The sequence below is a fragment of the Balaenoptera acutorostrata genome, chromosome 2 (assembly GCF_949987535.1).
Source record: "Balaenoptera acutorostrata chromosome 2, mBalAcu1.1, whole genome shotgun sequence".
NCBI classification, from domain to species: Eukaryota; Metazoa; Chordata; class Mammalia; order Artiodactyla; family Balaenopteridae; genus Balaenoptera; species Balaenoptera acutorostrata.
In genome coordinates, this window is record NC_080065.1 from 135679747 (window position 1) to 135795261 (window position 115515).

The 115515-nt window shown below is 40.5% G+C and overlaps 5 protein-coding genes and 1 pseudogene across 6 annotated transcripts; 3 read left to right on the forward strand and 3 right to left on the reverse strand.

Annotated features, from left to right (window-relative positions):
* Positions 1 to 5015: 5015 nt before the first annotated feature.
* On the reverse strand, positions 5016 to 61136 carry LOC130704535 (zinc finger protein 300). 2 transcript variants are annotated; one of them, XM_057540117.1, is made up of 9 exons: positions 61082 to 61136; positions 59342 to 59437; positions 33683 to 34115; positions 15210 to 15525; positions 14372 to 14498; positions 13632 to 13675; positions 8366 to 8492; positions 7999 to 8121; positions 5016 to 6875 (listed from the first exon to the last, which is right to left on the reverse strand). In XM_057540117.1, exons 6-9 carry the CDS (start codon positions 13644 to 13646, stop codon positions 5323 to 5325), a joined length of 1818 nt encoding a protein of 605 aa, XP_057396100.1. In that variant the 5' UTR covers positions 13647 to 13675; positions 14372 to 14498; positions 15210 to 15525; positions 33683 to 34115; positions 59342 to 59437; positions 61082 to 61136; the 3' UTR covers positions 5016 to 5322. The 2 variants fall into 2 exon arrangements, with proteins under 2 accessions (XP_057396100.1, XP_057396101.1); XM_057540118.1 differs by lacking the exons at positions 33683 to 34115; positions 61082 to 61136 and having other exon boundaries at positions 15238 to 15525; positions 59342 to 59438.
* LOC114238662 (protein phosphatase 1 regulatory subunit 12A-like) lies at positions 26029 to 39203 on the forward strand (annotated as a pseudogene).
* Positions 27634 to 28655, reverse strand: LOC130707042 (testis-specific Y-encoded protein 1-like). Its single transcript, XM_057539697.1, is given in 3 exon segments — positions 27634 to 28172; positions 28175 to 28483; positions 28649 to 28655. Coding segments are annotated over 3 exon segments (855 nt in total).
* On the reverse strand, positions 40327 to 61206 carry LOC103019794 (zinc finger protein 300). Its single transcript, XM_057540119.1, has 5 exons — positions 61082 to 61206; positions 60441 to 60591; positions 59681 to 59807; positions 59342 to 59437; positions 40327 to 42555 (listed from the first exon to the last, which is right to left on the reverse strand). Exons 2-5 carry the CDS (start codon positions 60453 to 60455, stop codon positions 41015 to 41017), a joined length of 1779 nt encoding a protein of 592 aa, XP_057396102.1. The 5' UTR covers positions 60456 to 60591; positions 61082 to 61206; the 3' UTR covers positions 40327 to 41014.
* Positions 61207 to 68023: 6817 nt separating this feature from the next.
* LOC103013203 (zinc finger protein 182-like) lies at positions 68024 to 78449 on the forward strand. The gene is made up of 7 exons (XM_057540401.1): positions 68024 to 68080; positions 68836 to 69013; positions 71092 to 71136; positions 71847 to 72008; positions 72300 to 72395; positions 76772 to 76879; positions 78242 to 78449. The coding sequence occupies exons 1-7, from the start codon at positions 68024 to 68026 to the stop codon at positions 78292 to 78294; spliced, it is 699 nt and encodes a 232-aa protein (XP_057396384.1). The 3' UTR covers positions 78295 to 78449.
* Positions 78450 to 106901: 28452 nt separating this feature from the next.
* Positions 106902 to 115263, forward strand: GPX3 (glutathione peroxidase 3). Its single transcript, XM_007188628.3, has 5 exons — positions 106902 to 107062; positions 111777 to 111930; positions 113155 to 113272; positions 113706 to 113805; positions 114222 to 115263. The coding sequence occupies exons 1-5, from the start codon at positions 106976 to 106978 to the stop codon at positions 114441 to 114443; spliced, it is 681 nt and encodes a 226-aa protein (XP_007188690.2). The 5' UTR covers positions 106902 to 106975; the 3' UTR covers positions 114444 to 115263.
* The last annotated feature ends 252 nt before the right edge of the window (positions 115264 to 115515 follow it).

Sequence of the window (115515 nt, forward strand, 5' to 3'; positions counted from 1 at the left end):
CCAAAAATGGGTGGAAGACCTAAATAGACACTTCTCCAAAGTAGACATACAGATTGCCAACAAACACATGAAAAGATGCTCAACATCACTAATCATTAGAGAAATGAAAATCAAAACCACAATGAGGTATCACCTCACACTGGTCAGAATGGCCATCATCAAGAAATCTAGAAACAGTAAATGTTGGAGAGGGTGTGGAGAAAGGGGAACCCTCCTGCACTGTTGGTGGGAATGTAAATTGATATAGCCACTATGGAGAACAGTATGGAGGTTCCTTAAAAAACTAAAAATAGAACTACCATATGATCTAACAATCCCACTACTGGGCATATACCCAGAGAAAACCATAATTCAAAAAGAGACATGTACCACTATGTTCACTGCAACACTATTTACAATAGCCACGACATGGAAGCAATCTAAATGTACATCGACAAATGAATGAAGAAGGTGTGGTACATATATACAATGGAATATTACTCAGCCATAAAACGGAATGAAACTGAGTTATTTGTAATGAGGTGGATGGACCTAGAGTCTGTCATACAGAGTGAAGCAAGTCAGAAAGAGAAAAACAAATACCGTATGCTAGCACACATATATGGAATCTAAAAAAAAAAACAACAAAAAAACGGTACCGATGAACCTAGTGGCAGGGCAGGAATAAAGACGCAGATGTAGAGAATGGACTTGAGGACACAGGGGAGGAAGGGGAAGCTGGGACGAAGTGAGAGAGTAGCATTGACATATATACACTACCAAATGTAAAATGGATGACTAGTGGGAAGCTGCTGCATAGCACAGGGAGATCAGCTTGATGCTTTGTGACAACCTAGAGGGGTGGGATAGGGAGGGTGGGAGGGAAGCTCAAGAAGGAGGGGATATGGGGATATACGTATACATATAGCTGATTCACTTTGTTGTACAGCAGAAACTAACACAACACTGTAAAGCAATTATACTCCAATAAAGATATATATATATATATATATATATATAAAAGAAAGAAGGGGAAGTTGAGCTTTCACAGATCATCCGACTATATCTCCTTGAATACTTATCCTGTTGGCATTTTTAGCTTATTAATGTAACTATTTTTAACTTGGTTGAATTTTTATAGCCATTGAAATGGAAAAATATTAAACCTAACTTTAAAAATATTAAAGTTAAGGAATCAATGTAAGAACAGACTTTGTTCATCTGTTGTTTTTACTGTTTTAGTAATATTGGTGTTGAAAATTTGAAGTTTGTTTAAGCATACTATAAGCAAAATAATTTAGTAATTCTGCTAACGTGGTTGGGGAACATTATTTTCAGTGTAAGATGAAATACTAGTAAAATATCAAGGATTTTATGAAAATTATGAATGGAACAGTACAGACTCGCAATTTAAAACAGTATGTTCTGATCCCTTTCCAAGTCCACTGAAGGTGGTCTAAACTTAATGACTGGGGTATGGTAACTAGGCATTTTCTTTTTTTTTTTTTTTAACTTTTGGGTTTATTTATTTATTATTTATTTATGGCTGCGTTGGGTCTTCGTCTCTGCGCGAGGGCTTTCTCTAGTTGCGGCAAGTGGGGGCCACTCTTCATCGCGGTGCGCGGGCCTCTCGTTATCGCGGTCTCTCTTGTTGCGGAGCACAGGCTCCAGACGCGCAGGCTCAGTAATTGTGGCTCACGGGCCCCGTTGCTCCGCGGCATGTGGGATCTTCCCAGACCAGGGCTCGAACCCGTGTGCCCTGCATTGGCAGGCAGATTCTCAACCACTGCGCCACCAGAGAAGCCCCATAGGCATTTTCTTAACACTGTATTTAGAAGGTGTTATTATAATGAACTCTATCAGCTTTTAATGTCATGTTTTGTGGGGGTTTTGTCTTTGAAAAATCTTTGCATAATGAAAGTCACAATTACTTTCTGTTTTCTTCTAGAACTTTATAGTTTCCACATTTACATTTATGCTTATGACCTTTTTCACATTGATTTTTATATATAGTGTGAGTATGAGCTAGGAATCAAGAGTTTTTTGTATTGTTTTGTTTTTGCATATGGATTTCCAAATGTTCCAGCATTGTCTGTTGAAGACTACCTTCTGTCCATTGAGTTACCTTGACAACTTTGTTAAAAGTCTGTTATTCATATGTGTGGTTTGACTTCTAGACTATACTGTTCCATTGACCTGTCTATTCTTATGCCAATACTATATACTCGATTACTCTAGCTTTATAATAAGCCTTGAAATCAGGTAATATGAGTCTTCTTTCTTTCCAAAGATGTCTTGTTTATTCTAGGTCTTTTGCATTTCCATGTACATTTTTGAATCAGATTGTCGAATTCAACACAAATGTCCGCTGAGATTTTTTTGTGGGTGATTGCAATAAATATATAGATCAATTTGAGGAAAACTGATATCTTAACAGTCAATATTGAATCTTTCCATCTGTAAATACAGTATATCTCCTCATTTTTTAAGATATTTTGTGAAACCCATTTATCAGGTCTAGTAGATTTTTTTGTAGTCTTTGAAATCTTCTGTGTAGAAGACCATGTTATCTGCAAATAAAGACAATTTTATTCTCCTTTCCTGACTGTATGCTCCACCTCCCCACTCCACCCCACCCCCCACCTTATTTTGTTTTCCCTACTGCACTGGCTAAGATCACCAGTACAATATTCACTAGGAAGAGCAGAACAGACATCTTTAACATTTTCCCAATCTTGGGGCAAACATTTAGTCTTTCACCATTAAATATGCTAACTTTAGATGTTCTATAGATGTCCTTCAACAATTTGAAGAAGCTGTCCTTTATTCCTAGTTGCTGAGTTTTTATTCTAAATCGATGTGGAATTTTTGTCAAATAATTTTCTCCCATCTATAGAAATGACCATATAGTTATTCTTTTTAGGCTATTGGTATGTTGAATTATACCAAAAATTTTTTGTACATTGGACCAAATTTGCATTCTTGAATTAAACTCTATTTAGCCATGATGTACTTTTTATTCCAAAATATTTCTAGACTTGATTTGCAAATAGTCTGTTAAGGATGGTTGTGGCTATGTTCAGGAGAAATACTGGTCACTAATTTTTTTTTTCTTGTAATGTCTCTGTCTGGCTTTAGCATCAGGATAATGGTAGCCTCATAAAATATGTCAGGGATCCCTCCTCTACTCTTTTCTGGAATAGATATTGTAGAATTGGCTTTTTTCTTTTTAATTTAGTTGTATTCAAATCTTTTTAATAACTTTTAAGTATCTTTAGAATCTGAATATGCCTATTGCTTCTTTTTCTTGCCTCATTGCACTGGCTAGCTCCTCTAGTAAAAAGCTGGGGAAAAAAAGCTGGTGAAATGTTAAAACAGGAGGTGCTAAATCTGAAATGAGATTTTTATAGAAACCCATTATCAGATCAATGAGGCTGCGCAGGAGCTGTAACAGTGGAAGGATCAAATGGGAAGTCTATGAGGTGGGAACTGTGAATCTTTGTTAAACCTATATAAGGTCCATACCTGTCACTATATAAAACCCCCTCTTCACTAAATTTCTCTATATTCCCAATATGATCCCTTGTCCTTCTCATGTCTCCATAAGAGCCAGTTAGGACATCTTCCATGAGGAACCCTCAGAGTAGCTCAACCCATGAGGTGTACTCTTAGGCCTTCTATCCCAGATCTAATGGCCAGTTATATCTGATGACAGTACTCTCAACTCAGTGTTAATAATGAGACCAGAAATTTGCCCACACAGGTTCCCACATCCCTCTCCATCAGGTATGCCCTCTCCCCTGCAGAGATTCTCACCCAGTTTCATAATAGATAGTTCAGCCATGCAGGAAGGGGATAAGGTGGGCATGAAATGTGAAGGAATCAAGTAGGAACAAAGGGAAGAACAATGTGAACATGGGTAAACCAGGTGTGACCATATAGACACCTTCATCCTTGCCAGGTATGCTCTCCTTCAGAGCGGCTCCAGCAGGAGTCTGCATTTTAAGTTGCTCATGCAGGAATATGTGGGACCACAGGAAGGAGGGCAGGAGATATTTTAGAGGTATTAAGTTCTCAAATCTATGGCAGGCATGAATTCTTACCCCAAGAGTTTTCCTTTGTAAGTGTCCTCAGTTCCAGGGAGAACAGTTGCAGCTGCAGGACAGGGGTCATAAAGGAACTAAAGTGACATTAGACAGGGTCTTTATGTGCAAACACAATGGCTTATATAAATGTATGTAAAAAATAATAAAAGTATAATAAAATCTCACTTTAACATACCAAGAATCAAGACTACCATGGTCAAAGACAGTTAAATCAATCAATCATAGGAATGGGGTACAAAAGCAGAGTATCCGGACTGCAAAGCAAGTTCAGATGTGTCATATTAGTCTTAGCATCCTGTTATGGACAATAGAAAGATAAAAAGAACTAATATTAACTGAAAATGTGCTCTACACTGTACATTTATTTACCAATAAGAAAAAATATTCAGATGGGTAAAGTAGGCTTGCCTGAAGTCACACAATCTTTTGAGTAGTTGAGCCAGGATTAAAACCCAAACCATCTGGTTCAGTACCAAAGTCTTTCCACTATACCAAATTCCCAGTAAGGGAGAGTAAAGAGGAGACTTGGTCAATAAGCATCAATTTCAAGGTCCAGGGTCCTTCCAGAGATACAGATCAACTTATATGCTTGAGATGGGAAAATGTATAATTATCACCTTTACTAAATCTGATCAACCTATCTTTCCATCTTTGTATAAGAATTTTACATGTATATTTAGGGATCATGCTAAGCCCCCCACCCTTTTTTTTTTGTGGCTGCTCTGCACAGCTTGCAGGATCTTAGTTCCCCAACCAGGGATTGAACCTGGGCCACAGCAGTGAAAGCGCCAAGTCCTACCACCAGGGAACTCCCAAGCCCCTCCTTATTAATACAGTTTCTAGGAATTGATTTTTTTAACTCAAGTTTTCTTCATGTCCTTTATAGGGAATTACTGTACATGGCCCAAATAATGGCAAGCTAATATTAGCAATTTCACAATGTGTTTATTGTTATGGTATAATAAGGAATATGTAATTTGACAATATTCTATATACATAATTTGTTCTACTGACCATTCAGTTCATGACTTTAAAAGCTTTACATGCCATGGTGAAATGTCCTTCATTTATGTAATTATTTCCCATCATCTTTGCTGAGTTAGGTATCACCACACTACAGACACAAATTCTCTTGTAAAATTTTCTCTATAAAGATGTTGTCCACAAATTTATCAAATTAATCAGGTTTCTGTTGTTTATTAAGGCTTGAGCTAATACTGAAAGCTTGTCTGTGTTTTTAGTTCATTATGATTTTACCACTGCTGTGAATTCTCTGATGTACAGTGAGTTGTGATTTCTGGATGAAGGCTTTTCCACATACAGCACACCGATAAGGTCTTTCCCCAGTATGAATTCTCTGATGTAAAACAAGGTCTGACTTCTGAGAAAATGCCTTTCCACATTCAGCACATATATAAGGTTTCTCTCCTGTATGAATCCGCTGATGCCCTGGGAGGTGAGACTTTTGAGAGAAGGCTTTCCCACATTCAGTACAAACATAAGGTTTTTCTCCTGTGTGAATCCTCTGATGTCCAATGAGATGTGATTTCTGACAGAAAGCTTTTCCACATTCACTGCATTTATAGGGTTTTTCTCCAGTATGCGTTCTCTGATGTATAATGAGCTGTGACTTCCGGGAGAAAGTCTTCCCACATGCAGTACATTCGTAAGGTTTCTCCCCAGTATGAATTAACTGGTGTGTAATGAGTTCTGTCTTCCTGCTGAAGGCTTCCTCACATTGAGCACATTTGTAGGGTTTCTCCCCAGTGTGAATCCTTTTATGTATGATGAGGTGGGACTTCTCACAGAAGGCTTTTCCACATTCAGTACACTCATAGGGCTTCTCTCCAGTATGAGCTCTATGATGTATAATCAGCTGTGACTTCTGGGAGAAGGCCTTACCACACTCTCTACATTCATAAGGTTTCTCTCCAGTGTGAATTCTCTGATGTATAATGAGGGGTGATTTCTGGGAGAAGGCTTTCCCACAGTCACTACATTCATATGGTTTTTCCCCAGTATGAACTCTTTGATGTATAATGAGGGATGATTTTTGAGAGAAGGCTTTTCCACATTCAGAACATTCGTAAGGTTTCTCCCCAGTATGAATTCTTTGATGTACAATGAGGTGAAACTTCTCACTGAAGGCTTTCCCACATGCACCACAATTGTATGGTTTCTTCCCAGTATGAATTCGTTGATGTACAATGAGCTGTGACTTCTTAGCAAAGGCTTTTCCACATGTAATACATACACAGGTTTTCTCCTTAGTTTCAACATTCTGATACTGAATAAGGGATTGTTTCTTGCTGAAAATGTTTCCACACTCATTATCATCACAGGGAATTACTCGATTGTGAATTTTCTCAAGATCAGGATTGGACACACCATGGATGGATGATTTTCCACATCCAAAACTCTCATCAGGGTTTTTTCCTGAATTGCTCTTATTACAACTAGGTAGGTCAATACTAGATTTCAAGTTATTTTTAAATGCATCACAGTTATGGGGTCTTTGTCTTGATGTATCTGACCCTATGCATTCTTGAAATATTTTCCCCAATGCATTATATTTGTGGTCTGACTCCACAGTCATTGTTTTGTTGTTGATGACTGTTACTTGCCTGAAAAGTCTGTTTTTCTGACATCTCTGCAGGTGGCCATCACCTTGACAGACTTTTAAAATGGAGTAAAATGAACCATCCTTTGTGACTCCTTTCAGTATCTTATTATGCAAGGAAACAGACCCCAAAATACATGATTGGGTGTTGTCAAGGTTACTTTTCCTGTCTAAAGGGAAGAAAGATAAAATAAAACAGTCATAAAGAATAATTAACAGAATGCAGAGGAGTATAAAAAATGACTGATCCAATGAAGGTGATGAACTCAAAACAGGGATGGAGACAGGCCATTTCATAAGACAGACAGCAAATAGTATGATGAGGGAAATGGTTAGACAAGGATGTTAAAGCAAAATATTTATGGAAAAACTATACCTGAAGGAGATAGAAAACTATCTGAGTTATTATCACTCTAATCTTGGATTACTCTTTTAGAGTCTTCCCATTTCTCCTGCTTCCTGAAGGGGAATGCTTTTCACCTTTCAAATGCGTTTATTTTATAATTTGCTATATATACTTGACTAGTATTATCCTACCACCACTAGCCAAAGAAACAAGGTCTCTTCTGTACTCAAAATACTTTAACTCTCCTCAGTCTACTTTCCTAACTAACAACTAATACAAACAACAGAAAAACCCAAAATCCTTCTGTGGATTCAGTATCAGATTCACACCAAGAATCCAAACTTGAATTCCACAGTTCCCCATAAATTCCTTCTACACATTATCAAATAAAACTAGCAAAGTTCTCCCAGAAAAGCCATATTTCCCTAACTTCAAGGTTTTGTTCATATACTCTTCATGCCCACCCCCCATCAACAGTTTGTCTTCACCTCCCTCTCTCAGCATCATCAATACTCAATATATCTTTCAAAGCAGCTACAGCTGCATGCTCTGAAAAATGCCTTTTCAAATTCTGTTTCATTTCTTTAGACTCTAATTTTCTCTGAACTTTTAAAAACAGTAGCAGTATTTGACATTTAATTCTGTAATGCAACCTGTGTTCTTAGAAGGAATTTGCCTTCTATTGCCTATTAAGCCTTTTCATAAAATGCATTAAATATATATTAAATATATTAAACAAATATATATTTAATACATAATATATACATATACAATCAATAAGAAATAGCTATCCCCTATAAAGGTTCACAGTTATTTAACTGATTAATTATTTGTTGAATGCCTACTAAATTCTCAGCACAGGAACAAACAATAAGAGAATTCACTAAGGAGAGAAACATAAGCCTCAGGCATCAATCAATTAAAAAAAAAACTGATATTTCACTTCCCTTGTCGCCCATCTGCCTGATCTTCATATGGATAGATCCAATTTGGTATGTCTCTCTTTACGATCCATGGATCTTCTCCTTGTTCCAACTTGGAGATGACATCTGGTTTGGAAACTGGATGCCCTATTAAATGGAAATCACAGAGGAACTGGGATAGACTGCACAGAAGGCAAAAGAGAAGGTGCAGTTTAAGGAGGTCTACAATGAAGTAGCCCGTTTGGCCCTCAGCAAAGTAATGACCTCCATCGGGGAAGGTACGAAGATCATAAAAGTCATTATATATGTCAGGAACCACCTAACCACAGAGACTGATAAGGAAAGGCACTTGATTGGACAAGTCTGAGTTATACAGGGAAGTCATCCTTACCCATTGAGACCAGGTGGCTGTAGTTCTCCAGCATCACATCCCTGTACAGGGTCTTCTGAGCAGGGTCCAGTTGCTGCCACTCCTCCTGGGTGAAATCCACAGCCACATCCTTGAATGATACTAACCCCTGTAACAGTATATTCCTGTTCAATCTAAAGTGATCATTCTTATCATCTCTAATATAGTATGCAAAACTATACCTACATCTAGTTTTGTATCAGAGTATTTGGGAGAACCAATGTAAAATCCTGCCTTTAGCAAGAAGACCCAGACAGTACAGGAAAACAGAAGAGGTAAATCATAAAATGCCTACCTAATACAAATGGTAATTTAGTAAGTGATAAGGGCAGCATTAAAGCAGCTGAGAGGAATTTTGGAAAACAATTCAAGTATCTAATAATAAGGAAACAATTACTTAAATTTGATGGAATAATATACAGCTCTTTCAACATGTGGAAATACTTACATGAAAGAATAAATGAAAAAAACAGCATAAGTTAATATGTACACACTGAATATAACTATGAAAATGTATCTCTGTGCACTAATAAATTAGAAAAGAACTAGCATTACATAAAGATTTGAGTTTAATATTTTAAAAAAACACACAGCTGAGAGGAAGATGTATTATTCAATGAATAGTACTGAAACAACTGGACAGTTAACAGGAAAAGAATAATGTTGAAGCCATATGTTAGAGGCTGAATTGTATACCCTGAAAATTCATAAGTTGAAGTCCTAATCCCTAGGACCTCAGAATGTGACCTTATTTGGAAATAGGGTTACAGCAGATGTAATTAGTTATATGAGGTTATTAGGGTGGACCCTAATCCAATATGACTGAGGTCCACATCAAAAGGAGAAATCTGAACAGAGAGACACACACACACAGAGGGAAGACAGTATGAAGAGACATGAGGAGAAGATAGTTATCTACAAGCCAAAGAGAGAGACTTGGAACAGATCCTTCCCTCACAGCCCTCAGAAGGAACCAACCTTGCTGATACCTTAAGTTTTGACTTCTAGTCTCCAGAACTGTGACACAAAAAATTTCTGTTGTTTAACCCACACAGTGTGTGGTATTCTGTTAGGGCAGCCCTAGCTGCCATAATAAAATACATCAATTATAACTAATACAATGATATCTTAGGTCTTGGAAAAGAGAAAAAAATATATTCTGGATGGAGCAAAAATTTAAACTCTAAAGATACCCAAAATTATATAACAACAAAACAAAACCTGGTTGGGAAGATTTTTATTAATAATTTTTAAAAATTTATTTATTAATTTATTTATTTTTGGCTGTGTTGGGTCTTTGTTGCTGCACACAGGCTTTCTCTAGTTACTGGGAGCGGGGACTACTCTTCCTTGTGGTGCGCGGGCTTCTCATCGCGGTGGCTTCTCTTGTTGTGGAACATGGGCTCTAGTCTGTGACCACAGACTTCAGTAGTTGTGGCATGTGGGTTCAGCAGTTGTGGCTCGCAGGCTCTAGGGCGCAGGCTCATTAGTTGTGGCGCACGGGCTTAGGTGCTCCGCGGCATGTGGGATCTTCCTGGACCAGGGCTCGAACCCGTGTCCCCTGCATTGGCAGGCAGGTTCTTAACCACTGCGTTACCAGGGAAGCCCTTTATTAATAATTATAGAGAAGGATTTTTAAAGTATAACATATAAAAAAGAGAAAAGCCGCATTTAGAGAATCAGAGAATGTCAGAGTTCTTGAAGATTCTAGTCCAATCCCCTCATTTCATAGGAAGGAAATCTTAGCTTCTTCTAAATCTAACAGTTCTCCTATATATATGCAATAGCTAGGAATATAATGAAATACATCAATTATAACAGCAATATTGAAAAACACACTTAAGAAATATGCAGGAAACATTCACGAGAAAACTATAACAAATTATTGACATGACACTGAAATAAAGGACTTGGGTAACTGCAGAGCCAGAGGTGTTTCTGGAGGGTAAACTGACTATTTTAATTATGGCACCATTATGTATGTTCACAATAGTTGTCACCTAATAGTGGAATCTGAATGATTTGTATTATTTTAAACTACTTTTGAGGGGTTTTCCCTAATTATTCCATTATTATCAAATATTGCTTTCAGAATGAAAAAACAATTAAATATCAACATTCCCCTGCTTAAAAGACTCCTTTGGTTCCATTCTTGCATATATAATTAGTCTCATCTCAATCATCTCAATGTTCAGGTTTCTCTCACCCCACATCAAGTCTCATATTCACACCATCAAGCTGCCAAGCAGTCTGTTCCCATAACAACCCCTTTAGTTTTCCCACTTTACATATGAGAGAATTGAGGATTACAGTGGTTAAGTCACTTCTTGCCAGAGGTTACACTGAATAAATGACTGATTAACTGCCAGATTTAAAAGCGGGTGTCCTGACTCAGTAGCTGGGTTCTTGACCACTGTACTCCACAATGCCTTCCTTGATACTGTAAACAAGACCTTTTATATTTTATTACCTTAATGCCGCCTTCAGACAAACTTTCCATGAGACACCCTCCGCTTTAGTTTCCTCAAATTCTCAGCCTTTTCTACTTTTTCAAATGCTGTTTCCTATCCTCATCCTACTTCCTTCATGATCCAGAGTTTAATAATCTTTTAAGACTCTTGTCCTTGACTTATTTATAAAGCTGGCTGCTCCCCCTTATCGACTATAAAAGTTCCTTGCTCCCATGTCTATTATAGAGCTTTTATGTGTTAATGTTAGTTTCCACATCTGTTCACCCCATTTTTCTCTGCATTCTTCCCAAGAAAGAACCATGTGTAACTCTTGAGATATTCCACAGCCAGCCAGCACCTGTGACATATATTGACTACTCAAGAAATGTTTGCTAAAAAGGAATGAATGAAAATTATAGAGAATAAAATAAATTTCATGCTTAGTTAAAAACAGTTTTGTGCACTGTCAATAATATTCTTGTGATCTAAAGAACAGTAACATGAGGAAGATAATAAATGTAGAATGTAGAGAGAAACCATACTGATAAGAACATTAATAAACATAATGCTGACATTCTAATTTTGCTTTATCAATGATACTAGAATGCTTTAATATACTAAATATGTATAAATTTTGTTAATTTTGAGCAAAATTTTGAGTAAAATAGTGCATAATCAGTGGAAAATTGTACTTTCCAATCAGCTACAAGCAATTTTTACAGCTTGAGTGACTGGGAGAATGGAAGATATGGAGGAAATGGAAGGGGAGTAGGTGTTAGAGGGAGAAAAGAAGGATAGATATGTGTGAAAATGATTACTTCACTTCTGGACTGTATGGAAAAAATATAAATCTTTCTTCCTGAGCTAACAAGCAAGTTAATTAGCCATGATAGTTGGATTTATTGGGCCAATAAAAAATCCATTTTCATCTTTAAAGCAGCTCTAACAGAAATATAAAGCCAACCAGATAAGTAATTTTAAATTTTCTAGTAGCAACATTCAAAAAATTATTTTCAATAATATATATTTATCCCAGTATATTCAAAATATCATTTCAACATGTAATAAATCTTTAAAAATTATTAATGAATTTCTGCAATTATATCTTCAAAACCCACTATGTACTTTACACTCAAAGCACACCTCAATTCAGACTAGCCAATTTCAAGCGCTCAATAACCACATGAGGCTGGTGGCTCTGTATTGGACAGCACAGCTCCAAAGCTACTGAGACCCAAAAAGGAAAAAAACCTGTCTTTTCACAATAGAACGCATTTGTTAAGTTCCACTGTAAAATATACATAAGAACTCCTAATGCAAAAGCTGATTCCAAGATTTGACAATAATAATGATATAATAATAATAGCTAATACTTAAATATAAAACAAACCATCCCCAGTTACAGTTCTAAGCGTGGTTTTTACTCAATTTTCACAACAACCCTATGAGGATTACAATCTCCACTTTACAGATGAAGAAACAATTCCAGTCCACAAGGATATATTATGGATCTGCTAAAATAATAAAGGAGAATTCTATATACTGGCATAGGAAGATATTCAAAATGTATACACAAATTTTTATACTGGACAGTAAAGTTAAAAATCAAGTTGCAAAACAGAATGTTTACTATAACATTATTTTCCCCAAAAAAAGGAACAAGAAAGTAAGACACCCCTGGCACTGGTACTATTACTCATGTACGCTCAATCACAAGGTTAGAAACAAATGGTTAACACTGATAATCTCAGGAGGAGGGGAGTTTAAGTTAAAAGGTCCCTTGGTGTTTAAATTTTTATCTTTTTATATAGTTAAAGATTTTTATACTGTATATATAGTGAATATTGGCAGGGAGAAAAAATAACAGACTGTTAAATACAGAAACACAAAGAAGGAACTAGCCCCAAGTTAGACAGTAATTCTACAAACTCTGAAACCATAGCAAACGGTACAGAGCATCAGTGACCCTTGCTCTCCAAAGCTCTGCCAGACAATTATATTTTAAGAACTGCTTTTTGAAAGCAATATATATTTTGGAAGACCATTCAAAATGTAGCCATCCTATATTATCTAGACTTTATCAGTAGAGAAAGCTGGCCAATAGGAAGCCTCTATAATCAATCTGGTCCTCTAAAGTAGAGGTCAACAAACTTTTTCAGTAAAGTATATAATTTCAGCATTGCAGGCCATATGGTGCCATTGTAGTACAAAAAAAGTCATAGACAATATGTAAACAAGTGGCATGGCTGTGCTGCCAATAAAACTTTATTTACAAAAACAGTTGGAGAACTGAAATTGGCCCACAGGCAATAGTTTGATGACTCCAGCTCTAAAGGATAAAGTTAAGGAGTTTGGCTATGACATTATGATAACTTCCCTCTAAAAGAAATCACTCTGTGATACAGCTACAAGAAATTTATTATTGCATTTACCACAGGAGTGTTGGTGAGAACACTGCACACTCCATCACCTAGAGAAAGACCCAAAAATGAAATCTTAGTCTTATATGGCAAGAAATAATTTCTTCCCATGGGAAATATATCTGCTTTCTCTTCAGAGGTCTGCAAATCATGTAACTGATGATGTCAGCAAGAAAGATAAGAAAAATTGGTACATCAGTTTTTTTAAATGGTTTCAGGCCAGGTTATCTACATATTACTTAGCAACTCTTTCTAGGTCTGGATCTTTATTTTGGCTGTCTTTCCCTGATCCAAATTTTAGCTATCTTCATTTTTCCATTTGATTGTATGAAGAACCAAAAAAAGAAATTTAAGAAATTAAAAATTAAAGCAACTCACCTGGGACTTCATCATTTTCTGCTCTCTTCTAAAAAGGTAGATGCCTGAAAAGGCAAAATTGGTGATCAGAAGGACATTTTCACAGATCAGACGCAGACTGCAGCTTCCACATTCACCAGTCTAGAAACAACTACCACAGAAGGCAGGTAAATGTTAGGCCAACCTGTGGGAGAAGACTGTTCGGTCTTTATAGAAAGATCAGCAAGTATCATGTGAAGGAAATCCTCTTGTGACTACATACTATGATCACACAGAACTTGGACAAGGTTTTTTAATTGCATAGATGTGAACATATGTTTCCTGTTGATTTATTAACAACTTATTTTCCCCACTATGAACCAACAATTCCACTCTAATGTTTTCATAAGGCAATACACACACACACACACACACACACACACACAAACACACACACACACACACACATACACAAAGATGAAGTTCCCCGGCAATAACAATGGCTAATGACCAAATGAAAAACTGAGGAATGTATTCCCTTATTCCCCAGAAAGGAATCAGCAGCTGAATTCTAATAATCTCCCAAGAGCTCTCATACTTTCCTTCAACTCAGCAGACTTCCCTGCCAATCAACATTCATGGACCAAAATGTTAATTTTAAGATGTTTTCCGTTTAACTTTTTATTGCTACTTTCAACAGTATGGTTGTCTGCATATAAAAATGGCGGTACGTTGGAACCACTGATACAACGGAATATACCCTAACGTAAGAAGGTACATACCTGGGAAATCCTTCTCAGTCCCAGAAGGAATCAGGTAGGTAAGACTTAACTGGTTCAGAGGAAGTGGGTGCTCCCATGATAGACAGACAGTTTTATATGGGGTATTCCAGGCTTTGTCAAAATAGATCTGGAAGGAAACAACCAGGAGAAATAGTCATACTTATCTCTGGGCACCCAACAGGTGTTCAATAAATGTTTCTTGAATAAAATATAAAATGATTTCAATAAACTTAGAAAGAGGTAGGACGAGAATCACACTTTTCATAATAATCCTATCTTTTTTGATTTGTTTGGTCTTGTTTCAAAACGATCATTTTTATGCGGGGCACCAGACTAAGGGCATAATGGTTGAGAAGAGATTTGACCTTTAAGGTTGCCTATGACCTGTGGAAATTTTAATGTATGTAAAAAAAAGTAGGGCTGATCATCAAGACGCCCTGATCCCGTTACTGCTCCCTCCAAATCTCTGAATCCTCGGACTTAGCAATCACATACCCCACAGATCTGCCCCATGCCCACCACATCATTGACTGACACATGGATACCCTCATCATTTAGTCCACAGACTCCCTCACCAATCACTGATTCCTCAGAGTCCCCTAAATCCCTGACCCAGTCATCACCAGTCAGTCCCCATACACACCATTTCTGATCCCACAGACAACCCCGTCACTGACACACCGTTATCCAATTACTAACCTCATAGCTCACCCCATCCCTGACTCCCAAATAAACCCAACCCTAATCCTACATACCTTCCCCACCAGTGACTTCATCAGTCTCCAATCACTGACACTCACGAACCCCTCCCGTCCCATTACCAATCCAAAAGACTCACTCATCACCACACATGTCCGCCTTCTGACCTGCAGTTCCGTTATCAGATCTAGAAACGCCCGTCACGGCTTAACCCGGGACAGCTGTCACATCCATAGCGGCGAACTCTCCCGCTTCCTGTCTGGGTGAGCAAAGCACTGGGCTCCCGGGCCTGCGCTGTTCGGTACCGGGCAGCTTTGCCCACTCCGCACCCTGGGCGGCTTTGTTCAGGAGGCAATATGGCCGCTCCCATGCGCTGTGTCTCAGTGGGAGCCGCCATCTTGAGAGGCCGTCCAGTTCCGTACAAGCAGAGGAATTCGGTTTATTCGGAGGCTGGGCTGTACCACCGCGGCAGTGAGGGGAGGGGGAAAAGATGATATAAAGGAGAATTACACAAACCAGTAACACGCAAAATTTTGCAGAGAGATTTTATAGGAGGACTGGGTAAGACGTTTGAGTGAATGTCCTCTATTAGAAAGCTTCATTTGGTGGAAGAGGAAGAATTTGGAACAGTAAAATATTCTCATTGGCACCTTTACCTAAAAGTGTTTGTAAATGGCACAGCCCCCTACCGAGAGATTCTACTTGCTGAGAGGGGTGAAAACGCGGAATGGAGATTCCACTGTGGGAAAAAGGGGTCAGAGTGATGGAAGAGTTCACTGAGGAGCAGAGAAAGAGGACACACAGAAATAATGAACTTTACGCTAAAAACGATTATATGGAATTCTCTAGGGGAAACTACTACTACTGTAGTAACAAGTTGCAGAGGCCGACTGAAGAAAATAAAGTGAGAGGGAAGAGAAGATGAGAATCAGAGACTAGGAGAAAACAAGAATAATGGGGGCAAAGGAGAAGCTTGTGGAGACAGAGAGATGGGAAACTTAAGCGTGAAAAATGGAAGCACAGGAACAGAAGTGGGAAACCGGACACAACACGGGAGACTCAGAGGGAGACTGAGACAGAGAAGGAGGAGACTAAAACAACAGAAGGAAAGAAAAGAGAGGAAGAGAGTGAGGAGGTTAGACTTAAGGGGAAAAAAAATCACTTGATTAAAAAAAAAAAGAAGAACAAACGAAACACTTGTTATCATAACCTTTACCTTACATCAAGCTTTTTTACTTAAGAAAAAAGGCATACTAACAAACTGATGTTTCCTGTACATAAATAGATACAATTTTGAATCATCATAGATTTCACAAGAGCCATGATTTCTGGCTTGTGTGTAATTAAATGAGCAGCAATTTTACATTAGCAGTTTTGTTTCCCATGTCAAATAAAAACGTCTGGATTTAGATATGAAGAGATTTTATTCAGAAAGATTATTGCAATAGGGAGAATGCACCAATCTCAGAAATCTGCAAGCATCTCACAAAATCTAACAGAAAAAGGCTTTTCTTTAATAGGGAGGTGTAAGAAGGGTTAGCAGGAACTTTCAAAAGGTGGAGGTGTGCAAGTGGCAAAACCAGGGTACTTTAACAGGAAATGTTTCTAGGGTCTTCAGATTCTGAGAATAAGCTGCTGAGGGAGGATGTTCCGCATATCCTTACCCTTTAGTGTATGTTTAAACTTGGGGGCAAGCCAAAATTTAGGAGTATGAGGGGAGGAAAAAGGCCTAACATTTGGTCAAGACAAAGAAGAGGGTAAGAAATGGGCAACCAACAGCACTCCAATTTAAACTTCCACAGTTACATCAATCTTTATTGCATGTCTTGTGCTTAAGACACTGTAGTCACTCACTGTGTTATGCACTAAGGGTATAGTAATGATTAATTCAGAATCCTAAAGCAGTGATACCAGTGGAAGTTGATATGGGAAGGGATCAGATTGTGCAGAGCCATGTAGAAATTGTGAAAATGTTAGCTCTTTATCCTAAGCATGATGGGAAGCTGTCCTTATTTTAATATTTAATTTAAAAAGAAGGCAGAGAGGAGTCCTCTCTTACAATGAAAGAAATAAAAATTAAAGCCACAGTAAGATACTATTTCTCATCTATTACCTTGTTTTAAAAAAAAAGTATTTTTAGTTTGGAAATACACAGTGTTAGTAAAGTCATGGGAACCTGGAATTCTCATATATTACTCATGGGACAGAAAAATGGTATAGCCCCTATATAGAAGATTTAGCAATAGTTAACAAAACTATATGTATTCATTATCTATTGCTGTGTAACAAATTACCTGAAATTTAGCAGTCTGAAACTATATACGTTGTTGTAGTTAACTGTTTCATAGTTTCTGTGATTGGAGAATGTGGGAATAGCTGGGCTGGGTGGTTCAGGTCTAGTCTGTCATGAGGTTGCAGTCAAGCTGTCAGCCAGGGCTGCAATTATTTCAAGGCTGAACTGGAGGAGGTTATGCTTCTAAACTCAATCAAGTAGCTGATGACAAGCCTCAGAATTTCAATTTCCAAGCTCAGTTGCTCACCATGGGGGGATTTCCTTTGGCTACTCTATTATCCTCATGACATGGTAGGGGTCTTCCCTCTCAAGCCTCCCTCTTAGTATGGAGGCGAGCTTCTACCCAGACCAGTGAGTCACGGGAAAGAGAGTGAGAGAGCACACAGAAGACAGAAGCCATAGTCTTCTTATAACCTAAATTAGAAATGACATCTCATTACTTCTTTTGTATTCTATTTCCTGAAAGTGAATCACTAAGGGTGCCCACAATCAAATGAATGGGAATTGAGCTCTACCTCTTAAGGGGATTATCAAAGAGTCTAAAACCACAACACTACATGTAAGCTTTTGCCTTTTAACTCAGAAACTCCATTCCAGGAATATATCCCAAATACATCTTGGCAAAAAAAAAAAAAAAAAAAAAAAAAGTTACTCATTGCAGTACTATTTTTAATACCAAAAGACATCAGTCAACCCAAACATCTACTAACAGGTCTAGCTGTATAAATTACAGTACACACACAAAACAGTACTATTCAGCTGTAAGAGAAAGACAGAGAGAAGTATCTCTATGTACTAATATGGAGGTAACTTCAGGATATAATGTTATATGAGGGGAAAAAAAGTAGAAAAAAAATGAAAATAGTTTGTTATTACCATTTATTTTCTAAAAATGTGAATATTTATACAGTTAATTCTACTTATTCATGGTAGCTATGTTCAATTAAGTTGCTGCAAACACAGAATTAGTGAATACTAAACCATTTCTCCAAAGGGAAATAAATCAACATAAAATAGATTATAATCTTAAATTACAACTTTGTATAATTAAGATGATAACCTTAAAAACAACTTAGGTTGGTGGATTCTATTTTCTTTTTTTTTTTTAACATCTTTATTGGAGTATAATTGCTTTACAATGGTGTGTTAGTTTCTGCTTTATAACAAAGTGAATCAGTTATACATATACATATGTTCCCATATCTCTTCCCACTTGCATCTCCCTCCCTCCCACCCTCCATATCCCACCCCTCTAGGTGACCTACTAGAGAATGGACTTGAGGATATGGGGAGGGGGAAGGGTAAGATGTGACAAAGTGAGAGAGTGGCATGGACATATATACACTACCAAACGTAAAATAGATAGCTAGTGGGAAGCAACCGCATAGCACAGGGAGATCAGCTCTGTATTTTATTTATTTTACCAAAAAAACCCCAAGGTTCAGAACAGTTAAGTAATTTGCCTGAGGTCCAGTAACAAAGGCCAGAGTTAGATTCAAACCCTGTCCAACTGACTCCAGAGCTGGAGTTTCTTGCACTACACTGAATTGCCCCTACCATCCCCGTCATCTATTCGTCTCTGTATGAGAGCTGAAACAGGAAGGCAGAGCATCCCCTTGTTTAAACTCAGCCGGGAATGTGTGCATGGGGCAACTCAAATTTTTTGCTACTCTGTGCATGTCTGCCAATGACTGAAAAAGCACTGTGAGTATCGATTTTGAGATTATAACTACATTTTAGCAAGTAGGTGAATTTGCAGATACAGAATCTGTGAATAATGAAAATCAACTATATGTTTACCTTAAAAATAAAAAGCAAATGATGGAAGAATAAGCCATCAAATAAAATATAATCTACAAAAGGCATTATTAGTTATCTATTGAAATGTAGCAACCTACCCCAAAACTTAGTGGCTTAAAACAACACACATCTATTGTTTCACAGTTTATGTTGGCCAGGAATCTGGATATGGATTATCTGAGTCCTCTGCTTCGGGGTCTTCTACAAATCTATAATCAAGGTATTGGCCCAGGCTGGGGTCTCTCTCATCTGAAGACTCAAATGGGGAGAGATTCATTTCCAAGCTCAATTACATGATTGTTGGCACAATTTAATGCCTCAAGGATTGTTGGACTAAGGGCATTCATGTCCTTGCTGGTTGTTGAGAGGAAGCCACCCACAGTACTTTGCCATCCAACTTACAACTTGCTTATCTAGGGAGTCAAGAGAAGAGTCTGTAAGCAAGATGGAAGTCACAAACTTTTATAACCTTATTATCAATATATAAGTGACATCCCCTCTATGTTGCCATATGCCATTGGTTAGAAGCTGCTTACTTATGCAGAGGGTATTACAAAAGGCCATGAATATCAGGAGGTGGGAATCACTGGCAGCTACCTTAGACACTTCCTACCCCAGGGAGGAAGGAAATAAGATAGAAGGGACAGAAATCATACCTAATTTTCTTTGAATATACCATGTTCTGTTGATTTGACTTTGTAACCACAAAAAGTTTTACATAATTATAAAACAAAAGTAAATTTTATAAACCAATTCCAAACTTCTGCTTCTGACCAAAGTGAAGTAATAGGGAATGGATGGGAACTTTCACCTGAACCAATTGAAAAACCAGAGAAGTGTATGAAACAACGGCTTTAAAGGTATTAGACATCAGGCTGTGAAGGACAGTGATCCTTGAGAGATGGGAAACAAATTGAGGTGACCCCTCTGATTGCCCAGTTTACTGCCTTGAGAACACTTCTAGGTATGACACAGGACAAGAGAGTCCAGGCAGGGGCCAACAGACTTCCAGAGTGGAGGAGAAAGAACTAATAGTACAGAGAGACCAAGGCAGCTATATTCACAGAGCAGAGGCCAAAGAGGAGAAAGCTGCACAGAAAGAGAGCTCCAGAAACTTGCAGAGGTTCCACTTCAAGTATTTAAGAGAGTACTGGTCAGTGCATATATGTAAGGAAAATCAGAGTCTGGGAAAAGAGACACCAGAAAGGAAGGGGGAAACAGTAACTGGAGCTCACAAAAAGCCAAGATTAATACCTGTCTCCACCAGCCAGAATGGAAAACTTTACAATTCACTGGGAAGAATACACAGAAGGGTCTTGCCTCAATAGTGGGAAATTATTAGCTCTATATTTAAATCTTGCTCTGGTGCCACCTAACAACTGTTTCCAAGTAACTTAACTGAACTACAGAAAAGAACCTTCAAAAATATGTATTGGAACACAGAAGTATCTATCATCCAACAAGGTAAAATTCACAATGTCTACCACTAAATCAAGAATTATCAGGCATGTATAGAAACTGGAAAATGATACTCATAATGAAGAGAAAAATAACTCAAAGAAAAAAAAACAGACCAGAATTGAAAAAGGTGTTGGAAATTGTAGAGATAGATATTAACAAGTCACTATAGATCTTGCAGTCATTAAAAGGATAATGTGAGAATATTATGAACAACTTTAGCCTCATAAATTTGGCAAGGTAGAAGAAATGGACCATTTCTTCAAACACCAAAACTCAACTAAGATGAAACAGATCACCTGCATGGTCCTATAACTATGTAAAAAGTTGATTCTTAAAGACCTCACAAAAAAGGAAAAATGGTTTCACTGGAGAATTCTACCAAAATTTAAAGAATTAACACTGGTTTTACACAATCTCTTCCAGAAAATAGAAAAGAAGGGAATACTCCCCAAATCATTTTATCAGGAAATTATTACCAAAACCATACCAAGACAGTACAGTGAAAGAAAACTACAGATCAATGTCTCCCATGAACGTAGACATAAAAATCCTCAAAAAAATATTAACAAACCAAATTCAACAATCTATTATACACTATGACTAAGTGAAATGTATTCCAAGTATTCAAAGCTGGCTCAAAATAGAAAATTAACCAACAGGATACAAAGGAAAAGCAAATGATTATATCAATTGACACAGAACAGGCATTTGGCAAAAATCCAATACTCATGCATGATAAAAAAAATTCTCAGCAAAATAGTAACAGAGAGGAATTTCCCTAACTTAATGAAGAGCATATACCAAACAAACAAAAAACAAAAAAATACAACCCACAGAAAATATAATACTTAATGATGAAAGACTGAATGATTCCCCTCTTAGATCAGGAACAAGACAATGATGTTTGCTCTCACCATTCTACTTCAACATAGTACTGGAAATTCTACCCACTAAAATAACACAAGAAAGCAAAATTAGAAGCATACAGATCAGAAAGGAAAGAAATAAAACTGTCCCTATACGCAAATGACATGAATGATTGTCTATGTAGGCAATCCAAAGGAATTTACCAATATTATGCCTAAAACTAAGTGAGTTCAGCAAAGTAAGAGGATACAAGATCAACACAAAAATCAATCACATTTCTCTATACTAATAATAAAAACATGCAAGCACAAATAAAAACATAATACCATTTTTAATCACTCCAAAGAAACTGTAACACTTAGACTTACACTTATCAAAACATGTAGGATCTTTAGGAAGAAAATTACAAAATATCATTAAAAGAAATCAAATAAATAGAGATATACCATGGTCACTGATATGAAGACTATAAACAGTAAAGATGTTAATTATGCCCAAATTGATCTATAGGCTTAAAGCAATTTTCCTTAAAAATGACAGCAAGTTTTTTTTTGTAGACTTAGACAAAATTATTTTAAAATTTATATGGTGTTCCTTAAAAAAACTAAAAATAGAGTTCCCATATGATCCAGCAATCCCACTCCTGGGCATATATCCAGAAAAGATGAAAACTCTAATTTGAAAAGATACATGCACCCCAATGTTCATAGCAGCACTATTTACAATAGCCAACACGTGGAAGCAACCTAACTGTCCGTCAACAGATGAATGGATAAAGAAGATGTGGCACATATATACAATGGAATATTACTCAGCCATAAAAAAGAATGAAATAATGCCATTTGCAGCAACAAGGATGGACCTAGAGATTATCATACTAAGCGAAGTAAGTCAGAAAGAGAAAGACAAATATCATAGGATACCACTTATAAGTGGAATCTAAAAAAAGATATAAATGAACTTATTTACAAAACAAAAACAGACTCACAGACATAGAAAACAAACTTATGGTCATCAAGGGGAAAGGTGGGGAGGAATATATTAGGAGTTGGGAATAACAGATAGACACTACTATATATAAAATAGATAAACAACAAAGACCTATTGTATGGCACAGGGAACTAGATTCAATATCTTGTAAGACCCTATAATGGAAAAGAATCTGAAAAAGAATACATATATATATAAATGAATCATTTTGCTATACAACTGAAACCAACACAACACTGTATATCAACTATACTTCAATAAAAAGTTGCTTGTTTTGAAAAAAAAAAAACTTACATGGAAAGGAACAGGCCCTAAAATAGCTAAAACAATCTTGACAATGAAGAAAAAAGTGGAAGGAATTACTCCCACAACTTCTATTAAACATTGTACTGGAGGTTCTAGTCAGTGCAATAAGGCAAAAAAGAAATTAAAACCGTCTGGTTTGGAAAGGAAAGGGTAAAACCACATTCACTTGTAGATAACATGATCTTCTATGCAGAAAGTCCAATGTATTCTACCAAAAAATGGTACTAGAACTAATTAGTAAGCTCAGGAAGGTTGAAGTATACCAGATCAATATACAATAATTAGTTGTACTTCCATATACAAACAATAAATAACCAGAAATTAAAATTTAAAACATCTACAGTAGAATTATGAAAGGTTTCGGGGCAAATCTGACAAAAGATGTGAAACACCTGTACACTGAAAACGATAAAACAATGCTAACAGAGATGAAAGAAGACTTAAAGGAGCTACATCACATTCATGTGTCAGCTCATTATTTTTATAATGTCAAATTCTGAAAATTGATTTATAAGTTCAGTGCAATCTATTCAAAACAGCAGCAAGCTTTAGAGAAGAAACTGACAAGAAAAGAAATAACTGTCACTGTATGAGAAGGACAGTTTTATATTCATATGGAAAGGAAAAGGACCAAGAATCGCCAAAACAACTTTGAAAAAAAAAAATTAACTTTGAGGCTTAACACTACCTGATCTCAAGGCTTATTATACACACACTGCAATAATCAAGAGAGTGTGGTATTGGTGTAAAGACAGAAAAATGTATAAATGAAACAGAATAGATAGTTCAGGAATAGATCCAACTGATAATAATAACAAAGGCAATTCTGTGGGGGAAAGAATCACCTTTTCAACAAATAGTGCTGGAATAATTGGATATCCATAATTTAAATTGAACCTTAATCCACTCTTCATACTACATACAAAAAAATTAACTCAAAATGGCTCATAGCCCTAAACATAAAATCTAAAACTATAAAACTCCTAGAATAAAATGTAGGAGAAATCCTTTGTGACCTAGGATGAGGCAAAGATTTCTTAGTTGACACCAAAAGCATGAATCATAAAATAATAAATGATAAATTGGACCTCTGGTATTCAAAAGACACAATTTAAGAGAATAAAAAGAGAACCCACTGACTAGGAGAAATTGTTTCCAAGTCATATATCTAAGAAAGAACCATCAGCCAGAATATATGAAGACCTCTAACAACGAAATTATTTAAAACTGACCAAAAGATTTAAACAGGCACTTCACTAAAGGTATACTGATGGCAAATAAGAACAGGAAAAGATGCCCAACATCATTAGTCATCAGGGAAATGCTATGGTATCATAGTGAGATACCATTAATCGCTTACTAAAATGACTAAAATTTTAAAAACTAATATTACCAAATACTGGCAAGAATGTACAGAAATGAACTTTTACATGCAGCTAGTGGGAATGTAAAATGGTGCAATCCCTTTGGAAAACAGGCAATTCCTCAGGTTAAGTATTCACTGACTATATGATCCAGCCATTCCATTCCTAATGTTTATCCAAGAGAATAAGTATTAGGCATGTGCACATACAACATACAATATCCAATACATGTGCATGCAAACATTTGTACAGGAATGCTCATAGCAGCTTTATTTGTAAAAGCCAAAAACTAAAATTAACTCAAATGTCCATCATAGGCATCCATACGATAGAATACTAATCAGCAACAGAAAGGAATGAACTCTTGGTACACATAGAAAATCGGATTAAATTCAAAATAAGTATGCTGAGTGAAAGAAATCAGTAAAAACAAGAGTGCATACGTTATGATTCTACTTACATCAAATTCTAGAAAATGCAAATGAATATATAGTGGCAGAAAACAGGTCAGTCTTTGCCTGGGGATGAGGCAGAGAGCCAGTTGGGGAAGAGGAATTAATTTCCAAGCGATAAGAAGAAACTTTGGGGGATGACGGACATTTTCATTATCTTGACTGTGGTGACAGTTTCACTGGTGTATACATAAGCCAATGTTATCAAATATGTGCGATTTATTGTTTGTCTATTAAACCTCAATAAACCTGCTTTTAAAAAACTCTACAGCATGCTTTAAAATGCCCTACATTATCTTCCTCTATTTTTTTGACATCATAAACCACTTCCCCTCATTCATTCCACTTCAGACATTCTTGTTCTTCCTCAACTCACTTTCACTTTAGGGCTTTTGAGAATGCTCCTCTTACTAGTATACAGATTTATCACTACTCTCACCAATTACCATAGCAAATAAGAAATATTTAGATTATCTCCCCAAAATGAAAATACCTTTTTCTTCTGGTCTTCCCTTCTTTTCTCATCTTTCTTACTCCCAACTTACCCACACCTTAAAAGCTTTCTGATGTACAAAATTGTGGGTAATTCCACTCAGGTTATTAAATGAGTAAAACTGTTCATTCATGCTATCATTTAGTTTTTCAGCAAATATTCAGTGAACATCTACTATGTGTCACGCACTCTTCTATAGCTTCAGCTACATCATTTTAATATACCTAAATATTCCTGCTCCATTCAGGCTTAAATGCTACCAAAATGGATAGACAATAAACAATAAACAAGATAAGTTACAATATGACAAAAGTACCATTTAAAAAGTGAAATAAAACAAGGAAAATTAGGAATGCTTAGGGGAGTGTTGTTGTATCACACATGGAGTTCTGCTAGTCTTAGAGAATTCTGATCTAACCAGTCATCTAAGAACTCAGACTCATAATACAGTGTAATTCTACAGTGATAAAATACTGTATAATGATAATTAAGAGTGTATGCTCCCTAGGTCTACCAGAAGAAAGAGAATAATAAAGATTAGAGCAGAGATAAACAAAATAGACAATAAAAACCAACAGAGAAAATTAATGAAACCAAGAGTTGGTTCTTCAAAAAGATCAACAAAATTGGCAAACCTTTAACTAGATTGACTCAGAAAAAAGAGAAGAGATTCAAATAACTAAAATCAGAAATGAAAGAGGGGACATTACAACTGATTTTACAGAGCTAAAAAAGATTGTAAGAGAGTACTATGAACAACTGTACACCAACAAATTGAATAATCTAGATGAAACAAATTCCTAGAAACTCAAAACTTACCAGTACTAAATCATGAAGAAACAGAAAATCGATAGATTTAAAACCAGTAAGAAGATTGAATAAGTAATCAAAAATCTTGCAATAAATAACCCTGACTACAACTGTTGGGGGCATTTTCCTCCACAGTAGAGGTCAAGGAGACATGAAGGTCATATTTCACCCCGTTAGAGATGAAGAGTCTGAAACGCAAAGAAAAGCAAGATCTAGACAAGCAAGACAGTCTAGAAGATCAACACAGCATAGACTGATCTTTAGGAAGCTGAAAAAACAATATGAAGAAGTCATTGTACCCAAATCAGAGAACAAGAAAAAGAAAAAGGGGGGAAAGGAAAGCAGGATAAAGAGAAGAAGAAAAGAAGCAGAAACATCTAGAGAAGATAAATATGAACAAAAGTACTTCAGAACATATGATAAGATTTATCAGCCTTGTCTCCCAAGGCAATAGAAATAAAAGAATAAACAAATGCGACCTAACCAAACTTATAAGCTTTTGCACAGCAAAGGAAACCATAAACAAAATGGAAAGAGACAATCTACAGACGGGGAGAAAATACTTGCAAATGATGTGACTGACAAGGACTTAATTCCAAAATATATAAACAGCTCATACAACTCAATAACAAAAAAACAACCCAGTCAAAAAATGGGCAGAAGACCTAAATACACATTTGTCCAAAGAAGACATACAGATGGCCAACAGACACATGAAAAGATGTTCAACATTCTAATTATTAGAGAAATGCAAATCAAAATTACAATGAGCTACCACCTCACACCAATCAGAATGGCCATGATTAAAAAGTCTACAAGTAATAAATGCTGGAGAGGGTGTGGAGAAAAGGGAACCCTCTCACACCGTTGCTGGGAATGTAAATTGGTGCAGCCACTATGGAAAACAGCATGGAGGTTCCTCAAAAAACTAAAAATAGAGTTGCCATATGATCCAGCAATCCCATTCCTGGGCATATGCCTAGACAAAACTATAATTCGAAGAGATACATGAACCCCTATGTTCATAGCAGCATTATTTACAATAGCCAAGACAGGGAGACAACCTAAATGTCCATTGACAGATGAATGGATAAAGAAGATGTGGTATATATATACAATGGAATACTACTCAGCCATAAAAAAGAACGAAATAATGCCATTTGCAGCAACTAGAGATTATCATACTAGGTAAAGTAAGTCAGAAAGAGAAAGACAGATACCACATGACATCACTTATATGTGGAATCTAAAATATGACACAAATGAACTTATCTATGAAACAGAAACAGACTTACAGACATAGAGAACAGACTTGTGGTTGCCAAGTGGGGGTGAAGGGGTGGGGAGGGATGGAGTGGGAGTTTGGGATTAGCAGATGCAAACTATTATATATAGAATGGATAAACAACAAGGTTCTACTGTATTGCACAGGGAACTATATTCAATATCCTGTAATAAACCAAAATGGAAAAGAAAAAAAAAAGTTTATCAGCCTTACAGACCAGAACTGACTTCAAGTTCAACCACTCCATCCTGTTCACTTTCTTTTTTTTTGGAACTTGTTAGCTTGTTTATGTCTCTCTGGGCATCATTCCCCACATGTGGGGCCCAGCTCTCTGGAACCTTCACTGGCCATCCTTTCCTCGTTTCTCCCCTGGGCACCAGAACCGCATAGGTAGATACATCCACGCGTCTCCCACATCTGTAGACGCCTCCTGCCTCTTGTGCTATCTGGCCAAACTCTGAGGCTCCCCCGGCACCTTCATCTCCGGGTCTATCCTGGTGGGGCCTTCCTCCCTGGGGTAGTAGTGCAGGGGATTGTGTCACAGTTCCTCGCCGATGATCTCAGCAATCCTGTTAGACCGTGGGCAGTTGTGGTCAGACAACCAGTTGAGGAAGTTAAGGCTGGTGGTGTCCTGCCTGCAGTTGGGGGCTCCTCATTCATAATCCCAGAACCACTGGACGGGAGTGGAACGAGACGCCCTATATCCAGCAATGCTAAGGTGATACTCCTTAACGATCATGTCATTCCAGAAGCAAGGGTTGTTCCGAAAGAAAAACATCAACCTGCAGTGGTGCCTGGGATGGCCCAGTTCCTGCACCTCCAAACTGATCATGTAGCTAAGCGTGTCTTCATCTTGGTCACTGATCATGGCCGACATCTGGAAGTGGTTCATAGTGGCTCTGGCCCAGAAGCCAGGAATGCCCTGGATGATGGCCCTTCTGCGATCAAACTGAGGATTCCGCCTCTGACTGATCTTGCGCTTGCCCTGCTGGCTTGGGCATTCAGAGTGCTCAGCTCTAACTGCAGGGCCCCCAGCGCCTCTAGCGGGGGCCAGGCCGTCGTGGGTCCCGGCTCTGGCTCTTCCTGCTCCTGCTCCTGGGGCTTCTCCTCCCGCTCCTCCGCCTGCATCTCCTCCTGCTCCTCCTCTGCCACCACCTCCAACACTTGCATGATGTCCTCCACGAGCAGCCCTAACTCCTCCCGGATCCCCGCCACCTCTCCCTCCTCCAGGGCCACGCCTTGCTGCATGACCTCCACCTTGAAGATGGTGGCCTCCTTGCCCAACCCACCAGCTAGTGCCCGTGCCGTACCCACCTCCCCCACTGCAACCCCCCACAACTAGGGCCCCTTCTTCCTGAGCCCCCCACTGCAGGCCCCTTCTTCCTGAGCACCCCCTCCCACAACTAGGATGACCCAGTGTCCCTGGGCAGCACCGCCTTCCCCAGACCCCGCCTCACTCACCATGTGGCCCTGGCCCTGAGCTGGGGCAGCTACGAAGGAGCGGGAGGTGGAAGCACAGCACGTGGCCCACAGAGCAGGCAGGCCCAGCGACCAGAGTCACCCTGCGCCACGGACCTCGGGGTGGGGGGGCGAGGGCATCCTGTTCACTTTCTACCATGAACAGTTCACTCTATGATTCAAGTCATCTAAACAGGCCAATCTTGTAGGTATAACTTCTGTGTATTCCAGAAGATTAACAAAAGAAAATGAAGAAGAGGGAGAAAAGAGAGAAGAAAAAGGAGAAAATAAAGCACACCCTAAATCAATCAGAGAACAACAGTGGCCAAGAGAGAAAAGAAGATCTACAGGAGTTTCATTTTGGACACAAGATAGAGATGAAAATGAAAAAGAACAACAATCAGATACAGATGGGAGATCCAATAAGAAAGAAACTTGGATTGATTCCATTTCTAGATGTGAAACAAGTTCCATGTCATCTAGTGATTGGTATTAATTCCTTGCTGGGTTACTCTGCATCATACAGTTACTTTAAAAAAAGAAAGACTTACAGTAGCAGGCTAGAAAAGGATGACTCCCTGACTTTAAAAAGCTTTATGAACAAATTCGAACTGAAAATGAAAAGCTGAAAGCATAGCTACATGATACATATATGGAACTGACAGATCTTAAATTGCAATTGGAAAAGGCCACCCAGAGACAAGAAAGATTTGCAGATAGGTCACTACTAGAAGTTGGGAAAAAAGGGGACAAAGAGCTCTAAAAAGAATATCTGAAGTGAAAGAAGAGCTCAAATTTTTACCAGATCTAAAAGCAGACAACCAGAGGCTAAAGGATGAAAATGGGGACTTGGTCAGAGTCATAAGCAAACTTTCCAAATTAAATAAAAAGCAGCAAGTAATGGAATTGCACATATTTGTAATCCCATGGATCATAACTGAAAGTCACTGGAAACTTGGAAGGATCCTTGGAGGCTATCATTTTTGGATATGCTGCCAATTGCCTACTTATCTAGGATTTCTGTTTCATTTTGTTTTTCTTTTTTTCCCCTTGTATCGAGGTCATTGTTTCATGTTAATGCAGCTGCTGAGAAGTGGGGTTTTTGATTTATTTATTTTAAATAACTGAGAAAACTTGTGTACAACTCCAGCATATAAAGAAAGTGTTCAAGGCCAGATATGCCTCAGATATTTAACCAGCAAGCCTTAGTTGTACGTAAATACTTTTGTGTCAACAAAAACTTTCAGCTCTCAGAGAAGACAGTTATTCAGCATTTTTTGATCTGCCAGTTTTCAGTTTTTCAATATTTAGGTTTTTTTGCTTTACATCTAAGTTTGGGTTTGTATTTTTTCTTTATAACTCTTCATGTGGCAGACATTTCTATGTTTTCACACCTTTATCATTTACAGAAAAGAACATGTGCTCTTCTGAGATTGTTGTTAGGTTCAGGCTAATGCTGTGTTGTCCCCCAGCTGGAACTGAGTTGCTTGGAGGAACATTTTTTCTCATTGTTTGTGCAATATGCATTTATTTCTTATATGAATGCTTTTAAGTCAATTGAGATTAGATTCTTCTAAGTCCTACTTTCTGCCTTCATTGGTAAGATGTTGTTTCTGTTGTTTATTATTGTAGAATAAGAGATTAGATCCTGTAATCTTCACATTCATTTTGCAGGTACTGAGTGATACTGTATATATAAGTGTGTGTTGCTTGATTTTTAGAAAACCCCGTGGCACATTTGCCTATTTTCTTATTTCAAAAATCTGTTAACACAAGTAGGCTATTCCATAATAGTGTTAAAAACAAAATTTGCTAACAATGTGATATAAAGACTTTAAAAGGTACCCTATCTTTACAAAACTTTTCTACTGTAAAGTGCTTTTATTTTCAGTTTGCATTTGATAGTTTTCAACCACAATTTAAGCTGCATAAGATAAATGCTTCACATTTCATATAACTATATTTATCTGAGTGTTATCTAAAATTGTTGTGCTAGCCAAAGTAATGCTATGAAGTCATTTCCAGATTTAACCCATGAGTTAATGCTAAATGCATTGTTACTGCCATGGGAAGAGGCACTGACTTTGATACTACCAGCATGTCCAGACTATACATGTACCAGTGACTTTTAAAAAAAAAAACCAAGTACATAATGAATATGGCTTTTATTTGGACAAATAGCTTTATATTTTAATTAAACCATGCAAAAAATATTACATCTTTCTAGCATATAACTGTCTCCTTATCCACTGAACATTTCAGACTTTTGAATAAATTGTACATCAGAAAGCTTATGGTCACTAATTGCATTACTGATTGTAGTGTATATTATACAAAATGTGAATTTGTCCCCCCTCATTTTAGAAGGTCACTGTGTTCTACTGCCTATTTTAGATTATTTTGGGGTTGGGAAAGAGTGTTTTCCCAGAAGGATTTTAAGTCTCCTCTCTCGATGGGTTTTATGAAGACATGAGGTTATGTTCTTACCACCAAGCTCAGGATTCTAGGTTTTTAAAGGTACAAGGATAGTTATGGGAATTTTATTTTGATTTGAACTGTATGAATAGAACATCTGAATATAGAGAATTTCCATGATCTTATGTGGGCATAAAATATACAGATAATTGAACAGTTTGAGTGACTGCACAACATTTAGGCATGAAAACAGGAATAAAATTAAGAAAACAATTTCATTTATAATAGCAAGAAAAAGAATAAAATACACGGGAATAAAGTTAATCAAGGACACAAAAGACTTGTACACTGAAAACTACAAAACATTGCTGAAAGAACTTATAGAAACACACAAACGGAAAGAAATCTCATATTCATGGACTGGAAGATTTAATACTGTTAAGATGTAAATATCATCCAAAGTGGTCTACAGATTCAATGCAATTTCCATCAAAACTCCAATAATGTTTTTTGCAGAAATAGAAAAATCCATCCTAAAATTTATATGTAACCTCAGGAAACCCTGTGTAACCTAAACAATCTTCAAAAGAAAAACAATGTTGTAAGTCTAACACATCCTGATTTCAAAACTTATTACAAAGCTACTGTAATCAAAAGAGTGTGGTATTGGCATAAGAATAGACATATAAACCAACGTAATAGAATAGATAGGACAGAAATAAACCTTTGCGTATATGGTCAAATGATCTCAACAAAGATGCCAAGACCATTAAAAGGGGAAAAAACAGTCTTTTTCGATAAATAGCATTGGGAAAACTTGATGGCCACATGCAAAAGGATGAATTCATACCCTTATCTAACACCATATACAAAATTACCTCAAAATGGATCAAGGTCCTAAACAAGAGCCACCTGTCAAAGCTGCCTTTCAGAAATGAAGGGGAGATAAAGACTTTCCCAGACAGCAAAACTGAGGAGGTTCATCACCACTATACCAGCTTTACAAGAAATGCCAAAAGGAATTCTTTAAGCTGAAATGAAAGGATACTAGCTAGTAACATGAAAATATAAAACACAGTTGTAAAGGTAAGTACATAGTCAAATTCAGAATATTCTAATACTATCATACAATGGTGTATTAAACACTTAACTCCAGTAGAAAGGTTAAAAAAGATAAAAGTATTAAAAATAACTATAGCCAAAATAATTTGTTAATGGATATACAAATAAAAAGACATAAATTGTTACATTAAAAACATAAAATGAGGGGAGCAAAGGGTAGTTTTGTATGCAATCAGGTTAAGTTATCATCAGCTTACAATAGAATAAGATATTTTATGTGAGCCTCATGATAATCAAAGCAAAAACCTAGAGTAGATACACAAAAGATAGAGAGGGCAATCAAAGAACACCTCTAAGGAAAATCATCAATTAACAAAGGAAGACAGCAAGAGAGGAAGAAAAGAAAAATAGAAATACAAAACAGTCAGGAAACAATAAGGTGGCATCAATAAGTCTTTGCCAATCAACAATTACTTTAAATTGATTAAATTATCCAATCAAAAGGCATAGAGTGGCTGAATAGATTTAAAAAACAACAACAAAACAAGGCCTAACAATATGCTGCCTACAAGAGACTCACTTCAGCTTTAGGAACATGTATAGGTTCAAAGTTACAGAATGGGAAAAGATATTCCAAGCAAATGGAAACCAAAAGAGATCAAGCATAGCTATACTTATATTAGACAAAATATACTATAAGTTAAAAACTGAAACAGAGACAAAAAAGGTCATTATATAATGATAAAAGGGTCAATTAATCAAGATAATACAATATTATAAATATATATACACCCAACATCAGACTACCTAAATATTAGGCAAATACTAACAGGTCTGAAGGGAGAAATAAAACTACAGTAATAGTAGAGGACTTCAATACCTCACTTTCAACAATGGATAGATCATCCAGACAGAAAATCAACAAAGGAACTTGAACTATATTTTAAATCAAATGGACACATACACAACATTTCATTCAACAGCAAAGGAATATACATTTTTCCCAATGGCACACAGGACATCCTCCAGGATAAATCATAAGATAGATCACAAAACAAGTCATAGCATATTTATGAAGACTGAAACCATATCAAGTATCTTTTCTGACCACAGTGGTATGAAACAAGAAATCAATAACAGAAGCAAAACTGAAAAGCTCACAAATATGTGCCCACTCTTGACACTTCTATTGAACATAATACTAGAAGTACTAGCCAGAGCAATTAGTCAAAAAAAAAAAAAAAAAAAAAACCATCCAAATCGAAAAGTAAAAAGTAAAAGTGTCTCTGTTTGCACATGACATGACCTTATATACAGGCATACCTCAGAGATATTGAGGGTAAAGTTCCAGGCCACTGCAATAAAGTGAATAGCGCAATAAAGTGAGTCACACAAATGTTTTGGTTTCATAGTACATATAAAAGCTATGTTAAAAATATACTGTAGTCTATTAAGTATGTAATAGCATTATATCTAAAAGCATGTAATACTTTAATTTAGAAATAACTTATTGCTAAATAATGCTAACCACCATTTGAGCTTTCAGCGAGTCTTACTTTTTGTTGATGGAGAGTCTTGCCTCAATGTTGATGGCTGCTGACTGATCAGTGGCGGCTGCTGGAGGTCGGGGTGACAGTGGCAATTTCTTAAAATAAGACAACAGTGAAGTTTGCCACATTAATTGACTCTTCCTTCACGTACGATTTCTCTGTAGCATGCAATGCTCTTTGATAGCATTTTACCCACAGAACTTCTTTCAAAATTGCAGTTAATCCTCTCAAACCCTGCCGCTGCTTTATCAACTAAGTTTAAGTAACATTCTAAATCCTTTGTTTTCATTTCAACAATCTTCACAACATCCTCACCAGGAGTAGATTCCATCTCAAGAAACCACTTTCTTTGCTCATTCATAAGAAGCAACTCCTCATCCGTTACAGTTTTATCATGAGATTGTAGCACCTCAGTCACATCTTCAGGCTCCACTTCTAACTGCAAGAATTACCAAAATGTGACACAGAGACAAAAAGTGAGCAAATGCTGTTGAAAAAATGGCACCAGTAGATTTGCTCAACACAGGCTTGCCACAAACCTTCAGTTTGTAAAAAACACAACATCTGCAAAACATAATAAAGTGAAGCATGATAGAGCAAAGTATGCTTGTACAGAAAACTCTAGAGACTTTACCAAAAAACTTGTTAAAATAATAAACAAATTCAGGAAAGCTGAAGCATACAAAATCAATATGCAGAAATTAGTTATTCATCTATATACAAACAATGAACTATTGGAAAGAGAAATTAAGAAAACAATCCCAGGGAATTCCCTGGCAGTCCAGTGGTTAGAACTTAGTGCTTTCACTGCCGAGGGCCTGGGTTCGATCCTTGGTCAGGGAACTAAGATCCTGCAAACCACACAGCATGGCCAAAAAAAAAAAAAAATCCCATTTACAAAGGCATCAAAAACAATAAAATACTTAGGTATAAGCTCAAACTGTAAACTGAAAACTATAAGATACCAATTTAAAAAACTGAAGAGGACACAAATAAATGAAAAGATAATCTGTGTTCATAGTTTGGAAGACTTAATATTGTTAAAATGTCTATAGTAGCAAAACAACCTGTAGTTTCAATGCACCCACTATTAAAATTCCATTGGCATTTTTCACAGACATAGAAAAAACAATCCTAGAATTCATCGGGAACCACAAAGACCCTAAATAGCCAATGCAATACTGAAAAAGAAGAACAAAGCTGGAGGTAACATATTTCCTGATGTCAAACTATATTACAAATCTATAGTAATCAACAGAATGGTACTGCTATAAAAACAGACACATAAACCAGTGGAACAGAATAGAGAGCCCAGATATAAACCTATACATATACAGTCAGCTAATCTTCATCAAGGACACACAATGGAGAAAGGATAATCTCTTCATTAAATGGTGCTGGGAAAACTGGGTATCCACATTCAAAAGAATGAAACTAGACCCCTACCTTACACCACTCACAAAAGTTATCTCAAAATGGATTAAAGACTAAATTTACCTGAAACCATATAACTCCTAGAAGAAAACAGGGGAAAAGCTCCTTGACATTGGTCTTGGCAATGATTTTTTTGGGATATGACACCAAAAGCAGAGGAAATAAAAGCAAAATAAACAAGTGGAACTACATCAAACTAAAAAGCTTCTGACTACAAGTAACTCAATTTCGTTTCTTTTTATGGCTGAGTAATATTCCATTGTACATGTCATACAGAGTGAAGTAAGTCAGAAAGAGAAAAACTAATACCGTATGCTAATGCATATATATGGAATCTTAAAAAAAAGGTAGTAATGAACCTAATGGCAGGGCAGGAATAAAGACGCAGACATAGAGAATGGACTTGAGGACACAAGTGGCGGGGGAGGGGAAGCTGGGGTTAAGTGAGAGTTAGCACTGACATATATACACTACCAAATGTAAAATAGATAGCTAGTGGGAAGAAGCAGCATAGCACAAGAAGATCAGCTTGGTGCTCTGCAACGACCTAGAGGGGTAGGATAGGGAGGGTGGGAGGGAGGCTCAAGAGGGAGGGTATATGGGGATATATGTATGCATATGGGTGATTCACTTTGTTGTATAACAGAAACTAAGACAGCATTGTGAAGCAGTTATACTCCAATAAAGATGTATAAAAAAATTTAAAAATAAAAATAATTAGAAATCTAAACTAATTAATTAATTAAAAGGTTTCTGAAAAGAAAAGGAAATAATCAACAAAATGAAAAGACAACCTATGGAAGAGGGGGAAATACTTGCAAATCATTGATCTGGTAAGAGGTTACTATCCAAAATATATAAGGAACTCATACAACTCAATAGCAAAGAAACAATCTGATTATAAAATGGGCAGAGAAATTGAATAGGCATTTTTCCAAAGAAGACATCCAAATGGTCAACAGGTATATGAAAAGGTGCTCAACATCACTAATCATCAGAAAAAAGCAAATCAAAACCATTCTAACCTCATACCTGTTAGAATGGCTATCATCAAAAAGACAGATAACATGTTGGCAACGATGCAGAGAAAGGGGAACCCTATACACTACTGGTATGAATGTAAATCAGCACAGCTATTATGGAAAACATGGAGGTTCCTAAAAAAGTCCTGCTTCTGGGCATATATATCAAAAGGAAGTGAAATCACTACTTGCAGAGATATCTACACCCCCATGTTCACTGCAGCATTAATCACAATAGTCATTTTTATAACTACATAACAGGACTTCCCTGGTGGCACAGTGGTGAATCTGCCTGCCAATGCAGGGGACACGAGTTCAAGCCGTGGTCCGGGAAGATCCCACATGCCACGGAGCAACTAAGCCCATGCGCCACAACTACTGAGCCTGCGCTCTAGAGCCCACAAGCCACAAGTACTGAGCCCGTGCGCCTAGAGCCTGTGTTCCACAAGAGAAGCCACTGCAACAAGAAAAGCCACCGCAACAAGAGAAGCCCCTGCACCGCAACATCCCTGCTCACCACAACTAGAGAAAGCCCGTGCACAGCCACCAAGACCCAACGCAGCCAAAAATAAATAAATTTATTTTTAAAAACTACATATGACTATATATATATATATATATATATATATATATATATATATATATAATTCAGCTATAAAAAATGAAGGAATTCCTGTACAGCACGGTGGCTATAGTTAACAATACTGCATCATATGTTTGCAAGTTGCTAACAGAGTAAATCTTAAAAGTCCTCAGCACAGGAAAAAAACCTGTAGCTGTATGAAGTGATAGATGTTAGCTAAATTTATAGTGGCAATCATTTCACAATATATGCATATCATTATGCTGTATACCTTAAACTTATACAATGTTTGTTATATGTCAGTTATATCTCAATAAAACTGGGGGAAAAAAGGAAATCCTGCCATTTGTGACAACACGGATGGACCCTGAGGGCATCATGGTAAGTAAAGTCAGACAGAGAAATATAAATACTCAATGACCCCACATACATAAAATATGGAAATGCTAAAATCATAGAAATTGAGAGTAGTTTGGTGGCTGCCAGGGGCTGAGGGCCAGGGAAAATGAGATGTTGGTCAAATGGTACACACTTCCAGTTACATAATAAATAAGTTCTGGGGATCTAATGTATAGTATGGTGACTACAGCTAACAATACTGTATCATATACTTGAAAGTTGCTGAGAGTAAATCTTAAATGATTTCATCACAAAAATAAAATGATAACTATGTGAGGTGATGAAGGTGTTGACTAACCATATTGTGGTAAATGTCACATTATAAATATACATTGCATGTATCAAATTATCACTTTGTACACCTTAAACTTACACAATGCTATGTCAACTATATCTCAGTAACTCCAGGGAGAAAAACAAATTTAGGATTATAAGGTTTTTACTTAACATCTTTGATATGGTAATTTTTTATCATACACCTGAAATCTTTGGTTCCTAAAGACATTCATAACTACAGTAGTTCTCCCTTGACCACAGGGGATATGTTTCAAGACCCGCAGTGGATGCCTGAAATTGAGCTGTTTTTTCCTATACATACATCCTATGATAAAGTTTCATTTACAAATTAGGCACAATAAGACAGTAACTAATAATTAAACAATTATAACAATATACTGTAATAAGAGTTATGTGAATGTGGCCTCTCAAAATATCTTCTTGTACAAATTTAATGCCTTTTCCATCTTAACTTAAGCACTTATCATGCACTGGGGCCATAACTTTTGAAGTCTGAGGTGTGACAGCAAAGCAAGCATGAATTATTTTTCCATCTTCACAATTTCACAGATTTGTTCTTACCATAGGTCTTAGCAATCTCGGCATACAATTTTTTTCTTTCCTTACTAAGTCAAAAACTTTTACCTTTTCACTTTAAGAAAACATTTCACAGCCTCTCTTTGGCATGTCTGAATTGCCAGCATCATTACTATTGTGCTTCAGGGCCATTACTAAGTAAAATAAGGGTGACTTGAACACAAGCACTGTGATACCATGACAGTTGATCTGATAAACGAAATTACTACTAAGTGACTTCACAGGCAGGATACACTGGACAAAGGGATGATTTATGTCCCACGGAGTGGGACAGTAGGAGACTTCTTCACACTACTCAGTATGATGTGCAATTTAAAACTTACGAATTATTTACAGAATTTTCCGTTTAATATTTTTAGATGGAGGTTGACAGCAGGTAACTGAAAACACAGAAAGCGAAACCACAGATAAGGGGGGACTACTGTATTTATTTGATCCATTCTTTCATTTCTTTTTCTTCCCTCTGTATGTGTATGTATCCAATATTATTATCAATACCAGTATTATGAGTAACGGAACGGTTACTGAAAAACACCTTCTTTGCCGTTCCTTTATCCTTATGATATATCCCACCAGGGAAAAACAAACAGTTTAAAGTTCCTTGAAATTATTTCTCGGTATGGTAACCACCAATGCTATATATGTTTAGTTTCCTTTTGTTAAATTTTTAGGTGTCACTTCATTTTGACTTTGTTTTGTTATTATTTATACTATTTACATGGTTCCAAAGTCAATTATACAAAACAAAGTTACATTCATGAGAGGTCTAAGGGATATCACTATCCTCTCCACCATGTTCCATCACCTTAGAGCAAAACATTTTAATTAATATTTGGGTCTTTCCTTTCAGCATTTGTACTTATATATAAGAAAATATGTGCACTTCTTCCCACCACTACCTGTCTTTCTTAGAAGACAGTGTACTGTAATTATTCTGTGCCTTATTTAAGAACATGAATGGAGAGTATAAAAAGACGTATCTCATATGTGCCCTTGTTCCCACCACTACCTGTCTTTCTTAGAAGACAGTGTACTGTAATTCTTCTGTGCCTTGTTTTATTTAAGAACATGACTGGAGAGTATAAAAAGACATATCTTATTCCTCTTTAGAGTTGCACAGTCCCCAGTGTGCAGATATATTTAAACATTTTCTATCAATAATCATTTAGGCTGTTTACTGTCTTTTTTCTGTTGTGAACAGTGCTATGATGAATGAACGTTAAGTATGTACCTCTTTTTTTTTAAGATTTTTTTTTGATGTGGACCATTTTTAAAGTCTTTATTGAATTTGTTACAATATTGCTTCTGTTTTATGTTTTGGTTTTTTTGGCCCCAAGACATGTGAGATCTTAGCTCCCCAACCACGGATCGAAGCTGCACCCCTGCATTGGAAGGCGAAGTCTTAACCACTAGGCTGCCAGGGAAGTCCCAAGCATGCATCTCTTAATATTTCCCCAACATATCTTTAGAAGATTCATAAAAATGTTTAGAAATTGCATATGTAATTTTGCTAGATACATCCAAGTTTATTCAAACTAATAACTTCTTTTAACACAGAAATTTTAATATTAATATAAGCCATTTTATCAACCTTTTCTTCATGCACAGTGTTAAACATTTTTCCCTATCCTAAGGCTATGAAGAGTCTCCTATATAATTACCTGGAAACTTTGCCATTTTGCATTTCATATTTATATTTAGATGAGTTGACCCAGAACAATTTATTAAAAAGATAATTTTTCCCCTCTGATCACAATACCACTTTTGTCATAAAGTTACTCATATATAATTTTTTTATTCTCAGGCTCTCATTTCATTCATCTATTTTTGTCACTCTTGTGTCAATACTATATTGCCTATATTACTACAGCTTTGTGGGAAACCTTAGTCTGATCAATTCTAATATTTGTTCTTACTGAGTGACTTGCCTATTCTTGTCCCTTAGTATTTCCATATATATATTAGAATCAACTAGATACAGATATAGGTATATCACAATTTGTATGTGTTTGTAAAATAAAATAAATGAAAAGTAATTGAGGTCTCTTTAACATAGCATGAGTTAGATCACCAGACACAAAGGCAGTGAAATGGACAGAGGAGAGGACAGGAAAGCTGAGATCAGAAGCAGTGTGTTTAAATGCAAATCAAATTTAAATGTGTACACATTGGAATTAGTAGCCTATTTCAAGAGAAGAGAGAGGGATAAACAGGATAAATATTAGCTAAGAATGTGCTGTCTGCCAGGATTTCACATACAGATGAGCAAACAGACACTGAGGGTTAAAAAGGTCTTCATAGATGTCACACAATCTATTAATAAGGGAACAAGGGTTAAAACTCATGGCCATCTGACTTTAGAAACAATGTCTTTCCACCACACCAAGCTCCTAGAGGGGCGGGGTAAAAGGGAGAAATGAGCAAGCAGTGTCAATTCCAAGGTCCTGGGTCCATCCACAGACACAAATCAACTTATATTATCAAAATTTAAAAACACAAAAAGACCACATTTATTGAACCTTTTCAACCCATCTTTCCATCATTCTATAAGAAGAATTTTACATATACCTTTAGGTTCTGATGGTCAAGTCCCCTCCCCTTAGTGCAGTTTCTAGGTCTTGGCATTTTTTGACTCACGCTTTCTTCATGTCCTCTTTGGGGAATTACTGCATGGCCGTAATTACAAGAGGCTAACATTAACAGTATTACCACATGCCTAACTCTTATTATGTAGTATAATCAGTAACATGTAACTTCAAAATAGACTATATGTAATTTGTTCTGTTATGCTAATCATTCAGTTCCAAATCTTAAAAATTTAACATGCCAAAGTGAAAATTTATATAAACCAAACTTTTTTATTGTCTTTCATTATCTTTGATAAAAAAATTAAATACATTAGAAATATGACTTCACTTGTAAAATAGTACCAACAAAGATGCCTAGAAACACATTAAATCTGTGAGTTTTGTGGTACTTATTAAGGCTTGAACAGATACTGAAGGCTTTTCTATGCTTAGTCCATTCTTATGATTTCACAACTATATGAATTCTCTGATGTACAGTGAGTTGTGATTTCTGGATGAAGGCTTTTCCACATACAGCACATTGATAAGGTTTCTCCCCAGTATGAATTCTCCGATGTACAACAAGGTCTGACTTCTGGGAAAAGGCTTTTCCACATTCAACACATATATAAGGTTTCTCTCCTGTATGAATCCGCTGATGCCCTGGGAGGTGAGACTTTTGAGAGAAGGCTTTCCCACATTCAGTACAAACATAAGGTTTTTCTCCTGTGTGAATCCTCTGATGTCCAATGAGATGTGACTGCTGACAGAAGGCTTTTCCACATTCACTGCATTTATAGGGTTTTTCTCCAGTATGCGTTCTCTGATGTATAATGAGCTGTGACTTCCGGGAGAAGGTCTTCCCACATGCAGTACATTCATAAGGTTTCTCCCCAGTATGAATTATCTGATGTATAATGAGTTCTGACTTTCTGCTGAAGGCTTCCTCACATTGAGCACATTTGTAGGGTTTCTCCCCAGTGTGAATCCTTTTATGTATGATGAGGTGGGACTTCTCACAGAAGGCTTTCCCACATTCAGTACACTCATAGGGCTTCTCTCCAGTATGAGCTCTATGATGTATAATCAGCTGTGACTTCTGGGAGAAGGCCTTCCTACACTGATTACATTCATATGGCTTTTCACCAGTATGTATTCTCTGATGTATAATGAGGGGTGATTTCTGGGAGAAGGCTTTCCCACAGTCACTACATTCATATGGTTTTTCACCAGAATGAACTCTCTGATGGATAATGAGGGATGATTTTTGAGAGAAGGCTTTTCCACATTCAGAACATTCGTAAGGTTTCTCCCCAGTATGTGTCCTCTGATGTACAATGAGATGTGATTTCTCACTGAAGGCTTTCCCACAAGCACTACAACCATAAGGTTTCTCTCCGGTATGAATTCTTTGATGTATAATGAGCTGTGACTTCTTGAGAAAAGATTTTCCACATTCAATACATACACAGATCTTCTCCCCAGTTTCAACATTCACATATTGAATAAGAGATTGTTTATCGCTGATGATTTTTCCACATTGACTATCTTCACAGTGTTTCACTCTATTATGAATTTTTTCATGCTTAGAATAGGAAGAACTAGGTGTTATCCCATATCCAAAATTCTCATCTGTGTTTTTTCTTGCATAACCCCTATTACAACTGAATAGGTTTACAGTAGGTTCCAAGCTCTTTTCAAATGAATCACACTTATACAGTCTTTGTCTTGAAGTATCTAGGTCTGTGCAGTTATGAAATATTTTTCCAAATGCATTATATGTATAGTTTGACTCTTCAATAACTGTTTTGTTGTTGATGATTGTGACTTGCCTGAGAAGTCTGTCTTGATTTTCCTGATCTCTCTCCAGCTGGTCGCCTTGCCAGACCTTTAAAACGGAGTACAATGAATGATCCCTTGTGACACTTTCCAGTATGTCCTTATGAAAGTAAACATCTCCAAGTGTATCCAATTGATGTGTGTCAAGTCTAGTCTCCCTGTCTGAAAGAATAAAATTGCAGAGATAAAATCAAACAGATATAAAGATTGAGTAGAGGACAGAAGAGGTGAAACAAACGGATGATCCAGGATGGTCCATGAAGACAGAGAATTGGGAGGGCAACAGGCCATTTAAAACACAACAAAACATGTAAATTTATTGGGTGAGTAACTAAAGATGGACTTTACTTCTGATAATGGTGGCATGAGGTAGTCATGGACTTCCCCTCCTCAGAAAACAAGTATAAAACTGAATAAAATAATTTTTAAAACAACCAATCCAGGGCACTGGAAAACTACCAAAGGCAGGCCACAAGGTGAAAAGTGTTTACTTGTCAAAAACGTCTACTTCATTAGGTAAGAATGGGGAGTTTGTGGCATTCTTTCCTAAGGTTTTCCTGTCTTGCACCCCTAGTTTATGGGGCATTGAGAGATAACGCAAATCCACAGGATACAGTTTTATGCTGATAGTAGAGCAGCTAGGAATTTAACAAGGAGAATTTGTAAGCAAAAGAATCATAGAAAGGTTGAGACAATGAACTCACCATACATTCCCACCTGACTGCTAAAATATTTGTGAAAAGAGACCCTAGTGAGCCCAGCAGTGATTGAAAGGCTGGGGAAGCTTGCAAATTTCCTATGCTTTTAAAGTGTTCTGAGACATGCACAATCCAGGTGGCAAAGAGTAGAAGTCATACTGGCTTTACGTGTCTAATAAACCTCTGTCCAAATCATTAGTTCACATCTATAGCCAGGCTTAATCAAACAAACAAAACTAAGCAGCGATATTAGTGATGATACTCCACAGAACAGAAAGATGTCACAGTTTAAGCCCAAGCAAGTGCCTCTAAAACAAAACCTCTCAGAAGGAACAAAAGGATCCAAAGACGCTATAAAGTATTGTCTACAATGTAGAGCTTTCAACCAAAAATTACTAGACATATAAGGAAAAAAATATGACCTATACTAAGGAACAAAATCAGTCAATAGAAACTGACTCCAAATGGGTGCAGATGTTGGATTTAACAAAGACTCTAAAGAAGCTATTATAAACATATTCAAAAAACTAAGGGAAGATATTCTAAGGAACAAGTGAATAAACTGACAATTTCAAAAGAGGAGAGAAGAATATAAAAGAACCAGTTTGACTATAAAGAGGAAGGAAGAAGAAGTTTTGAGAGTAATGGAACTTTTCTGTATCATGATTGTGGTGGCAGTTAACTTACTCTATGCCTTTTTCAAAATTTAAAGAAAGAGTAACATTTATTTTATGTAAATTAAAAAATAAAAGAACCAAATGAAAATTCTAAAGTTGAAATGAAAATTTCACCAGATGGGCTCATTAGTGGATTTGAGACAGCAGAAGGTAAAACCAGAATCAGTAAACTTGAAGATATATCACTAAAAATTATTCAGCCCAAAGAACAAAAAGAAAAATTATTAAAAAAATAGAATCTCAAGATCTGAGGAGCAGTTAGGCATTCCAGTATACGTGTAATTGGAGTTTAGAAAGGAGGTGGAAAGAGCCAAAAGAAATCTGGAGAAATGTCTTTAAAATTACCAAATTCGGTGGAAAACATTAATTTACACATACAAGAAGCTCAACAGACCACAGGAAGGATACCAAGACAACCAGCCAAATCAGAATTAAACTGCTGAAAAATAAAGGCAAAAAGAAAAATCTTCAAAGCAGCAAGGAAAAAAAAATGACACATCATGTATCAAAGAATAACAGTACTGTTGGCTGAATTTTCAACACACATACACACAAAAACTGAGGTCAGGAAATACTGGAATGACACACAGTCAAAATACTAAAAGAAAGCAACCCGTCAACCAAGAATTCTACATTCAATGAAACTTTAATAATGGCAAAATGAAGACATTTCCAGATAAACAAAAAAAGTTACCAACAGAACTGATCTACAAGAAATACTAAAGAAAATCTTTCTTGCTGAAGAAATAATACCAGATGATAACTCAAATCCACAAGACAACAGAAAAATTTTAAAGTATATGGGTAAATATAAAGGATTTAATAAATATGTGTAATTTTAAAAATATTTCCTTCTAATTTCTTCAAAAGACTTTTCAAAGCAAAAACAGTAACACTATACTGTCAAATTTATGACAAATACAAATATAACATACATGACTAAAAGAACAAAACAGCAGAAGGTGGTTCAGGAGGGCAGAAAATGGAGCTATGCTAGTGCAAGTTTCTATAATTTGTGAGAGAAAAAAAAGCAGTATCAACATAAGGTGGGTTATAAGAAGATAAGTATCATATTGTAATCCCTATAGCAACATCACACACACACACACACACACACACACACACACAGAACTACAACTAAAAATTAAACAGGGGAATTAAAATGGTCTATTAAGGACTTCCCTGGTGGCACAGTGGTTAAGAATCCACCTGCCAGTGCAGGGGACATGGGTTTGAGCCTGGTCTGGGAAGATCCCACATGCCGCGGAGCGACTAAGCCCATGCACCACAACTATTGAGCCTGTGCTCTAGAGCCTGCGAGCCACAACTACTGAGCCCATGTGCCACAACTACTGAAGTCCGCGCGCTTAGAGCCCACACTCTGCAACAAGAGAAGCCACCGCAATGAGAAGCCTGCATACCGCAACAAAGAGTGGACCCTGCTTTCCTCAACCAGAGAAAAGCCCACACGCAGCAATGAAGACCCAATGCAGCCAAATACATAAATAAATAAATAAATAAGTCTATTAAAAAATATTCTTTTAAGACAAAACAAGGTAACAAAATAACAGGGACCAAAAAAGAGATTAAACAAATAGAAAACAAATAGCAAAATGGCAAACATAAATCAAACCAAATCAGTAATTATAAAGATTTAGGAATGGAATAATTTTCCAATCAGAAACTGTCAGACTGGATAAAACTAATTATACATTGTCTAAAAGAGATTCACTTTCAATTCAAAAATAAATAAATAGGTTGAAAATAAAAGGATGGGAAAAAAATTTTAAGCATAAGAGATTTGTAGTAGCTATACTAAATCAGACAATAGAGATTTCAAGATAACACATATTATAAATTAGGTATATTTCAAAACTGCAAAAGAATCAATACAGCAAGAAGATATAACAATTATAAATGTATATGTACCTAACAACAGAGCCCCACAAAACATGAACCAAAACTAACAAAAATGAAAGAAAAAACAGACAAATTAGCAATTGCAGCTAGAGATTTCAACACCCCTCTCACAATGATTAATAAGACAAGTAGACAGGACTTCCCTGATGGCACAGTGGTTAAGAATGCACCTACCAATGCAAGGGACACGGGTTCGATCCCTGGTCCGGGAAGATCCCACATGCCGCGGAGCAACTAAGCCCACACACCACAACTACTGAGCCTGTGCTCTAGAGCCCATGAGCCACAAGTACTGAGCCCACGTGCTGCAACTACTGAGGCCCGTGCGCCTAGAGCCCATGCTCAACAAGAGAAGCCACCGCAATGAGAAGCCCGCCCATCGCAACAAAGAGTAGCCCTCACTCGCCGCAACTAGAGAAAGCCTGTGCAGAGCAACAAAGACCCAGTGCAGCCAAAAATAAATTTTAAAAAATAATAATTAACAAATAAATAAAATTCAAGTCATATTTTAAATATATATATTTTAAATAGTAGACAAAAAAAAATCAGTAAATATCAATGAACTTGACTTAACTGACATCTACAGATACCCCATCCAACAACAGAACACACATTCATTTCAAGAACACATGAATCGGGGTCGATGCGGAAGATGGCGGAAGAGTAAGACGCGGAGATCACATTCCTTCCCACAGATACAGTAGAAATACATCTACACGTGGAACTGCTCCTACAGAACACCCACTGAACGCTGGCAGAAAACGTCCGACCTCCAAAAAGGAGAGGGGATACAGAGCGCCGCCTAAACGAACTCCAGAGAAGGGCGCAAGCCACGGCGATCAGCGCGGACCCCAGAGACGGGCATGAGACGCTGGGGCTGCTGCCGCCGCCTCCAAAAAGCCTGTGTGTGAGCACAGGTCACTCTCCACACCTCCCCTCCCGGGAGCCTGTGCAGCCCGCCACTGCCAGGGTCCCGGGATCCGGGGACAACATCCCCGGGAGAACGCACTGCGCGCCTCGAGCTGGTGCAACGTCACGCCGGCCTCGGCCGCCGCAGGCTCGCCCCGCCTCCTCTGTACCCCTCCCTCCCCGCGGCCTGGGTGAGCCAGAGCCCCCGAGGCAGCTGCTCCTTTAACCCCGTCCTGTCTGGGCAGGGAACAGACGCCCTCAGGCGACCTACACGCAGAGGCGGGTCCAAATCCAAAGCTGATCCCCAGGAGCTGTGTGAACAGGGAAGAGAAGGGGAAATCTCTCCCAGCAGCCTCAGGAGCAGTGGATTAAAACTCCACAAACAACTTGATGTGCCTGCATCTGTTGAATACCTGAATAGACAACGAATCATCCCAAATTCAGGAGGGGGACTCTGGGAGCAGGAGATATTAATTTTTCCCCTTTTCCTTTTTTTTGTGAGTGTATATGTATATGCTTCTGGGTGAGATTTTGTCTGTATAACTTTGCTTTACAATAGCTTTATTTTACTTCACTATATTATAGCCTCTTTCTTTCTTTCTTTCTATTTTTTCTCCCGTTTATTCTGAGCCGTGTGGATGAAAGGCTCTTGGTGCTCCAGCCAGGCATCAGGGCCGTGCCTCTGAGGTGGGAGAGCCAACTTCAGAACACTGGTCCACAAGAGACCTCCCAGCTCCACGTAATACCAAATGGCAAAAATCTCCCAGAGATCTCCATCTCAACATCAAGACCCAGCTTCACTCAACGACCAGCAAGCTACAGTGCTGGACACCCTATGCCAAACAACTAGCTAGACAGGAACACAACCCCATCCATTAGCAGAGAGGCTGCCTAAAATCAAAATAAGGCCACAGACGCCCCAAAATACACCACCAGACGTGGACGTGCCCACCAGAAAGACAAGATCTAGCCTCATCCACCAGAACTCAGGCACTAGTTCCCTCCACCAGGAAGCCTACACAACCCACTGAACCAACCTTAGCCACTGGGGACAGATACCAAAAACAACGGGAACTACGAACCTGCAGCCTGTGAAAAGGAGACCCCAAACACAGTAAGATAGGCAAAATGAGACGACAGAAAAACACACAGCAGATGAAGGAGCAGGCTCAAAACACACTGGACTTAACAAATGAAGAGGAAATAGGTAGTCTACCTGAAAAAGAATTCAGAATAATGGTAGTAAGGATGATCCAAAATCTTGGAAATAGAATAGACAAAATGCAAGAAATATTTAACAAGGATGTAGAAGAACTAAAGAGGAACCAAGCAATGATGAAAAACACAATAAATGAAATTAAAAATACTCTAGATGGGATCAATAGTAGAATAACTGAGGCAGAAGAAAGGATAAGTGACCTGGAAGATAAAATGGTGGAAATAACTACTACAGAGCAGGATAAAGAAAAAAGAATGAAAAGAACTGAGGACAGTCTCAGGGACCTCTGGGACAACATTAAACGTGCCAACATTCGAATTATAGGGGTACCAGAAGAAGAAGAGAAAAAGAAAGGGACTGAGAAAATTTTTGAAGAGATTATAGTTGAAAACTTCCCTAATATGGGAAAGGAAATAGTTAATCAAGTCCTGGAAGCACAGAGAGTCCCATACAGGATAAACCCAAGGAGGAACACGCCAAGACACATATTAATCAAACTGTCAAAAATTAAATATAAGGAAAACATATTAAAGGCAGCAAGGGAAAAAAAACAAATAACACACAAGGGAATCCCCATAAGGTTAACATCTGATCTCTCAGCAGAAACTCTGCAAGCCAGAAGGGAGTGGCAGGATATACTTAAAGTCATGAAGGAGAAAAACCTACAACCAAGATTACTCTACCCAGCAAGGATCTCATTCACATTCGATGGAGAAATTAAAACCTTTACAGACAAGCAAAAGCTGAGAGAGTTCAGCACCACCAAACCAGCTTTACAACAAATGCTAAAGGAAATTCTCTAGGCAAGAAACACAAGAGAAGGAAAACACCTACAATAACAAACCCAATACATTTAAGAAAATGGGAATAGGAACATACATATCGATAATTACCTTGAATGTAAATGGATTAAATGCTCCCACCAAAAGACACAGGCTGGCTGAATGGATACAAAAACAAGACCCATATATATGCTGTCTACAAGAGACCCACTTCAGACCTAGGGACACATACAGACTGAAAGTGAGGGGATGGAAAAAGATATTCCATGCAAATGGAAATCAAAAGAAAGCTGGAGTAGCAATTCTCATATCAGACAAAATAGACTTTAAAATAAAGACTATTACAAGAGACAAAGAAGGACACTATATAATGATCAAGGGATCGATCCAAGAGGAAGGTATAACAATTGTAAATATTTATGCACCCAACATAGGAGCACCTCAATACATAAGGCAAATACTAACAGCCATAAAAGGGGAAATTGACAGCAACACAATCATAGTAGGGGACTTTAACACCCCACTTTCACCAATGGACAGATCATCCAAAATGAAAATAAATAAGGAAACACAAGCTTTAAATGATACATTAAACAATATGGACTTAATTGATATTTATAGGACATTCCACCCAAAAACAACAGAATACACATTTTTCTCAAGTGCTCATGGAACATTCTCCAGGATAGATCATATCTTGGGTCACAAATCAAGCCTTGGTAAATTTAAGAAAATTGAAATCATATCAAGTATCTTTTCCGACCACAACGCTATGAGACTAGATATCAATTACAGGAAAAGATCTGTAAAAAATACAAACACATGGAGGCTACACAATACATTACTTAATAACGAAGTGATTACTGAAGAAATCAAAGGGGAAATCAAAAAATACCTAGAAACAAATGACAATGGAGACACGACGACCCAAAACCTATGGGACACAGCAAAAGCAGTGCTAAGAGGGAAGTTTATAGCAATACAAGCCTACCTCAAGAAACAGGCAACATCTCGAATAAACAACCTAACCTTGCACCTAAAGCAATTAGAGAAAGAAGAACAAAAAAACCCCAAAGCCAGCAGAAGGAAAGAAATTATAAAGATCAGGTCAGAAATAAATGAAAAAGAAATGAAGGAAACAATAGCAAAAATCAATGAAACTAAAAGCTGGTTCTTTGAGAAGATAAACAAAATTGATAAACCATTAGCCAGACTCATCAAGAGAAAAAGGGAGAAGACTCAGATCAATAGAATTAGAAATGAAAAAGGAGAAGTAACCACTGACACTGCAGAAATACAAAAGATCATGAGAGATTACTACAAGCAACTATATGCCAATAAAATGGACAACCTGGAAGAAATGGACAGATTCTTAGAAATGCACAAACTGCCGAGACTGAACCAGGAAGAAATAGAAAATATGAACAGGCCAATCACAGGCACTGAAATTGAAACTGTGATTAAAAACCTTCCAACAAACAAAAGCCCAGGACCAGATGGCTTCACAGGTGAATTCTATCAAACATTTAGAGAAGAGCTAACACCTATCCTTCTCAAACTCTTCCAAAATATTGCAGAGGGAGGAACACTCCCAAACTCATTCTACGAGGCCACCATCACCCTGATACCAAAACCAGACAAAGATGTCACAAAGAAAGAAAACTACAGGCCAATATCACTGATGAACATAGATGCAAAAATCCTCAACAAAATACTAGCAAACAGAATCCAACAGCACATTAAAAGGATCATACACCATGATCAAGTGGGGTTTATCCCAGGAATGCAAGGATTCTTCAATATACGCAAATCAATCAATGTGATACACCATATTAACAAATTGAAGGAGAAAAACCATATGATCATCTCAATAGATGCAGAGAAAGCTTTTGACAAAATTCAACACCCATTTATGATAAAAGCCCTGCAGAAAGTAGGCATAGAGGGAACTTTCCTCAACATAATAAAGGCCATATATGACAAACCCACAGCCAACATTGTCCTCAATGGTGAAAAACTGAAACCATTTCCACTAAGATCAGGAACAAGACAAGGTTGCCCACTCTCACCACTATTATTCAACATAGTTTTGGAAGTGTTAGCCACAGCAATCAGAGAAGACAAAGAAATAAAAGGAATCCAAATCGGAAAAGAAGAAGTAAAGCTGTCACTATTTGCAGATGACATGATACTATACATAGAGAATCCTAAAGATGCTACCAGAAAACTCCTAGAGCTAATCAATGAATTTGGTAAAGTAGCAGGATACAAAATTAATGCACAGAAATCTCTTGCATTTCTATACACTAATGACGAAAAATCTGAAAGTGAAATTAAGAAAACACTCCCATTTACCATTGCAACAAAAAGAATAAAATATCTAGGAATAAACCTACCTAAGGAGACAAAAGACCTGTATGCAGAAAATTATAAGACACTGATGAAAGAAATTAAAGATGATACAAATAGATGGAGAGATATACCATGTTCCTGGATTGGAAGAATCAACATTGTGAAAATGTCTCTACTACCCAAAGCAATCTACAGATTCAATGCAATCCCTATCAAACTACCACTGGCATTTTTCACAGAACTAGAACAAAAAATTTCACAATTTGTATGGAAACACAAAAGACCCCGAATAGCCAAAGCAATCTTGAGAACGAAAAATGGAGCTGGGGGAATCAGGCTCCCTGACTTCAGACTATATTACAAAGCTTCAGTAATCAAGACAGTTTGGTATTGGCACAAAAACAGAAATATAGATCAATGGAACAGGATAGAAAGCCCAGAGATAAACCCACACACATATGGTCAACTTATCTATGATAAAGGAGGCAAGCATATACAGTGGAGAAAAGACAGCCTCTTCAATAAGTGGTGCTGGGAAAATTGGACAGGAACATGTAAAAGTATGAAATTAGAACACTCCCTGACACCATGCTCAAAAATAAACTCAAAATGGATTAAAGACCTAAGTGTAAGGGCAGACACTATCAAACTCTTAGAGGAAAACATAGGCAGAACACTCTATGACATACATCACAGCAAGATTCTTTTTGACCCAGCTCCCAGAGAAATGGAAATAAGAACACAAATAAACAAATGGGACCTAATGAAACTTAAAAGCTTTTGCACAGCAAAGGAAACCATAAACAAGACCAAAAGACAACCCTCAGAATGGGAGAAAATATTTGCAAATGAAGCAACTGACAAAGGATTAATCTCCAAGATTTACAAGCAGCTCATGCAGCTCAATAACAAAAAAATGAACAACCCAATCCAAAAATGGGCAGAAGATCTAAATAGACATTTCTCCAAAGAAGATATACAGATGGCCTACAGACACATGAAAGAATGCTCAACATCATTAATCATTAGAGAAATGCAAATCAAAACTACAATGAGATATCATCTCCCACCGGTCAGAATGGCCATCATCAAAAAATCTAGAAACAATAAATGCTGGAGAGGGTGTGGAGGAAAGGGAACACTCTTGCACTGTTGGTGGGAATGTAAATTGATACAGCCACTATGGAGAACAGTATGGAGGTTCCTTAAAAAACTACAAATAGAACTACCATACGACCCAGCAATCCCACTACTGGGCATATACCCTGAGAAAACCATAGGTCAAAAAGAGTCATGTACCAAAATGTTCATTGCAGCTCTATTTACAATAGCCAGGACATGGAAGCAACCTAAATGTCCATCGACAGATGAATGGATAAAGAAGATGTGGCACATATATACAATGGAATATTACTCAGTCATAAAAAGAAATGAAATGGAGGTATTTGTAATGAGGTGGATGGAGTTAGAGTCTATCATACAGAGTGAAGTAAGTCAGAAAGAGAAAAACAAATACAGTATGCTAACACATATATATGGAATCTAAGGGAAAAAAAAAAAAGGCCATGAAGAACCTAGTGGCAAGACGGGAATAAAGACACAGACCTACTAGAGAATGGACTTGAGGATATGGGGAGGGGGTGGGGTGAGATGTGACAGGGTAAGAGAGTGTCATGGACATATATACACTACCAAATGTAAAATAGATAGCTAGTGGGAAGCAGCCGCATAGCACAGGGAGATCAGCTCGGTGCTTTGTGACCACCTAGAGGGGTGGGATGGGGAGGGTGGGAGGGAGGGAGATGCAAGAGGGAAGAGAAATGGGAACATATTGTATATGTATAACTGATTCACTTTGTTATAAAGCAGATGCTAACACACTATTGTAAGGCAAATATACTTCAATAAAGATGTTTAAAAAAAAAAAAAAAAAAGAACACATGAATCAAACATCAGAATAGACTATATACTGGGCTTCAAAACAAGCTGCAATAATTTTATAAGGATGGAAATCATACAGAGTATATTTTCCAACCATACTGGAACTAAATTAGAAATAAATAAGAAAAAGAAATATCAGAAATATCCCCAAATATTTGGGAATTAATTAACATATTTGTAAATAAACTATGTGTTGAAAAGTCCAAAGAGAAATTAGAAAATAACTTGAATGAAAATGAAAACACAAAATATCAAAATTTGTGGGACACAGCTTCGTGCTTAGAGGACAAATTATATGCAGGTAATCCTCATTTTGCAAGATTTCAACAAGCATGAAATTTAGTTACTACAGTTTAGTTAAATAACACCAGTCTGCCAACAACATAGTTCACACTTTAATGATAACAGTATGTCTAACAGCATAAAGTACAAACTTCACTGCTAGCTCTTCGGTCCATAAATCACTAAATAAATAACAGATACACATCATGATCAGTACCCAATCATTTCACTTCTTTCAAAGTCTGTTGGTGATTATTAACTTCACATCTGTTGTCCAATATATATACAGACAGCAAAGTGTATAGTTTGTTTCCTCCTTGCATCCCATTGATAAACCCACGTGACATTATCCAAATTATCCTAATCATCCAAAAATGTGTAACGGAAAGAGGGAATTGACCAACAAAGATGTAAATGCAGCAAAGAAACAACACATAACAACACTGGATGTGATTAGAAGATAGCTGACCATGTTGGCATTGCCCCTATTTATGAGACTTTAGATATGCAGCCAGAGGAACTTAGTGAAGGCAAACTTATCAACGTAAATTCCTGGGTTGTGATGGAAGGGATAAAAATATTTCAAAGAAAGTGATGCCAAAATTTTCACATTACCTTCGACATATTTCGCAACACTGAAAGCACAAAGGAGAAAATGTTGGAAGCTGACCCAACCTTAGAAAGGAATATGACAATTCACTAAGGCACAGAGAACATGCTAACTCCTTATCATAAGCTATACAATGATAAGAAGGCAAGCACTGTTCAAACCACTCTACATAGTCTTTGAAAAGAAATAAAAGACATTTTAAATGCTTCCAATGTTTTAAATTGCAGGGTAGTAAATAAATATTAGTTTACTACATTTTCATATCTATAAAACAGTTATAACCAACAGCAAGATAGCATTTTTTTTTCAATTTTTTTTTTTTGATGTGGACCATTTTTTTTAAGTCTTTATTGAATTTGTTACAATATTGCTTCTGTTTTATGTTTTGGTTTTTTGGCCACAAGGCATGTGGGATCTTAGCTCCCCAACCAGGGATCGAACCTGCACCCCCTGCATTGGAAGGCAAAGTCTTAACCACTAGACCACCAGGGAAGTCCCCAAGATAACTTCTAATGTTTTGACGAAAAGTGTTTAAAGGTCAAAATCAATTACAATTTTTCCCGTCAATTATAAAAATTACTTGGCAAAGTTCTGGCTTCCATGGTAATTTTTATGGCCCCTCACTACCATACAAAGTGAGGACTATCCATATTTAAATGTTCATACTAGAAAACAAAAAAGGTTTCAAATTAATGATCACGCTTCCTTGGTGGCGCAGTGGTTGAGAATCTGCCTGCCAATGCAGGGGACACGGGTTCGAGCCCTGGTCTGGGAGGATTCCACATGCCGCGGAGCAGCTGGGCCCGTGGGCCACAACTACTGAGCCTGCGTGCCTGGAGCCTGTGCTCTGCAACAAGAGAGGCCGTGATAGTGAGAGGTCCGCACACCGCAATGAAGAGTGGCCCCCGCTCACCACAACTAGAGAAAGCCCTCGCGCAGAAGCGAAGACCCAACACAGCTAAAAATAAAATTAATTAATTAATTAATAAAAAAAAAGAGTGGCCCCCACTTGCCACAACTAGAGAAAGCCCTCGCACAGAAACAAAGACCCAACACAGCCATAAATAAAATAAATAAATAAATTTAAAAACCCAAAGTTAAAAAAAAAAAAAATTAATGATCTAAGCTTCTACCTTAAGAAGCTAGAAAAAGAGCAAATTAAACCTAAAATAAGTAGAAGACAGGAAACAGTAAAGATCAGAGTGGAAATCAATAGAAGATAAACAAACAATAAACAAAAATAAATGAAATCAAAACCTGATTATTTGAAAAAAAATTAATGAAATTGTTATGTTTTAGCTAGTGATGAGGAAAGAAGAAAACAAAGTATCAGTGTCAGGAATGAAAGACAGAACATCTCTAGAAATCCTATAGACATAAAAGAACAAAAAGGGAATATTATGAAAAAAAATTTATACCAATAAATATGACAATTTATATGAACTGGAAAAATTCCTTGAAAAAAAACCAAACTACCAAAACTGACTCAAGAAAAAGTAAATGATCTACATAGATCCACATCAAGGAAAGAAACTTAATAAATAAAAATCTTCCCACAAAGAAATGTCCAGATCTAGACTGATAAATCCTATCACTGTAATAAACCATAACCATGAATATAACAGCTTTTCTCAGTCTGTGAGTCCTTCTAGCAAATCAGCAGACCTGAAGGTGGTCTTGCAGACCCCCAACACAACTAGCAAACCAAATCCAGCAACATATAAAAAGAATTACAGGGCTTCCCTGGTGGCGCAGTGATTGAGAATCTGCCTGCCAATGCAGGGGACACGGGTTCGAGCCCTGGTCTGGGAAGATCCCACATGCCGTGGAGCAACTAGGCCCGTGAGCCACAACTACTGAGCCTGCGCGTCTGGAGCCTGTGCTCTGCAACAAGAGAGGCCACGACAGTGAGAGGCCCGCGCACCGCGATGAAGAGTGGCCCCTGCTTGCCACAACTAGAGAAAGCCCTCGCACAGAAACGAAGACCCAACACAGCCAAAAATAAAATAAATAAATATATAAAAATTAAAAAAAAAAAAAGAATTATACACCATCACCAAGTGGAACTTATCCAGAAATATAAGGTTGGTTTGCCGTCCAAAAACCTATTAATTAAAATTCATTAACACATCACATAAATAGATCATTTCAACAGATACAGAAAGAGCATTTGTCAAAATGCAACACATTTTCATGATAAAAACACTCACCAAACTGGGAATAGAAAGGAACTTCCACAACCTGGCAAAGGGCATGACAATCTACAGCTAACATACTTTATGGTAAAAGACTGGATTTTCCCCATAAGATCAGGAACAAGACAAGGATGTCCACTCTCCATTCTATTCAATATTGTACTAGAGGTTCTGGCCAGGGTAGTTAACCAAGAAAAGAAATAAAAAGCTTCCAATGTGGAAAGGGATATTTAAAACGATCTCTATTTACAGATGACAAATTTATTTATATGGAAAATCTTAAAGAATTAGCTAAAAAACTATTAGAACTAGTAAACTCTGTGAGTTTGCAGGATCCCAGACCAATATTCAAAAATCAGTTGTATTTCTATGCACTTGCAATGGACAATCCAAAAATAAAGTTAATGAAACAATTTCATTTACAATAGTATCAAATAGAATAAAATACTAAGAAGTATGTTTAACAAAGATGTACACAACTTATACTCTGAAAACTATAAAACATTGCTGAAAGAAATTAAAGAGGATCTAAATAAATGGAAAAACATTTCATGTTCCAGGGATCAGAAGACTTAATACTGTTAACATGGCAATACTCCTCAAATCGATCACAAATTCAACCAATCCCTACCAGAATCTGAAGAGGTTTATTTGTAGAAACTGATACTCTGATTCTAAAATTCATACGGACCCAGAAGAGCCAAAAAAATGCTGAAAAAGAAAAACAATGTTGGAAGAATGATACTCCCCAATTTCAAAACTTACCACAAACAACAGTAATCAAGAGAGTGTGATATTGGCGTAAGAACAGATATATAGATCAACAAAATAGTATAGACAGTCCAGAAATAAACCCTTTCATTTATGGCCAATTGACCTTTGGCAAGGGTACCAAGACCATTCAATGGGAAAAGGAGAGTCTTTTCAATAAATGGTGCTGGAACAACTGGATTACCACAGGCAAAAGAATGAAGTTGGACCCTTACCCCACACCATATGCAAAAATTAACTCAAAATATCAGATCAAAGACCTAAATGTGAGAGCTAAAAGTACAAAACTCTTAGGAAAAAAACATAGGGGTAACTCTTCATGACATTGGATTTGGCAATGGATTCTTGGATATGACACCAAAGCACAAACAACAACAAAAAAATAGATAAACTATACTTCATCAAAATTAAAAACTCTTGGGACTTCCGTGGTGATGCAGTGGTTAAGAATCTGCCTGCCAATGCTGGGGACATGGGTTCGATCCCTGGTCCGGGAAGATCCCACATGCCACAGGGAAACTAAGCCCATGCACCACAACTACTGAGCCTGCGTTGTAAAGCCCACGAGCCACAACTACTGAGCCCACGTGCCACAACTACTGAGTCCACATGCTGCAACTACTGAAGCCTGGGCACCTAGAGCCTGTGCTCTGCGACGAGAGAAGCCACCGTAATGAGAAGCCTGCGCACTGCAACCAAGAGTAGCCCCCGCTCGAAGAGTAGCCCCCACTCACCGCAACTAGAGAAAGCCCGCGCTCAGCAATGAAGACCCACTGCAGCCAAAACTTTTAAAAAATTAAAAAAAGAGTTAAAAACTCTTGTGCTTCAAAGGATACAATCAAGAAAGTAAAAAGAAAACATGGGAGGAAGTATGTGCAAATCATTTATCTGATAAAAGATTTATATCAAATGAGAATTCTATACAAAGAATTATATCTATATAACAAACTTTATATAAAAGTTCTATATAGGAACTTAATATAAAGAGCTCTTATAATTCAATAATAAAAGACAAATAACTCAATTCAAAAATGGATGGGGGGCAAGATAGGGATAGGGGATTAAGAGATACAAACTACTATGTATAAGATAAATAAACAAGGATATATTGTACAGCACAGGAAAATATAGCTATTATTTTGTAATAACTTTAAAAGGAGTATAATCCATTAAAATGTTGAATCACTATGTTGTACACTGGAAACTAAGATAATATTGTAAGTTAACTATACTTCAAAAAAAAAGGGACAAGTGATCTGAATAGACATTTCTCCAAAGAAAATACATAAATGGCCAATAAGCACATGAAAAAATGCTCAACCTAATTAGTCTTCAGGGACCGTTTTGGTTCAACATAGAGTTGTTATATTACCCAGCAATTCTACTCCTAGGTACACGCCAAAGGAAAAAAAAAGATGTCTATACAAAAACTTGTACATGAATGTTAACAGTAGCATTATTCATGTAGCCAAAAGGTGGAAACAAGCCAAATATCCAACAACTGATGAATGGATTAACAAAATGTAGTATATCAATACAATGTAATATTATTCAGCCAAAAAAGGAATGAAGTACTGATACATGCTAAAATGTGGATGAACCTTGAAAACATTATGCTAAGTGAAAGAAGGCAGTCACAAAAGACCACATATTATATGAATATTTATATGAAATATCAAGAATAAGGCAAATCAATACAGACGGAAAGCAGATTAGTGATTGCTTAGGGTTGGGGAGATGGGAAGAAGGGGTGTGATAGCTAAAGGGTACAGGGTTTCTTTTAGAGGTGATAAAACTGTCTTAAAATTGACTGTGGTGACAGTTGCACAGATCTGTGAATATCCTAAAAACCACTGCTGACTTTAAATGGGTGAACTGTATGGCATATGAGTTATATCTCAAAGCTGCTTAAAAAAAATAGTAACAGAAAATTTCAGGGTACAGCTAGTGAAACATAGCTGTATTCACAATATGTAACCAACTTTATATTCCACTATTCCCCAATAAATATCTTTTATTAAAGTCAAGTAAGCCTAGAAAATTTCTATCAGAAAAGCCATGTCGATTTCTAACTCCAATGATTTGTACATGTCCTTTCCTAGAGCTTGCCCTCACCTTCCTCCTTCTGCCTAAACCACACTTCAGATATGCTTCAAAGTAGCTGGTTCATGTTTTGAAAAATGCCTTCTTAAATTATGCCACATCTCTTTAGACTATAATTTTCACTGAACCCCTGAAGCAGTAACTATATTGGACATGCAATTTTATACAGCTGTAAATCTTGATGTCTTGTCTTTCTATGTATAACCTATGTTCCTGAAAAGCATTTGCCTTCTATTGTCTTTGAATATCTTTTAGAAAGGTACTAAAGATATGATTGTTGAGTGGATCAATAAGAAATTTCTGTTCTGTACATGGCTCACTACTACTGAATTAACTAGTTGTTGAACACCTACTACATGCACAGCACAGGAGCAAGAAGGAATAGGAGTCATCAATCTGGGTGGAAATGTAAGTCTTAGTTGCCAACCAATTAAAAACAAAACAAACTGATATTTCACTTCCTTTGTCTTCCATCTGCCAGATTTTCACCTGGATAGATCCAATTTGATACGTCTCTCTTCATGATCCATGGCTCTTCTCCTTGTTCCAACTTAGATATGACACCTGGTTTGGAAACTGGATACCCTATGATAAAAATAAAATTGAGGAATTGAGTTGACTACACTGAAGAAAGAAGAAAAGGTGCAGTTTTAGGAGCCCTACAATGAAGTTGTCCAGCTGGCCCTCAGCACTGTAATGACCTTCCACTGGAGAGAAGAAAGAGAGCAAAAAGTCACAAGTAGGTCAAGAACCCACCCAACTCAGTCAAATTCCAGTGAGAGGCACTGGATTGGCTAACTCTGAGTTGTGTCGGGAAGCCATCCTTACCCACTGAGACCAGGTGGCTGTAGTTCTCCAGCATCACATCCCTGTACAGGGTCCTCTGAGCAGGGTCCAGTTGTTGCCACTCCTCCTGGGTGAAATCTATAGCCACATCCTCAAATGACACTGGACCCTGTAATAACATGCTCCTGTTCAATCTGAATTGATCATTCTCATCATTTTTACCATAGTATACAAAACTACATTCCCAGTTCTACATTATGCTTATTGAGAAAAATGATGTAAAGATCTATCTTCAGCAGAAAGAGTCAAACACAGCAAGAGAACAGGAAAGCAAAAGAGACCTAATCACAAATGGAAATTTAATCAAGGCAGCATCCACTTCAAGTACGTGGATTATTCAACAAATGGTACATTTAGACAGGAGTATAGGTCAGGACATTACCTATAGGAAGACCCTGCCAAAAAAAATTTCTTTTAGTCCTAGTAGCAGGAAATATTTTCTTTTCATTGAAAATTCAACTGATTTCTCTTTGTAGAGAATGCAAATCATGTATATGATATCCTCTAACTTTCCACTGTGTCTTCTCGAAATTTATATATAATATATATATATATATATGAACTATACTTTAATAGTGGTTTCACGTGGTTTCAAAATATATAATCTGCATATTACATAGTAACTCTTTTCAAGTCTTTATTTTTTGTTCTCTGTACATTTTCCCTAATCCTAATTTTTGACTTTCTACTCTTTTCTATTTCATTGTATGGAAATCAAGTACAAAGTAAGCAAGCAACTCACCTGAGACTTGGTCATCTTCTGCTTCTCTTCCAAAAGGGAAAAGGTCTGAGGAATCAGGACTAGGAGATAGAATGGAGCCTCCTGGAGCCAGAATTGACATTCACCAGTCTAGAAACCCTACCACCAGAAGTCAGGTGGATAACAGGCCACCCTGTAGAAGAAGGTCATTTGGTCCTTACGGAAGAGTCCTTACCGAACCACCACGTGAAGGAAGTCCTCTTGTGATTATAATATGATCACATAGAACTTGGACAAGGTGCATTTTTAATTGGATGAATGCTGATATGTCTTCTGTTGACTTACTAACACCTTATTGTTCCCCTTTGGACCAGCAATTATATTTGTTGTTCTATATGCAGAACTACCATAAGACAATAATCATGGATATATATGTAAAGATTTAACTGAAGATGGAGCAGATCCGTGGCAACAAGAATGGGAATGGCGAAGTAGAAAACTGCTTCTGTTTAGGGAATATGCATTCCCATATTTTTGTTAATTTTGTTAATTTTAAGATGTTTCCTGTTTAAAATTTTATTGCTGATTTTTAATAGTGCAGTTGTCCATATTAAAAAAAAAAAAAGTTATAGGTTGGAACTACTGTTAAACATGAACATACCACAATGCAGCAAGATAGTTACCTGGTAATCTTCTCAGTCCCAGGATGGGTCAGGCAGACATGGGCTGAACTCATTTAGAGGAAGTGAGTGCTCTCATGATAGGAAGACTGTTTCATATAGGGTATCCCAGGCTTTGTCAAAATAAATCTGGAAGAAAACAATCAAATAGTCATGCTCATCTCTGAACGCCCAGCTCTGCAACAAGTAAACAGCAGGCATTTAATAAATGTTTGTTGAACAGAATGTAGAAGGACTGCAATAAACTGAGGAAGAGGCAGGGCTGAAATCAAATCTTACATGAGAAAGAGAAAAAGCAGCCCTTCCTATCTGAGAACTGGCTTGGCACTCACAACTCTCCTATTTAACACGAACAATTACAAGAAACACCTACATCAGACAGGCCACTCCCTGACCAGGACAGATCAAGACAAAAACAACACCTCCCTTAAATCGTACCTGAACACAGACAAAACATCAACATTCTCCAGTTCACAAAATACCAAACATCCCCCTCTCCCAACTAACATGAAGAATTGCTACTTTACCTATCACAGCTTTAGTTTCAATCTAGTCATTCTTCTCTCTAGATAAGATTTATTAAAATTCCCACTCACTGAATTACCCCACTTCCTGACAACATCCAATTCAGAGCAAGGCCCATTCCCTACACCCTCCTCAAAGTCACCTAACACAAGGCCAAATCCTATAACAAGTGCTTTCTAACACCCTCTTACCCAGACACCCTTAAGGCTCCCCACTGTGTACGTGTTCCTAACTAGATGCAAGAGCAATAAACCCAACTTATTCAACTACAGGGTGTTCCTGGTAGTCTTTGGCTCGATGGAATTGACAGTAATAATCCTGTCCCTTTAGATTTGTTTGGTCTTACATTCAAAGGATGTTTTCTTCTGTGAGGATATGAATGATGGAAGGAGACGGTGGCTTGAAAAAACATCTGAGGAGGGGCTTCAACTTGAGAGCAGCCTCTGACCTACACAGACTGTAAAGTGAGGCATTTCCCAGTAAACTGGGACTAACCTTTATCAGCTCTGGGCCCTATTAATAACCTCTAGAAATCACTGAATCACCAGGTGCAGAAATCAGAAATCTCAAAGAGCACCTCCACCCCCACTCCCATCACAGCACTGGCCATATAGGTCCACAAATCACTGGCCACACGGATACCTCATCAGCGCACAGGCCCGCCATCCCTGACCCACAAATATCACAGCTCTCCCTATGACTGATCCACATACATACCCAACACTCATCCTAGAGACTCCCCATCACTGACCCCACAGACCTTCAATTACTGACCCTCATGGACACCCGCCCCAGTAACAATTTCAGTCTTCCTCAGGTCTCAACCCATAAATCCCCCTTCTGACCCCCAGCTCGATTATCAGGTCCCAAAACGCCTGCCACAGCTTATCCCAGTACGGACGTCACATTCATAGCGGCGAACTCTCCCGCTTCCTGTCTGGGTGAGCAAAGCACGAGGCTCCCGGGCCTGCGCTGTTCCGTACCGGGCAGTTTTGCCCGCTCCACACCCTGGGCGGCTTTGTTCAGGAGGCAATATGACCGCCCCCATGCGCTGTGTCTCAGTGGGAGCCGCCATCTTGAGAGGCCGGCCAGTTCCGTACAAGCAGAGGAATTCGGTTTATTCGGAACCTGAGGCTGGGCTGTACCACCGCGGCAGCGAGGGGAGGGGGAAAAGATGACAAAAAGGAGAATTATACAAATGGGTAAGGTAGAAGCTATTGCAGAGAGACTTTACAGGATTGGGGAAGAATCTGCAGTAGGACAGTACTTTACTGGAAGACTGTAACTGGTGTAAGAGGAATTTGGAATGGTGCAATCCTTTCGTAGGAGAGTCTACTGAAAAGGTCTGGTAAATGGTCCAGGAGATTCCAGTGTAGGAGAGCGGCAAAAGTGATGGAAGACTTGGGCAGCGGAGAGGGGCATGAACAGTTACTTATGCTAATTATTATAGGGAATCCTCCTAGGGGAAATTACAATTATGGTAATAAATCGCAGGGGGTGATTGAAGAAAAAAAGGAAAATTGATGGATAAACAACAAGGTCCTACTGTATAGCATAGGGAACTATATTCAATATCCTGTAGTAAACCATAATGGAAAAGAATAGGAAAAAGAGTATGTGTGTGTGTGTATGTGTATATATATATATATATATATATATATATATATATATATATATATAACTGAATCACTTTGCTGTTTTGCTGTAAGGCACAAACTAACACAATATTACTTAAATAAAATTATTTAAAGAAAGAAAATTGACACAGGGAAGAGGAGACTGAAACACAAAATAAAGGAGAAACTGAGGAAAAGAGAAAGGAAGCCTAAGGGACAAAAAGATATAAGGCATAAGAACAGAGAATGGAGACTAGAGGACAAAAGGGGGGAGAATGAGGGACTGAGAGTGAGAGACTGAGGACAGAGGCAAAGGAGAATGAAGGAGAAGGGGGGATTGACAGACAGAAAAAAGGAGAAATGAAAGGAGAAGACTGAGGTGGAGTGACCCACCACAAAGTTTTGCCTGGAACTGCCCCAGGAAATCCCTCCCAGGGACTTAAAAGTCCTGCTTTGGGAGGATGGCTGGGGAAAGTTGGAGAATAAGTACAAAACCCATAACGTGGCCCCAAAAGTAAAGGTGTAAGCAACACTGTCTTCCTCTCAAGTGGAAAACACTTTTTCCCTTGGCTGTTGATGCTGGCAGTCATGATTTGCAGTTTACAAAAATGGTTTATCCACTGTTGCATCACTCCGGAGTGATACAATTTAAGTGTACAATTTAAATGCATTGCAATCATAAGCTTTAATAATTAGTCTATGGCCTTGTCTGTGGACTAACTGTTGTGCTTTGTACTGATATAGTACTAGTTTAATTTCTAACAGTGTGAATATTATGACCATGTTTTCTAAGAGTTCAGATAATGAAAACGAGAGCATTTTTAATACCAATGACAGCATGACCCAGACATCACCAAAAAAGACTCTTATTTTAATAAAAGATGTAAAGACATATCCACATCTGGATTAGGGAAGTAAATAACTAAAACAGTGCAAACTGCAAAAGATGAAAAAAAGAATTTGGGATTGGGCATGGTGGAGGAGGGGAATAAAAGCACATATGGAGAATTAAATTTAAAAGTCAAGGATGAGACACACAAATACTTCTAAGTAAATAAAAGGGTTTTTTGATTTGTTTTTGGTCTCTCGAAAAGACACCAATGCTGAGTTGAAAATAGTGGCCATTGAATTCGACTGGACAGATCACTCCTAAAGGAATCTAGGCAGCAGAAAAGAAACCTGTCAACTGGCCCAAAGTGTCCCCAACATTAGATGTACCTCTCACCTTGTTGAGGTTGCCTACTGGGTGTTTAAAAACCAAAATATAGAGGATAAAAAGGCCCGGAGGCAAGCCCACCTACTGGTTGTTGCCCTTCAGTGTCAACCAGACGGCATGGGAATTTGAACTAACTACCCACGGAGATTCTTGACCTGATGAGTGATCCCCAGCCTCCACCAAGGTACAGTAAGTCAAAGAAACTAGGACCCAATCAGTGTGCCTATGTAAACAAGAGGGACACTAGAAGAGACAATGCCGTCAGCGCCCCCCAAGGCGGATGGAAATGGCAGAACCCGGCCACAACCCTGGAAGGCAGATGGTCCAAATAGATGAAGAATAATGAGGCCAGGGGCTCCTAAGCCAGCACTCCAACTGACCCCCGAGGAGCCCCGTCTGAGACTGGACATTGGGGAAAAGTCTGTTGAATTCTTAGTCAACGCTGGTGCCACTTTCTCAGTTCTGAACACTGGATCAGGCACTCAGTCATAAGAGTTGTAAAATTATGGGAGTATCAGGGAAGGCCCAAGAACGGGCATTCATAGAGCCATTAAAATGCAAAATGGACAAACACGTCACCCATTCCTTCCTACACATTCCCAAATGTCCTATATCCCTGATAGGAAGGGATACCTTACATAAATTGGGAGTTATTATCCACCTAATGGGAGACAAACTGGAGATTGGCATTCCCCTAGACAGGTGGCACAAGATGGTAATGTTAATGGCTGAGGACAAACTTCCCTGGACAGATCTAAACAATTAGATCAAACTGCTAAGGGATGGTCTCCTTGCCTACAGGCAGTAGTAGCTACTGCAACCCTGCTAAAGGAGGTTGAGAAGTTAATGTTTGGACAGCCAATCACCATATGAACTCCACACCAGTTTCAAGCATTAGTAAGCCCTAAGGGAACAGAATGCTATCCCCCAGGTCAATTCAAGTCCAGGCTACACTTTTGGACACCTTAGTGGTTACTATGAAAACCTGTCGTACACTGGGACTTCCCTGGTGGTCCAGTGGTTAGGAGTCAGCACTTTCACGGGGGCGCTGCGCAGCCAAAAAACAAAACAAGACAAAACAAAAAACCTGTCAAACCTGTCGTACATTAAATCCTGCCATCTTACTACCTACAGAAACAGGGCCCTTAGAACATGAGTGTATAGAAACAATAGACACAGTCTATCCCAGTTACACCGACCTAGGAATCAAGCCTCTCCCAAACGCTGAAGAGGAGTAGTTTTATGAGGGAGGAAAAAAGCCTGGTGGGATATGCAATAACCTCCCAGACCCAAGTCATAGAATGAAGAGGCCTACCCCCAGGGACTTCAGCCCAAAAGGTGAAACTGATGGCCCTCACCCAAGCCTTAGAGCTCAGGACAGGGAAGGCCTTAAATATTTATACAGATTCCTGGTATGCATATGCCACCCTACACAGACACAGGGCTATTTGGAGGGAAAGAGTTATGCTTACTGCAGAGAATAAACAAGTGGTACATGGCTAAAGCATACTGAAACTCTCAGAAGCAGTACAGATTCCAAAAAAGGTGGCAATGATTCATTGTTGGGGTCACCAAAAGGAGGATGCAGAGGATAATGGGAAACAACTGCCAAAAAGGTGGCCCTAGAACCAGTAACTTGGCAACTACCCTTCATACTATGAAGGTCAGATCCATCCAATTATTCCCCAATCTACACAAAAGAAATATTAGACAAAACCCCAAAACGGGGCTTCAATAGGGATTTGGGGAGTCATGGGTGGCTAGTTAACGCCCCAAACTGTAGCTTGCCAAGCCATCAGGGAGGACAATTAAGGATCTCACTATGGGAGGGAAGTCCTAGATAACTAGCTGGTTGAGATCATGGTGACCCCAGGCATGAAAAACATAATTGGTTGGGTAGTTGAGACCTGCCCCATTGGTGCAATAAATAACCCCAACATCAGAGCCCCCAGAGGCCCCCAGATAAGACCCATTCAAACCAGAGGGACAGACCCTGGAGAACACTGACAGAGTGATTTCACTGTCACACTGAGAGTTCCGGACAATTTCAGATATAAGCATTCCCCACTAGAACTGAAAGGGCAGCTGAAGTGACTAAGGCATTACTAAAAGAAACAATCCCCAGGTTTGGGCTCCCAGGATCCCTACAAAATGATAATGATCCAGCATTTGTGTCTCAAGTGACGAAGGGGATAGTGAGTGCCCTGGGCATAAAATGGACCTTACACTCAGCCTGTCAAGAAAACTGGATTAAGGTTCTTCTGACTGCTCTGCTCTACATGTGGTTAGCCCCCGGTGGGGATAAGTTAAACTTAAATGCATCTGAACTCATGAATGGTAGATCCATTCCCCAAGCCCAAGAAGGGACACCTTAACCCCCTTGGAATGAAACAACTCAAGCTCTCCAAGTAGGAGAAACCATGAAAGCTCTCACAGAATATGGTAACCACGAGCGGCCTGCACACACTGACCTGGCCCTACATCCCTTCCAGCCAGGAGAGTGGGTGTACCTAAAAACATGGAAAACAGGCAGCCCACGAGATCAGCTCACTCCTAAGTGGAACGGACCACACTTAGTGATCCTAACCACCCATTCTGCCCTGAAGTTGCAGGGTATCACTCCGTGGGTACACCACACTCGAATGAAGAGGGCTCCTGAGCCCCAACCTCTGGAGAAATAACCCAAGACAACAGACACCATCCCCCACCCCCCCGCTCCACACTACTCTTGTGAACCTCTCTCCAACCTAAAACTTCTTTTCCGAAAAAAGGCAAAAGATAAGTAACTGTATATGCCAAGCAATAGGGATTTTAGGATAACTGGATTGCCCTAGATTATCTGTTGGCTGACCAGGGAGGGGGGTCTGTGCACGTCAATACAACATGTTGCTTTTTACATCAGTGCAAGTGGCCTGATTGAAGAAAGTGTAGACAGACTACTAGAAAAACCAACTTGGCTAACAGAAGCCAGCCAGCCTAATCTGGCCGAACAAATTTTGGAGCAGGGTAAAACAAGCCCTCCCCAGCATCCTTGGTTTCTACGTTTCCTGGGTCCCTTAAGAACCATTGTCCTCTTGCCGATATTTGGGCCATGTAGTTTAAATTGTCTGGTGTCCTTTGTCTCCAAAAGATTAGAATCTATAAAACTTCAAATGGTGGTCGCTCAGGGATACAAAGTCAGGGCTGAGGCCAGTCAACAATCAAACATATCTCAAGGCAGCAGGGGAGAAGTTGTTCTCCTCCACCTGGGGTTATGACAACACCCAAACTCGGCAGGAAGCAGTTGCAGAAGACAGACCCTCGCCCCTCAGCACCCGTCAAGAATGAGGGGCAGGTCAAAAGAAAGAGGGGGGATTTGCCACTGGCAAAGGCCACTAGTGTCCCCTGGGGAAAATCAGATGGAATCTAAGTGATAAGGTCTAACCTCTTCTTTTGTGCTTAGTCTAGTTTCACTGGCCTGTAGAGGGCCGTGTGCAGAGGCCTTGCACCTAACCCATCGCATTAGAGCTCCCAGAGCAGAAGCGCTGTGCTGGACACCCCAACCTGGCCTGAGGTGAGCAGAAGCCTGCGCACGACATTCAATTCAAGATGGCGGTGGCAGCAGCAGGTCGTGTGCAGACGCTGTACCCGGCACTTCAGTCTGAGGTGCGTGAGCAACACGCCTGCCCCTCACCCAGGAGATCTCCACCCCGCCCGCCACTGACAAGAACCCTATAAAGTAGCCCCGCTAATGGTCTTTCCAGGAGAACGTGTGCTCTACAGCACCAGTTTGCACGTCTCCATTCTTTGACCAAAGAATAAAGCTTTCTTTTGCTTCTGAAGTAGACCCTTCTTAGGGCCCGACTCCAAAGGGTCGGGAACATACCTTCTTAATATTGAACTCCCCTGAGGAGGAAATCTGTCTCCAAGCTTTTTCAAATTTTTCTCTTTAAATATTACCCAGACGAGTTGGCTATTGGTCACCGTATTTGTGTAATCAATATAAATTTGTGTTTGTGTTCTTCGGAATTATCCCACTCAGTACTAACTTCAACCACTGTTAGCTTCAATTTGCAAGCATTTTAATGAAATCTGGAAGATGTATTTCCCATTTTTGTCGTAACTTCATACTCACAGGCCCACAACGAAAAGCCTTGGGCTCAAACTCAAATTCCAGAGTTAAGTCCTCAAATTTCTAGTGAAAGCCGAGCCTGCCGGGAGAGTTCTTAAAACGGAGTAGGTACGGACGCCACCGCAAGATTCCTGGCACAGTGCGCCTGTGCCTCATCCCCCAGTGGACCTTTTGCCGGCAAGCGGCTTGGGGACCGCGGCGGGAAACGCAGTGCTGGAATTAGGTGGAACGCGCCGGGACCACACCTCACGCGCGCCTGGCCTCTCGCTGCGCATGTGCGGCACCTCAGCGCGGGCATTCTGGGAGATGTAGTTTGCAGTCGGAGGGAACACGCTTCAGCGAGCCCCGCGCGAGGCGGCTTCTTCTGTGCATGTGTGCCCTCCAAGTCCTCACGGTGGTGACCCCGCGCGGGGGTGAGTCCCGAGAGGTTAAGCCCCTCACCTGGCTGGCGTTGGTCGGGGCTGGAGGTGCGCCGTGCAGAGGAAGATGGCGTGGGTATGAAGGGGTGGGGAATAATAGGGCTCAGCCGGGCTTCGGGGTAGAGGCGTGGACCGGCCTGTGTCAAAAGCTACAGTGACCCTTCCCAGCCCGAATCCGTGAGCCCCGGGTGGACGGGCTCTCGGGACTGCGTTCTTGCGGGTCGGGGATCGGGCGATGCGGGGGCTCTGCAGGTGTGGCGACCCGGAGCGCATCCACCGGTGGCCGGAGCGCACAAGTGGTTAACGCCCGGAGCGCCCTCCGGGGTGTGGAAAGAGAACCAAGCTTTACTGAAGGTCTGAATTGTTGCCGGTGGAATGCTACCTGCTCTTCCAAAGGTGTCTAGCTTTAACCCCACAGCAACCCTGTAAGTCAGTTTTTCAAACTATGGGTTGAAACCCAGTACGGTCGTGAGTATGGGTGATGAAATCTGTTCAGTTAGTAAAGACTAGTATTCTTATTTGCCAGTACTTTTTAAAAGTTGGGTTATAATTTACATAGAATAATTTGCACGTAACTTACAGAGAATAAAAATGTAAAAATTGTTGTATACACCCATTTAACCACCACACCATCAAAATACAAAACATTTTAATCCCCCAGAAAGTTCTGAACCTTCCCAATCATTCCCCCCGTATGCTGAGAAACAACCAGTTTTCTACTTTCTACAGTTTAATTTTGCCTTTCTAGAACATCATATAAATGGAATCCTATAGTATGTACTCTTGTATGTGAACATTTAAAAAAATAAAATACTGTAAAATATCACATATGTATCCCATGTGATAAGCATTGTTTTATGAAACTTACTATAGCTACATATGTATTTTTTTCCAATGACTATTTTTTTGAATATCTATGAGCCAAACACTGTTCCTGGTGCTGGCTATTGACTATTCAGACAAAAATCCCTGCCTTTATGAAATTTTAGTTTTAGTTAAGTAGAGATAGTCAATAAACAATAAGCATAATAAAATCAGTAAATTATGTAGTATACTAGAAGGTGATGTGTTATACACAAAGAAAAAGTAGATCAGGTTAAGGGAAATGGGAGAAGGGTTAATTTTAAATTAGGTAGACAGGGAGGCCTCCTTGGTATTTGACGAAAGTCTTGATAAAATAGTGGAAGTGTGTGCTGGCCAGAGGGAACAGCTAGCATGGACGTGAGTGTGCACACACACACACACACACACCCCTACATTAACATTAGGTTGTTTTGTAAAATATATTTGTTAGCTTAATTTAAAAAGGGGTGGGCGGGTAAAGTCACTGGTACAACACAGGTATTATTTCCAATTTTACTGAGGCTCAGGAAGGTGAAGTGACTTGCTCAAGGTCAAATAGCCAGGAGGTAAATTCAAGCCCAGATATTTGTTTCCAACTCTCCTACTTTTTACAACATGTCTCCCAGCCTAAAACACAGCATTTGACTGAACTCTGCTCCTCCTCAGCTTAAACCACAGGGACCTGCACCTCAGTTCCCCTGGGGCAGATTCCAGACAGACTGTTGAATGAATCTCACCATGTGGACACTATATTTCCAAGTCTATAGATGTCTTTGCCTAGATCCTTGGTCCCACTGAGAACCCAATACTGGTGCATCCTACTTTCAAACTGTAGCCTGTCTCTATTCCTACAGCCCTGGTTGGAGTCCACAGAATGCATGACTAGAGGGTCAGAGAAGGGTGTACATCAACTACCACTTACATTTTGATAAATTTCTGACAACATCATTTTTGATGATTACACATTTACTTGGGGGGTATATATCTATTTGACTAACCAGTTCTTTAATTTGTTCCAACTTTAAGTATGTTAAAAAGTGCTACAACAGATATCCTTGTAGCTAAATCTTAGTGCAAAAATCTGTGGTTTTCTCTCAATGAATTCTGGAGGACCCAGGGGAAATTCTCCCACAGTGGCTTCTTCAACCCAACTGTTGAGGCAGCTGTGTATGGGTTGTTATGGACACCTGTGTCAGGGTTTATTACACCAGTGATTCTGGAATCTTCAAGTCATACCTGGTCTCACATGGCTCATTCTCTTAAACCTATCTCTGTCTTCATAGATCTCTGCCTTCACCCAAGGGTTACAGAAAATGACCAAGTCCCAGGTGAGTTAGTTTGTTTTGCTATACAGGAACAGTAGTACAGGATTGTAAAAATGACCACGTGAGCTGAAATAGTTCAAAGCAATCTTAATAATCAATGAGATTTCCCCCATTGGTTACAATTATTCTGTGACCTTAAACTTTTTTGTCAAAACATTGAATCCTCTCTTGGTTATACAAGTATAGGGAAATGAAAAATAATAAAAACAAATATTTAGTACACTGTAATTTAAAACATTGAGAATTAAAGTGTTTTATTCTTCGTGAAAAAGCTTATCAAGAGTGGTTTGAATAGTGCCTTCTCATTGTATAACTTTTGACACTGAGTAAGCATTTTTTCTATGGCTTGACATATTGGCAAATTGGATCAGCTTCCACTATTTGATCCTTTGCATTTAGGACAGTCAGTTCTGGACATGTAGTGGGTACTCAGTAAATATTTGTTTAATGACTTATTATTAAATGAATGGCCTAATGGGTAATTATTTCACAAGTATAAAGTATTTCAAATATGAGTTTTGTGTCATGCACAAAATGGAACATAAATCTAGACAAACAGGCATCAAAGCACAGTGCTGGAGAAACAGAATGAGACCAGTTTAGTGTAATATCTCCAAAAACGAAGTGGGACTAAATTTTGGGAAGCATTGTCAACTAATGAACATGGTTAGAAACAAGTTGCCATGCATTTTTTTCCATTTTATGCATTATAGATCATTTTAGTTGGAATAGCAATGTGTTGTTACAGAGACCAGTAACATTCAAGGACGTGGCTGTGGATTTCACCCAGGAGGAGTGGCGGTATCTGGACCCTTCCCAGAGGGATCTGTACCGGGACGTGATGCTGGAGAACTATATCAACCTCATCTCAGTGGGTGAGGACCATTTCCCAGTGTTGATTGGTATGCGCCTGGTTGACTGCTTTTCCTTTCTCAGTTGCTCCAAATTGCCAGCCCTCTGAAATAACTTTTACTAGTGTGGCTCTGAGTCTCAGTTGATGACAACTGACAATCTTTGGGGAGATATGGCTACACGTTTGTTTAAAAAACCTCTTTTTAAGGTACAAATTAGCACCTTTATCAGGCAGTCCCTGATGAAGCTGAGAGTTCAAAGGACCTGAAGCCCAAGTAGCTAGGTCCAAATCCCTTATCATTTCTCATTGACAGGATATAAAACCATCAAGCCTGCTGTGATCCACAAATTGGAACAAGGAGAAGAACCATGGATGGTGGAGAGAGAAATCTCAAGTTGGAGATACCCAGGTGAGTTAGGTGAAGAGTTGTATGGATGGAAGTGAATGAAATGAAGTTCACAGTTGGTTAATGAGGGCTGACATCTTTGAGAAATATGCTTCAGATTCTCTGCTTAAAGGCCTCGGACCTTTGGAAATAACTGGGGACAGTTAACATAAGTTTCATATCTACCTGAACACCATTTCTGTGTACCACCTTCACATATTAATGTGGTTTTTTTGCATGGCTGTTAGAGAGTTACATTTTCTCCTTCAGGTGTATTCTGCCTGTCATCCCTATCAACTTCATTTAGGACCTTGAGAAGATATTTTTCTCTTTTTTAAAATTGTGGCAAAATATAGACAACATAAAATTTACCATTTTAAGCATTTTTAAGTGTACAGTTTAGTGGTATTAAGTACATTCACATTGTTGTGAGACCATTACCACCATCCATCTCTAGAACTCTTTCATCATCACAAACTGAAACCATTAAAAAATAACTCTCTGTTCCACCTTCCCCCAGCCACTGGTACCCACTATTCTACTTTCTATAGCTATGAATTTGACTATTCTAGATACCTCATATAAGTGGAATCTTAGAATATTTGTCCTCTTGTGTCTGATTTATTTCACTTAGCATAATATCTCAAAGTTCATCTATATTGTAGCATGTGTCAGAGTGTCATTCCTTTTTATGGCTGAATAATATTCCATTGTAGTATATACCACATTTTATTTATCCATTCATCTACCAGTGAACATTTTGAGTTATTACCTTTTAGTTGTTGTGAATAATGCTTCTTTGAACATTGGTGTACAAATATCTGTTTGAGTCCCTGCTTTGAATTCTTTCAGGTATATACTCAGAAGGGAAATTGCTGGATCATGTGGTAATTCTCTATTTACATTTTTAAGGAATTCCCATGATATTTTCCACAGCTACTGCACAATTTTACATTCCCACCACAATGCACAAGTGTTCCAATTTCTCCACATCCTCACCAACACTTGTTATTTTCTAGTTTTTTTAAGTAAATAGTCATCCTAATTGGTATGAAGTGGTATCTCATTATGGTTTTGATTTGCATTTCCCTAGTGATTAGTGATGTTGAGCATCTTTTCATGTGCTTATTGGCCATTTGTATATCTTCTTTGAAGAAGTGTCTATTCAAGTTCTTTGCCTATTTTATTTTATTTTAATGTATTTATTTTATTTTATTTTATTTTTGACTGTGCTGGGTCTTTGTTGCTGTGCAGGTTTTCTTTAGTTGTGGCGAGCGGGGGCTACTCTTCCTTGCGGTGAGTGGGCTTCTCATTGCAGTGGCTTGTCTTGTTGCAGAGCACAGGCTCTAGGTGCACGGGCTTCAGTAGTTGTGGCTTGCGGGCTCTAGAGCACAGGCTCAATAGTTGTGGTACACGGGCTTAGTTGCTCCGTGGTATGTGGGATCTTCGCGGACTAGGGCTCAAACCCGTGTCCCCTGCACTGGCAGGTGAATTCTTAGACACTGTGCCACCAGGGAAGCCCCTCTTTGCCTATTTTAAAACTGGGTTGTTTCTTTATATATTCTGGGTATTAATCCTTTACAAAATATATGATTTGCAAGTATTTTCTCACATTCTGTGGGTTGCCTTTTCATTTTCTTAATAGTGTCCTTTGACACCCAAAAGGTTTTAATTTTGATGAAATCCAGTTTACCTATTTTTTCTTTTGTTGCCTATGCTTTTGGTGTTATATCCAAGAAATCATTGCCAAATCCAACTCCATGAGGCTTTTTTCTGTATTTTCATCTAAGTGTTTTATCTTTTTTTTTTTTTTTGGCCACGCTGCAGTCAAGTGGGAAATTAGTTCCCCAATCAGGGATCGAACCTGCACCCCCTGCAGTGGAAGTGCAGAGCCTTAACTACTGCACCACCAGGGAAGTCCCAAATAAGTGTTTTATCATTTTAGCTCTTTAAGTCTTTGATCCATTTTCAGTTAGTTTTTGTATATGACATAAGATAAGGATACAACTTCATTCTTTTGCATGTAGGTATCCAGTCTTCCTAGCACCATTTATTGAAAAGACTGTCCTTTCCCCATTGAATGATCTTGGTACTCTCGTAGAAAATCATTTAACCATATACATGAGGGTTTATTTCTGGGCTCTCTATTCTATTCCATTGGTCTATCTGTCTGTCTTTATGTCATTACCACACTGTTTTTGATCACTATGGTTTTGTAGTATGTTTTAAAATCAGGAAGTGTTAGTTATCCAACTTTGTTCTTTTTTTGGAGTGTTTGACTACTTGGAGTCCCTTGAGATTCCATGTGCATTTTAAGATGGATTTTTCTATCTCAGCTAAAACGTCACTGGGGTTGGACCTAGAGTTTTTGATCTTCATTTCTCTAGCATTCTAGCCTCCCCACCATCACCTTTGCGTTGTCATAGTGTCTTTTTTTTTTTTTAACATTGTATTAATTTCCTAGGGCTGCAATTTAAAAATTACCACAAACAACAGAAATTAATTGTCTTACAGGTATAGAGGCCAGAAGTTCAAACTCAAGGAACTTCTGGCCTCATGGAGTTTGGGGCCCAGCATGGTGGTACATGAAAGCATTCTGGTTCCCCAACCTGTGAACTTTCTGAACCCCCTCCTTTAGAGTTTTTATGGAGGCTCCATTACATAGGCATGATTGATTAAATCATTGGCCACTGGTGAGTACTTCAGCCTCCTCCAGCCCCTCTCCCCTGTCTGGAAGTTGAGGCATGGAACTGAAAGTTTCAGCCCTCTAATCACATGGTTGGCTCCACTGGCAACCAGCCCCCATCCTTAGATGCTTCCCATAAGTCACTTATTAACATAACAAAAGACACCTTTATGACTCTCATCACTTAGGAAATTACAAGAGTTTTTGGAGCTCTGTGCCAGAAACAGGGACAAAGATGAAATATATATTTCTTATAATAAATCACAGTATCACTGGGATAAAAGTTATGTGTTGAAGCCTGTGGGGTTCCAGTGGTAGATACAGATTAGAAATTTACTCACTTTCTTTCTTTAAAGAGTGATGACTTACATGTTGGGAACTGGGCCACGAAGCTCAGTAGGACTGTCAAATTCTGAGCCAAGGAGTGCCTTAATTGCTCTGGATATAGGTAGCATAAGTGTAACAGTAGTCAGGTACTGTCAGAAGTTTATAAAATATCAATAGATGAAAATGAAGATTGATAGGAATTTAGATACAGGGTGAGAAATCTACTACTTAAGATTACATTAATAGAATCCAGAAGCTTGGAAAACAGGATATAAAGCAGAAAGTGGCAAGCACATAGTTGTCTGAGGATCAGTAATAATAAATATAATAATATCTAACTAGTGAAACATTACATGCTAGGCAGTATTCTGAGTACTTAAAGCGATTGACTCGTTTAATCCTCACAAAACCCTGTAAGATAGGTGCTATTATTATCCTTTTTTATACAAGGGGAAATTGAGGCCCAAAGAGATTAACTTGACCTGTGCCACACATCTAACTAGTGATGAAACTAAGATTGTAATCTGGATTCAGAACCCATGTGCTTAACGACAATTCATTTTCCTTCTTTGTTAGGTAGAGAGCAAGGTAGGGAGAGCATTTAAAAGTCAGGATTGATTCAGTATCTATGAACTATTGTAGAATAACATGATACACTCAGTAATCAGAATTTAGCAGTGACTCTAATCCTGAGGCAAGTTTGGCTTATCCTATGGCATATTTTCCTCTTACTGGACATAGGAATTCCTGCGCCCTCACACCTATACAAGAATGAATTACCATTATACTGGTTACAAAAGTGTTCCTGTTTACAAGTAGAATTGATGGTTTTATAAAATCAGTTTCATGCTGCTGGATGAATAGACAAGAGCTCAAAGACACTGGAAGCAAAGAGACAAGTGAAGATTAAACTACAGCAATCCAACAATGAGTTGATGAGACACTAGCTCAAATCTCTCTGTTGCTCATCCAGTCCTTCCTTTATTTCCTCTAATCACCATTTTACCCTAGTCACTTTTATTTCTCCTAGATGGGCTCCTCCCATTGACCCTGTAGCAGCTGTTCTTCTTTGTTCCTTTTTACTACTTCTTGGCATTATTTCTATTTTTCTCCCCATTTTACAAAGTCTTGTATGCATATAGTCAAATATATTTATGTTCATTGTCATAGTATCTAGTTCTTTTACTACTACTACAGTTTTTTAAAAAGTTGTGGCTTTCCTGCTAAGCTCAGGGGTATAGATTCCATTTAGCCTTGGTATTTCTTTTAAATATGGATACTGGGTCTGCAAGTAAAGATTCAATCTCACGATAGGGCAAAAAGTTATGAGTCATAATACATTAGCAGAAATATTCACCGACATATAGTTTATTATGCTTCCTTCTAGAAAAAGTCTGGCAAGTTGATGACCACATGGAGAGGCACCAAGAGAACCAAGGAACACTTTTCAGGCATGTTGCATTCATTGACCAGAAAACTGTGACGGAGGAAAAGGGTAACAATTGTAATGCACTTAAAAATAGATGTCATCTGAGCACAGCCTTTGTTTCTTCAAAACAAAGACTCCAAAGACATGACTCGTATCATAGAAGTTTTAACTATTTAGACTTATTTAGTGGTAACAGAAGATATGCAAGAAAGAATGAATGTAGTGAATGTGGAAAAGTCTTCTTCCAGAAGTCAGACCTCATTATACATAAGAGAACTCATACAGGAGAAAAGCCCTTTGTATGTACTGAGTGTGGGAAAGGCTTCATCAAGAAATCAAATCTCGTTATACATCTGAGAAGCCATACTCTAGAGAAACCTTATGAGTGTACTGAATGTAGAAAAGCTTTCTCCCATAAATCACACCTCATTGAACATCAGAGAATTCACACTGGGGAGAAACCCTATGAGTGTAATGAGTGTGGGAAAGCATTTTTCCAAAAATCACACCTCAATATTCACCAGAGAACTCATACTGGGGAGAAACCCTATGCGTGCGATGAATGTGGGAGAGCCTTCAGCATGAAGTCACACCTCTTTGTACATCGGAGAATACACACAGGAGAGAAACCTTATGTGTGTACCAGGTGTGAGAGAGCTTTCAGTGAAGTGTCCTGCCTTATTAGACATAAGAAAATCCATACTGGGGAGAAACCTTATGAATGTAATGAGTGTAAAAAAGCGTTTTCTGAGAAGTCTGACCTCATTATACATCACAGAACTCACACAGGAGAAAAACCCTATGAATGCAATCAATGTGGGAAAGCCTTCAGACATAGCTCAGCCCTCTGTCGCCATAAGAGGACTCATAAAGAAAAAGTTTCTTAAAAGAGAAAGTAATGTGGGAATATTTTCAACTAAAAATTACAGTGACAGAAAGCCTTCATTGGAAATCAAACCTTATTATGTATCAAGAAGTCTTAAGAAGAAGCCTATTAATTCAACAAATTTAGAAAAGTATGTAGCTATGTTTCTGTAGAACTCATATTTCAGATGTGATGCCAAAGTATTTCTAGAAGATATTACAGAAAGTACACCTCCTTGTTAAGGATAAATGCTTACTGTGGACTACAAAGACTTTTGAAATATTAATAAGTGGGCTAGTCAAAACAAAATTAGAAAATCATATATGGACAGTATGCAAAGTATGAAAGCATTATATTCCAAACTGTTCTACATTACACTATGCACCACATAATGTAAATCATATAGGTATAGGAATTGCTTACGTGAAGCTAACAATTATGAATATAAAATAAGTATTATATATGTAGAATGACATTACCAATTATTTTCCACATTAAATAATACTATTTTTTCTTTTTTTAATTATTTATAATTTTTTTTATTTTTTGGCTATGCTGCACAGCTTGCGGGATCTTCATTCCCCAACCAGAGATTGAACCCAGGCCATGGCAGTGAAAGTGCAGAGTCCTAACCACTGGACCACCAGGGAATTCCCTATTTTTTTCTTCTTTTAACAAAGTATGAATTGTAACAAAACATAGGGCCTCCTAAATAAGAATTCTAAAGTATAAAATAAACGTTTTTCCTGTTGTTTGTTGGCATATATAAAAGACTCCTGCTACTTCTTGATCAGTGATAGAGTGTGTAAATGTATTGTTATTTACATAAAGTATATATGAGATAGATATCATATGAGAATGAGCAAAAGAAAATAGCCATGGCCTCTTACAACACTCACTACAATTTACATAGTTGTTTTTGGTGACTAAATTACCCCCTTTTTATATACTGTTATTGTCCCCTCAGATCTATATGTTGAAGCCCTAACCCCCAGTGTCTCATAATATGACTGTATTTGGAGATGGGGCCTTTAAAGAGTAATTAAGTTAAAATGAGGCCATTAGGTGGGCCCTAATCAGTCTGACTGGTGTCCTTATAAGAAGGGATTAGGATACCAGGGATGCAGATACAGAGAGGAAAGGCCATGTGAAGAGACAGCAGGAGGGTGACCTCAGAGGAAACCAACCCTGCCTGCCCCTTGATCTTGGACTTCTAACCTCCATAACTGTGAGAAAATAGATTTCTGTTTTTTAAGCCAGCCAGTCTGTGGCATGTTATTTTGGCAGCCCTAGCAAATTAATATACATACTATTATTCATTTTCACTGGATTACTTCATAAGTTTGAGTATACAAACTATAAGTACTACATAATCTAACAATATGATTGGGGGCTTGTTGTACTATGTACCATTTCTATCTATTTGGCATTTCCTAATTCACCTGTGATAGAATAGTAAGAAATACTTTTCATAAGGATTTTACAGTTCAGAAATATAGAGACTTTTTTCAGAGAGAATTATTCATTTAAAAAAATAAAATCCATTCAATGGTGGGGGGTAGATACCCTGTAAATTTCCATGTAAACATCCATGGCATTAGAAATCAACTTCTCCCTTATTTATTAATTTTAAATGCAACCTCATTTTTTCCTGAAGTGAGTTTTAACAGAGAATTATGTACACAGGTGAAAAACATACAAGAGGTGGTGTAAGAGCTCTCGTTCTGCAGGCAACCAGATTCTAGATTCTAGATCTGCTTTGAGCCTTATTTTCTCTTCTGTGAATTAGAGATAACAACGCCCTAATTTGTTGGGTTATTGCAAAGATTATACAAGATAGTATATGTACGGTATTCATAAGATGTTAGCTATTTTTATGTTTTCCAAGGGTACAATTGGAACTTTCATTCTAATCAGAAAGATAGGGAAACGATTCACTGTAATCAGGTCTGTGATAGAGGGAGATAGAAAGGACTTGGGGGAGGGGTGTCACATGCATCATTGTGTTTCATTCTCACAAGGATATGAGCCTGGAACCACTGCCCTACATTGCCCCTATATTAAGTCACTGATTTAGGGGTTAGTCCTAGAAGTGTATTGCCTATGTAACAGAAAATAAAATATGTGACATTGGCCTAGCACTTGGGCAGTGAGAAAACATGTCAAAGGCTGAAAAGATGATGACAAGCTGGCAAAACAATTGGTAAAATTGTCTCCTTTACATACACCTACTGTGCTAACAGCTCTAGAAGATATTAGAGAACAGAGTGTTAGTAATATTTGCTCACTGATATTAGCTGCATTTGGCAAGCTTTTATAAGAAGGAGATAAACTCAGGAAAAATTAGTGATTGGCAAGCCAAAATAAAAGCAAATAGTCCAGAAATTTGGGGCCCTACAGAATTTTTTTTAATTAATTAATTAATTTATTTTTGGCTGCATTGGGTCTTCGTTGCTGTGCGCGGGCTTTCTCTAGTTGTGGTGAGCGGGGGCTACTCTTCGTTGAGGTGTGCAGGCTTCTCACTGCGGTGGCTTCTCTTGTTGCGGAGCAAGGGCTCTAGGCTCATGGGCTTCAGTAGTTGTGGCACGCGGGCTCAGTAGTTGTCGCTCGCGGGCTCTAGAGTGCAGGCTCAGTAGTTGTGGCACATGGGCTTAGTTGCTCTGCGGCATGTGGGATCTTCCCGGACCAGGGCTCAAACCCATGTCCCCTGCATTGGCAGGCGGATTCTTAACCACTGCACCACCAGGGAAGTCCCCCTACAGAATTTTTTTCTTTAATTATTTCTAGACTTCTAATAGTTGAGAACGATTTAAAAGGTTTTGAGAATCGACAACCTGATAAACCTTTCAGTGAAATAAAGTGACTTAGAAGAAAGATCTTGTTGAAGCCTGATATCTTCAAAGTGTCTCATCTGCCCACCCCAGCTCCATGTTACAGGAGCTCAATTTTAGTCAGCTCCAACTGGGAAGACTTGGGCTCCCGTTCCCAGCCTAGCTCTTTCTTATACAGTAGCTCTACCCAAGACAAGGTAGGCCAAGAATACTGGGGCCCTGATCCACCCCCCTCCAGGCTTTATGTTTGTAGGGCAAATGTTCCACGCCAGGGCGTGATGGGGGACCAAAAGCTGAAAGGACAGCAGCCTGTTTTCCCAACTCCCACTTATAGAGCAGAGGTTCCATACTGGGAGGAGTAAATCAAAAAGACCTCGGGCTTCCATTTCTCCTCCCAAATCCCACTTGCAGGGAGGAATTTCCATGCCAAGAGGAGAAACCAAGAAGCTTCCTCAGCTCCAATGCAATAGTGTAGACATCTGTGGAGGGAGAGAGGCAAGAGGGAGGACTGGAAGCTCCAGAGCTCCACAGAGGGACCTGACTTTATTTAGTACACAGTGTGGAGGAATGCTTGACTTCAGACATTGTTGAAAACAGAGATCTTAGTGGCAAGCAATTAGAATTCTATTCCATAAAATAAGTAGCAACAAATGAAATAGCAGGCCACCCGAAAGTTTAACAGAGGAAACCAGAGAAATAGCTTAAAAAGTGCCCTGGAAGATCACAGTTATCCCTGTCTGGAAGGCTGTGCACACACCTAGGTTTCACACTCAGAACCAACTGGAGCAGGCACTTGAAAGGTATAGTCACTAACTGAACCTAGGCCAGACTTGAAAGAATTCTCTAAGTCACACACAGATCCATTAGCAGAGAGTGGAAGCTTTACTGGCTCAAGGGACTTAGGCGCACCTCTGACCAATCACTGGCTGAACATTACAATAATTTGGACCCAGGGGTGACTTCTAGGAAGCCAGGCTTGGGGTGGGAGATGGAGGAACTGAGCAGTAACATCAGAGACTATACACTGTGGAGGAAAATAGACTTCACAAAATTAGTCCAGGCAAGCTACTTTAAAAAACTAACAAAATAAAACAGAGCAAATTCACAAGCCCTGAAGGGGATATATCAGAACCCAAAGTTCCTAAAATATAGTATCTCAAAAACTATGAGAGATTCAAAGAAACGGAATAGTATAACCCTTGTACAGGAAAAACAGTGGCAATAGAAACTACCTTTGAGGAGGCCCAAATGTTGAACTTTTAAGGCAAACACTGCAAAAAAAAGCTATTATAAATATGTTCAAAAGCTAAAGGAAACTATGTTCATGAAAGTAGCTCATGAATAGAGAATGTCAATAGATAAAATTATTTGAAAGAACAAAACGAATTCTGGAGTTGAGAAGTACAATACCTGAAATAAAGATTCACTGTAGGGGATCAACAGTAGATTTAAGTTGGCAGAAGAATGAGTGAATTTGAAAATAGATCATTAGAGATGTTACGATCTGAGAACAGAGAGAAAAAAAGAATGAAGTAAATTGAACTGAGCAGACTTCTGGTTTCTTATCTGACAGAAAAATCTTAGAATTTGTCACTATCATCTTCACAACAAGAAAAAAATTCTGAACAAGTTGGAAATCAACAATTCTTCTCACTTCCTGTAGAGAATTTGGGTTACAGGACAAACTGCTTCCCTGAAAACTAGAGAAAAAGGAAGATACGGAGAGGTTACTAGGAACAAGCTCACCAGAGGAGCCAGTATAGGTAGGAACACTTAGATTGTAATTGATGAATTGCTGGAGACTCAATGTGAAGTAGACTGAGAGTTAAAAACTCTCAGGGTTCAGTCTTAGGGGGACCTCCACACTTTCATGAGTCATCTCCAGGACCCCCCCCCAAGTTCTTCAGGTAACGATCAGAAAAAAGTTCCTTCCTGTTTCTGACAGAGGGAGCAGAAAAGTAACCATTTTGGAATATACCCAGAGGATTCTGTTCTTTTTAAGATAGGACTTGCATCCAAAGAAACTGTTTTCACCAGAGCCTAAGGGAAGAACTATTTTTAAGAGGGGCTTGCATCAAAAGAAACTGTTTTAACTTGAGGGAAGGAAAATATTCCACTCCGCCCCTCTCTAGTCTTTGACATGGAGGAAAAGAAATATCCAACACAGGCCCCCTTTAACCTTCATGTCTCACCTGGGGGACAAGAGACGCTAAGAACACTTGTAAAAGTCACAGCCTAAAATCACAGCCTCACTAAAAGACTGGCGCCTAATCATAGGATTATAGAATGCTCCCCTCCCTCCACATCTTACCATCACATCAATCAAACTGTATAATAACAGTGGGTTACAGCTAAAATAACTGCAAAGCTCAGATGCTATTTGAGCAGAAGTGTTTAGAGAAAACTAAAGATAACACAGGAGACAAAAATAAGGACACTGGAGGAAATTTTACCTTTCACATCTACAGCTACAGCAAACAAAAAACTCAGCCAAACTGCTAGCCAGGTAAACATAAAATTGGTGTTGCAGAGTTGGTGTAGAAAAAAACCTGCACATTTGGCATCAGGAGTGGTGTCAGAAAAAAGATACCGGACCCTTCAAAAGTTTAAGGAGAAATGCTCTCTCAAACAAAATTTGAGGGAACTTGTTGCCAGTAGACCTGTCTTGCAAGAAAGGTTAAAATATCTTCCCAGAAAGAAGGAAAATGATATAGGTCAGAAACTCAAGATCTCGGGACTTCCCTGGTGGCACAGTGGTTAAGAATCCGCCTGCCAATGCAGAGCACACGGGTCCGATCCCTGGTCCGGGTAGATCCCACATGCCACAGAGCAACTAAGCCCGTGCGCCACAACTACTGAGCCTGCACTCTAGAGCCTGTGAGCCACAACTACTGAAGCCCGCACACCTAGAGCCCTTGCTCCGCAACAAGAGAAGCCACCGCAATGAGAAACACGGGCACCGCAATGAAGAGTAGCCCCAGCTCGCCACAACTAGAGAAAGCCGGCGTGCAGCAATGAAGACCCAACGCAGCCAAAAATAAATTTATAAAAAGAAAAGAAAAGAAACTCAAGATCTCCATAAGGGAAGGAAGAGTGTTGGAGAAAGAATAAATTAAGGCAAAATACAATTTTTTATTTTTCTTAGTCTTATTGATCTAACTAATAAGTTTGTTCAAAATAATAATGGCAGTATATTGGTTGATTACAGCCTATGGGTAAGTGAAAGGAATAACAGCAATGTCATAGGGATGGGAGGGAGGAATTATCTTTTAATCTGTGTCTTTATCTTTAAGTGAGTTTCTTGTAGACAACATGCACTGCTTGCTGGTGGGAATGTAAAATGATGCAGCCACTTTGGAAAACACTCTGCAAGTTCCTCAAATGACCAAACATAGAGTTACCATAGGACCCAGCAACTCCACTCCTACGTATATACCCAAGAGGAATGAAAACATATGTTCATGCAAAACCTTGTACACAAATGCTCAAAGCACTACTCTTCACAATAACTAAAAGGTATAAGCCACCTGAATGTCCACCAACTGATGAATTAATAAGCAAAATGTGGTATATCTATGTAATGGAATATTATTCAGCCATAAAAGAGAATGAAATACACAATACAACATAGATGAAGCTTGAAAACATGCTAAGTAAATGAAGCCAGTCACAAAAGACTACATATCACATAATTCAATTTATATGAACTGTCCAGAATAGACAATTCTACAGAGACAAAGAGTAGACTAGTGGTTGCTTAGGGTTGGAGGAGGAGATGAGGAGATAAGGGGATTATGGCTAAAGAATATCAAATGTCTTTCTGAGGTGATGAAAATGTTCTGATATTGACTGCGGAGATGGCTGCACATGTCTGTAAATATAGCAAAACCATTGAATTGTATACTCTAAATGGGTGAATTGTATGGTGTGTGAACTATATCTCCATAAATCTGTTTTTAAAGATTGAAGTGTTGGGCCTATAACATATAGAGGTATAATATATTTTACAGTGCAAAGGAAGGGAGAAAGAAAGAAGTTCTAGGGGAGTAAGGATGTGACATCAGATGGTAACTTGAAACCACAGGAAGAACTGAAGAGTACCAGAAATGATAAATGTTTGGGGTTTTTTTTAAGATTATTTGTGTGTATCCTTTCTTCTCTTAGTTTCTTCAAAAGACATAAAATTAGGGACTTCCCTGGTGGTCCAGTGGTTAAGACTCGGCACTTCCACTACAGGGGGCATGGGTTCGATCCCTGGTCAGAGAACTAAGATCCCGCATGCCCCGTGGCACAGCCAAAAAGACATAAAATTATATAAAGCAACAATTATAACACTGTATTGTTGGGTTTTAACATACATAGACAAAATATATATAAAATAGTAGCACAAAAGTGGGCAGAGTGGAGCAAATTTTCTATATATCACTGGAATTAAGTTAGTATTAATCTGAAGGAAATTATGATAGATTGTCTAAACCCTAGAGCAATGTAACAAATAACAAATAGTTTAAAAATCAATAGATACTCAGCCCTCAAAAATGGAGAGCCTAACTTCTCAGTCCTTAAGTGTATGCTATGCCTAGCGATTTCCAAAGTGAATAGTATGGAAAGAAATGGGGAAATAGTAACTTTACAGTGGAGAAACATGGACCAACACTACCTTAGACAGATGACCAATGTCAGTATCAACACTGATAAGTCATGTTGATAGCATGAACCCTTGATATAATATGATGAAATGGTGCTTTACCTCTGTGGTCTTCCTCCCTTTGCAGTCTAAGCATGAGAAAAACATCAAGAAAATCTCAGCAGGGGGACATTCCACAAAATCCATGACCAGTACTTCTCAAAACTGTTGAGGTTATGAAAACAAGCAAAGTCAGAGAAACTGCTTCAGCCAAGAGGAGCCTAAGGAGACATGATGGCTAAATATAATGTAGTATCCTAGGTGGAATCCTGGAACAGAAATAGGACGTCAGATAAAAACTAAAGAAATCTGCATAAAGTGTGGACTTTAGTTAATAATGATGTATCACCATTGGTTCATTTATTGTAACAAATATACCCTAGTAATGTAATATGTTAATAGTAGAGAAACTACTTAAAATAATGGGATCAATGGTATATAAAGTCTTGACTTTAGATCTACATGCTAGAGAATCCACAAATGGAATCACTCTCTAGAAGTTGCAAAGACAGCCCTGTAGAGTGGAACAAAAGAGGTAGGGTAGGAGGGTGCTGGGCCCCTTCCTTTTTCCTTTAACAGAAATTACTTGAGAAGCATCCTGACACCTCCCCATACACAGGACATGGTGGAAAAAGAGAGTTGGCAGGACTGGGGAGACCTAAGTGTATGAAGATTAAAGCATGATACACCTGTAGAAGATGGTATGAAGAACGGCATGAAGTCTGAGTAACACCCTGAAGGAGGGATGTCCAAAAGGGGGGTTGATGTGTCTAGGTGAGACACATGAGCAGGAAAGGTTTTCTGTGATATATTTCTGTTAGGTTAGCAGATGGAATGCACATGTGAAGGGGGAGGCAGGGGAAGCATGTGGCAGCGGGGGTGCATGAGTCTGGGATTAGAGTGATTTTAGAAACAATTTGAAGCCCAGGTCTTATCCTCTGTTCACCTGATAGAACAGAAAAATCCCTTGGGGTAGGACAAACCTAGATGAAAGACCCAGACCTCCATCTCTTTCTCTCCCGAGTGACCAGTTTTCCTTCTGGCCCTGGTCTGCTGCAGGGCAGAAATCTGCTGAGTCTTCTCCCCTCCCAGGGAGTTATACCGTCATGCAGCCTTGGCTCTTGGAAAGAGTCACCATCTTGTATTCTAATATGGGTCCCATATATTCTAATATGGGTAAGGCCATATTGACCACTCTGTTCATACTTGCATCTCTCCCCACAAAGGCATCTGAGTCTAGTGGCTAATAGACTATTTCTCTTTCTAAAAAAAGAACTTACCCAGGGTACTTTATTCATGTCCTTTCTTCTCACTGGAATTTGCCTGCCTTATGGAACACAAAGATGATTTTTGTGGTCTTCTCCTTATAAAGTAGGTCACATAGACCTACAGGTGGGCCGTATTCACTTTCTCTAAGAAGATGTCACTTGGCTTGGGAATACCAGCCAGCCATGTCTGAAATTCCAGACACAAGAGAGCCCAGAGAACTGGGTGAGGCTGCCTATAACTGCCTTGACAACTAAACCACTGATGGATTAGAATTTTAAAAATCACAGCACCCTGGAAACAGAATCACAGAATTTTGGATCTGGGTGACAGAAATCTCACATAATCCAACACCTTAACAACAACAAAAAATCCTTATTTACTGATTGGAAGAAGTTTTTGCCCATGGAAATTGTTTGTTTGTCTGAACTTGAATACACAGGACAGGAATAGAAATCTCTTCTTTGGTTGTTTGATGAAAAAAATAAAATAATCTTGAAACCCTGACAAACAGAAGCTATGTGGGAAAAGGAAAATTATTTGATCATAAGAGTCAAAAGCATTTACTCTATCAGGGTTTGAAGGTGCTGAAAGTGGAAAATTGAAGGTGAATGAGGTGGGGTGGGGAGATCAAGACACTACTTCCTTCATCTCTTCCCTTGAAATATCTTCATAATTAAGACTTTCATTCATCTACCTTTGGATTTAACATATAAGGTATGAACTTTATTTTATCATGGAGGTGTGAATACCGCTACTTCTGAAATCAAGTTATAATCCCAGTCTAGTGGCAGCTTGCCTGCTGTATCTCATGACCTTACCTAGACAATGGATACTTAAATATGACACCAAAAGCACAAGCAACAAAGTGAAAAAGTAAATAAATTGGATATTATCAAAATTTTAAAATTTTGTGCTTCAAAGGACACCATCAAGTAAGTGAATAGATATGGAAGAAAAGAATGGGAGAAAATTTTTTGCAAATTATATATATGATAAGGGACTTGTATCTAGAGTATATAAAGAACTCCCATTGAAAAGAAAAATAACCCAATTTAAAAACATATAGAATCTGAATAGACATTTTTCCAAAGAAGATATGCAAATGACCAATAAGCACATGAAAAGGTGCTGAACATCACTAGCCATCGGGGGAAATGCAAATCAAAATCACAGTGAGATACAATCTCATACCCATGAAGATGGCTATAATTGAAAAGATGGACAACAGTAACTGTTGGAAAGGATGTATAGACATTAGAACCCTCATACACTACATTGCTGATAGAAAGGTGAAATAGTGCAGCTGCTTTAGAAAACAGTCTGACAGTTCCTCAAAAGATTAATTCACTTCTAGATATATATCCAAGAAAAATGGAAACATATATCCACACAAAAACTTGTACACAAAACGTTTATAGCAGCATTATTCATAATAGCCAAGAAGTGAAAGAACTTAACTGTCCATAAACTTATGCATAGATAAATAAAATCTGGCATATCCCTCCAACAGAATATTATTTGGCTATGAAAAGTAGTAAAGCACTAATGCATACTACACCATGGATGAACCTAGAAAAATTATGCTAAGTGAAACAAACCAGTCACAAGGACCGCATGTTGCAATATTCCACTTACATGAAATGTCTAAATTAGGAAAATCCAGAATCTGAGTATATTGGTGGTTGCCTAGGGCTGGGAGGGCTGGGGAGGTATGGAGATAATGGATACAGAGTTTCTTTTGGGGGTGATGAAAATATTCTAAAATTGATCATGGTGATAGTCGTACCACAATACACTAAAATATACTAAATATGCATACTAAAACCATTGAAATGTACACTTTAAATAGGTGAATTGTATGTATGTGAATTCAATCTCAATAAAGCTGTTATATAAAAATGAAACCAAGATCTGAGTGCTGGGTGTGCTTGTTGGTATTGTAGTGTCACAGCTTCTAGGCCCTCCCAGCTGAGAGAGCAAGATACATACGTGTTTATACTAACCCATGGGTATACATATACCTATAAATATCTGTATATGTACCCATCTCTATCTCCATTAAGCTAAACATGATTTCATACTGATGTCTCCAACTCTAATCCAATATCACATAGATCATTCTAGCCTTCCCCACTAGCTTAACTGTAACCTCTCACTCCTGGGTCCCACCATCTGCCATCCACTTATTTAATTGTTCAGTTCCAGTATGCATGTGTAGTAGCTTCAGGATTATTAACCTGAACCCCTGTGGAAAACAACTTTAGCAACCAGAGTACAGTACTTATGTGTAGTTTACTTGCCTTTAGTCTGTCTTCTCCACTCATATCCCAAGTTTATTATTTTCCCATCACCCCTACGGTGAAGTTATTTCATACAGAGATTCTTTTATCAAAGTTTAAATTCCATCATGAGATCCCCCTACTGCCTAAATTATTTTTAAAAATTGATTACATAAGGTTCAATGCTTGTGCTGCTAAGTTCTATGGGTTTTGACAATTTCATAGTGTCATGTACATCCATTATTATAGTATCAAACAGAATAGTTTCACACTTTAAAAATCATCTGTGCTTCACCTATTCAACTCTCTCCTCCTCTTTCAACATCCCTGAAAACCACTGATGTTTTTACTGTCCATATAGTTTTTCCTTTTCCATTATGTCATATAAATGGGATCATACAGCATATTGCCTTTTCAGATTGGCTTCTTTCATCTAGCAATATACATTTAAGAGTCATCCATGTTTCTGTGTGGCTTGATAGCTCATTTCTTTTTGTCACTGGATAACACTCCATTGTATGGATGTGCCAGGTTTTTTTTTTTAACTTTTAAAAAAATATTTATTTGTCTGTGCCGGGTCTTAGTTGCGGCACGCAGGATCTTCATTGCCGTGTGTGGGATCTTTAGTTGCAACACGTGGGATCTTTAGTTGCGGTATGCGGGCTCTTAGTTGCAGCATGCAGGATCTAGTTCCCTGACCAGAGGTGGAACCCAGGCCCCCCTCATTGGGAGCGCGAAGTCTTAACCGCTTGACCACCAGGGAAATCCCCAGGTGTTTTTTGTTTGTTTGTTTGTTTTTTAGTTATTTTTGGCTGCATTGGGTCTTCGTTGCGCATGGGCTTTCTCTAGTTGTGGGGGTGGGGGGGCTACTCTTCATTGCGGTGTGCGGGCTTCTCATTGCGGTGGCTTCTCTTGTTGCGGAGCACGGGCTCTAGGTGCGCGGGCTTCAGTAGTTGTGGCACGTGGGCTTCAGTAGTTGTGGCTCACAGGCTCTAGAGCACAGGCTCAGTAGTTGTGGCACACAGGCTTAGTTGCTCCTTGGCATGTGGGATCTTCCCGGACCGGGGATCGAACCCATGTCCCCTGCATTGGCAGGCAGATTCTCAACCACTGCGCCACCAGGGAAGTCCCCCAGTTATTTTTAATAGACTTGATTCTTTTGAGCAATTTCAGATTCACAGCAAAATTGAGAAGAAAGTACAGTTCCCCTACACAGGCACAGCCTCCACCACTATTAATATCCTACCAGAGTGGTACATTTGTTATAATTGATGAACCTACATGAACATATCATAATCACTCAAAGTCCATAGTTTCTATTATGGTTTACTCCTGATGCTATATATTCTGTGGGTTTTTACAAATGTATAATGACATGTATCCACCATTATGGTATCATATAGAATAGTTTTACTGCCCTAAAAAATCCTCTATACTCTGCCAGTGCATCCCTCCCTCCCCCTAACCCCTGGCAACCACTGATCTTTTTTTACTGTCTCCATAGTTTTACCGTTTCCAGAATGTCATATAGTTGGAATCATACAGTATATAGCCTTTTCAGATTGGCTTCTTTCACTTAGTAGTATACACTTAAGTTCCCTCTATGTCTTTTCATGACTTGATAGGTCATTTCTTTTCAGTGCTGCATAATATTCCACTGTCTGGATGTGCCATTTCTCTTCAGTTCCTTTTTTTTTTTTTAATCATACATAGGTATTGAATTTTGTTGAATACATTTTCTGCCTTCATAGATATGATCTCATGGTTTTTCTGATTTAGTCTGTTAATAGGATGAATTACATTGATTTATGAATGTTGGACCAGCCTTGCATTCCGGGAATGAACCCTATAAGATTTCCCTGGCTTGCAGATATTTTCTTGATTTCTCAGTGTTCTGGACAGAAGCAAAGGGCAGGAGGACATTATGTCATAAGCTCTGGAGAGTAGGCTAACTCTGCTGCTTGTACAAGTCTGTGACTTAGAACTCTGAGGTCACGCTTCCTGTTTAACGGGGAATGAGGTTCTGTTTGCAGTGAAGACACCAAGCACCTACACTTAAGCTTGCCTCATATATTCATGGCTCTATAAATGGCTGTTCTCCCTGAAGCCACTGAATGTAACTGTCAATTATGACATTCACTGGCCCTCTGGTACTACTGGAATCAGCTTTTGTCATTCAAGTTTTAAAAGCTCTCTGGACAGCTGGGAAGGTAGTATTGCTCAGTGGTTAAGAGCACAGGTCTGAGTCCCTGCAGCCAATTCTTTTAGGTATATACCTAAAAGTAGAATTGCTGGATCATATGGTAATTCTGTGTTTAATTTTTTGAGGAACCACCATACTGTTTTCCACAGTGACTGATGACCTACAGTTCAGATTTTTCTAATATAGTAGAAAGAAAAAGAAAACAACCAGAAGTAAAATTGACCTTCCCTCGTGGAGCCAGATATACACACTTCAGTTAAAGACTAAAAGTAGTATTGTCCCTCTCACTGATATGAGAATATTACTTTTATATAATTTAAATTTTGTTTTAAATAGTGACTAACAAAAAACTTAAAATGTATAATCTTCATATACTCTGGCTATCCATTAGGTGGCCCTTGGGTGCTGAATCTTTGAAAAACCCTGGGTAAAATGCTGAACAAATGTGTATCCAACTTATTTGCAACCTCCTCCAGGAACTTCCTCAGCCCCCTGACTCCCAGGAGGTTCTTTCTGTCCTCTGAGCTCCAAAGGTGCTCCTGGTCTCCAACACTTAACCACATTTGTCCTCTTTATGCGCCAGTGCTCCCCCAGTCTAGACTGGAGCCCTGGAGCACACCCTTGCTCACTGGTCGGTGTCTCCAGCGAGGCCTGGACGGTTCTGGGATTTTGTCTAGGCTGCATGTCTGGCTGGGGCTGGGAACAAAGGGTCAGATTCAGGACTTCAGCCTGGCCAAGAACCATGGATACACAGCTCCCATCGGCCCACTTATGAGAGGCTCCCAGAACTCCAGCCCAAGATCCTTTATTCCCCTTGGCTTGCTGTTCCCACCCTCTCCTGCCTGGGCTCTCGGCATGCAGCAGGCCCAAGGAGCAGATATTTATCTGTTATCCTTTGACTGTTGATGCTGCCTCTCAATGGGATCCGCACATCTGGGGTTGACTTCAGCATTAGTTTGCTGTGTATGAGCATGCATTGCATTGGAGCATGAAATATTTTTAGAATCCATGACTCAGACTACTCCCTGATTCAGGTTGGCCTGTCACAACAGGTAACTAAGGGGTTTCTTGTTTTACAGATAGTTTCCCCCACAATTAAAATTTTCTAATAGCAATAAGGTCATTGTTAACAACTCAGACATACAACTATAGAGAAGAAGGTGAAAAGCAACTGAATTTCACTACCCAACATAAGCACTATTAACATTTAATGTACTATCCTTTCATATGTGTGTAGACACTTACAAAACTGTGCAAAGTTTATGTGTTTATAATTAGAGTTTTACTTAGAAGTACACCCTAGACATCTATTTCATTATACTCAAATGGCTCGATAATTTCCCCCTGTGTGCGTGTATATGTAGCCAAACTCCTGTTTGAAAGCCTGGCTTGTTTTCAGTTTTTCAGTGATATAAACAATGCTGAGATCAACCTCTGGCTCCCAGATTATTTATATTGACTGATTTTAACATGTAATTTGAATTTTTTCCACAAGGGGGAAGCAGGCTACTGTGAGAAGACAAACTAAGATTCAAAAAACAAAAACAACTAAAAAGTTCTTACTCTTTTGCTTTCAGGAAAGAAAAAAAAAAAAAAGGAAGAAAGAAAATTCTTTGGCACACAGAAGCTCACCCCAACCTTGTGAAGCTGGTGGTAGTATTTTCCTCATTTTATGGATACGGAAACTGGGTGATGTGTATGGATTCTTACCAACCAGTGAGTGCCAAGGTGGAATTCAAAGCTGTCTTCTGGTTCCATATAGCTGACTCTCTTTCCTTCACGGCACTTCCAAATTGACATTGGCATTCTCCTTACATTCAGTTCAGGTCTAGGCACTGTGCTGGGGACACTCTGAGACGTGCAGAAATGAATCAAAGGGACTTCCCTGGTGGTGCAGTGGTTAAGAATTTGCCTGCCAATGCAGGGGGCATGGGTTCAAGCCCTGGTCTAGGAAGATTCCCACATGCCATGGAGCAACTAAGCCCGTGCGCCACAACTACTGAGTCCATGTGCCACAGCTACTGAAGCCTGCGCGCTTAGAGCCCGTGCTCCGCAACAAAGAGAAGCCACCACAATGAGAAGCCAGCGCACCGCAATGAAGAGTAGCCCCTGCTTGCCACAACTAGAGAAAGCTTGTACGCAGCAACGAAGACCCAACGCAGCCAAAAATAAATAAATTTATTTTTTAAAAATGAGGAACTTCCCTGGTGGCGCAGTGGTTAAGAATCTGCCTGCCATTTCAGGAGACACAGTTTCGAGCCCTGGTCCAGGAAGATCCCACATGCCGTGGAGCAACTAAGCCTGTGTGCCACAACTACTGAGCCCACGTGCCACAATTACTGAAGCCCACACGCCTAGAGCCTGTGCTCCACAACAAGAAAAGCCACTGCAATGAGAAGCCCACACACCACAATGAAGAGCAGCCCCGACTCGCAGCAACTAGAGAAAAGCCCGCGTGCAGCAACGAATGCGGCCAAAAATAAATTTATTTAAAAAAAAAAGAATTAGAGGATCCCTGATCCTCAGGGGGTCATTATCAGGTGTGAGGACAGACTTAGACATAAGAAACTGAATGACTAAATGCCCACTAGAATAAAGAGAGCCCAGGAAGACAAGAAAGTCCCTTTGATGGTGAGACCAAGCACAGCTTTATAAAAGAAGCATGATGCCAATAAGAGTTAAGGTTTATTTAGCATTTACTCTAGGAGGCACTGTGCTAAGTGCTTTATATGCATAATCTAACTAAAAGTTCCCCATAGATCTGGAAGGTATTAATGTCCTTTTTATAGGGAAGAAAATGGATGATTAGAGAGGTTAAGAAACTGGCTACTTGTGTCAGAACCCTGAAACCCACATCCTTAATGTGTATTTGGCAGGTCCTAGAAGGAATGGTAGACCTTCAATAGGCAGAGCTAGGAGAGAGACTTCTAGGAGAGGAAACAGAGAAACAAAGTCTTGGAGGCAAGAAATACGGGCACATTTGGGAATGCAAGGGGATGGGTGTGCCTGGAGTGTGAAAGAGGAGGGATCTGAAAAGATACAAACTAGAGGGAGAAAACTGAGCCAGATTGGAAAAACCTGTGAAGAGCAAGCCAAGGAGATCCTACTGTGTTTTATGGTGGGGGGAACCAACCAAAGAGAATGACATCACCTGTGCTTTATGAAGATAAATTTGATGCGTTGCATAAGGGAACAAGGAGACTATTAGGGGATTGTTAAAATAATCCTGGCCAAAGGTAACCAGAGAAGAAATGAGAACCGAAAGACATTACTGAGATAAAATCCACAAGATATGACATCTCATTAGACAACGGGGAGAGAGGAGAGAACCATGATTACAGTTTACACGTTTGGGCAACTGGGAGAATGTAAGCGTGTACACCAGGAGGGGGCCATGGGGAGAGAATGTGTCTTTTCCTATATAGGATTGAGGAACCTGAGGGACTTCTGGGTAGAGATGTTCAGTGGGGAGTTAGGAGCAGGAAGCTGGTGATTTAGATGTGGTACCCGAGAATCAGAGGAAATGACTGGGAGCAGGCCAGGGAGAATCTATACTTAGGATTCAGCAGGGGATGTTCATGCCCTGATAACCTGTAATTCCACTGTCAGTTTTCTGTTGTAGAGAAATAAAATCACACGTGCACAAGAAAGTGTATGAAGGATGTTCACAGCAGCATTGTTTGTAGCAGTGAAAGGTGGGGTGAGGGGAGGAGTGAGTAAATAAACCATAAAACAGCTACATTGTGCAGTGGTTAAAAATTAAGTAGTTAAAATAATGCTAACATGGACAGATCTCCAAAACGTAGAGTGGGAGAGAAAAGCAAGCTGTAGCACAATAATAATAATGTGTAATGCTACTTAGGAAAAAAGAAGAAAAGAAGCTAAACAAAAAATGTTGTCACATATATTTTAAATAGTGTGTGGATGTGTGTGCACACAGAGAAAATTCTGGAAGGATAAATATACTGTTAATTATGCTGGAGGAAAAGAGTTGTGACAAAAATGAAGAGCAAGAGGTGACCTAAATGGGAAGGAAATCCAAAAAAGAGGGGATATATGTATACATATAGCTGATTCACTTTGCTGTACAGCAGAAACCAACACAACATTGTAAAGCAACTATACTCCAATAAAAATTAATTTAAAAAAATGAAGAGCAAGAGGGGTGAAATGGGATTTTAGCCTTAGCTGCCAAGTTTTAATTTTATAAGAAGAATGCAATCATAATGACTTACGTGAATAAAAATTCTCAAAGTATTAAAAAATATATAGATTCAATGGGAATAAGAGAGAATGGAAGAGATGGGGACATATTCCAAGGCTATGGGGGGTAGGGAAATATTATTGGGAACACTGGGAGAAGTTTCTGGAAGTGCAAAGTGGAGGGGGGAATCACAACACTCACCGACTCTGCAGAGGCAACCAGCAGGATGAGCCCTGTGAGCTCAGCTAGTTTTCAACACCTTTCAATTATAGCCACAAGCTCCTGTGTCCTGGAAAGGTCACCATGTCCCACCACTAGCCTTGGAATGAGCCCGTGTTTGTTCTGTTCTTTCCTGAGTTGTAAATGTCCTATGACTTTTTCTTGTGTTTGCACATGCCCTCCCTTTCCCAGAAATTCCAGCATTCTTCGTGTTCTCATTCCAGTCCTTCAAGCTACCGGTGAAGTCCACTTCCTCCCGTTCCAATCCTAGCCAGTTCCTGCCTCATCTCTTGTCCCCCATTCAAAAATATTCCCACTCCAGGTTACTTACAAGAACACTGTGGGAGGCCTTTTATGGAATTTTTCAAGAGACACCTGGTAATAGATGTTGCTAACACTGATTGAGCACAGAGAGGTGCCGGGCGTGGTGCTAAACTTCATAGAAAGTATCTCATTTGATTCCTCCAGCAACCTAGTAGGTCAATACAATTATAACCCTCATTTCACAGCCGAGACTTCGTGTGTAGTGGTAAGCATGTAGGGGGTGAGTGTTAGGACAAAATCGCATAGGCGATTGAATGGGGGGCAGAGAGATGGGGGAGGTATAAGGGACTGGGTGAGGGAACAAATTCTCAGGTGCTGGACTGGGGGTCGGAGGGGTTCATTTTGCCAAGTGCCTTTATAGCCATGATTTCATTTGGTGTCACCACATTGACCTAATGATGGGGATCATTAGGGAAGATAATGAGTGAGTCAAACTTTAATTCCCTTAAAGTGGCAACCATTGGGTCAAGGGCTTTTCCGGCCTATTAACCCACCATGCTGCCTTGAGCAAGTCTGCAAGGGGGTGGAATGCAGACAGAATGGGGACTGTCTGTGGCTGCTTTTGGCACAGTTCTTTCAGGATCATCAAGTTCCTAGCAGCTGCTCCTCCCAGTCTGGAAACTCTTGGCCAGGCAGCCCCTGCTCTCCAAGCCCGCCCATTCCAGGAGATAAAGCTAAGTGGCAGAGGAGCCAGTTTCCTGGGGTTAATAAACAGGCTGTTTATAGCCAGAAGCAGTCACGGGGCAGGGACAGACAGGCTGGGAGGTCACGCTCCTCCTCAAAGTTGAGGTTTCTCATAAACATTCTCCCAGTGAGCCTTCTGGGATGCAAGGACAACTCTGGGCCCGTTGCCCTTGCTGGGGGCAGAGTGCCAAGACACCCACACCTCACTTCCTCCTCCTTTCTCCCCGCTCTCCTCCTTTTTCCTTTCTCCTGTCACTCCTTTCCTATCTTCTATAATGGAAAGAGGATACATTTTCACAATAGACACACCCCATAACTTTGGGCAGGTAATCCATCCCTCTCAGTCCCCATTTCCTCCCTTATAATATGGGGGTAATGACAGGGCCCTCCCTGCAGGAGGTATGGGAAGGTCTCTAGCACTGTGTTTGGCACACACAGTGGGTATTTAAAACACATTTGTCTGGACTTGAGGACACGGGGAGGGGGAAGGGTAAGCTGGGACGAAGTGAGAGAGTGACATGGACATATATACACTCTCAAATGTAAAACAGATAGCTAGTGGGAAGCAGCCGCATAGCACAGGGAGATCAGCTTGGTGCTTTGTGACCACCTAGAGGGGTGGGATAGGGAGGGTGGGAGGGAGGCGCAAGAGGGAGGAGATATGGGGATATATATATGTGTACGTATAGCTGATTCACTTTGTTATACAGCAGAAACTAACACACCATTGTAAAGCAATTATACTCCAATAAAGATGTTAAAAAATAACACAACACATTTGTCTTTCCCTTTTTCCCTCTCCACCCCATCCCTTCTCCCTAACTCTGGTCCCTGCCCTTTTCACTTTCTATTTTCCTGCCCCAACTCCCCCCGCCACCCCGCCCCCGGGCACTTCCGGCCCCTCTGCCTGTGCTTCTGCTGTCTGGGTGGATGAAAGAGGCAACCAGGCTTGCCCGGAGGAGGGAGGCCCACTGTAGGGCCAGCCAGCCGGCCAGCCTTGGCACTTACCACAAGGCCACACCCTAGCCTCTCCGCTTTTAGTAAATAGCCCACAGGATTTGGGGGTGGAGGGAGGATGTAGAAAGGGAGAGGCTAAGATACTTTACTCTTTGGCTTATTGTTGCCCTCAACATGACTCTTCCAGTGGCTTAATGGTCAGAGATCATTGCGTAAGTTACCGTGTGACTTTGGGCAAGTCCCCTTCATTCTCTGGACTCAGCACAGCATGGAATAAAAGTGGAGAGTATCAGGCCCTGGAGCCAGATTGTCTGAGCTGGAACCTTGTCTCCACCACTTACTAGCTTGGGTTACTAACCTCTCTATCCCCCAGTTGCCTCAATTTTAAAATGGAATTTATATGTATTTTATAGGGTTGTTATGAGGATTAAATAAATTAGTCTGTTTAGATCAGTTAGAACAGAGCCTACCCCATAGAAGGCACTCAGTTAATCTTAGCTATTCTGTGTAAATGGGGAGGTAGAACAGGATGGGTACAACATTATATGTCAAACTTATTTCAATTATTAAAAAAAAAACACTTTAGTATGTAAAAAAAAAAAAGAAAAGAAAAGAACGGGTGGTGTGCACGTGGGAAGAGCAGGACATCCTCTGAGAGTATTACAAAGTCCTGAAACTGCACATTCCTGCTGTTTGTTGACCTCTGGATAAGAACAGATCAGACACTTGTACACAAGATTCTGCCTAAATAAAGGCAAAGTACAAGGATTAAGGGACACTCCCAAATCTATGTCTCCCCTTTCTATTGCTCACTCATTCATTCACTCATTCATTCTTAAATAACTATTAATTAAATACCCTCTGTGTGTGCCTGGTACTTTTCTAGGGCTGGAGTTACAGCAGAGAATAAGACATAGTCTCTGACATCATGCTGCTTACATTCTAGGTACACAAAATACTTGACTGTCCTAGAGAGACCCTAGGAAACTAGTCAAAGACTTTCAAAGCCAGATAGAGCCCTTAGAGGTTATCTGCTCCAACTTCTCATGGGGCAGAAAGGGCAGAGACGACCAGAGAGACTATAAGGACTGGTCTGAGATCACAGAGCAGTGCTGAGTTGTAGAATTGCAGATGCAGATTTGAGGGGACAATGGGACGGTCAGAGTCTGAGGGTCAGAGCCCCAGCCTCCATGCCCTCAAGGATGCTTGGTTCAGGCACCCCCTGCATGGCTAGGATACTTGGGGTCATCACTGGCATCTTTAATAATAATAACCAGGGGGACATATCGCACACCCTGCACCAAATGTGTTCACAGGCATTCTCTCAGTCCACATAAAATCTCCATTTTACAAATGAGGAAAGATGCCTTACCCAAGGTGAAATAACTAGAAAGGGGCAGATCTGGGGCTTGCAAACAGGTTTCTCTGATGCCAAAGCCAGCAAGACTCTTTTATGCTTTATGTGGGCTTAAACCCACAGCCCTAAACACAAGAATCTTTCATTTGTCTGACTGAGCTGGCCAAGCAGATAACACCAATGGATGAGCCTGGACCTCCAGTCATCTTTCCAACCCTGTCCACCTTGACCCACAAGCCACAGAGAGAGACCAGACCCTGTGTGAGAGAGACATGTCCTTTCTTTTGGGGGACCTGCCTTAATGCCATCTGTCCCCACTAATTTTTTCTTTACAACTTTGAAAGATTATAATATATTCTCTGGAAAACATTCAGCAGTAGGAAAGCCCTCCCTGGGCTCTCCTACTCTCTCACAGGTCCAAAACTCGTGGATGGATCCAGAGATCCTTGTGTTCTGGAAAGTTCCCTGGTCAGTCCTTAGGGAACACGGGTGGCTACAGAGGAAGACCCTGCTCAAGCATGGTTCTTGATGCCTGGGGAATTTTGAGGGAAAGATCACTTTAAACTCAGTCATGAGGTTCCCACATTTCTTGGGCATTTGGGAGAGGAAGAGCCCTTCTCCAGGAACTTTTTGCTGCGTGCTAGGCTTGACATCTTTGAACACGACAGGTATGGTCCTGCTGTCTAGAGTTGGGGGAGAAGCAGTAGCTGGTTTTGGAAGAGGCAGAGAAGTAAGGCTTAGAGCCTGGGGTGAACCTTCAGGACCTGACTTGCCCAGACTTCATCCAGAGCCTTGACTTGGGAGGATCATGAATAGATGGAAAGTGGGAGGAGAAGTAAGGCAAGGGGTAACCTGAGAAAGAACTTCTACCTCTCAAAAACATAAAGTCTATAGTTGATATGAATTCGTCAACTTAACGTTGTATAAGAAACACCAGCAGCAGTGTAGGCAGCAGTGGGAATGTCTGGCAGTGGAGTCTAAGGACCATACACTTGGAGTCGAAGGAACTAGATCATCTCCAAGGACCCTTCCAGGCTGATAGTCTAATGAGGTTGAGAGATCAAAGCCTGAGAAGTAGGAGAAGGCCAGATTCTGACCCATATGCCCTAAAATGTTTTGGAGTTCAGTGTGAGGGCCAGGTTATTTCCCATGGACCACAGAGCCTTAAGGAAAAGGAATTTGATGTCCAGACCTCAGTTAGGCTTTCAGCTCCAGGGTCAGACATGATCCTTCTCCCTAGCCCGTTTCTCACCCTCACCTGCACTTCACTTCCTGAAGAGACAAAACTTTCTGAGCTGCAACCCTCCCCTATGGAGGGTGGGGAGGGAGAGGCTTCTCCCTAAATAAAGGCAAAGAGCAAGGGACACTCCCAAATCTGTGTCTCCCCTTTCTTTTTTTGCATTCATTCATGCATTCACTCTTAAACAACTATTAATTAAATACCTTCTATGTGTGCTTGGTTCTTTTCTAAGGCTGAAGTTACAGCAGAGAATAAGACATAGTCTCTGACATCATGCTGTTTACATTCTAGGTGGAAGGAGAATGGGATAGACCATAAGTAGGTAGATAAATAAATGAATGAGAGCATTTAAAATTGTGGAAAGTAATAAAAGAATTACAAAACAAAATGATGGAGCGGGGAGTTTTCCTCTGTCTATTGTCCTCAAAATAAAGTCCAAGGCTGCGAAAGCCCATCTCCATCTGCCCTTATTTACCTCTCCAGCCTTACCTCTTGTCACTTTTCACCTTGAACTCTCTGCTCCAGCCATGAAAAACCTGCGTATCAAAGTTGGAAGGGGCCCACTTGCCCCTTGATCTAGTGGTTCTTTTAGTCCCAAACACGATCTCTTTTTCGCTACTTCTTTCATGTCTCTCACCCAGCTAACTCCTGCTCCTTCTCAGGTCACTAGTTACTACCACCTGGAAGCCAGCCCTGCTCCCACGAATCCAGGTGAGGTGCCTCTCTTTGTGCTGCACTTTCTCCTTCAAGAGCATCTGTCACCCTGTGTAGCCAGTTTGCTGTTGCCCCTGCACCAGACCATGAGCTCCTGGAGGGCAGGAATCACGTCTTGTTCTCCCTGAATCATAGAATCCTCAACAGTTGGCCCAGTGCATAGTACGTAGTAGATGTTTAAGAAACACCTGTTGAATTAATTAACACTTAGTTTAGTAAGTTTTAAGAGCTCATTATTATGAGGAAAAGACATGGACAAGGCATGGCTTTGGAGACAAAGAATTAATTGGAAGAAAAAAATTATAATTTCTCAGTCCTTTCTGGAGTTCATATTCTAGCATCTTTCAGCCCTAATACTCCACCAGAGCCTCCTAAAAGGCTTACAGAGCACTCAGGGCAGAAATTATTGACCCCACTTAACAGCTAGGGAAGGACAAGCCTCAGAAAGGTGAATCTACTTTAGCAGAAGTTACCCAGACAGGCGGCAGTAGAGTACATCTGAAAAGTTTAGGGCCCCAGAGACATCAGGCCCAACCTCTTCATCATACAGGGAATGTGGATGGGGGTGGTAACAGGCAGACTCTGAACTGAGTGTCCTGGCTCATCTAAAACTCAAAATAACTGCTTGAGGGTGACAGTGATGGTAGCCACAAAGGAGGAGACAACATGATTTACCCACAGCCCACCCTCACCTTGTAACCCAACCCGACTAGGCAGATTCTCCAGGCCACCACTCCATTTGTCCTCAGGGACTCCTTCCTGGGGTCAGTTCATGAGACACTGCACAGTCAGAGACTGACTAGGATGGACAAAACCTCAGAATTCTAACTTCTTTGTTTCAGAGTTGGGGACGTCAGGGCTCAGAGAGATGGGACTAGCCTATGGCACCTACGGAGATAGGATCAGGACTCCAGACTTTCAGTCCAAAACTTTCTCAAGTATACCCTTGATATGAACCTCTGAGTTGGGGAAGGGGTGACAATGATGTGGACCAGACCTGGCCATTTGTTATCTGTGGTCATGTTGAGAGAAGTGAGGGAGGAGGGGTGATGGGCTACCCACTCCATCTGGTTGTCCTACTCTAGAGTTTATTAGTTCCCACTAGTCCTCATTGGTTTTGTGCATTGTCAGTTAACCAGAGGAAGTAGAATATGGGTTGTCCACTGTTTAGTGACTGTTTATGAAGGTCATTATTGCTACTCCAGCACAGTAGTCTCCCAGCCAAACAACAACATAGAGAGGATGGAGGGCAGGAAAAATGAGGCCAGCAGAGACATAGGTAGGGCTCCCTACTACTAAGAAACGGGGAAAAGGGTACATGTTTTAGGTTCCAAGAGAAAGGGAGGGACATTTTGTCTGAAAGCTTGGAATTGTATCCAGCATAGGTGTGACTCTTGCAGATGCCTGTCTTTGCTGTGGGTCCCTGGACAAATCACTCAGCCTCTTGGAACCTCAGCCTCTCAAATGAGAGGGTTGAATGAGATAGTTTCTAGGGACTCTTCCCCTTTTTTATAATTCTCCCTCCAATGAAGTGGGCATTAGACGAAGTGAAAGTCATTAACTCCATTTCAGGGAAATTCAATAAACCTAGTATTTGCCAGGCCAGGTCCTGCTGAAGTTTAATTGCAAGATCTGAGGAAAAGAGTTAACATGCAAGCCTGAGATTGCTATGCTTAGAAAGATCTGCTTGCACAATTGGCCCTGGGTTGATGTTCGGCGACTTTGATTTCAGGAGGATTTCCACCATTCCCAGAACTGATAAGAGTGGCTCACTATGCCTAAACTATTTGGACAAACAATGTGGCTTGTGCTGAATTCCTGCTTTCCTTCTGGGAGTCTGGCATCTTGGTACATGCTAGGCAGAGGATGCCTACATGGCCAGCCCCCAATAAACCTGAGCACTGAGTCTAATGGGCTTCCCTGGTGGATACTTTACATGTGTTGTCACACTTTGTTGCTAGAGGAATTAAGTACAGCCTGTGTGACTCAACTGGGAGAGGCCTCTTGGAAGCTTGTGCCTGATTTCACCCAGTCTTTGTCTCATGCACCTTTTCCCTTGGTTGATTTGTTCTGTAACCTATTGCTGTAATAAATCATAGTGTGAGTATGATTATATGCTGAGTTCTGTGAGTGATGATAGCAAATCATTGAACTGGGAGGTGGTCTTGGGGACCTCAGACAGGGGATAAGCCTAGATTTCACAGAGACAACTATAATCCTATAACAATGTTTTATGAATATACAGCTTAAACCCAGCACGATCCAATAGAAATATAATGTCAGTTGTGTATATAATTACATTTTGCTATTGGTCACATTTTACAAAGTAAAAAGAAAGAGGTGAAATTAATTTCAAGAATATAGTTTCTTTAATCCAGTATATAAAAATATTAACGTTTCAACACGTAATGATATAAAAATTTATCGAGATATTTTTACATTTTTTTTTTCTTACTAAGTCTTCAAAAACCAGTGTGTATTTTACATTCACAGTACATCTCAGTTTGGACTAGCCACATTCCAAGTGCTCACAAGCCACACCCAGCTATTGGCTGCCATGTTGAACAGCACAGGCTTACAGATAATGACAAGGACTCTGGAAACAGGACATCTGGGTCAGAATCCTGGTTTTGCCACCTACCAGCTGCATGACCTCAAGCGCAGTGACTTAACCTATGTGTTAGTTTCTTCATCTCTAAAATGGGGATAATAATGTTAGCTACCTCATGAAGTTACAGGGATTTTTCCGAAAGTTAATAAATCTAAGGCAGTACCTGGTACATATAGGATGTTGGGTGAATGCTGGCTGCTCCTCTTATTATCCAAAAGGTTGGCCTTTGAGGTCAACTTGTCCAACTCTTTATTCCATAGATGAGGAAACTTAGGCCCAGAGTTGGGAAGGCACTGGTTTGAAAAGCAAAGGCTCTAGCCACCTCTTTTCCTGTCCCCTGGCTAGCTCTAAGACAGCACCTGCCAATTATTTAGGAAACCAGCAGCCTCAGGGCCCCACCTAGGTTCTGCAATCCTGTCTTGATTGCAAAACAGGGCCACCATTTGAGTTGGCACTGAAGTGGTGGGGCTGGGCCTCCCTTCTGCCACCACCATCTGGACCCATCAGTTGGGCTGGCTGACTCCGTCACTGAGTCCAGTGCTTACTCAGCACTGATAGGGCTGGCTTCCATTGTTTTCACTTTTCCTGCCCTTCTTATTTATTAACTCATGTTCTATCTTCCTAGAAGACGCAGAGCATCAGCACTTTTTTAAAAAGCTCCTTTTAATCATCTACAGTCAGTCCCCATCCACCCACCAAGCAGGTAGATAGGGAGCTCCCCAAATATGTCTAAAAAAGAGAGAGTGAAGAGGTACTGGGTGCCCACTTATCTGGGATGCAGTAGGGCATGTTCACAGGCCGGAAACAAAACTGGCTTATGATTCCTCTAGAGTATCTGTCTCCACCCTTACTTTCCTGAAACCCAAATGAAATCATCTACTCTCCTCTGACAAGCTCACACATCTCAAATCTTACTAGCAGCTGGAATCAGACCAGTTTCGTGGGCTCAAACTTGATAGCACATGCTGACCTGAAGCTCTGCTTATTCCATTTGCCAAATAGTGTTTTATTTGGCATTTGTTTATTTAATAGATGATTACTGAGCATCTACTGTGTATTAAGCCCTCTGCAAAGTGGTGAGAATGAAGCCTTTGTGGACCTTATGATTTGTTGTAGAAAACAGACAAACAAGAAATGATGGTAAAGTACAACAAAGGCTTGATGTAGAAAATGTTAAATACTCTAGGAACTATAATAGAATAAATCAAGGGGACCTGAATAAAACTCTTTCCATGGTGTTGACATGATGTTGAAACCTGAAAATGGTAGGAGAGAACCAGTAAAAGAGAGAGAACATGGAGAGTTCCAGACAGAACTCAACAACATAGACAAGACCTGGAGGTGGGAGAGAATGGCATGGTGGAAGAACTGGACAACAGTCCAGTACAGCTGGGTAGAGAGAATAAGAGGAGTGTGGCAAAAGATGCGGAAACGGCTGGATTTGGAGGATATTGTCTGAAGCGCTAAGGAATTTGGACTTTAACCTGAGGGCAAGGGGAAACATCCTGGTGGAGAATAACATCTTTCAAAACATAGGGTTCCTGGGAACAAATCAACCAAATGTGCTAGAAAAGCTGATGGTGAAAAGACTGGCAAATGTTGTTTTCAACCTTGTCTTCATGATCTTTGTACTGAGGCTCAGACCTCCTTTGAAAGTATTCTGCAGCATGAAGGCCCAACCCAGCGGCAGGCCATGCTCCCTCAACCTCCCAGCCCACTGTCCATGAGATCAGTACTCCCGAGTGTGGTGCAGCACAGGTCTTCCTTAGACCCTTGGAACTGTAGAGCCACAGAGACCACCATGGAGAGATTGTCAAAGACTCTTGTCTAACAGATTGACCAACTGAGGCCCAGAGAAAGAAAGTAACTTGTCTGTGGCCCCACTGCAAGCCTCAGGCTCTGACTCCTTCTTGTCTCCCCCAGAGAAACCAAACACCAAGGCTAGGACTAGGGTGAGGCAAGTCAGGCCCTCAGGGTGCACCATTTAAGGAGGCGGGTGCCAGCTCTGCACTTGCCTTACCCTCGTCCTGGCTCTGTTGGACACACTTCGAAGGCAGGGATTGTAACTTCCAGAAACCTTTTTGACATCTTTCATCATGTTGACATGATGCTAGGCACATATCTTGAGGGATCCTAGATGCCTGCTGATGCTAATGAACAATGGATTTCTGACAAACTGATATGTATACAGATGTTTGTATCTTTGGTTAAATATGACCTTCAGGAGACACCAGAACAAAGTCAACAGGGCCCGAGAATGGAGTCTAGACCTGGATTCTGGTCCCCTCTCTGCCATCAGTTTGCTTTGGGAACTTGGGTAAATTGTTCCCCATCTCTAGGCTTCAGCAAAATGAGGTGGTTGAATAAATAGCATTTATTGACTACACACTCTGTGTCAGCCACTGTTCAAATGCTTCTGTGCTTTAACTCATTTAAAGAATTCCTGGCCTTCAACACTCCCTTCACTTCAACAGGCTGTGGTTTGAGGTAAGGAAGGCTTCACAGAGAATGTGGGATTGAGACAGACCTTCCAAATTCCCACGGGGACAATACTATCTTAAATCATAGTAAAGGCATGGTATCTCAAGGCACTTCTCCATCAGAAGACAGAGAATCACCTGCCTCAGAATCACGTTTGGAACATGTCTGAAGGTGGAGCCTCAGCCTCTGCCGCTAGAGATTCTAATGCACTGATTCTGAAGAGGGACCTGGGAATCTGTATGAAAATCTTCTCAGGTGGCTGGTAGTCTGATTTGGGAAGCACTGATCCCAACGCATTCCCCTATCGGTGGAGAGAACCATACCTAGACAGCACAGACCTAGAGCTCCCTGAACTGATCATCAGCATCTTGAAGCAGAGAAACGAAGTCATGGATTGATTAATGCTGCAAATATTACGCACATGTTGTGTTCTAGGCCCTGTGCCAGCTGGTGATTATGGTCCCTACTCTCAAGGGATTCCTGGTCTAGGTCTGTCACTTATTTTTAGAAACAAGTCATCTAGCCAGAACCAGAAGGGACTTAGAGAGCATCAACCAATCCCATCATTACACAGTTGGGGAAACTGAGGCCCAGAGAGGGAAAGCAACATGTTCAAGACTACATAGGGAGCAAATGTATTTTCCGCTCTCAAACCAGCTGAGGAATCCCAATGTTCTTCCCAGGAGAGGGCTGCATTCAAAATCCTAGGGCATTCACTCTTTGCTTTTTAAGCACTAAACCTACATAGAGTAAATAAATGTTCCTGGAAGTCTCACTTCAGATCTTGCTGACACTTTAGGTCCTTAATATACCTTCAACCAGAATGGAGGCAGGAGGGAACAGGGAACACCTTGGGGTGCAATCAACTCTTCGGCGCTTTTCAAAGCCCATTCCCCGGCTGTGCTGAGGACATTGTGCCTGCCTCTTCCAGCACTTTAGAGTCTAAAGAAGAGGGGCCCGCCTCACGGGTACGAGGAGCTGGCTCCCATCTCTCTGTCCAGACTTGCTTATGTCACTGTCGCCCAGGGCCTGGGGAGGGGGAGAAGCGGAGGGTAAGTTGTGTCCACCCCTGAAATGCCAGACGCCCTGCGATTGGCTACAAGGACTCCGGCCCGGCCGCGGATTGGTCATCGCTGAGGGCTTGAAAGGTGGATGAGAGCGGACGACACCTCAGACGGACTGCGGCCCGGGATCAGACAGCGTCTCCGGCGAGTCCGAGACGCGGCCCCAGCCCACCATGGCCCGTCTCTTCCGGGCATCCTGCCTTCTCTCCCTGCTCCTGGCCGGCTTCGTTCCGCCGAGCCGAGGACAGGAGAAGTCGAAGGTGAGTGAGCCTCGGGGATGGGTGGCCGGGGGATCGAAAGTGGTCCGCAGGTGTCCATCTCTCGGTGGTGAGGCACCCTTCTTCCCGGGCTCCCCCCCAAGTAGGGTGACACCTAGGTGCGAGAGACGCCCTAACTCCCGTTGCCTCCCTCTTCAGCATACCCAGACCGTCGTCAGACTCTTCGCGGTTCCATCTGTTGGAGACCTGGGTGCCCCGGGTGGGCAGAATGAATGAGGGAGGAAGGGTCTTCTCTCCCGGTCCACACTTTCATCCCCACGGCTACCTCCGGGTCGCCTTGCTACCTCCAAGCCACCGTCTGTTTCTGAGATATTCCCCTCCAGTGGGGCCTGAAGGGGGTGGGGGGCACAGAAAATGGCCTGGAGACTCAGGGTCTGGGTTGGCTGCAGAGGTTCCCAGGGAGAATGGCAGGCAAGGTGAAAGGGAAGGAACACGCAGCTGTGTGGTCCCCGTCTAGCCCAAGCATAAATGCAGGTAGAATTCTGGGATACTGGTAGAAGACGCAGAGTGTGACAGAAGGAGCTCTGAGCTGGCAGCAGAGAATGCCCAGGATGCTGACTAGACTCCCTTTTACTTTGTGGACCTCAGCTTCTCCACCTGTAGCAGGTGGGAGGGCAGGGCACAATGAGGCTGATGATTTCAGAGGGGATGCTTGGAGAAGCTGCAAAATCCACATGCTGTTCTCTGAAGTGTCTCCTGTTTGGGGGCAACCTCACTACCCACCACCCACTGCCCACCTTGGCCTGAGCAAACCTAGTAGTTGGAGAAAGCTGGGGACTGCCAGCTCGATAGGAGAGGCAGAATTCTCCTGAGCCTCAGTCTATCCCCAGCAGAGTGTGTGGCCCTTAGCTAGAGTGGAGATGCTGAGGCTGGGAGCAGGGGTGACCACACATGCTTATCTCTTTGGACAGTATATGCCAAAGTGGGCACTGTAGATCTCTCCTCTTCCCCAGGGTGGGGAGGCAGAAGCCAGGCATAGACCCAAAGAGAGAGATTTATGTCTCCAGCATCCCAGTACACACACACACACACACACACACACACACACACACACACACACACACAATGCTTGTATAAGCTGAAGAAGAAGCTTTGCACTTCTGTGTTTCTCAAATCTTCCAGGTCTTAATTCTAAGATCTTATGACTCCATGATTCTGTTTCCAAAATCGTATCTACTGTTCTGGAAGCCCATTCCAAACACAAGGTTCCTTCTGTCTGTTTCTATCCCCTGTCCTGTCCTCAGCCTAAATTCCAATCAGTCTGCCCCTGCTTGGAGTCAGCCTTGAGACTGGATGGTTATGGGGCCACTTCCTCTAAGCCTCTGGCTTTGTATCCAGTCCTGTTCATAATCTCCAACTCAGAAGGTATTTTCCAGGGCAGGGATGGTACTGAATTTCAATATTGGGGTGTGGAGTAGAAGTGAGGGTAGACCGTGGGTAGGGCAGTATCTTGGAGTCAGTCGTATAACCTCAGTTTGGGGAGAAGCAGAGAAGGGAAGATGGGCCCTGCTTCACGAAGGCTGGAGGTAAGAACATGGATCCCATGAATAATTCATCATAGCCATGTGTTCTCTGTAGAACTCTGGGGAGGAGTAGACGGATTCAGAGAAAACAGGGTGGGTATGGTCTAGAAAACTCTTAGGGTGAGGTGTGATCATATCAGATACAACCAGCTAGGACTTGCTAGCTAATGACAGTCTGGGCATGCCTATTTCTCCTCCAGGTCCTGAGAGAGCTGAAATGTCATAGCCCTGGGTTCTAGGACTCAACCACTTATCCTACCCCAACTCCAGGGCCAAGCAATGGGGCAAGGGGCAGGTGGAGAATGGGATGGACAAAGGGTGAGAGTCCCAAAGGGATGTTTGCCTCCTCCCAATTCAAAGGGAGGGGCTGGGTAACAAAGGGAATCCTCCTTTCCTTGCCGTGTCCCCTCTCCAGTCCAGTTTAAGGCTGCCCAGCCTCCCTGTCCTTCCTCTACAAAAGGACTTTGCAGAGGCTAGAGAGAATAACAACCGCTGACGTGCATGGGATCCTAGTAACCGCTGGTTTCTAGGTGACTAAACCAGGCAGAGAGAATCATGGAAGCACCGGCTGACAGTCAGGGCTGAAGAGCCCTCAAGACAGCACTGAATCTGACCCCGCCTCACAGCTGAGGAGCCAGAGCCCCAGAGAAGGGACAGGAGTCGTCACACAGAATCAGACCCAGCCAGGCCCAGAACTCAGGTCTCCTGCCCCCAGTCCAGCTCTCCTCTCACACTTTCACACTGGTGGGGGTGGTAAGATGGGTGAGGAGAAAGACACAGGACCAGCAACCCTAGCCAGCTGGGGTCCTGGCGGGGTCCCCCCTCCAACTCTCAAGCCATCGAAACTCTCCTGTCTTGTGCGATTGTGGGAGGATAGAGGCACCCTCACTCCCTCTCCCCACCTCCACCCACAACTCCTCTGACATCCAGGTTAAGGTGCAGGGTTCTGGGACTCCATGCGCCCAGAAAAGGGGAGGGGGCTTCCGTAAGGACTGGGCGTGTGCTCAGTGGTGAATGCAGGCCATGGCTTCCCCCACCATAGGCGCTCTCTGACCCCTCTCGGTCGGAACTCACAGCACTGGCTTCACTGGCCCAGTAGAAAGGATGGAGGCTTTGTCACACATCCCTTCTCCTGTAAACTCCCTGCCCAGTGCATTGTCTTCTTCATACTGGCTGGGGAACATCAAAGCCCTCTTCACAATAAGGTAGGAACGTCAGGGCCCTTTACCCTATCCCTTGATGGGTGGGTGGGGCGGGGGGCGGGTACAGATTTCTTTCCAAGAGGCTTGCAAGACAGTTTTGACCTGCTAGTAAATTCTCGCAGCCATTTTGCGAGGCAGGTGGTATTATCCTCTCCCGTCAGCAGATGGAGGCTCAGACTGAACGTGACTTGCCCAGGGCCACACAGCCAGCAAAGACTCAAATCTAATGAGAGGAGATTCCCACCCTGAAACTGGTTTCAGAAGCTGATCCTCCCGCTGTTTACAAGCTTCCATTATTTAGACAACCTCTTGGCTTTTTTTCTCCCCATTTCACAGTTTGTTTTCAGACCAGGGTGGAGTGGAGAGGCAGGCAGGAGGCCTTTCCTTCTGGCTGCTAGACCTCTGTGGCCAGCTAGGGTGTGTTTGTTGTGCCCTGGCTGTCTGTATTTTGAGGTGGAGCTGACCCCAGCTGGGGCCCACGAAGCCCAGGGGCTGAAGGAATGTCAAGCTTAGGTCTCAGGCCGGCCTCCAGCAGCCACCAGAAGTCACGGGGCATGGAATATTAGACTCACGTGTAGCAGGGAATTTGTACCGGAGCCAAGAAGAGAGCTTGCAGCTGTCCGGGAATGGCCGCGTGGAGGGAGTTCCAGCTCCCCTGGCTCAGCAGGCTACGGAGTCTTCAAGACAGAGGCTGCTTTTTTCACCCTCCTGGGGCCACGCCCTGCCAGCCCAGATGGCTCTCTTCACGCAGTTGGGCAGAGGTGTAACTGGCCACAACAGCAAGTCTTCCAGGATTGGTGGGAAGAGAGGACGTGAATTTGCTTCACTAACTCCAACCACCTGGCTCTGTCTCTCTGGTCTATAATGCTAGTTTGCATTCGATTTGTTTATTGTCTTCTCACCTCTTCTCAGATGTCCAGGCCAGGACTACCCGTCCAGCTGCTAATTATGGTAGTGATGCCATGACACTCTTTCAAGAGTAGACCCAGATTTTTGTAGTCTGTACCAAAAAATGGCAGAGGTAAGATGGGGTAGAGTGGGGTAAATGCAGCATCCCGCTTGCCGGCAGTAATGCATGCCCTCCTCTCCCACTGAGAGTGACGCCGTCAAGCCATGGTGGTTGAGAACAGCTGATCCAGTTCAAGGTTCTCATTTTATAAATGAGAAAACTGAGGCCCACAGAAGAGAAAGGGCTAGTCCAAGACCACACAGGGAGTTAGTGGCGGAGCTGGTCATGGAATCCAGGTTCCCCAACTTGCAGCCCATTTAACGCTCTCTCTACTAGTTCTGGAGGCTGACCATGGAACAGCTTGGGCAGAGGAAGGTATAATGGTCATTGTCACAGCTGCTCGCCCACAGGGAACATTGAATCTATGCCAGGCACTGGAGGTTTACCCTGACCATCCCATTTAATCCTCATGGCAGGCCTTGCCCCATTCCTGGCTACTATCCTACTTCCCTGTTTTCTAACAGCGTCAGTTTTCCAGTCCCCCAGATCGGGAACCTCTGAATCACCACTGTCCATACTGTTGCTTCCTCATTTCTGTTCAGTTCTTCCTTCATGATGGTCTAGTTCAGGGTCTCATCACCACTCGCCTGCATTATTGCAATAGCCTCCCCGTCTCCACCAGCCCATCCAATAACACAACACCAGCATCGGGGGAGTGTCCCTCAGAGCCTGCCCAGTGACTGTTAATAAATTGACATGTGATGCAGAAGTAATGACCAAGGTAAGTATTTCTCCAAGTTTCCATAGCACCCACCAGCTTATTAAGTGCTTTCAAAATTATTGTCTTGTACAAGGAATTAGGAGACCTCACTTCTAGTCTGGTTCTAATTCTTAGAGTGGTCTTGGGCAAGTCAAGACCACTTGGGCCAATCAGTTCCACCTCTCCCTGTTATCTTGGAAATGGTGGGGTCCAAGTTCCCTTCCAGCTGGAGCCGCTCCCCGGCGCCGGTCTTCTCTTCCAGACGGACTGCCGTGCTGGCGTGAGCAGCACCATCTATGAGTATGGAGCCCTCGCCATTGACGGGGAGGAGTACATCCCCTTTAAGCAGTACGCTGGCAAATACATCCTCTTTGTCAACGTGGCCAGCTACTGAGGCCTGACGGGCCAGTACGTTGGTAAGAGCCCATCCCTCTTCCCCTGCTTTATTTGGGGCTGTTTCTGCCAGTTGGGCACATTCCAATCACAGGAGCTTTCCCTGTGCAAGGGGGAAGGGGTGACGGTGATCATGAGATTCCAAACCCTGTATCTTAATCCTACTGTGTTCCATGGTTCTTTTTTTTTTTTTTTTTTTTTTTTATTTATTTATTTTTGGCTGTGTTGGGTCTTCGGTTCGTGCGAGGGCTTCCTCTGGTTACGGCAAGTGGGGGCCACTCTTCATCGCGGTGCGCGGGCCTTTCACTATCGCGGCCCCTCCCGTTGCGGGGCACAGGCTCCAGACGCGCAGGCTCAGTAGTTGTGGCTCACGGGCCCAGCTGCTCCGTGGCATGTGGGATCTTCCCAGACCAGGGCTCGAACCCGTGTCCCCTGCATTGGCAGGCAGATTCTCAACCACTGCGCCACCAGGGAAGCCCTGTTCCATGGTTCTTTGAAAATGATTATATAAGCCTGAGGTCTGATCACCTTCAAACATGTTCTAGAAGATGCTCAGTTATCCTTCATCCCTGGGCACCTCAACTGCTCTAAAAGCAGAAGGAGGGAGGAGATTGGGTTTGTGCCTAGAGCGTCCTTTCATTGGAGTAAGAAATAATAGCTTTGTCTTGCTGAGAATTCCTCACCTGTCCTCAGCCCCATCTGCCTTAGTGCTTCTCTTGGCCCCTGGAAAGCAGGCAACTGACCTGAGTCCCCAGAGTACGGGTGTTAGTGACAGAACCAGGTGTTGCACCCAGGTTTCATGATCCCCAGTATCCTCACTTCTTTCTCCTTAGCTGGGTCAGAGTTAAGAGCCTGAGGGAACAGGCAGGCGAAAGGCATCTGACAGCACCCACAAGAAAATGCTTTGGGGGGGTGGGGTGGGGTGTGAGAGGGAGGCAAGGGCAATCTGACCTAGAATGTTCTGCCTGGCAATCACTGGACCTTGGCAGTGGGTGACTGATTACTCATTTGATGAACCATATTGCTCTCTTTTTCCCCAAACCTCCAACCTATCCAGATTGGAATCCATAGGATGGGACTTGAATCCCAGCATTGCCACACTCAGTGGATGATCTTGGGCAAGTCCCTTCCCCTGTCAGGCCTCAGTGATTTCAGCTGTACAATGGGTGAGCAGGTGGAGTGGTACACAGGAGGGAGGGCTCCTCATCAGGCTACCCCAGTCTCTGCTCTCTCTCTCCCTGGCCCAGAACTGAATGCACTACAGGAAGAACTTGCACCATTTGGTCTGGTCATTCTGGGCTTCCCCTGCAACCAATTCGGAAAACAGGAACCAGGAGAGAACTCAGAGATCCTAGCCACTCTCAGGTGAGTGCTGACTCAGTGTCCTGAGAAAGCGCCCCAGCCTAGCCTCCAGGCATCTCTTGTACCAGCCCCTACTCATGATGGATATTTATCAGCCTCCAAGAACTACTCTCCCCTTCCAGGAACCCCGTTTAGTGGAACGAGTGGAAGAGGGGCCAGGAGAGGAACAGAGACAGGGACGATGGTTGTGAGCACATGACCGGGGAGGGGGAAGGGGAGTACAGGTGGAGGGCAGGGGTTATTGAGAAGGTACCAAACTGGAAAAAGACTGTAGACCCACATTATGCCTGTGCCCATTCAATATTCACTGGCTCCCACTGCCCACTGTAGAATAAAATCCAGACTCCCAACACCCCGTCCCCTGTTCTGTCCCTTCCTCTCATTTCTGAGCCCTGTGCCCATTTCCCTGGGACCCACATAAAAACATTGCTCTTAGGCATGTCCGACCAGGTGGGGGCTTCGTCCCCAATTTCCAGCTCTTTGAGAAAGGGGACGTGAACGGGGAGAAAGAACAGAAGTTCTACACATTCCTGAAGGTGAGTACGCAGCCACCTCTCTCAGAGCCCCTCTGCCCCGCTGAGGCTGGCTCTGCACCAGGCTGCAGCCGCTCCTGGTTCCAGCCCACAGAAAGACAAGGCCTGTGCCACCCTCCTCCGCTCCTGGGCTCTGGGGAATTTCTTGGCATCTGATTATTATTCCAACTAGAGGGCTTTGCAAACCCTAGGGTCTCATCAGCCCATTTTACAGATGGGCCCCAGAAGGGACAAGATTAGGGTCTCACAATCTGCTAGAGCCAAAACTGGTTCTGGGATTCAGTTTTCTAACTCCCAAACTGGTGCTCTTTCCTCAGTGCCAGGCTATTCTCCTTCCCCCAAGAAGTCCTGGGAAGGAGGCAGGATAAGGGTGGGAGGGGTCCCAAGCAGGGTTGACTCTATTCTCATCTCTGCTCCAGAACTCCTGTCCTCCTACCTCGGAGCTCCTGGGCTCACCGGGCCGCCTCTTCTGGGATCCCATGAAGGTCCATGACATCCGCTGGAACTTTGAGAAGTTCCTGGTGGGGCCAGATGGTGCTCCCATCATGCGCTGGCACCACCGCACCACGGTCAACACTGTCAAGATGGACATCCTGACCTACATGCGGCGCCGGGCCGCCCTGGAGGCCAAGGGGAAGTAACTGAGGCCCACCCCACCCCATGTCCACCACGCAGGGGCTGGGGAGGACTCCGTTCAGGAAGGAATCCATTTCTCCACCCACACCATACTCCCACACTAGACCCCATACGATTACACAAGGCCTCAGCCTGACACAAACGTGTGCATACAATTGTGTCTGTACTGCTGTGCTACAGCTGTGTGTGACCAGGTGTGTGCACACACTTATGTGTACGGCCACACGGGCTGACCTGCACGAATACCCAGGAACGTGTACCGTGCGTGTGGCGACAGCTGTGAGCCGTGGAGAGTGCCAGAGAGTAACTCCCCTCTTTCCAGTTCTCTGTTCCAATGACAACAGTTCACTTCCTGCTGAGCCCAAAGAAAAAAACCAGCTCTAGATTCAACCTGGACCTCAACCCTTGGGGCCGGCACCTCCCACTGCCTCCAAACACCACCCCTGAAGTGCCCAGAAGTTTCTGGGTCTGCCACACTGCCCGACCATCCTCCTCTCCATCACACAGCCTCCCTCCTTCCTGAGGGCCCTCCCAAGCCCCCTACCCCGCCCCGCAGTGTTCCCTGAGAGTAGCCAAGGCAGATGTGAGAGCAAGGGCCATGTTCCCCGTGTCAGGGGTGGCATCTCCATGAAGGAGGGGCCCGAAGCCCTTGTGGGCGGACCTCCCTTGAGCCTGTCTGAAGGGCCAGCCCTTAGTGCATTCAGGCTGAGGCCCCTGGGCAGGGATGCCACCCCCGCTCCTTTGAGGGATGCGCCCTCTCCTCTCACCCCGACCCACTGGCATTAGACTCACCCCTGTCTGCCTAGTAAAGGCCTTTCTGCAGCAGCTGAGCCTACTGTGGTGCTTCCTCAATGGGGCCACCCTCGCCGGGGGGAAGGGAGAAGAGGAAGAGGAAGAGAAAAGGAATGAAGGGAGACCTTTGGGCCCTTGCTTTTTGGTTTCTACCTAGGCCCACTCTGCTTCCTCACTCGGCATCTGGAGTTTGTAAAACCAGCTCACGTCTACCGTCATCCCACAGTTGTCCACGGCAGCTAGGGCTCAGGTGAGGTGTGCATGTGACAGACGAAGAAACAGGCT

Bases quoted from the DNA above. Each gene is read 5' to 3' on its own strand.
- LOC130704535 (XM_057540117.1), bottom strand. The intron at 8,122-8,365 runs GTAAGGATGACT...TCCATTTAATAG, and splicing joins CAGCCACCTGGTCTCAATGG to GGCATCCAGTTTCCAAACCA. The intron at 6,876-7,998 runs GGAAGTGAAATA...TCTTCCCTTTAG, and splicing joins TCAGGCAGATGGGCGACAAG to ACAGGAAAAGTAACCTTGAC.
- LOC103019794 (XM_057540119.1), bottom strand. The intron at 59,438-59,680 runs GTAAGGATGGCT...TTTTTATCATAG, and splicing joins CAGCCACCTGGTCTCAGTGG to GGTATCCAGTTTCCAAACCA. The intron at 42,556-59,341 runs GTGAAAATCTGG...TTATTCTTTCAG, and splicing joins ATCAAATTGGATCTATCCAG to ACAGGGAGACTAGACTTGAC.
- LOC103013203 (XM_057540401.1), top strand. From the start codon at position 68,024: ATGGCGGTGGCAGCAGCAGGTCGTGTGCAGACGCTGTACCCGGCACTT. The intron at 71,137-71,846 runs GTGAGTTAGTTT...TATGCATTATAG, and splicing joins AGAAAATGACCAAGTCCCAG to ATCATTTTAGTTGGAATAGC. The intron at 72,009-72,299 runs GTGAGGACCATT...TCTCATTGACAG, and splicing joins TATCAACCTCATCTCAGTGG to GATATAAAACCATCAAGCCT.